The 144,179-nt window shown below is 42.6% G+C and overlaps 1 protein-coding gene across 6 annotated transcripts; it reads left to right on the forward strand.

Annotated features, from left to right (window-relative positions):
* Positions 1-13,231: 13,231 nt before the first annotated feature.
* LOC106987808 (chondroitin sulfate proteoglycan 4-like) lies at positions 13,232-87,729 on the forward strand. Of its 6 annotated transcripts, XR_008289353.1 has the most exons (13): positions 13,232-13,584; positions 31,985-32,148; positions 32,490-36,056; positions 37,495-37,965; positions 42,294-42,470; positions 50,315-50,513; positions 53,911-54,042; positions 56,421-56,495; positions 63,278-63,450; positions 77,373-77,556; positions 78,443-80,917; positions 84,610-84,647; positions 85,935-87,729. XR_008289353.1 is itself a non-coding variant. In XM_027076592.2 (11 exons), exons 1-11 carry the CDS (start codon positions 13,506-13,508, stop codon positions 80,488-80,490), a joined length of 7,269 nt encoding a protein of 2,422 aa, XP_026932393.2. In that variant the 5' UTR covers positions 13,232-13,505; the 3' UTR covers positions 80,491-83,858. The 6 variants fall into 6 exon arrangements, 3 of the variants coding, with proteins under 3 accessions (XP_026932393.2, XP_053056653.1, XP_053056649.1); XR_008289352.1 differs by having other exon boundaries at positions 84,610-87,729; XR_008289354.1 differs by lacking the exon at positions 84,610-84,647.
* The last annotated feature ends 56,450 nt before the right edge of the window (positions 87,730-144,179 follow it).

Raw genomic sequence — 144,179 nt, forward strand, 5'->3', positions numbered from 1 at the left:
GACTTTGGGTGCAATTTGTCCCTCTCATTGTCCTCCCACCTGGTAGTGGGCTGTGGAGGAGGCAATGTCTACCCACCCAGCCCCCCACTTAGAACAACCAAAAAGGATCAGTTTCTGATATTTACCAAGAAAGAACTGGACATTTGCTGAACGGTCAAATCAACTTAGACCAGTTTGCACCAGTGTAAGCAGCCCTTTGATGGCAGTTCTGGGGACGGGGACCTGCTCAAGACTTCTCGTTCAAGCCTCTTTTAGGAGAACAAACTTCATGAGGACGGGGGACACAGGGCTCCCCCACATTCTGCAAAGTGAGTCATGGAAAGAGTCACGAGCAGGGGGATCTCTCCAATCCTAAAAGCCTCAATGAAAAGGCACAGAGCAGCTGTCCCCCCGGACACACTCTGTGGGTAGGTCACAGCAGCTTTTTGGAAACTGTTTCATCAGGTGACATTTTCCAAGCATCTGCCGATGCCTGCAAATGCTCTAGCGAAGTGCCTGGCACTCTGCTGTGGCTATGGGAGGCAGTATGGCATAGCGCCTTAAGGGCCTTGGTTCTAGAGAGACTTGGCTTTTGGTCCCAACTCTCCTATTAGTAGATGAGGAAGAGAAACAGGGAGGAGATCCACCACTCATCCAAGAGGCTCCTGAGTCACATTTCCCTCTAGATGCCTGTCTTTCTCTCTCATGATGCAAAGACAGAAGCTGTCACCCGATTCCTGAATAGGCAGGAGAGACCGTGGGATTCCGGGTAGAGGGAATGCAAGGGTATATTGTGATGGTGTCGTGTGGAATGCCACCTCTCAGTTTCAGCAACTGTTCCTGCAACCGTGGGGTCTACGAAGGACTTCTGTGGGGCTTGCGCTGACGGACTCGCCGCAAATCTGAATGTGGCTAAAGGAAGTGCCTCACACTGCCCTGAGTCTCCAGAGCTGACTCTTGGAGGAAAGAGAAGAAAACCCTCCCGGCCTCTATCTGCTTTAACTTTCTTCCACCATTTCAGGGTCTTGCTCCCAAATGCTGTGGGAGAACCATCCTGGAAGCAGCCATCACTGATTTATATTTCCGTACAGGAACCCTCAGCTCCTATCTTCAGTGTAGGTTTTCATTATGACAAGTCACGAAGACAGCAGAAGAACGGAAAGGTCCCTTGGGAGCAAGGGCAGGGCTGGCGTTTTGGGGCAAAAGGAGGTACACTTCACTGATGTCTAAATTTTTCCTGGGGTCTCGGAGTTCTGCTGCAGAAGGAATTCTTGGCCCTCACGTATTCTCCCACGACATCAATAAACTGACAACTCCACGTTGAAAAAATCATTGCAACTCATTCCTTCATCAAATATTTGTTGCATACATGCTACATGCCAGCCACTGTTCCAGACCCTGGGATATCTCACAGAGATGACGGTGACTTGCGTTAGGGTAGCCGTCGAGATGGATCGAAGCAGGTTGAGGCGGGCCATGTAGAGCAGGAGAGATGCAGAACTTGGGATGTGAGGAAAAGAGACTGATAGAGGTTGATTCCTAAGAATGGACTTGAGCCACTGGATACATGTGGTTTCATTTACAGAGATGAGGGAGGACCAGGCTTGGGGGCAGCAATGAGGGGCTCTATTTTCATCACATTAACTTTGAGATGTCTATTTGACCTCTGAGAGAGGAGGCAAGTAAGCTTTCCTTATGCCGCCCAGGCTGCTCTCACAAGATACCATAGACTGGGCGGCTTCAATGATATGCATGTATTTTTCATGGTTCTGGAAGGTGGGAAGTCCAAGATCAAGGCACCAGCAGATCTGGAGCTCGCTTTCTGGTGTACAGACCGCCCTCTTCTCCGTCCTCGCATGGCAGAGAGCAGAGACGGAAGCAGGAGCGCTCATGTCTCTTTCATAAGGGCATGAATCCCACCAGGAGGACTCCACCCTCATGACCTGGTCACCTCCCAAAGGCCCCCCTCCTCATACCATCACACCGGGGAGTAGGATTTCGATACATAATTGCAGGGGAAGGGGCCACGAACATTCAGTCCATAACAAGGCTTTTGGCAACACAAGTAAGGCTGAAACCCAGGGGGGACGTCGGAACTAGAGATATGAATTTGGGAATCATTTCCATGTAATACTTAAAAGCAGGGAGTGGGAAAGAGTTTGCTGATGGGGAAGAAAAGAGGAGGCAGGGCTGAGCGCCGAGGCGTTGCATCAGGCAGAGATGCTTGGAGCTAAGCCAAGGAGGCCGTGCAGGTGCAGTCGTTGAAGCGGCAGCCCAACCAGGAGCCTGTGCTTTATGGAAGCCAAAACCGGTAAATGTTTCAAGGAGGGAATAATTAACTTGAATGCTAACCGAAGGTAGGATATTCTGAGAACAGAGACGCGCCATTGGATGTGGTGACTGGGGACCGTGATGCGGACAGATGCCGGAGAGCAGGGATGAGGAAGCCAAGTGAGAGCTGGCCAAGAAGAGTTTCTGGTGGAGGAAGGGAGAGGAAGGGAGGCGTGCTGTGCTACGGAAACAGCATGAAATATGGAGTCAGAAGACGAATCCTAGGATAAAGACCCATCCATCGGATGGTTTTGAGCAAACACTGTTCCACGTCTCCATGTCAATCCGCAACGTGGGTTTGACAATAATGCCTGCTCCCCGGGGCTTTTGTTTCTAGTTTTAAATATTAATAATGTTTTATACCCTTGATCTCGGAAACTGAGCATTGCTTTCCTGCCCAGGAGATTTTCCTGAGGGGGAAAGAAGCAACTGGCCTACTCACATTTTAAGAATCCAGACTTCGTTCCTGTCTTAGAATCTAGCTCCCCAATTTGATCATGACGACTTCTCAAAATTCCATGAAAACAGACACTGTGTTAATACGCTGAGTAGCCTACTTATTCATTTCTTTATTTATTCATTCATTCAACACGTACTAATTAAAAACCCATTATGGCCCAAGCATGGTTACAGACACTGGGGTTACTGCAATGATCAAACCAAACCCCTGCCCACATGGAGTTCACATTACAGCACGGGAAGGCAGACGATAAATAAGGACGTATATATTTACGCGATCATAAATGATATGGAGAAAAATAAAGCAGCTTAGGTGGGATGGAGGAGTTATTTTCCAAAGGTGACCAATGAAAGGACATTTCAGCAGAGACCTGTAGGCAGGGAGGGACGAGCCATGAGGATACAGGAGCGTTGCAGACAGAGGGAATCAGGTGTGTCAGGACCCTGAGGAGGGAATATACTTAGGGTGGCTGTCTACTGTGGGGTCGACTTTTCCCTGTCACTCCAGACATATCTGGCATCTTGTTGTTCCTCAGAGCTCCAGGTTTCACAAACTGCTACTCAGAGAAAGGAAATAAAGTTTAGTAAAATGATAGGTTGCTGCTGTTCGACTAGGAAGCGTTGTAATCTCTTTGAAAAGCATACAATTGCTACTCCTTCCATCTGGCCCTTTCATGTTTGCTGATTTAGGGGTACAGTATTTCCCATTTCCCAGCGATCCCTAGAGGTCCCCTCCCCTGCCTATCACAAGTTCCCTCCAACTTTGTGTTTCACAGACATCCCACACCCCTCCTTTTGCACAAAGACACTCCCAGGTGGTGGTGGTTGGGGTCTGTTTTAGGTTGTAAAACCAAGTGTATAACTTTGATGTATTAAGGATCTGGGCTGTGGTGTTTGCCGAACTTCTTGGCATTTCCTTTCCTCCTTCCCACCGTGCAGTCCTCATGTAAATTCTGAGGCCAGCTACTTTTCCACAGAGGAGTAAATAAAAGAAAGGTGGTGGGGGTTTGGAGGTGAGCACAGGTCATATGGGCCTTGTAGGCCTTTGTAAGGATGTTGGCTTTTTCCCTGAGAGATCCCTAAAATTGTGAGCTTTTCTTGTCTCCTTACCTCTAGGTCACAGAAGCAGCACTGATAGATGTCATTGTCCCCATGCTACCCAATCGTCAGAACTTTTAAATCTCATTAATATCTAGCCTTTTACTTCCCTTACCTAGGAAAATGCCGACACTGGGTCAATAGTATACTTGACCTCCTCTGTATCTGATGCAGAAGCTGGTACTACAGGAGAAAAGAACACAGTTGTGCAGGCTGATGAAAGACCAATCTCTCTCTCTCTCTAATATATAGTCACCATATAATTTATTGATCCAACTGGGACATGGTAGGGATTGAATGGTTACCATACGTAATTATACCGTAAAAATAGACATAAACCAGGACTGGCTTGGACACACCAGGAGTAATGTCAATGTCCATATAAACAAGTTTACGTAACTAAAGTGAGATAGGGAAGCTAACAGGATTTCATTTTAGAAAGGTTCCACTTCTTCTGTTTTCCTGCTAGGCCCTATTTACTCATGTTCTGTATCTTGCTTTGCATCTGGGTAAAAACCACTCTGTTCCCAGTCAAAGGATGAAGCAAGAAAGTTACTCATTCTCTTGGGTTTCTCCTGGGCCCCCAAACACCTGATACATCTAAGAAGAGCACGATCCCAAACATATTCCAGGGCATTAGCTTTAAACAAACCCTGGCTGGTACTGGCGTCAATGCCTCTACCTTCGATGATTTATAAAATAACACCTATTGTTCACCTGTCATTCACCTTTGATCACATCTCACCTTGGATTCCTGGAGAAACATGGACCCTGGATCCCTTTCCAGTACAAACCTCTAGCCCCAAGCCATGAAGAGACTCATTCCCCTTTCTTGAGTCTTCCAGACGCCCCATCTGTTATTCTCTGTCACTCAAGCCATTCAGTATACTCTGTTTTCACTTTTTCTGGCTCAAGTTTGATCTCTCTCCTCCACAAATCCAGGGAGCCCCTTGGCTAGTCCTGCTGGAGTCCCCTCTGGGTCCTCAGACCCTGCCTGCCTGCATCGAAAGGAAAGGGAAGAAGGATCATGCCAATAATGAGCCTTCCACGCACATATTGAACCCACCGATACTTCGCAGACACCTTTCATCCCATTTCATTGAGAAGAGTGAGGCTACCCAGCTCAATTCTCTGTACTCTGACCCATAAACTTGCCACATGCCTTAAGTTCATCCTCCCCTCCTCTTCTCTTGCTCAGGACTGATCTGCACTTGTGTCTGGACCCCATTTCCTTCTGCTTCTTCCAGGACCCACCTCTAGTATCCCTTCTCCTGAATATTCCAACTCTCCTTCTCTATTTTCACCCCCTAAAAGCCAGCTCTAATTCTAAAAATCCCTTTCCTGATATTGTGTTCCCCCTCATTCCTAGTTGAACTCCATTCCTACTCTCGCTCCATTCCTACTCTTCGACCCAAACACTTGAAGCAAGAGCCACACAGGATGCCTCTTTTCTGTGTCCCACCCACGCAGGGCAGTATCATTCCTATCTCCCGCTGAGTTATTACCGCTACACTCATCAAAATCAGCTTTCTCCAAGGGGCCCAAACCATTGGACAGTTTTCATCTTTATCTTCCTTGTCTTTTTTTAGGTTTTGATGCCTTTAGCACTGTTGAACATTTGTAATAAACATTCTCGACTTCCTCGACCCCCATGCAGCCGGAAACCCCTGGTCTCTTGGCACCTCTCTCAGGCTGCTCTCATGTCGTGTCCTCCAGAGTCATTGTCAACAGTACATTACGATGAACTAATACCAGAAGGTACGAAACACTTGGAAGTTGCAACTTCCTGCAGGTGGCACCAGAGACACAGGATCACCGGCAGGTAGGCTGAGCAGGGGCTGTGGAAAAGTTGGTGCTGCTCTTTATTTTTCATGAAAATACTCAGCGCTCTGGATCTGGGGGAGCCACGTGGCCCAGGGGTCTCCTCAGCGCATGTTAATCCTTCAAGGCTCACCCAGTCGTGGGTGGACGCAGGACTGAGTCACATGAATAACTTGCACGCGGCGGGGGGGGGGGGGGGGGGGGGAGGCCAAATAGTTCTTTGGAAAGCAGAGTTCAACAACTTAAAAATCAATTTTTTGTTCTAAGATAGCCAAAAATGGTTGCTCGTGGTTTCTTCTGTTTCTTTAACTAGGGTTACCAGAACACAGCTTTGTGTTAGAAATGCAAGGTCAGCAGTCTTGCCTAATGAGGTCTGGAGCCTGCTGGTATTGTGTCTGAGCCCCTGGGGCTGTTCAGTGGGGGGTGGTGGCACTTTCTGATTTTCCAGTCGCTGAGAAGTCCACAGGCCTCCTGTGGATATATTAAATGGCCACAAACTACCCTGGAGCTTTGGGCTTCCACATGGGGCCTGACTCCACACAAGCCTTGCGGTGGGCTTGTGGGGGGCACTTACCTCTTAGAGCTGGCCACGTAGACCCCTGTCACTCGGTGGGTGACTTTCCATCAAAGCCTGTGACCTGACAGAGCCTTGATTCCGAATGAAGCCAAGCAGGAAACGGTGTATTGGAAACAGTGGATCCGCCACTTGTGGGAAGGTTACAACGATTCCCACTGTGGCTACAGACAAGAGCCAGCTTTGTGTGTCCTGTGTTGCTGAAAGGTCCCCGTAAAAGTTCACTTGTTGAAGGCAACACGGAATGTCAGAGCTGACAGGGACCACAGAGACCAGCCAACCCAACCTTCTCGTTCTTTTTTATTATTTTTTAATTTTTTTAAATGTTTTTATTTGTTTTTGAAGGAAAGAGAGAGACAGAGCATGAGCGGGGGAGGAGCAGAGAGAGAGGGAGACACAGAATCCGAAGCAGGCTCCAGGCTCCGAGCTGTCAGCACAGAGCCCGATGCGGGTCTCGAATCCACAAATGGTGAGATCATGACCTGAGCCGAAGCCGGACGCTCAACCGACCGAGCCACCCAGGCGACCCATCCTTCGCGTCCTTCGTAACATAGATTTCAAAATGCGGATTGTGGTTTGAGCCTCATCGTTGCATCCGGCCACATGATTTCAAAATTTTTTACATCCCTTCAATGTTAAGCTGTTTGTTACTGACCGCAGTGCAAGAAATGACAGCCAGGTAAAACATGGAGATTTTTGAAGCTAAATCCTTCATACCAACTGCTTCCAGGACCTCCCTCATCTCTTTATTAACCCGTGGCCAACTGACTTCTGTTCTCACTCTGTACAGAAACAACTCTCAAGGCCTTTGTGTTCCCCATCCTCTTGTGTTCGTATGCTGTCTCCATAGACTCATTCTTCAAAGTGTGGTTCGAACACCGAAAAGGTCTCCCGTTCCGCTCACGTTCATCATCAATGGCCTTTTGTTCTAGTTAAAACCCCTTTCGTGGGGTTTTGTTCCTTGCAAGCAAACTAGTGTGGGGGAGTAATATTTTTTTAAATGAAACAAATCCCTGCATCCCTCCACACCCGTCGCTTCCTTTTTTCCCTTGGTCTTTGCATGCCTTTGAACAGAATCTTTCAAGGAAAGGATAACTTACTTTGCTTAAAGGCAACAGGAATAGTTAGCAGTCCAAGCTGCTGCCTCCCATCCTGTGCCAAGCACATCATGTAGATGATCTCATTTAACCTGGAAACATCCACATGGAGGTAGGTCCTACACCGTGTCCATTTTTCAGGTGATAAAATAGAAGTACAAGGTCAAATAACTTGCCTTACTGAGCAGTGGAGCTGGGATTTGAACCTCTCACCGTTTACCCAGTTAGAGATTATAGAGCCTCCATGAAAAGCCACCCCCACAAATGATGGCGCTGTTACCAAACTGCAGCTCAGTTGTGTTATTTCCCCCTCCCTTCCTTACAGTTACTGTTTAAACTTGGGCCTGGGGTTCTTTGACCTCCCGGGGAAAAAAGGAGCTGAACCTAGGTTCCTGCAGAGTCAGACTGACCCAATTCCAGTCTTCTGGTTTCCAAGCCGCCCCCTGCCAGCCACCAGCAAAGATGCCTCGGCCTCTACATTATTAGCTGTGGGTTCTCTTTTCACGTAGACTCTCCCATAAAGTGTTTATCTTCCTATATTCGAGGAAGGGCAAAAAAATATTTGCACTTTCCCACATGGAGGAATTTCCTCTTTTCTACTCAGAACAGCTATCTTGAAATAGCCCATGCCTTGGGCTAAGCACAACTCTCCTGTGGCCTGGGTAGAAGACTGTGTTGTGCTCCAGGCCACTGTGTTATATCAGTGTGGCACCAACTGTGTGGGTTTTGCAAGGTAAGAAGGGACCTCTTGTTTGCTCGAGGTAGTTGGTTTGGAATCACTCTGCTCCTTCCAGGCAGTGGTTCTGTTCTTGAGAAATTCAGAATCCTTGACAGAAGCCCTCGCTTTCCTCAGGCAGCTTTCTAGAACTCAGAGAAGTTAATCCTGCAGCAAACTCTGACAAAATCGCATTTGCCCTTTCTTTCTTCCTTCTGTTGACTTCCCAGGAGATTTAAAGCATCCTGAGATGTTCTTTTAAAGACTGGTGTTTCAGAGCACCTGGGTGGCTCAGTGAGTTGAGCGTTTGACTCTTGATTTTGGCTCGGGTCATGATCCTAGGGTCACGGGACTGAGCCCTGCATCTGGGCGCTGAGCGTGGAAGCTGCTTAGGATTCTCTCTCTTTTTCCCTCTGTCCCTCTCTCCCACTCTCTCTCTAAAATAAGAAAAATAAAAAACAAACAAAGACTGGTGTTTCTGAAGTTAGCAGTGACTTCTCAGAGTCTGCCTCATTTCAACCCCACTGAGGTCACAGCCATTGCCACAAAAAAATTGGCTCAATTGCCTTTAAACTAGACTGAGAGTAGGCTCTATGGGAGTTCTTAGTGCTCTTGGGTAGGCTCTTTAATATGGCAAATACAAATCCCAGTCTACATCTCAGATTTGCAAGAATGATGACTTTATTTTTTAATAGTCAAATTTCATGATTCCATATCCTTTTCTGCGGAGTGGCTAAACTCCATCTTGTTCTATGCAATGTTCCTTCTCAACACCCAGAAGGCTGAGAGGAATAAGATTTCCTGCTCTGGGATACAGGATAATCAGGGGGAAGCAGTCAGAATGGTGACATTGGCAGGGCCTAAAGAAAGGCAGGGCCCCATGGAAGCAGTATAATCCCTACATGTAGATTTATGGGCTTCAGGAAGACAGGAAGACACCAGGAGGGAAAAATGGCTGTGATGTGTCTTGGCAGCCAAGGCCTTATCCAGCCTCACAAAGAATATCTACACCAGGTTGGCTGAGAACGTTCAGAGTGGCTTGGGAGAAACAGACAAGTTTCTGACAGAGCCATTCATGTGGCAATGAGGTGTCTCTATGGAGCCTATATGGACTGATATCCAAAGACCCCAGGGGGTGAGGAGTGTCTCAGGAACCACCCCCACAAGGGCATTGAGGAGCAGATAACTGCCAGCCCTCTTCTCTCAGTCATCCCTGATGCCTTGGTGCTACATACATCTCATGGAACTTCAACTTGGGGGAAGTTCTCGCTTGGGGGAGCGAGATGCAGGAGTGAAAACTTCAAGGGACTGAGATACAATTTTGCATCCACGGCAAATTGGGAGGTCAAAACTGAAAGCAAGTGGAGTTTGGGAAAAATATAGAAAATTATCATTCATGCACACCTGAATCTGTGAAGCTAGACTTGTATACCAGTCCTAGTGAAGTATGGATTCATCAAAGGAACTCAGAAGAATCTTATGGAAACAAAATCCGGAGGTACACCTGAGCTTTGCGGGGATGAGAAAACCAGGAGCAGTTGCTGCCTGTGGCTTTGACTGTCCCTTCTAATCAGCTTTTTCTCTGGGCCATGGGGCCAATCTCCTGTCTGTAAAGACTGAGACAGAGGCACACGGCTTTCTCTTCTGACTCATAGTCCCTCTTCCTCCATAACTTCAGTGAACACGGGTCTTTGGTTGGTGCTCACTAAGGAGCCATGCCCTTGTGAACCACTGGCCCTGTGGCTGCCACAAAATCATTGCATTCATAGTGCCTCTTGGTTGAAACGTTCTCGTTTGCCAGGGTAATGCCCTTTTGATCAGGAACCCACCTGGTTCAATTCTGCAGGGTCAGAAGGTGAGGAGTCAGGTAAATCAGACATGACTGCTCAAAGCAGTCACATCGTCAAAGGTATATAGGTTGGAAAGTTTCAGAGAAGAGGGTCTTGGTCCCAGAGGCTTTGCCCAGTCTCGAACTCCCCCGTGTTAAAATTACTGCTGTACATGTCTTGTACACCTCTTTACCTTGTAACGTTCTTGAAAGTAGAAGCTCTAATTCATTCGTTTGCGCCATGATATCTTTGTGTGCCTTCTGCATCTGGGAGGGTTCAGCGAGCACCTGCTGAATGAGTGCACATCTCTCTAGTCTTACACCTTCGTGTCTCTGTATTCCTTTTCTGTTCTCTATACCTTTATTTCTAAGCGAACAGCATTCTGGTTAAAAACCAAATAGAATAATTCTGGTTGCTGAGATGTCACAGGTGAGGGCCAGCCAAAATAATTAGACTTGAGTATGACCCTGCTGCATGTGCATTTCCTGATGAGACACTCTTAGGAAACATCCTGAGAGTCACCATGGTTATAGTTGGGCTTTCCCTAACAACCGAGCATCTTAGTTCCTCATCATTTTAGAGCTGTCTTAACCGCTATGGAAATTAGCTAGAGACCACATTCAATCTTTGAAACATTTAAGTGATAGATTACAACTAATTTAAAGAAGAGGAGCGAGTGGCACTCTACAGGGAGATAATTCCTAGTCCCTTTTTGACACTTGGAACGATCTTTCTAAATTAAAAGCTTCAAGTTTATTAGTAATCATCCCCTCGGTTTGAGTCAAGAAATGAAACTATTTCAAGTTTCTCTGTGTGCTAATTAAAAGAGCTCTGTTTCAATGGCAGAGCTGTCCCGATGCCAATGATGATAAAAGAGAATCATAAAGTTTTGAGCCTAGAGGGAGTTTACAGATCATTTAATCCAATCCTTTCATTTTATAGGGGAGGAAACTGAAGCCGCTATAAGGTATGTGACTTGTCACACAGGTAGAGCCCAAGCTATAACTCCCAACCACCTGGTCCAGGGTTCTTCATCCTCAAGAAGATCAGAACTACTATGGGCAGTGGGGTGAAGCCAGAAATTACTATCATGGGGTGATTTGTGATTTATAATAAGAAATATATATTTTGTCTTAATTTTTTGTTTGTCTTAAAACCCTTGGAAGTTCCTAGGTGATGAGAAGGATAAAAAGTGTCTCTTTTGTTATGTTACTGAAGCTTCTTGGAAAGCCCCAGGTAACCTTAAAGATGGAGGCTCCTTGCCCAGGGAACCAATCCTGTGATTAGAAGGTAGGAACTTTCAGTCCCATTCCCAGACCCCCAAGGAGGGGAGAGGGGCTAGAGATTGAGCTCAATAACTAATGGCCAATGATTTAATCAGTCGTGCTTATGTAATGATGCCTCCATGGAAACCCAAAAGGAAGGGGTTTGGAGAGTTTCCAGGTTGGTGAACTGGAATGTTTCCATGTGCCACTGGGCCAGGCCCCAAACTGCATGAGAACAGAAGTTCCTTTGTTTTTGACCTTGCCCTATATATCTCTTCACCTGGCTGTTGGTTCCGATAACAAGTTTCAAGTTCAAGTTGACTCCTACAAGTTGATTCTTTCAAGTTTTTTCTGCGTAGCTGGGGTGCAGGGGCCCAAGAGCAGCTGGCTCCAGGGGTCCCAAACAGACGGGGTTCAACCACTCACCACTGATAAAATCCGAAGGCAGAGAGGCCAGTAGTGGTGAAACAAGAAAGGAATTTATTTCCGTCAGGCTAACACTGGGAAGGAGGACTAGAGACCCAAAGACTATCTCCAAAGTGCTGAAAAAACTTCCAGGTTTATGTAAGGAAAACGTGGGACAAAGGTCAGTGGGTCCGTGCAGGTGGGCTGTATGTCTCTCAGGGATGCTCAGAAACTGGCTAGAGAAATCCATGGGCCTGACTGAGCTCCCTGGTAAAATGAGAGTGCCCAGTGATTTCTTACCATGGACCAGTCACCGTGCTCAACAAGAAATCCTCATGAGCTAGCTAAACCACACAACCCACGATAGGATCAGCATTTTCTTCATTTTACAGACCAGGGGACCCAAGCTAAGACAAATGAAAGATTTGCCCAAGGTCACATACCAAAGTCACTAACTAGTACCCAAGCTGGCATTTGCACTCAGATCTCTTAAGGTACCCTACCTGTGTTCTTAACCAGAGGTGATATTTGAGTAGAGCCTTTTGGGGCACACCGATGAATAGTCTGGGGCCTCTCAGGGGAATTTTGTTCTGCACTGCCCATGTGTTAAACTTATGTGAGTACCTGAGGCTGTCAGGAGAAATTCTGCATGTCTATATCAGCCTGAGCTGAACCGGCCCTTCAGCCCTGGGCTGATTTATACGAGAAGCTGCCCCTCCAACTTGGGTAGAACGGATCCTGCCAGGGGTGGGGGCCAGGGAGAGGCAGGAAGTAGAGAGCAGTTCCCTTAGAGAAGTAGGGTGAGGCTGCCAGGAGAATGAAGGGCTGCTGAGCAGGAGAAACATGTCTGTTCAAGAGCAAAACAAATTACAGATTGTCTGCTGACGAAAAGGTCAAAATTGGATTCCACGCTGTAAAAAGGAAAAAAAAAAAACAACCCTTCATTACAGAACTAAAAAAGGAAAGGAAGGGGATATGAAGTCATCCTTGATTTGATTAGGAACAAAATATCACCAGTATCGATGGCCTCTGTGGCACATTCGTTAGCATTTTGTCAGACTTCTTAGTTGCAGAGAACACAGCCAGGGAAGCGCAGCACCCAGAGAAGTTGATCTAGAAGGCCCCTGCTTTTATTGGTCAAGCCCTGTTCTTGGCAGATTCTGCTCAAGTCCGTTTTACCAGAAACCTCACACCTGGGCGGAGGCTTTTCCTCTCTATGAGCATGTGCCCCAAATCAGAAGGGGAGAGTTTCTGCCCAGGACTCTTGGGCCTTGATTAATCCCTCTGATAGTGGCTCCAAAAATTTCAATGAAATAACTTGACGGGCCGTCCTTTAACATTCATACAAATGAGGCTCACATTTGATAAGCAATGGTTATGTCCTCTTATCGCCTCCCACTCTCAGTCGTTCGGCCCACACGTTTGCTTGAGCCAGCGCAGCAGGTACACATTGAAGACACAGCAGTAAGGGAACGCGCCCCCTGTCCTTCTGGAGCTCAGGCGGGTCAGGGGAACCGTCTGCCTCACGGCTGGTGTGACAGTCCCACCTCCTTAACTACCAATTCCCCTAGCCTCCCTTTGTCACCACCTCCTGCTTGCACATTTCACCCCGCCGTAGAGGTCGCCCGGCTGGGGGGTGGGGGTGAGCACGCGCCCTCTGCCCGCGACGACTGCATGGGCGCAGGGCCCCCGCACCAGCCCCGTTCGGTTTCGCCAGCGGCCTGGGAGAAGGTCGGGCCGGGCCTGTCGCTGATGGGGCGCAACAGCTGCAGGTCGCAAATGGCGCTCCCCGCCCCGGCCCAGCCCCCGCGCTGGCTGGGGGCGGCGCCCCCCGGCCGGGCTGCGGGCCCCGGCCGCGGGCGGAGAGGGGGCGGCGCAGGTAGCTGGGCGGCCGCCCCGGAGTAAGCGCGGGCGCGGGGCCGCCGCGGCGGGATGGGGCGGCTCGGGGCCCGCCGCCTCTTCCTGCTCGCCGCCTGCCTGGGGCTCTGCGGGGCGCGCGGGGCGCTCGGAGGTACGCGCCTAACTCCCCCTCCCGGTTCCTTCCCCGGCCGGCCGCGCCGAGCCCGTGAGCAGAGGGTGGGCGAGCAGAGGCCAGGGCGCGCGGGGGGCTCTCCCCGGACTCCGGGGGCCCCGGAAACCCCGCGGCGACCCTGACTCTGCCTCTCGGGTTGGGCTTTCCCGAGCCGGGCGGCGGGGAGGAGACGGCCCGGCCCTGCGCGGTGGTGGCCGCGCGGCCGCGCGAAACTTCCAGCTCCCGCCCCGCGCGGCCCGGCCCCGCTGGTTCCGGGGAGCCCCGGGGTGGGGGCTGTTCCCGAGGTCCGCGCGGCTCTCGCCGCCGCTGGGGGGTTTCAGAGTTGGACTCCTGGCGGCACTCGGACGAGCGGGACGAACGAATCCTGTCGTCCTCCCTTCTGCTCCTTTGCGGCTCTGCGCCTTCCCCAGGCCGGGTGAGGGGTCCTGGGCTGCACAGGACCGGCCCGGGTTTGGGGCCTTAAACTCGTGAAATTCTTTGGTCGCTGGCCTGGCCTGTTGTTCTGTAAGTCCCTCCACCAGTCCGCCTACATTTTCTGGACCTCATTCACTGGAAATGCTTTGCACTTCCATTGCGCATTCCAGAAGTCAAGGATTACTAATAAAAGCATGATTATTTAGACTTTTTACATAACCGAGCCCTGCACTTGGGCCTTCCCGCCCACCATGGCTCCCTGAAATTTAATTTAGTTCAATGAAAGACTTCCTTTGTGACTTTTTAAAGATAACACATTCTAAATCTACGGCCTTGGACCTCTTTGTAGGATTCGGATTAAATTCTGAACGCTTATTTACTGCACGTTAGGCATAGAATAGGCAAACAGTGCCATTGCCGCCTACACCGCCTGGTGATTTCACTGGGCGCTTCAGAGTAATGTTGCAGACTTAATGGCATCTGGAGTATGGACACTTCACTCTCCTCTTACCCTTTTTGCTCTGTTCCAAGCTCCTCCTCTCCACCCTCCTCCCTCCTTCTTGAATCCTGCCAGGACTGAAGGGTGGATTGGCCTGGGCTTGGAGGTCTAGGGCTGCGTAACTGAGGCTTTGATGTGGCTTTCAGAGGGACGGTTCCAGTTGTACAATGGGGAGATCTGGGAGGGCAGTGCATGGTTCTGATTCGGTGGTGATCAGGGATAAGCCAGTAATCCAGTGGTTGGGGTAAGGGGATGGTAAGTCCAAGCTTTGGAGTCAGATGGGCTTCAACTTGGGTGCTATCATATGTTCCCAGAATGTCTTTGCGAAAGTGGCTTTCCTTTCTCTAGGTCTTAATTTTGCATCTGTAGAATTGAAATAATCGCTTCTTCAGGGAGGCTTGAAGAAAATACTCTATAAGACTTATTCACAGCCGAAGAACTACTTAGTAATTCTCATTTCCCTCATTTTCTACGGATTAGCATCTTTCTTTGTCATCCATGCAATTATTTGGGAATGAGGCTAAGAACCTATGGATTAGATATCTATTTAGGGGTGCGGAATGTGGATAGGGAATGTTTCTTGAAGAATTCCATGGGGTGCCTGGGTAGCTCAGTCCATTGAGTATCTGACTCTTGATTTGGCTCAGGTCATGGTCTCACTGTTCTGTTCCTGGGATCAAGCCCCGCTTGGGGTGTGGTGCTGACAGCACAGGAGCCTGCTTGGGATGCTCTCCTCTCTCTGCCACTCCCCCACTCATGCACTCTTTCTCTCAAAATAAATAAACTTTATGTTTATTATTATTTCTTTTTAATTTAAATCCAAGTTAGTTAATATACAGTGTACTAATGATTTCATGAGTAAAACTTAGTGATTCCTCACTTACATATAACCCCCAGTGCTCATCCCAACAAGTGTCCTCCTTAATTCCCCTTCCCCACTTAGCCTTTCCCCCCACCCAACATCCCACCATCAACCCTCAGTTTGTTTTCTGTATTTAAGAGTCTCTTATGGTTTGTCTCCCTCCCTTCCCTTCCTTTATGTTCATCCGTTTGTATCTTAAATTACACATGTGAGTGAAATCATATGATGTTTGTCTTTCTCTGTGTGACTTATTTTGCTTAGCATAATACACTTTAGTTCCGTCCACGTTGGTGCAAATGGCGAAATTTCATTCTTTTTGATCGCTGAGTAATATTCCATTATATATATATAGACACATATGTCTCTCTCTCTCTCTCTCTCTCTCTCTATATATATATATATATATACACCACATCTTCTTTATCCATTTGTCAGTCGGTGAACATTTGGGCTCATTCCATACTTTGGCTATTGTCACTAGCACTGCTATAAACATTGGGGTGCATGTGTCCCTTCGAATCAGCACTCCTGTATCCTTTAGATATATACCTAGTAGTGCAAATGCTGGGTTGGAGGGTAGTTCCATTTTTAATTTTTTGAGGAACCTCCATCTGTTCTCCAAAGTGGCTGCACCACTTTGCATTCCCACCAGCAATGCAAAAGAGATCCCCTTTCTCCGCATCCTCACCAACATCTGTTGTTGCCTGAGTTGTTAATTTTAGCCATTCTGACAGGTGTGAGGTGGTATCTCATTGTGGTTTTGGTTTGTATTTCCCTGTATTTCCCTGATGATGAGTGATGTTGAGCATTTTTTCATGTGTCTGTTAGCCATCTGGATGTCTTCTTTGGAAAATTGTCTATTCATGTCTTTTGCCCATTTCTTCACTAGATTCTTTGTTTCCTGGGTGTTGAGTTTGATAAGCTCTTTACAGGGATACTAACCCTTTCTCTGATATGTCATTTGCAAACATCTTCTCCCATTCCATCAGTTGCATTTTAGTTTTCTGATTGTTTCCTTCCCCACGCAGAAGCTTTTTGTCTTGATGAGGTTCCAATAGCTCACTTTTGTTTTTGCTCCCCTTGCCTCCGGAGACATGTCGAGTAAGAAGTTGCTGTGGCTGAGGTCAAAGAGGTTGTTGCCTGTTTTCTCCTCTAGGATTTTGATGGCTCCCTGTCTTACATTTAGGTCTATCATCCATTTTGAGTTTATTTTTGTGTGTGGTGGAAGAAAGTGGCCCAGGTTCGTTCTGTGTGCCACTGTCCAGTTTTCCAACACCATTTGCTGAAGAGACTATTTTTCATTGGCTATTCCTTCCTGCTTTGGCAAAGATTAGTTGGCCATACGTTTGTGGGTCCATTTCTGGGTTCTCTATTCTGTTCCATTGATCTATGTGTCTGTTTTTGTGCCAGTACCATACTGTCTTGATGATTAAAGCTTTGTCACACAGCTTGAAGTCCAGAATTATGATGTCTCCAGCTTTGCTTTTCATTTTCAGGATTGCTTTGGCTATTCAGGGTCTTTTCTGGTTCCATACAAATTTAGGATTGTTTGTTCAAGCTCTGTGAAGAATGCTGGTGTTATTTTGATAGTGATTGCATTGAATATGTAGATTGCTTTGGGTAGTATCGACATTTTAACAATATTTGTTCTTCCAGTCTATGAGCATGAAATGTTTTTCCTGTGTGTGTGTGTGTGTGTGTGTGTGTGTGTGTGTCTTCTTCAATTTCTTTCATAAACTTTCTATAGTTTTCAGTGTATAGATTCACCTCTTTAGTTAGGTTTATTCCTAGGTATTTTATGGGTTTTGGTGCAATTGTAAATGGGATCAATTCCTTGATTTCTCTTTCTGATGCTTCATTATTGGTGTTTGGAAATACAACTGATTTTTGTACATTGATTTTATATTCTGTGACTTTGCTGAATTCATGTATCAGTTCTAGCATTTTTTTTTTTTTTTTGGTGTAATCCTTTGGGTTTCCACATAGAGTATCATGTCATCTGCATATGTGAAGAGTGAAAGTTTGACTTCCTCCTTGCTAATTTGGATGCATTTTATTTCTTTGTGTTGTCTAATTGCTGAGGCTAGGATTTGCAACACTATGTTGAATAACAGTGGTGAGAGTGGACATCCCTGTCATGTTCTTGAACTTAGGGGAAAGCTCTCAGTTCTTTCCCATTAAGGATAATATAAGTGGAGGGTCTTTTCTATATGGCCTTTGTGACTTTGAAGTATGATCCTTCTATCCCTACTTTCTTGGGGGTTTTTATCAAGAAAGGGTGCTGTATTTTGTCAAATGTTGTTTTTTTTTCTCCATCTATTGAGGGGATCATGTGGTTCTTATCCTTTCTTTTATTATTGTGATGTAGCACAGTGATTTGTGGATATTGAACCAGCCCTGAATCCCAGTAATAAATCCCACTTGACCGTGGTGAATAATTCTTATAATTATCTTTGGATTCGGTTGGCTAGTATCTTGTTGAGATGTTTGTTTGCATCCATGTTTCTCAGGGAAATTGGTCTGGAGTTCTCCTTTTTAGTGGGGTCTTTGTCTGGTTTTGGAATCAAGGTAATGCTGGCCTCATAAATGATTTTGGGAGTTTTCCTAACATTTCTATTTTTGGAAACAGTTCCAAAAGGATAGGTGTTAACTCTTCCTTAAATGTGTGGTAGAATTCCCCTGGAAAGCCATCCGGCCCTGGACTCCTGTTTGTTGGGAGATTTTCGATTACTGATTCAATTTCTTTACTGGTTATGGGTCTGTTCAAATTTTCTGTTTCTTCCTGTTTCACTTAAGGTAGTTTATATGTTTCTAGGAATCTGTCCATTTCTTCCAGATTGCCCAATTTGTTGGCATATAATTTCTCCTGATATTCTCTTAATATTGTTTGCATTTCAGGAGTATTGGTTGTGATCTCTCCTCTTTCATTCATGATTTTATTTATTTGGGTCCTTCCTTTTTTCTTTTTGATCAATCTGGCTAGAGGTTTATCAATTTTGTTAATTCTTTCGAAGAACCAGCTCCTGGTTTCATTGATGTGTTCTACTGTTTTTGTGATTTTGATATCATTGATTTCTGCTCTAATCTTTATTATTCCCCTTTTGCTGCTGGTTTTGGGCTTTATTTGCTGTTCTTTTTCCAGCTCTTTTATGTGTAAAGTTAGATTGTCTATTTGAGACCTTTCTTCCTTCTTTAGGAAGGTCTGGATTGCTATATACTTCCCTGTTATGAGCACCTTTGCTGTATCCCAGAGATTTGGGGCTGTCATGTTTTTATTTTCATTGGCTTCCATGTACTTTTTAAATTTCTCTTTAATTTCTTGGTTAACTCATTCATTCTTTAGTAGGATGTTCTTTAATCTCCAAGTATTCATGGTTGTACCATGGTTTTTCTTGTGGTTGATTTCTAGTTTCATAGCGTTGTGGTCTGAAAATTCACAAGGTATGATCTCCAACTTTTTGTACTTGTTGAGGGCTGATTTGTGACCCAGTATGTGGTCACTTCTGGAGAATGTCCCATATGCACTTGAGAAGAATGTGTATTCTGCTGCTTTAGGATGAAGTGTTCTGAATACATCTGTTAAGTCTCTGTGGTTCAGTGTGTCATTTGAAGCCATTGTTTCCTTGTTGATTTTCTGCTCAGATGATCTGTCTGTTGCTCTAAGTGGGGTGTTGAAGTCCCCTGCTATTATGGTATTATCATGAATGAATTTCATTGTTTCTGATTAATTGGTTTATGTATTTGGGTTCCTCCACATTGGGGGCATAAGTATTTATAATTTTTAGTTCTTTTTGGAGCATAGACCCTTTAATTACGATATAATGCCCTTCATCTCTTGTTACAGTCTTCATTTTAAAATCTAGTTTGTCTGATATAAGTATGTCCACCTGCCAAGTGGCACCTCCCTCCAGAATTTTATCTCAGATGGGGCTGTGTTTCAAAAACCCCACACTTCAGGGGCACCTGGGTGGCTCAGTCAGTTAAGCATCTGAATTTGGCTCAGGTCATGATCTCACAGTTCATGAGTTCAAGCCCCACGTTGGGCTCTGTGCTAACAGCTCGAAGCCTGGAGCCTGCTTCAGATTCTGTGTCTCCTTCTTTCTCTGCCCCTCCCCTGCTTGTGCTCTGTCTCTCTCTCTCTCTCTCTCAAAACTAAACATTAAAGAAAAAAAGTTTTAAAAAGAAAAAAAACACCCACACTTCAGAGACCCCCACTGCTTGGACCCTGGCTAACTCTCTGGAGAAGGTCTCACTGAGCAATGGCTGGGTGCCAGCTTGCCCCAGAAAATGTTCGTGCAATTGTGAAGTGGCAAAGATTCAGAGATTATGGCAAATCACAACACACAGCCATTGCCAGGTTTCACAGCACTCTGTCATCTTTGTCCCAATACCAGCAAACGTGGCTGCTCTCCGGGGTCCGCTCAGATCTTTGCCTGTGTGGAGGCCATATAGCCTCTACCAAATGCACTCCAATTGGGGGAACCACTTCTCCCCGGGTGGCACACGGACCCCTCAGACCCCACTGCGTGCACTGAGCTTCAGAACTTCAGACTCTGCACTCCACTGTTTATAGAATCCTGGCGGTATTGAAACCCTCTCCTTTCTTCCCGTCAGTGGATTGGGAGAACAGATTTCTTGTTCAGCCCCCTGTGAGTGTTTTCACTCTTTCTCTTTCTCTCCAGCTACTTTCTAAAGAGTGCTTCTCTTGCACAATCCCGATGCACCGCACTCTCCTTCCTTTCTCTTTGTCTCTGTCCCTTCTCCGCAAAAGCATCTGCTTACCATCCATGGCTTTTCTCTCCCTCGCTCCTGTTCACCTCTCCACACCTGTACCTGTGGAGTTCTGTGGCTCAAGTTACGCAAATTGTTGTGTTAATCCTCAGATCAATCTCCTAGGTGTTCAAAAATGGTTTGGTGCTGATCTAGCTGCATTTCAGGGACATGACAAGCTCAGGGTCTCCATGCCGCTCTGCATCTTAACTCCTCCTCCTCGTAAATACACTTTTAAAAAAAGAGAATTCCATAACGTAGACAGTAGCTCCCCCTTATTCGTGGGAGACACATTCTAAGACCCTCAGTGAATGCCTGAAATCACAGGTAGTACCAAACCCTATATGTACTATGTCTTTTCCTATAATACATACCTATGGTAAAGTCTAATTTATAAATTAGGCATAGTAGGAGATCACCAAAAACAAGAAAATAGAACAGTTGTGAAAATATACCATATTAAACGTTGTATGAATGTGATCTCACTCTCTTAAGATATCTTACTGTACTGCTCTCACCCTTGTTGTGACGCTGTGATATAATGAAATGCCTATGTGAGGAGATGAAGCCGGGTGAATGATGTCAGCCTTGTGACATAGCTTTAGGCTTCTATTGCTCTTCCAAGGATATGTCAGAAGGAGGATCGTCAGCTTCTGGACCATGGTTGACCACGGATAACTGAAATCGTAGACCGGGGGGGGGGGGGGTGGGGACAACTGTACTGTCAGCATATATACTGTTCTTCATCCATAGCTCTGATTGCAAGACAAATATTGGAGACTGGGGTCTCATCCAAAGCTACTTTGGGGCACTTGGAAGAATATTTTTTGAGTAGCTAGATATGTGATCTGATTTCAGGTTTCTTCCTTACCTCCTTGGATAAATCAGGCTGTTGCTTTGAAGACTCTCCCTGTCAAAGGCTTAGGTGAACTTTTCTCAGTCCCTGGGGGACACTGGGATATGTCCTCAGCTTGGAGAGTGTCCCCACCGCAGGGAGCCACTTTGTCTGATAAACATACTGTCGTGGTAAGGATATCTTTTAGCATACAGGATATCTCTATTTGCAAATCAAATATCAGCCCTACTGTCACCACCTACTTTCTCAAGGTACAATATACACTTAACACTAGACCCAAGTAGGAAATAGTTCAATAATTTCTAATTTTTTTTAATGTTTAGTTCATTTTTGGGAGAAAGAGAGAGACAGAATGTGAGTGGGGGAAGAGCAGAGAGAGAGGGAGACACAGGATCCAAAGCAGGCTCCATGCTGTCAGCACAGAGCCTGACACGGGGCTTGAACTCACAGACAGCGAGATCATGACCTGAGCCAAAATCGGCACTTCAACCGACTGAGCCACCCAGGTGCCCCAATAATTTCTCATTTTTGACTACCTTCTTATCAGATCTCGTTAGAATATTATTGCTTTGACCACATACCAGCGCTGATGAAGAGCTTGAACAGGAAGAGGAGAAAGCGCCAGCACTTCCGGTTCCTTTGCGTTACTGGCCCTTGCGTTATTTCCACATATTTTTCATCTATGGCTTATTTGCAGGAATTGTCAAAAGCGACTGATCCTTTTAGTGAGGGTTTGCAGATCTGCGTGTGGTGTGTCACTGAATGGGAAAGAGGATGAGGCCATTCGGTGTCAACGCATTGTAGGATTCCCGCTGCCCGCCCAGGGAGACTCGAGTACCCAGCAAGTGAGGCATGTGGCTGGTCTCACACAGATGACTGAGACAAGATGCCCATCAATCTGTAAACTAGACACGCATAAAGTCTCAATTCTTACTTTTATAGAACAAGACAACCTGAGAAGTCTTCTGGCTCCACAGTGGATATCTTGGCACCACGCTTTACCATTTCTTTTTTTCTTTCTTTCTCCATGTTGCCATTTCTACCTGAAGCTGGGGTGCCCAAACCCAAATGCTGCCCCCGGCCAGTGTGTCCTGGTGAGCCAAGCAACAGCTGGTGCGGCAGGAGGTGACCCGGAGAGGTGAACCGTGGGGCTAGAACACCCAACCGCGCTCATGGTTGCTGTGCTGAATAGGTCCCGGGGTTGCCCGAACAGCTGATTTGCAGGGAGACCAAAGAGTTCAGGTGTTTGATTACAGTCTCTTTCACTTAAAATATCTTAATTAATATTTAAAAAAATGGGTGCGCCTGGGTGGCTCAGTTGGTTAAGCGACTGACTTCAGCTCAGGTCATGATCTCACGGTTTGTGAATTGGAGCCCCACACTGGGCTCACTGCTGCCGTCACAGAGCCCACTTCCAATCCTCTGTCCCCCTCTTCCTCTCGCCCCTCCCCTGCTCGTGCTTTCTCTCTCAAAAATAAATAAACATTATATATGATATATATGATATACCATATCATATATGATATATATATGATATGATATATATGATATAGTATATCATATGATATAGTATATCATATATGATATATATGATATTCTATATAATATATGATATATATGATATACTATATAATATATGATATATGATATACTATATCATATATGATATATAAATTATATACTATATAATATATTATATTATAGTATATAATATATTATAGTATATAGTATAATACATTATAATATAGTATATTATATAGTATATTATATCAATTATATTATATTATATGTATTATATTATATTATATTATATTATATTATATTATATTGTATTATAATATATATGGGCGCCTGAGTGGCTCAGCTGGTTAAGCATCCAACTCTTGATTTCAGCTGAAGTCACGATCTCATGATTCATGAGTTTGAGCCCCGCATTGGGCTCTGAGCTGGCAGTGCAGAGCCTGCTTGGGATTCTCTCTTTCCCTCTCTCTCTCTGCGCCTCCTGCATGCACATGGTCTCTCTCTCTCAAAAATAAATAAACTTATATATATATATATGTATATGTATATAGTATACATATATAACTTTTATATATATATAGTATATACTATATACATATAACTTTTATGTATATATAGTATATATATAACTTATATATAGTATATATATATACAGCATATATATATGTATACATGTATGTATATATATACATGTATATATATGCATATATGTATGTATATATATACGTATATATATGCGTATGTATGTATATATATACGTATATATATGCGTATGTATGTATATATATACGTATATATGTATATATACGTATATATATGTATATATATGTATATACGTATATATATATAATATTTTAAAAATAGAGCTGCATAGGGCATACAAAGCACAAACGTCATAGCCTCTGCTTCTGGGGCCCTTCCCAATGCTACTGCTTTATTCACCTCTGCATTCCCAGCATTTAGTCTAGTACCTACAAATGACAGGTGCTCAATAAACACAAGCAACTGAATGACAGAATGTACCCAGGGACTGTGGAAGGCAGAATAATGGCTCTCCAAAGAAGTTCACATCTTAATTCCCAGAACGTAGAATATGTTGCTTTACATGGCAAAAGGGACTTTGCAGATGTGATCATATCATAAGAGGGAGAAGCTGATATGTTGGAAGCAGAGGTGATGGCCGGCTGGGGACATAAGCCAAGAAACGTGGCAGTCTCTGGAAGCTGCAAAAGGCAAGGAAACAGATTCTCTCCCGGAGCCTCCAGAAGAAATGCAGCCCTGCAGACACCTCGATTTTAGCTCAGTGAGACCTTTCTTGGACTACTAGCCTCCAGAATTGTCAGACAATAAATCTGTGTCATATTAAGCTACTACATTTGTGGTAGGTAGTCTGTTGCAGCAGCAATAGGAAATGGAGATGAAAGAGCAAACACAGACATGCATAAGGGCCACGTGTGGTGCATCCAGGATAGGACTTGGGAGCTATGTCACTAAGGAGGGGGTTGTCAGCTCAATCAGCGCCCAGCTAGGGACCGGGACTGCCTCACTTCCTCATTTCAGGGGTGCTGTGGAAGTGACGGAGTCTATAGGAATAGCTCCCCCTGGCGTCGTGCAGGACACAGTCTGCGCGACCCTACGCAGCAGGCGTGGAGAATGCCGCCCTGAGAGTAGCCGAGGGCAGGCTACGTGCTGGTTTTCTCTTTGCAACCTGAGCAGTTGGCATAGTGACTAATGTTTGGGGAATGAATGAAAAGTGAGAACCTGGTGGATCCTGTTCTACAACAGCAAGAATTCCACGACTGTGGATTGCTCTGACCCCACTGGAAACCCAAGATTGGCATCTACACAGTGGCCCTGGGCCTACTCTCCATTCTTTCCCCGCCCCTTACAATGCCAGCAACACATTTAGCATAGAGATGTGGTGCCAGGGGCCCCCTCTCACCCCCCAGCCCACTAAACAACCGCCCATCCTGCAGCCATGGAGAAAAGATCTCTTCCTGGTATACCTTGACTTCCTGTCCCAGCTTATGTGTTAGCGGACCTGAGCTTTGTGGAAGAGAGGTAGAACCCCCCCGCCCCTTGTTGGGGTTTGCATTCAATGAACAAAGGAGGTTGCGCCTCTCAGGCATGTTAGATGTTGGAGCTAAGTTATTTCATACTTGGAAGTTGTCTTCTTTCTTAGCATGCTCCGGATGGTTAGGACGGTTAGTTGTCTCTTGAGTAAGTATTCAACTTCCGTTTCATAAAGCATGCGACATCAATGCCACAGTAAGGCAGTGCAGAGATTCCCCAGAGCAGATCTGGGGGTTAAAGTGTGGCTTTCCTGTTCAAGTGCAGTGACCCCCTTCACAGGGTCGGTGTGAGGAAGAGCTGCTTTGTAATGTCAGCCTTCCTCCTACCACCTCATCTTAGGACTCTGTGTAACTCAAAGGCTCTAGCAGAGAAGTTTGTTTTTGTGGTTTTGTATTTTAATTTTTCAGACAAGCTTCTACACCTATTATCATCTATGGAATACATTTGGAAGAAAGGCAATGCATGAAAAGGTATAATATAAAATTGCCAACAATGTTATACTATGAAAAGGCAGCCCTAATTCCCAGCGAAAGGAAACAGTTCTGAAATCTCTCTCTCTCTCTCTCTCTCTCTCCCTTTTAAATACTTTTGTAATTAGTTTTTATCCCACTTTTGTTTTGCCCCCACAGTCACCAGGCCGATCTTTCTAAAATACGGAACTAATATGTCTCCTCCCAACCAAGAACCACGTCTTGGGGGCCTGGGTGGCTCAGTCGGTTAGGCATCCGACTTCAGCTCAGGTCATGATCTTGCGGTTGGTGGGTTCCAGCCCCGCGTCGGGCTCTGTGCTGACAGCTCAGAGCCTGGAGCCTGCTTTGGATTCTGTGTCTCCCTCTCTCTCTGCCCCTCCCCCGCTCATGCTCTGTCTCTCTCTCTTCCTCTCTCGAAAATAAACATTAAAAAAAAAATTAAAATAAATAAATAAATAAATAAATAAATACCACATCTTCCCCTGCAGTCTTCTTAATATGGTTTCTAAGGCTCCCCTCCCCCCATCAGTGGGTCCCTGCCCACGGGATCCAGTTAGTTGTTCAGTCAGCCATTTGCTCCCCAAATGTTCTGGAGAACTTCTTGTCACATACGTACCAACAAACGAAGCGAAATGAAACAGAAACTTCTCTCTCAGGGTCCCCCTCTCAGTAAGGGGATATCCAGGCAGAAATCTCAAAATTAATCTGGATTAACCCCCTGTCCTCTCCCTTTCCCTGGACAATCTAGCTTTTTAAATATTTCTTGAACCCACCCACTTCTCCCCTGTCTGCTCCCCACTATCCCTTTGAGCCCATTTTCTGTGCTTCAGCCAAAATCATCTAAATTGCAATCATTTCCCTGTTTGGTCCCTTTAGGGCTTTTTTTGGATAGAGTCTGAACTCTTGCCTTGGCTTACAAAGCCATCATTTATTGAGTGGTTACTATGTGCTGGGCACTCTTGTAGGTACAGAGGATTGAGCAGTGACCAAAACTAGCAAGGGTCCTGCCCTCAAAACTTCACATTCTGTTTGGGGTGGTGTGGTTGGAGCTGGATAATAACCCAGGAAACAAATAAAGAAGGTAACTAGACATGATGTAGGGGCCTCAGAAAGATTAGCCACTTTATTTTTGTTGTTGTCGTTAAGTTTATTTATTTATTTGAAGAGAGAGAGCATGAGCAGGGGAAGGGCAGAGACAGCGGATAAGAGAGAATCCCAAGAAGGGTCTGCTCAGCACAGAGCCCAAAGCAGGGCTCGATATCATGAACCATGAGATCATGACCTGAGCCTAAATCAAGAGTCTGACTTTTAACCAACTGAGCCAGTCAGGTGCCTCAAGGAGTAGCCATTTCAAATTGAAAGTTCAGGGATAGCCTTTCAGCTGGACACAGCAGCAGGTGCCCTCTGACCTTTACCCCCTCATATGTCTGTAGTTTTTGCCTGGCTGTTCCCCTCTCACTCTGTGCTCAGCCAGGTTGGACCTTTGGTTCCTTGCAGTCACTGGTCTCTTTGTCTCCTATTCCTCCCCCTTGTCTCTCTCCTCTTTCTCTCGCCTGTCCCTCATTAGGTCTTTCTGGAAGCCATCTTCCTGCCTGCTGGAAACACCTTTCGTCCGTCCATCCCCCTTGACTAGGCTGAGTGTCTCTGTTGCGGTCTACATTTCCCAAGTAATAATCAAGCCGATGTAACTGCTTGACTGGCAGTTACGTCATTCACCTTCAAACACCCAGGACCAATCGAGCATTTGGTATATTTGTGGGCAGCATAAGTTCATGCAGGGTGGGCACTTAAATCTGCCAGGGAGAGACACTTTATGGGAAGATTGCTCCTTTCTTCATAAAAACAAGTTGCTGATGTACCAACTTTCTACTCTCACCTGGGTTCGATATATTCTTCTTTTTGAGCAGCTTTCTCTTCTGATAGTCTGCAAGCCCTTTGGTCTTAGTAATTTCCTACCTCCGACTCCTGATAGTACTGGCACATAGGAGGTACCCAATAAATAATAAATCAGAAATCCCTAAACAACACCAAAGCCAAACAAGAAAAACAGAAAGCTATAGTTTGGAAAAAGAAATGGGAACCATTCCTCAGGTAGAGAAAAATGAATCAAATAATCATCTTCTTGGGAGAAGTTATAGAGAAATATCAATGTTTATTTTTCCTGAAAAGTCTTTTACCCACCTGATTGCCAATCTTTGGCTTCCATTCAACCATTTCACCTTTTATATAAGCACATAAAACCAGGAAGTTGCTCTGATTTTTGCTCACTTTGATTTGCTCTACACATGTAATGCTGAAGTCACACCTTTTCCTTTACTGCAGGTGGAGATCACCTTTCTCTTTCTAGAATTTCTTGTGCTTTGATTTGCTTTTTACTGTTATTTTGAGGCACTTACTAAGAGCCACAAAAGTGGGGGCCCATTTGGAGATATGTGAGGACACAACTGGTTCCAGGCTGTCAAACCAGAAGTCTTAAACCCGATTCCTCGTTTTTTCCCTTGAGGTCATGGAAATTTCTAGCCACCAGCTGAGCCTGGAATTGATTTAGTGCCAGGGAGGTGAGCCGTGGGAAAATAGAACATTACTTAGTCATTCTCAGCAGTAGATTTTATGATTTAGAAAACATTTCCTGGCTTTGAAAACTTAACAATACAGCCTCTAAGTCAGTCAAAAATCAGAGTAAGGGGATTCGTAATGAGAAATTCCAGGACTATACACACCAAGTGGGATAGCTAGTGGGTTTGTAATAAATCGTTTCGTCTCTACAAACTTATTGCTACAATCTGGTTTTACGGAATTATTATTTCATTATTAATGGCTGTTTTTAACTAGAGAGAAGAGTGCTTATACGTATCTGAAAAAGTGTGTAGAGATCAGATTCATCTCTGTAAGAGCTTTGCATCTTAGTGAAAACATTGGATTGGTGGTGGGGAATGCTTGGTTTTTGTCTTCGCTCTGTTTTGAAGTAACTGTTGACTACGTAAGTCCCTAAGCTTCTCTAGGCCTGAGTTTACTCAACTATAAAATGAGGGTCTCCTGGGTTAGTGTCTTTTGGTTCAATAAATTCTTGTTTGCTACTTACTTTAGATTGGGTTCCCTAAAAAGAGCAGCATGGGCAGAGATTCTTGTGCAAGTAAATTACTGAGTGAGGTGACCAGGAAAGAACTGTAAGAAAGGAGGGAAGCAGGATAGGGCAGGAGAAGAAGCTAAGCAAAGATCTGGTTTTAATTGATCTAATATCGGCCTGATCCCAGAGAGGGCTCTGGGATATGAATAGCAACTCAGAGCTCTACGTATTTGATACGTCTGTTTCAATCAGTCAACGACCATAGGTTGCCCTCTAGGGCAGGGGGTATAATTTCACTGAAACTCCAGTTAAGCAGCTGGAGGATGGGTATATGAACCTTTTAAAGGGGATCTCAATGAACTACCAACAAAACCTAAGACACCACCTGTGTGTCAGTCACCGTGTGAGATATTGGAGAGGGAGAGATAAAAAAGAGATGACTCCTGGTCATAGGAAACTCAGGGAATAGTTCAGGAGATAGATGAATAAACAAGTAATTTCAGTACAACATGGTGAATCCTAGAATAAGGGAATATACAGAGTGTTGTAGGAACAGAGAAGCAGACATTGCAGATCGTGTGCCTCGGGACGCAGAATCTAAGGTGGAGAGAAACAGGAGCCTTCCTTATTAAGGACTGTTCTTAAGATCAACATTTGAGGAATGGAAGGGAACTGGAACGGGAGGAGAGAAAATTCCACTTGCGATGCAGTGCCAATGGAACTGACCTTGAGGAGAGTTTTGAAGATGCTGGGGGCTCTCTACCAGCAAGGTTCATAGCAGCCAGGGTAGAAAGGCCTTTATGCCTGAAGGGTAGTGCATCACAGAATCCACCGCCATCCACACCTTGTATCACTTGGATCCACTTGTTTATGTAAATCCTGGGAATAGTGCCTGGGTGATAATCTTCATGTTCCTCCTTATTCACCGATTCCTGTACCCTCCACTGTTGTCTCTGCTATTCCCATTGGCTCTCTGATGGTGCGACTAAGGCCTTTACCCCTGAGGGGTCTGAGCTTTTGTCAACACACTCTTCTCAAGACAGGTAACTGCTTTATTATTTACTGCCAAAGAAGTTCCAAGATGCATCCAATAGAACCACATGGGCGCCCACGTATTCCTCTGTGAACGCCCTGTATAACAGTAGTTCTGCCTGCTTCTGATGACTGAGCGTCAATTACCCATCAGATTAGAGATGACTCTTCTTGCCTGCTAGCTCCTTGATATAATGAGACTGAAATGTCCAGGCAGCAGCTATAGCTTATTATACACAGAGAATCTTGCTGTGTTCCCTGGTGGAAACATTCACCTGTGGAAGCCAGGTGCTTTGAAACCATAGATTTCTGGCTTATGGGGATGGGAACACAAATCTCTCAAGTGGGACACTGAGAGTGATGGTGAACAAGGCCACTCCTATCTACTTCTTGTTCCCAGACCCATGCATTATACTTCCCGGAGACACAGCAGGAGGTGTTTAAAGAGCTTTAATGTAAAGAACAACATCAGGTTGTTCCTACACTGTCAAGCCCTCACTTTCAGCGACATAGTATATGATGTGCCAGTGGATCCTATTGGCTTATGCCCATTACCACACCTTCCTTGGAGTATAGGGCATGTCTTTGATTGATGTGATGTTATTTGGCATCCCTTATCCGTGGATTAAACACTCCATGATCTTTTCAGATGATAGCGCTATCTGAGTCAAGAAAGATAAATATATACCCAGATCATGTGTCTATTTTTGTGGAAATGAATCACTGACAATTCTAAAGAGAAAGGGTTTCACTGAAGTCGGCTCACCACCAAATGGACAGTTGGTCTCTCTTCAAGGGATAGTAACATATTAGGGATTGGTGTCGGACTCTGTTGGAGACATGTTGGGCATTCAGGAGTAGCAGTAACTAGGAAAGCCTTGGTAAGAGGGAACCCGGACTGTTGGGTGCATGCATAGACTCCACCCCGCCACCATGGCTACCTCATCATGAGCCTGTTGTGCCAACATCATGAGCCTGTTGTGGCAGATGACAGAAGCTGGCTAATGTCAACTGGCCAAGTCACAGTCTGTCTGGTTGTTTAATGCATAGTCTGTGGTGGATGTTTTTTTGGCGGACATTAACATGCAATATAAAGATTTTCCCGCTTCCTGCATCAATCCCAGACTTCCTCGTTCCTACTCTTTCAATCTTTCGCATTCTAGGCTCTTGACCATCTGGCCAGGCCATTTGCCACTCTTTATCGGTCTTTATTTATTTGACTCTCAGGCCACTTCTCTCTGTGTAAAGTAGATGACTAGGTGTTCCACCCAAAGTCCTATCCATTTGGAGGACTTGCCCTTGCTCGTGGTTTTCATGGCCACCACTAAGAGGAGCTATGGTGCGGTTGGAGTCTGTTTTCATCGCGCATCCGTAAGATGAGGCTGGCTCATCTGTGAACCACGCTCACGTGTTTTGTTCCTCCATCAGCTGGCAACACGGGATTGCCCCATGCAGCCATAGGTGTGAGCTGATGAAAGGTGCTGGCACAAGAATGGTGATGACTGGAGCTCTGGGCTGCCCTCTTGTGCACTTGCTTGTGCCTTCTTCTGGTCCTATTTATGCTCAATCCTGGATGTACCACTTCCATCTCTTTCATCCAGCTGTCACGGTCATTCTGTCACGTCTGTCCCACAGATAGTGGGTCGTTGCAATTTCTATGCATCTAGGAGCCACTTTAGCGGTGAGTTCGCACCAATTTCCAGTAGTCTTTTCCAAGGTATTATAGCCTATATCCCTGGAGAGTGCCCCAACTTTATGCTTTGTCCCCTTGTTCAGGTACCCTCCGTTGCATGTGTGTTCTTGCAGCTACAGGCAGTAGAATATACCTGGAGCGGTCCTACAACTACACTAGGATCTAGTCCTTTTCTACCGATATCAAGCCCAATAGGTCTCCACACAGGTTATGCTATGACTTAACCTTTGTTTTAGGCCTAGCGGCCAGGAAGAGAGATGGTTGTGTATCTTTAGCGGTCAGATGTTACTTGTGAGGAGAGGCCTCTGCATTCTCTTTAAGCAAGGCACGTGCCAGCCTTAATAGGGGAATAGGCCACTTCTGCAGGCTAAGAGGGTTCAGAGAGATCTGGGGACCCAAGGTATTTGAATGCATCAACCCAGATGCCCCCAAGTCCATATGTCGAGGTCCTATTTCTTTTCCAACCAGGGCCTTAGCTTTGTCAGAGCAAGCCTATCATAGAGGAGACTTTAACTCTATTTGCAGCTGACTACTCTGACGATTAATTCCTGAGTGGGAGTCTTACCTTCTACTGCTCTCCTGCTGTAGGAAAGGAGAAAGACTTTACATGCTGCCAGGGAAGCCCTCTAGCTTGTAATTGTCAACTAATCTCTCCTAGTTTTCCCTTATCTTTGTCCAAAGCTTCATTCAAACTTAGCAATAAACATCCAATTCATAGTCCTCCTAGCTATTACTTGCCCCATATTTTTCATAGCCTGATCGTTCATAGCTGGCTAAGGTGTTCCTTTCTGCTCTTACACCAGTTCACCACCAGTGGTTTGAGATTATCCCTGTGGGAGGGAAGGAAGAGGAATTGGGTACATGGAGAAATAGACTTGGATTCAGTTTCAACGGAAGCCTTGGCCACCCTTCTTGAGAGTTCTGAAGAGGGACTGACCCATCAGAGCTGTTTTGAGTTGGGGCAAGAAAATATTGAGCCTTTGTACCCCCACATCAGATCTGTGGGCTACCCCAGCTTTCTTCAGCAGGGTCAGTCCCTGAAGGGAGGTGACAATACAAAGTGGAATGGTCATTGTGTAATAAATTTACTAACTTATACTTCTCTTAAAAATGTTTCCCTAGCATCTTTTTATGGTGAAAGTTATGTGGAGCTCAACATCATAGAAGTTTCCTCTGAGTTATCTCTTCAATTAAAATTTCAAACCAGCAAACCATGGGGATTACTTTTTCTTGCAGCGGGGAAAAATGACTACTGTATTATAGAACTTCTATCAGGAAACTTACGGGTAAGATTTTCTTAAATCTTTAAACACATGTAAACATCCAATTACCGGAGGAAAAGCCATGAGAGAGAAAGAGAACAAAATAGCTGTCCATTTGATTACTATTACTAGAATAAAGTCATGTGCCATTTGAAAAGTTTGGATCTCCTCTGAGTTTACGAGCATGCCTGAAATATTCCAACTCTGACATTTTTTAACCTCACTGTATAGCCCATAAATGTGGAAAGCAGTTTCAAGTCCACGTTTCTCCCCCGCCCCCCACCTCCCCGCCTTATGAATGGCCCTGTTTTCTCAATAAAATACAATAAGATGAGATTGATTAATTATGATTCTTTCTGTTTCAGGTGAGGGTGAATTTGGGTGCAGGTAAACAAGTGCTCCTTTCTGAGGAAAGACTTCGTACAGATGACCTGGTTTGGCATTTAGTGGAACTGTACTATGTTAAAAACAATGTCTCTCTGGTTATTGACAAACATTATGAGACAACGGGCCATATCACCGGTGAGGTGCACAATTTGCACTTTCAACACGGAATCTACATAGCAGGCCACGGTGGACTTGATGTCCCTTACCTGAATGGAGAGCTCCCCAATTTCCGCGGATGTATGGAGGATGTGCTATTTAACCAGGAGGAGATCCTGGCATCCCTTAGATCTTACCCTGGCTTTAAGAAGGTTTATGAAGTGTCACTAGGATGCAGTGACGAATTTTTTGCAGGAGAGGATGAAGCCATCAATTTCTTCAGCTCCAGATCCTACGTCACCTTCCCAGAATGGAAGGTGCCAGGGGAAGGGCTATTGGAATTTGCTTTACAGACTGGAACTCAACAAGCCTTACTTTTATTTCAGTCAGGTAGAGAAGGAAATTTCGTTGCTTTGGAAATAGTTAACGGTCTATTGAGGGCTCATGTAGGATGGAGCAAAAGCAACACCCAGCTCTCTTCGTTTAGCTTAGTTAGTGACAACAAGTGGCACGTTATTCAACTGAAGTTCACTGGAAGTTATCTGGCCCTGATGGTGGATGAGCAAGGGGTAAGGACATTGCTGCCTTTGCAAAGCAAGCCATTTGTATCTGAAGGCCCACTCTTTGTGGGAGGTCTTAATGCCCGTAAGGGAGAAGAAGTTAAGAAGTTAGGATTTGCCTCTGTGCCTAAGAAATCTGCTCGAGGAGTTTCTTTCAAAGGATGCTTAAGAGGCTTGGAAGCCAACTCAGAAAAGAGAGCATTGAAGGATGCCCTTGTTTCCAAAGATATAGCTGCTGGGTGTAAAACGAGGAGTAGTGATAATGAAAATCCTTTCATAACGACAATGGAAAACCTGCTTCAGTCAGAAGTTCCCCTTTCCACCACCGTCGTTGAGGCAAGCAAGCCTTTTTTTCAAGATGCGAGTAGCTATTTCTTGAGTCTGAGTAACTTGGAGATCCAAGAAGGTGGGCGAGCCTTACTGGAACAAAGGCATATGAAAGTGGATGTGGAATCTGAAGATTTGGGTGTCCATCATTCTCAAATTCTATTTAAAATAGAGGAAATGCCCCTTCACGGGTTCCTTCAATTAGATGTTTCCCCTGTTCAGGAAATGGAGAAAGCTTTCACGATGTTAGATTTGAGGCAAGGGAAAGTTTGGTATATCCATGATGGTTCAGAAGAACCTAGGGATTTTTTCACATTTTCAGTCTCTTCCAACAGCAAGCAGAAAATTCCATTTTATCTGCAAGGCCATGTTCCATATGTGTTCAACATTACTGTCATTCCAGTAAATGACCCCCCACACCTTAAGCTCCCCGAAGGAAACTTGCTTCTCTTGTTTGAGCATTCTAAGAAACGACTGACTCCAAATATAATACACGTGTCAGACCCTGACACAGATTCCTTGAGTCTTAGTTTCTCCATTCTTGGCAACTTCAATTCAGATGCTGGGTTTGTAGAAAACACCAATGATCCTGGGAAAGCGATTAATGGTTTTACACACGGGGATTTAAGAGATGGCAACATTTTCTACGTGCACAGAGGTCCTCGGAACTCCCGGATCCTTCTGAGAGCAAGTGATGGAGAGCTGGTTAGCAATACAGTAGTGTTACGGGTCATGGCTGTTCCTTGGGGCTTTGAAGTGGCCATTAGAACTGGTGTCGTTGTCCAGCAGGGTGGCACAGTTCTGATTACACAGAGTAACTTGTCGGTGGAGGTTAATGGTGAACCCCACGAGATGGAGACCCGCTATGCTATCACTCAGCCACCCCAATTTGGCCAGATTCAGCGGCAGGGGTCAAGTGGCGAATGGAAACAAGTTAGTACCTTTTCTCAGCATTCCATTGATCGGGGTCAGGTCCGGTACCATAGTACATTTCGAGAATTACAGCTAGGAAATGTTACAGATCACTTTAAATTTAAAGTTAACATAGAAGGAAAAGTCAGTGAGGAGCTAATGTTTCCGATTACCGTACGGTGGCTAAAGTTTACACTTCTCAAAAATGTTCCTCTTAAGGTCAGTAAAATAAACAGACAAGTATTGAATTCTGATCATTTGCAGGCTGTGACAGAGGGTGTGGACGTAGCTCAGAAGGAACTGCATTTTAAGTTGCTGACCCCACCTAAGAAAGGAAAATTGCTGCTTGGCAATAAAGTGCTAAAAACAAACTCAGTCTTCAGCCAACAAAACATTACAGACTCTAAGATAAGTTACGAGCCACAGGAGAGGCCCAGGGAAGACACACAAGATACCTTTAGGTTCTTGATTGTTGCGAAGCACATAGCATCAAAAGATTATACTTTCAGAATAAACTTCGAAGCAGATAAGACACGCGTTACTGTGACTAACAGAAGATTATTTGTAAAAGAAGGAGAAGGGAAATTAATTACAAAATCAGAATTATTTGCTCAAACACTGGACAATCAGACCTTCCGATATAAAATCACCCAGAGTCCTCAACACGGGAAGCTGAAACTGATTAACTTGTCAAATCCTTTGAGAAGTCATGACAATATCACTGCATTCACTGATCAAGACCTAGTGGGCGAGCGACTGATGTATGTCCACGATGATTCTGAGACCCAGTGTGATGAATTCCTCCTTGTGGCCTCTGCCATAGCACCAGGCCAAGACGGAGTGGTCAGGGATCTTGACACAGAGCATTTATCTACAGAAATCAAAGTTACCATTTCTGTAGGGTTAAAGAATGATGAGAAGCCAGTGCGTGTGGTAGATAGGGTCTTTCACGTTGTGAGAAATGGCCAGCGCCTGCTGACCCTGGCAGATCTCTGTTACCATGACCCCGACTCAGATTTTGATGATGGGCAGTTGCTCTACACCCGGCGGGGCATCCCAAATGGGGACTTGGTGACAGCCAGTGACCTCTCTCAGAAACTATACCAGTTCAGGCAACGTGACCTTCAGGAAGGGAGAGTGCTCTTTAGGCATTGGGGTGCAGACTCTGCTCGCTTTGTGCTGTTCGTGACGGATGGTGTCCATTACACATCATTCCTTCTAGAAGTCAGTGCCTCAGACCCTTATGTCCAGATAGCCAACAACACGGGGTTGCTTGTACAGAGAGGAGAGGGCAGCAGCCTCACAGCAGCTAACCTCAGTGTCACCACGAACCAAGATATCAGAACGGACCACGAGATCGAATTCCACATGGTACAGTCCCCGAAGCATGGCCGAGTGCTGGTCAACCACTCAGTGTCCCGCTCATTTTCCCTGCATGATGTGAAACAAGGCCATGTGTTTTATAGGCATGACGGCAGAGGCAATTCTGATATGTTCAACCTGACAGTGAGAGTTAAAGAGGTGTATGTAGACGTAGGCATCTATGTGCGCGTGTACTCTGAAAGCCACCAACATGGCACCCAAATTCTGCTCCAGACCCTTGTTGTTGAAGAAGGAAAACCAGTAAAACTGAGTAGAGGAAGATTGCAGGTAGGTAGTCGCCCTGGTGAGCATTCTGTCTCTCCATGAGTAATCTGTTTGCTTCTAAGAGCTATTTTTGTGTTAATTTCCCTCCTGGTATTCAGAATGACTTTTTTTTTTTCTGAATGTAAATGCCATTAAAAATAAAGGCTGGAAGGTTTCAGGATTTTGACACTACTGAGCTTCCTATAGTTGGAAATGGAATATAAGGAATCCTAAGTCTTATGTTAAAGCTTAGTGCACACCAGCACACACACTATCTGTGTATGTTTAGTGTAGGATGCACTACACTAAATGAGGAGGTGATGTGTGTATTGGAGTAAATTAAGGAATGAGGAGGTGATGTGCGTACTGGAGTAAATTAAGAGATCTTTACGTTTTTCATTTCTTATAGAAACACTGCCAACATTTCATTTCATCTGAATTACATTCATAATGGGATGAAGCAGGGTATAAAAACTTAGGGCAACTTAAACGTAGAAAGGATTCCTTGAACAGCAGAGGATGCTATATTACACAGTTAATTTCCTTCATGTGGTCTCATTTGGTTTCCTGAAATTGATGGATAAAATTGGCCTAGACTTGTGGAATGTCTGGGGTGAGACCTCACACCAGAAGGTTTCCTGGGGCTCCTCCTTAGAAGCTTCCAGCAGGCAAAGCCCCACTGATCACACTTAGGAGATCGTGTTCTTTTTAGGGTAATCCTGTATAGGGTGTGTAAACTGTGATTTGTGACAACTGGCCACAAATACAGGCTATTCTGAATCTACCCTCAGGACTGCAAAGGAGTTTACTTGTTTGCGAAATGCAGCCAATAACATCAAGAAGAACACAAATCAGAAGCAATTTACTAAATGAGTTTGACTATCGGAATATGGGGGTCACCAGCTTTCCTCATTTCTTTTTTAGGCTCTTGGAGAGTATGTGTTTCACCACCAGGGGGCATGTGTAGTTTAGTGACTATAAATCAGTTACAATGACTGTTTGAGATGGATTTTGCTGAATCAATAAATTCAATATATATTGAAAACGCTGAGCCAGTTAAAGTGGGAAAGAAAAGTAAACTTTCCTCTAAAGTCTTGAAATTTTAGTGATTCAGCTTCTGCTTCTTCAACCATTTTTTTCCTTCTCCTTATACCATTTTATTTCTTTTTACCTCAACATTCTGAGTCCAGAGTATCTTCCTGCTGAGAATGATGCCTTGTTAATGCATTAGTAGCTTATCAAGTGTTGTTGACCATTACATTTCTTTGCAACCACGGCTAAATGCAAATATTGACATGGTCACCAGAACCAGACCCAGGCTTACACTGTGTATTAACCCTGATTGTAACTTAAGCCATTTGTAGACATTAATAGAAAACAATTTGGCTCATCAAAGGGTCTTGACTCTTATGAGTATTGTGTTTTTCTTTTTGTGTCTGTGTGTTATGTATAAAAACTCAAGGCTGTGCATGAAGATAATATTCCTGCAGAGGCAATGTTCATCGTCAGAATTCCGCCGATGCATGGATACCTCCGAAAATCTTTACCTGAAGAAGGCAGCTTGGGTGCAGATGAAAAGTCCCCTCTGATTTTTACACAACAGGATATTGATGATGGCAATATCCATTATGTACAGATAGCTCCTGAGCAACAACAGGACCATTTTTTACTGGATGTGGTGAGTGGTATCCAAGCTGTGAATGGAATTGAAATTTTGGTGGATATCGTCCCTAAGCGGATTCCTCTGGAGGTACAAAATTTCACAGTCCAGGAAGGTGGTTCCAAAGCACTTCTGGAAGACTATCTCAAAATTCCAAGCAAATATTTTGAGGGAGTTGACTGTGAATTTGTTCTGCTCAAACCACCACAACACGGTTATGTTGAAAATTCTAATTTTCCAAGAATAAAGCTAATGAAGTTTACCAGGAAACAGGTAATAAATCTCAGTTAATACATTTGGGTATATGGGATAAGAGGAAAAAATTGCTATTTGTTATTTAGATTAATGGACTCTCAGGAGTGATGAAACTTGAAAGAGGGTCCAGCTTAACCTCCTAACAGATGCTAGAAGCCTCTTCCATGGTAACCCTATAAAGAGGTCATCCAGCCATTATTTAAATATATTCAGCAATGGAGAACTCACTTCTTCTTGCAGTGGACACTTCCAGTTTAAAAACACGTCAAATGTTAGAAAGTTCTTTATGCTGATCTGAAGTCTGCCACTTAGACACTTCTCCAAGGTCCTGGTTCTGATAGCTCACAGAACAAATCAAGACCTCCTTTTGTAAAAGCTCTTTAAATATTTGAAAGGAAAAGTTATCAAGTTCCCTTGGGTTTTATCTTCTTTGGCTTAAACATCTCTAGGTTCTCCCACTTTGCTCCTGTGTCATGGGCTTCTAGCCCCTGCATCATCCTGGCTGCCTAACGCTAGAGGACCTCCACACTCACTGCCCCACTCAATGTGTCACCCTAGATATTTAACCTAGACATGCTTTAGTCCCTAGTGGATTTACTCCTTTATTCGTTCCATTATTCAATCAACAGATGCTGATAGAGTGCTTACTTGGTACCATGCCCTATGTTAGCATAGTGCTATCAATGGCTCCATGGTCCAGTCCCCGCAATACAATACAAGCTGGGTACAACTTCCAATCTAGTGTTCAGTGTAAAATAACTAATTAACTCTGGGCTGCTATCAGGTTTCTTTGCTCTGGGCTAGGTTGGTATTATTGTGAGACTTGGCTTTCTTATCATGAATTTAAAAGAATGATTTCCATTACTTTCTAAGTATTGAAAAGTATCTTACCACCATTTCCTGTATAAGATCCTAGGAATACGCACTCTTCAGGTTAGAGACCTTTAACAACCACCTGGCATCTCTGGGTATCTTTGTCTAGTTAGCTGTAAACCCATGTGGGCTGCTTTATTTTGCTTCTCAGGATTTCATCTTATCAACAGACTTGAATCGATTTATTAAACTCTTATTCTGTTTAAGTTGCTATGCAAGGTTGCCATGATAAGGAGCCATATTGCTTGCTCTCAGAAGATGCTGTGTGTGTGGGGGGGGGAGGGGATGAGGCATACAAGCTTTAATATGAGGTACCCCCTTTTGATGCCTCACAGAGCATTCTTCAGTGGTGCTAAGTTCAGAGTTGTTACATCTGACTCTAATTGAAGAGAATAGGGAAGACTTCACAGAGGGAATAACGTTTAAGCAAGACTTGAGGAAAGAGAGAAAGATCAGGGAGATAGCAGAGGAGAAAACATTTTTAAAAAGCAGCATGAACAAAGGCAACAGCCTAGCCAAGGACATGGAGGTATTAAAGTGAATTGGTTCTGGGAGCTGCGGAACACCCCGCAAGACTTGTGGATGGGCTTAGGAGCGGCAGAGAGAACTGGGGCCAGACTGGGGGAGAGTCTTGAATTACATGTTGAGAGGGTTAGACTGAACCAGGAGGCATTAGAGAGCCATGGGGAGAAACAGAGAATCCTGAGGACTGAAAACAACCTTGGAAATCAGTGCTTCTCTACTGGGGACCCAGGGAAACTGATCCTTTAATGCCTCCCTGCAGACGTCTCTTCCTCATGGCTTCCATCTCAATGGCTGAACAAACCCTCCAAGATGACCACTTGCTCTGGTGCAAGTTGAATCTACTGTTGTTCACCTTGTGTGCTCTAGGTGAGGGAGAGAGCACTGAATTGTGGTCCTGTCTTGGCCAATTCATTATTAATTACACTTTGTAAGAAGCGTGTCTTTAGAATGGTTGGTTGAAATCTGTAGGTCAAGTCTGTGTGTTCCCTGGAGTATCTATGTGATTGTGTAGCCTCGTTCACAGTCAAGGTCATGTTTGTCTGCTCTTCCAGATGACCCCTTCACACTTTCTCTTCCTATGTGACTCTAAGGTCTCCAGGTTTTGCGACATCACTGTTTTCACGTAAAGTGGCACTAATAATCCCTAACAACCAGTGGCTATAGTGTTAGTGGCTGGGAGAAGGAGCCCCTGGCCATGTTTGCCCTTCATTCATTCAGCAAATTGTTTTTGAATACCTATTATGTGTCAGGCATGCCAGTTGTAGGTCCTGGGGATACCATGGTGAACATATCCAGCAATAATCCATGCTTTAATAATCTTTTTCCTGGTGGAGGAAAGAAGGAGGCAGAGTGAGACAACAGACAAAACAAATAAGTGAAATAAATGGCATATTGAGTGAAGATTAGTGCTGTGGGGAAAAATAAACGAGAAAAGGGAGCTGGGAAATGCTGGAGCCTTCAGTGGTGTGTGTGTGTGTGTGTGTGTGTGTGTGTGTGTGTGTGTGTGTTCAGTGTCAAATCAAATGGTCGGGAGGCGCCATTGAGAAGGCAGCATCCAAGGAGACGCCTGGAGGAGGTGATGGATGGGTGAGTGGGTAGATATGGAAGAAGAGCATTCAGGCAGAGGGAAAGGCAAGTGAACAGCTGTGTGGAGAGCAGGAAAGGGACTCCATGCTGTGCCGGGAGAGCTGTAGATGAGGTTAAGGAGGTCCAGCACAGGAGGGCTTTCTACTTCTCCTTTAACATGAAGTGACATGGGGAGCAAGGAGGGAGGGAACAGACTGGTGACAGGAGACTGAATACTTTTCAACCTTTTAAGATTTTCTGTAAGTTTGTTATGTCTTTTAAGCTCAGGTGAGCTGATATTTTTCTAGTGTTAGAAGTCTAGAAATAGGCAAAATCCCCACCAAATCTTCTCTTTGCCTTTGGATTAATGCATATTAAATGGCATGTAATTTGGGGGAGTACCACTCCAGTGAAGAAGCGATGTATTTCTCCAGGAAAAATACTGAGGAGGCAACTTGTACTTAAATACTATGTTCCTAAAGCATTTTCGGTATAAATTCTCTCACATTCTGATCAATGCCATCTTCCATGTTTATTTTCAAATAGCTTAAACCAGCATCTTTCAGAACTTGTGCTCAGACCTATGTTCTGGAATTCTTCTGCCCACAGAACTCCAAAGAAATTCCCATAGCACCTTTGTACAGTGGCCAAAACTTTCCCTTGAGACTCTTCATGAACTTTTCAACTCATCAGAAACACCTCTAAGAGATCAAAAGTATTTGCTCAAAGGAAGTGCACCATAGGAACGGGCAAAGTTGAACAGTTGAATTCTTTGGCAGTATTTTATCAAAACAAACACAACCTCAGAGACTTTTTCAGAAGTTCAGCTACTCCTGTTGGGCTTTGGAAGTTGTCTGCCATTGTCTGTTTGGGTCACAGGCTCACTGAAGCTAAGTTCCCTTCCAGCTTTAAAACTCTCTTGGTCTCTAATTATGATCTTGTGCTCCTCAGTATTTTCCGTCAGAGCCTTAAAGACATGAAAGGCATTCTGATCAAATCTGTGGTTATTACAAATCCAAGAGGAATAATTAATTCACTTACTGACCGTTTCAGAATGAAAATAAGAAATATGAACCCTAACAGGGACCTGAGTAAAGGTTTTCATTTGTGTTATCAGGGTGAGGGAAGTCTGCCTTGATAGACAATTTGGTTTTGATGTATTTCATTATATTCTGTCCACAGGAGATGTGTGGTAGCTAGTTACGGGTAGTGTCTGTTAAGAGATGTATCAAAAAATGATTGTGTTCTGGAGGAGGAACAGGATTAGGAAGTAACATGTATAGTCTCTCATACAAAGAACAGTTAAAGAAATAATGCATGCTTAGTTCAGAAAAGAGAAGTTTGGGGAAACTTAATAGTTGCCCTGGTCCAGATGTCGCCAAACAACCGAAGTCCAACAAGTAAGTAGAAGCTTCAGAGCCTGAACCTAACATTCGGAATTGTCTAACAAAACATTCCACAACTTTAAACATTAGTCACTGTAAATAAGCAAGTAGAGTCTGAATTTTAGTGGGTGTCATTTTTAGTGGGTGTCATTCCACTGGAAGAGCAGCCAAATGATATCACTTACCTACAACACATTTTGTTTGGAGAAATAGCCTTTGAACTCAGGTTTCCTGATTACCAGTCTAGAGTTCTCTTTACTACCCCATGTTGCAGCATCATTCCATTCCTCCTCAAACTTATTTCCAGGATGTGGCATCGCTTCATAAAAACTATGCCATCCATCAAAATCTCCACTCTGATTGTTGGAATCCAACCTCATAGGATGAACACATGCTTCTGTGTTTCAGAGAGGCATAAAAATTAGGATGATAGCAATGTGTTCCTGTTTTTAAATCACATTTCAGTAAATTGGTGATTTTTGTTATTGGTGGTTATAGGTGGAAAATGAAGCGATTTACTATGTGCATGATGATAGTGAGGAGCTTCTTGACAATTTCACCATCTTTGCAAATAGCTCAGAGCTTGGAAAACAGAGTTTGCCCCAAACTCTTTTTGTAACTGTGGAATCAGTAAATGATGAGGCTCCAATAATAACAGCCAACAACATCCTTCAGGTAAGTGCTCCGTGCTTTTTATCATAGTAATCTCAACACTACCAATTTGATTTTCTTTTGTATTATTTCTAATGTTAAATAATAAGACATAGGACTATGTATGTATAATGAACATATTCCTACTGGTTTTAAATAAATGTTAGTTGTTACCAGGACATTCTGTTTGGTAACTGTTGGGAGATGATGAATTCCAATGAGTTACCGTCAGATTGTACTTCTTGAGTGGGTGTCATTCTCACTGTATTCCCCAAGGCATAGCCTCTTCTAGTTAGGGTGGGCAGGTGAGCATCAACTCCCTAGTGTGAAGTGTGTGACATTGGGCAAGTTATTTAGCCCTTCAGTTTGCTTTTATCGAGGTGGTGGGAAATGGAGGCAGACTTGTGGGGAGTAAGCGATAAAATGATGTAAAACTCTCCCACAGTGCCTGACACGTGGATGGGACCCAATAAATGGTAGCTATCATTACTGAAAAACCCCAAGGCTGTACCAGTATTAGAATTAAAACAAAACAAAACAAAACAAAACAAAACAAAACAAAACAAAACAAAACAAAAACACTATACAGTCATGTGACAGTCTTTTGCTGTTTCTGGGAGCTTCCATCACTCTTCACTCTTTCTGAGAATCCCCTGGGTGCTTCTTAGGCACTCACAGATAAACAAATGTGTTTTGGCTGTCGCATGGTGTCCACCACTTGGCTCCTCCCCTGATCTGAAGCCTGTTTATGCTCAAGTATCCCAAAGCTTTCATTCAGCAGATTTTCTTGGTCTTAAATCACTCGTTCTCACTGATCCTTCTTCTAAAGACTTGGGCGTGAATTTGCTGTTCTGGCTTGGAGAATAATTACAGCTATTGTAGTAGTAAGTGCTCAAAAAAGAATTGTTAGCTATTTACGGTATGTGCCAGGTAACACTCTTAAGAGCTTCTAGCTCACTGAGATGTGCTACCATTTCCCTCACTGGACCATTCCTCATTGGACAGACGAGGAAATCGCATGACAGCTGAATGACAGGCTGAGGACAGAGTGACAGCACGGGAGCCTGATGGCTTGTTCATGTCTTTTGTCATGCTCTCCAACAATGACTGACACCTAGTAAACAAAAAATATTTGGTGAAGGGAAGAGTAAATGAAAATATAAACTGTCAATTCCCCCAGCACTGGCCCACGTTTCAGAGACCGGGCTTTTGTCTCCACTCTTTCTTCCTTTAGTGTAGCTGTATTTCTGGAAGAATCCTTGGCCCTTCGCACATTAAAGCTCCTGGGGGACTCATTCTTCAGATATGCCCAGGTATGGGAATCTGAAGTATTCACTTTCAAATTTGGATGAGACAAATCTTCCAACATATGTATGTGTCAATTTCAGCCTTGTTTATACCTCTTGTGAGAGTAAATAGTTAATAATAGATACTTTAGGGGTGCCTGGGTGGCTCAGTCTGTTAAGCGTCTGACTTCGGCTCAGGTCATGATCTCACAGTTCATGGGTTCAAGCCCCGCATCAGGCTGTGTTGACAGCCTGGAGCCTGCTTCAGATTCTGTGTCTCCCACTCTCTCTCTGCCATCCCCCCCCACCTCAAAAATAAATAAATATTAAAAAATTTAAAAAAAATAGATACTTTAGAAGTCCAGAGGAAGCTGGATAGTCATAAGGGATGCAGGAGAGGTAGACATGAGTAGAGCTCACCAGGGGCTAATCTAATGAGAACATTTTATGTTGTTAAACATGTAAACATCCTGGGGTTTAAAAGTCTGTTTTTACTTGCTCGAAATAGTTGGATCTAGGAATAGACTTGTCAGTGCTCTTATTTTACAGCTTGGCTCATTATTCAGCCTCTACATTTTAAGTGAGAAACTAATGGTGTTTATGCCTTTGTAACTTGTCACTTAATTTTGAGTTTACTTCACGGTCATTGTCCCAACAGCCTGGGAATGGTTCTAGCTGGTCACATTGGTAGGCCTACCTCTGTTTTCACAGATTCTTGTTGTACTAGTATCTACTGAATTCATTCTCAGCAAAGCGATCTGAGAAGTAGGTTGTCGCCAGAGTGAGGGATTGTAGGTGTCAGTGATGATTAAGCACAGTTATAAAAGCTTACGTTTATTGTGTGCTTACAGAGTATAGTACTGGGCACCTTCCAGAAGTGGTATCATTTTCACAACCCTACAAAGCATCTTGTTATGAATGTCCTCATTATAATGGGCACCCTGAGACCCAGAGCGGCACCAAGGGAAGGTGTGGGAAGTCTGACTGTCTCACCATCATCCTCTGCCCCTTTGCCCGCCACCCATGACTGACTCAAGCTCTGCCAGTGCATCCATGTGATCAAGGGCTGTGTTTATTAGTAAGAAAAAAGCCCCAAAGCTGTTGTGCCTCTGGCTCCTACCAAAGTGGACTTTACGGAATAGGTCTGCGGCAGTTGGATTGACACACAAGCGTTTGCCCAGGAACCTCGGCAGAGGAGTTGGGCATTTTGCTGTGTGGTGCAAAACTGCAGGATGAGGAAGATCCAGGGGAGCGGCCTAAATCTAGACAGACATGGGGGAAGAGCTGGAGTGGGCTGAGGGACAGGAAGACCGAGGAATAAAGTAGTGAACTCTCAGTCTTCCTCGTGGAAAGGAACTGAAGCCCTCTCCTGGGTTTGGCTTGCAGCTTTGAGGTGCTGTCCGTTACAAGATGCACCATCAACTTAACGATACTTTATTGTACTGAAAGATTCCCGTCCATTTAAGGTGTTCAGAACATTAAAATGTGGGAGGAAAAATGTGTACATTAGACTGTGTACATTCTGTCTTCCCTTTAAATTAGCGAGATACAGTCTCTGCCATGAACCTTGAGCTTGCTCAGGCCGTTTGCCCAGACCCTTTCCCCGCCCCCCGTCCTCAATATCGGAGAGTTTCTCTCAAGAAAAAAGGAAGAGTAGCTGTGGGCAAGGGCCATTTCCTTTCTTCTTACCTTCTTCCCTGGATAGCCTGGATCCAGGCCAGGAAGGGGGCGACTTCCCAGTGTTAATGGATGTGGTCATTTGATACTGGCTCTTTCTGAATTTATTCAGTAAGAATCTCATTCCCTGCCTTGAACGTTCTGGATTAAAGTTAGAAAAACAAAGTTCAAGTGTTGTAACTTGCCCAGTTTAGGCAAAATTTCTCTGAGACTCCTCTTCCTTGACAGAAAAACCATGATTGAGTTGTGGGTTGGTATATGTGTATGTGTAAAGATACATAGATTACATATATGTATATTTATTATAAAGAATTATATATAGATATATAATAAATACATATATTATATATATGATAAGGAATTATATTATTACATATTTATTATAAGGAATTGGCTTATGTGATTATGGAGGTGGGCAAGTTCCAAGATCTGTAGGGTGAGTTGTCAAGCTGGAAACCCAGGAGAGCCAATGGTATAGTTCCCCTATGAAGGTCACAAGAAGACCTGATGTCCCAATTCAAAAGCAGTCAGACAGAAAAGAATTCTCTTTACTCCCAGGAGAATCAGACTTTTTATTCTCCTCGGGCCTTCAACTGATTGTATGAGACTTACCTATGTGTGGGAGACTTCTCTGCTTTATTCAGTCGATTGACTTCAATGTCAATCTCATCCAAAAACATTCTCATGGAAACACCCAGAATAATGTTTAACCAAATATCTGGGCACCCCATGGCCTAGTCAATTTGACACATAATATTAGCCATCATAGTCCCGAGATTCTATGCTGTCTTTGACTCTCTAAACAGAATCTTCTCAAGACCTTCAGCTTACCACATGACCACTTACTCTCCTTACTTGTCATCAGAGCTTGGAGAAGTGGCAAGAAGGGTTATCTGCAGTCTATTTGGGAGAAGGAGGTGGGGGCATAGATAGCATCACTGATAGCATCTCAGACTCTGGATAGGACTTCACAAGCAGAAATCTGAATGTTAACCATTCTGTCATAGCATTTCAAATACACCCCTTTCTCCTGAAGTATTTTAAACAGCATGCCATTAAACCATGGAACTTGTGACTGGTTGGACTCCAAAGTCATTCAGTGGTGCAGGAAATCATTTCCATTGTGACACCCTGGAGTTAGGACGTGGAGTTAGGCCAACTCAGGTGAATCCTTTGCATTTTATCATGAAATATATTCTCCTGAGTACTTTTGTATGCAAGTATGACCAGGAATTTTTGGGCATAGCTGACCAAACGTATCTGTGTCCACAAGGGGGCTTCATTTTCCTGTTTTTCAACTTTGGCTTTCAGTACTGTACATTTTGTTTTGTTGTTGTCTTTTATACCCAGAATAGAACCATTTGTTTGTTTCTGATAAGTACTTGTCATCACTAAAAAAAGCTTTGAGAGCTTGGGACAGTGGAAGAATTAGGGCAGCAAAGCCTGAGATTTTGTCTGAAGGCCTAGAAGGGTCGGATAGTGGGATGGTAACTTTAGAAACACTTCACATCCCTCACATGAAGCTCAAAACAGAGGTCTGGGCTTTTAAACATTAGGATCATAATTAGGATTATCCTGGATTGTAATTAGGTCTCTAAATTCCACTGGCCTTCTGTTTAATTTAAAGGTGAATTCAAAAAAATGTATTCCAATAAATGTGTTAAAATTTTTTTTAGATATGACTATTTTACCAATGACCGGGCACTAAATCGAGCCTCACCCAAAGCAGTGGGGCTGTGAACTGAACTAAATTTGGTTTGAGTGGAAATGAAGACCTGAAGTTACCAGGTCTTGTTTTGAGTGGCAGGTTTTCCACTTGTTTTGAAAGATGGTATATTACAGAGGCAAGAGGGGGCAAAAGGAGAGTAGCACGGGAGAGTAGCCACAGTGGAAAACATGCTTCATCCAGCTTCTGTATGCACAGTCCTGGAAAAAATGAGTATCTACGAGTCACAGGAAGAGAATGGCAGTGCATTTCCAAACCAGCTTATGTTCCTAAAGAAAGGAGAATAAGACACGTGGGTGGATTTTAAAGTGTAAAAAGTGAAAAAGTAGAATCAGCGGCCTTGGAATTTTGTTAAATAGTCCAATTGTATATTTTAGAGACACTGGCGGCTTTCCGTGATGAACTGAAGACCAAAGCCTTATCATTTGAACATTAGGCTGATCAGCAATCCTGGGAGCGATTAAAAAACTGATGTCCTTAGAGTTTAGGGCTGAAAAGTCCTCAGTGGGCATATTCCCAAAGCCAAGATGTAAGAGCATCCATTGACAGTACAATCATGAAACAGATGAACTATGCACCCCAAATTATGGAGAGATGCTGTGGAATTAAAGAAAAGCTGAAGTTCATGTTATAGAAGGGCTCCAGTAATGGTAATCATGACACTCCAAATGATTTTTAAGTAATGTTAAAAAAAAAACGTATTCTATCTTTAGAACCAACTCTGATGAAGGATATGGATAATGTAAAGCTAATATTTATTGAATTCTTGCTATGCGCCAGGTGAAGCTTATTGTAAGTACTTTATATAACTCAAATCACTCATTATCCGTAATAATTCTATCATTCCCAGCTTACTAATGAGGCAATTAAGGCACAGGGAAATTAAGAAACATGCCCAAGGTTACATAGCTGAAATGGTGTATCATGCCTCATATGAAAATGTAGGATCATGTATTTTCTGATATCCCTTTCTCAAATTCTATTTAAATAGTTATTAGATAATGAGTGGGAATGAATTAAGATATTTCATCAACTCCCTACATTACTAAGGAAAGCAGCCCCTTAGACCAGAGAGATATCTTTTAAATCACTTAGGATTGAATTTTTAAACAAGTTGGTAACAAGCATAGATGATAAGGCTCTAGAGAGGGAGCAAAGAATGACGTAAGCTTGAAAGTATGCATAGTGTTTCTATAGGGAAGACATTTATAAATACAGATAGAAATATGAAATTTTAGTTAGCGATAATGCCACCCATTTTTAGTGTTAGTGAAATACCATGTGACTGCGTGGTTATAGAAACTCAAGACAGCCTCGTTCCATCAAATGTGATTCAATGTCTAAATATATATTTTCAACTCAACATGTTCACGACTGAATTCCTGATCTTACTTCCCAAATCCACCCTATCTGCAGATCTCCTCATTTCAGTTGATGATCATTCTGTCCTTCTGGGTTTTGAGGCCCAAACCAGGGAGTCGTTCTTTCATTCTTCCACCTTTCCTTCTTCCACACCTCACTGCATCTGATTCATCGGAAACCCTGTTGGCTCCTTCTTCAACATGCACCTAGAATTTGACCACTTCTTACCACGTCAGCCACTTCTGGCCACTCTGTTCTCTCATCCCTCTCTGGGATTATTAGTCACCAGCTAAGTGGTCTCCCTGCTTCTACCCCTGCCTTCCCATGGTCTATTCTTGACACAGAAGCCCAGTTACTCCTCACCTAAAGCCCTACGATGATTCCCCATTGCACTCAAGTAAAAGCCAAAGTTCTTACAGTGGCCATCAAGACGCTGCAGGATTTGACCTTCCACTACGTTCTTGACTCCTCTTCTTGTCTTCTTCATCTCACTTGTTCTTCTCCTGCCATACTGACCTCCTTGCTGCTCCTCATACAGCTGAAGCTTGCTCCTACCTTTGGGCTGTTCCCTCTGCCTGGATGTTCTTTCCCCAGATATCCACATGGCTCCTCCTTCACTTCCTTCCAGTTTTCCTCAAATGAGCCTCCTATTTAACATTCTCCCACTTCTGAGCCCCTCATTTTGCTCTATTTCACTTTTTTTTTCCACAGTGCCAGGGAACTCCTAACAGTCCACGTTGCTCATTTCTTTATTATGCCTGTTGTTTCTTCCCTGTATCCCTTCATCCCCTCCTGCTGGAATGTAGGCTTCATGAGGATCGGACTCTGTTTCTTTTACTGATGAATTGTAAGCACCCAGAACATTGCCTGGAACATGGTAGATGCTCAATTAATGGTCAATTGTGGAACGAAGGTATTTAGGCAAGGTAAATATATCTTAAATGTAATTGGAAAATAGAGACTATTACTCAGAAATAATTGTAGATGAGCTACCCGCACAGCAAACATTGCAAGGCCATAGGCACCAGGTGTGTGTTTTCCTGCAAGACAGGTAAGATAAAGGAAAATGTTTTCAGTGTGCAATGTGTGTTTTCCCTCAAATATTTAAAATCTGGTGAAATCATTCGCCTCTTAAAATAATAAATAGAAATCCTTAAATCAACCTCATGAAGTAGGTTCTAGGATTTTCTAAAATTCCGCGTGGAATCTTTGCATATGCTTCCGTCCTTAGCATATGCCAAGCGTACAGAAGGAGCTTAGCAGCCATCAACTTTTATTGTTATTATACTTTATGTAAGTAAATGTGCACTTTAAACAATTAATTTTGAATAAATAATTACAAATGCTATCTTTTAATTGGGACTTCATAAACCTCATAAATTCAACAAACACTACAGCATGTCCTGTATTTCATCAGGTATTTAATTATATGTCTGTTTTGAATTTAGAATCCTCGTAGTTTAAAAGCTGTAGTGAATTGCTTTCATTTTTTTTTTTTTAATCGTTATTTATTTTTGAGAGAGACAGACCTTGAGTGGGGGAGGGTCAGAGAGAGAGGGAGACACAGAATCCAAAGCAGGCTCCAGGCTCCGAGCTGTCAGCACAGAGCCCGACACAGGGCTCGAACTCAGGAACGGCGAGATCATGACCTGAGCCGATATTGGACGCTTTAACTGACTGAGCCACCCAGGGGCCCCTGAATTGCTTTAGTTTTTCAATCTTTGTGCAAGAAGCCAGAGTAGCATAGCTATCTAGTTTACTTGTGGGACGTGACTGGAACTGGTCTTTGCAAGATCTGTGCTTCTCTTCTTTTTAAGGTATGGGCGAATTCTGTCACCGAGATTACCAGTGGGGACCTCTGTGTGGAAGATGAGGACTCCTCCCCACAGGACCTCATCTACTGGGTCAGTCCACCCAGCAACGGGCATTTGGCTCTCAAGTCCTTTCCTGGCCAAAGCATCCAGAACTTCACCCAGGCTCAAATCAACAAGGGCCTGCTAGTGTTTGTACACACTGGTATGTCATAGAAACGATGTGAAATTAAAATATGTTTCGATCAGAGGCTAACATGAGAGTCAAACCTAGCAGTTGCTGACTGAAAACCACAAGCCATCCCAAAACCCTCTGGGCCCTGTAATTTTTTTTTTTTAAGTGGCACATTTTTGTAAGGCTAATGATAGCAAACATCAGAGAGCACCTATAACTCACACATGGCTTACTCACATGGTCATGTAAGGTCGATGCTCAAATATAACGTTCTCAGAGAGCCTTTTCCTGACCGCCCATTAAAAGAGCATCTAGTCTTTGTCCCTCCCCCTCCCTTACTGACTTCCTGACATGGTAGTAGAGAGTGCTTTGTTTATTTGTTTGTTGTCTGTCTTCTGCACGAGAGTGCAAACATTTGTTGAAAGAATGAAATTATATTGAATACCTATTATGTGCCAAGTAATGGTCCTTATGTTAGAGATACATTAGTGAACAAAACAAACATTAAATAGGTGAACACGTAAATAAACTAATGGGTGACTATAACTGTAATTCTAAAAGACTCTGACATTAAAAGCCTTTTTTTTTTCCTTCCTTCTGTTAATCAATAAGCCAGACAGTCACTGTAAATCTGCAGGAGGGGTGATCCAGCCTGGCTTTGTTTCCAGGCTGCCCTTGTCACTGGACAGAGGGGGGAATGAGCCCATTCCCAGCCTGTAGGAATGAATGGGAAGGTGTATGAGCCAGGGGGCATGATGGGAAAGCTGGCAGTCATACCTGGTCAGCCATTTTTATTAACTTCTTTGAAAATATAGTAGAGAAAATAAAGTTAAAAAAAATCTTCTAAATTCAAATATAGTAATTTCCTAATCTTTGCAGTTAATGGAAAGAATCCCCAAATAATCTGAAAATAATTTATTATGTGAGCGCTCTCAACTAGCAGTTCCAAACCCGTAGCCTGAGGACCTCTAGGGTTAATTTTATTGCAACAAGATACTAAATCTACCGCATACGGACGAAAGCATTGTTCCTAGACTGGATGATCTTTTCCATGTATGCATGTTCTCATTTTTTAAATGTGTGCAGATGTGCTGATTAATAAGATACAATTCATTTAAATAGGCACTGAATTAATAGGAAGTTTCCGCCAACGAAGTGTGGTTTTGATTATTAGATACTGACAATCTGAGTATTATTAGACGAGGGCCTAGAAATGTTTTTATTTTTCGAAAAGATTATCGTATTTTCAAAATCCGGAGAACTGTTCTAGCGACTCCCCCAAGGGAAGTTTCCGATTCCTACAACTATGTAGTTTGCAATGAAAAGGAATCATTGACTCTCTGGCCCTTGCTGGCACCACAGGAAGTGTGGTCACATGACCCACTTCATTTACTCTGCAGAAGTTCTCTGAGCCATGCGAGGTAGTGACCCCATTTTAGAGATGAAGAAACTGAAGCTCAGAAAGATGTAAGTTGATCTGACCATAAAGCTGGGCTTTCTCCACTCTCTGCCACCCCACTGGAGGCCAGAGTCAGTTGAAGAACTACAGTGATTATTTGCAGTGAAGGACTAAAATGAAAATTAGCGCTCTGGACTCATTTAATTGTCAACTACCAGGACCGTGTTCGCTTTTGGCTGGTAAGGGAAATAATTTCTCCTAAAAAAGCAGGAAGGACAGTTAAGGCAAGCTCTTTGAAAGTCAATCCATTCCATCTTCTAAACGGCTGCAGAGGCAGTGATGACCCTCAAAGTGGCTGGAGCCCAGCTGCAGGGGGGGCTGTTGCTGAGACCAGCTGGTCCCCTCAGCTACATCTGTCCATCATCGACCCCACACACAGGCTTAGGTTTAATTAGTCCCTCTTAGCATTTATATTTGCAAAGTGCTCTGCCATTAACCTAATTCATTTTTCACATAACAACCTAAGTAGGTTGATAAAGGCATGACGTGGGAGGCTAAGTGATTTCAGGCTGCCCTTCGCAAAGTACTGTCAGAAAGATCTGAGGTTGTACAACAGAAAATCTATAGGTCACCCCTACGCTCACGTTTCTGTCCTTTCCTCTTTTTGGCCATAGTGTGATGGTTAGGGCATTCGCAATGTATCATTCTAGTATTCATTTTGATAGAATTCCTTTTGATTCCATTCCCACTTTGTTTCTGGATTCGTGAAATGTTGAAAGTGCCTAGTGGCAGAAAGCATTCTCTCCCTAATTTCATGTTCCATTAAATACAACTCTCAAAGTGCTATTTCTAGTGAAAACAAGCAAGCCACAAACAAACAAATAAAATTTGATTGTGGGTCCCTGTTTTAAATTAGGCAGACTCAGAATTTTCTCTCTCTCTCTCTTTTTTAAACTATGACTCTTGAGTGTATTGGGAACTTTTATAAAGTCTGTAACCTTTTTTTGTGAGGACTCAGAATTCTGGGTTTGCATAGATAACAGAAACTCAAGAGGCTGGCAGGCCATCGACCAGCTCTTTATTAAATTGTGTTATTAAGGGAGTACTTGTACGTAACTGCAGAGTCTGACCCTGCCTTCTTTGTTCCTTGCCACATGTCCCTGAGGACAACAAAGAGGACATTTCTACCCATTACATGATGCAAAGACCCGTGGGCCTCCAGATTTACTGCTGGCTGAACATTTTCAAAGGGTGATGGGAATGCGAACATCAGGCTGTCTACATTGTGAGCTTGCCTGGTGCTTTGTGAGTCAGACTGGTAAAGCGCTCCTGGGGATGGGATCGATAGGGGGCCTGTCTCAATTTCTGTAACACACACAAGTTAATTTATAACTTTATTGATAGCACTAATCCTTAGACAGAAGTGTGGGAGTACCTTTCTCCTCTTGGAGGAATATAACAAAAGCCGGGCCTGGATCACCTTCCCCACTCTTTGCCACCTTAGCAGAAAACAGCTAGTTTGAGTTCAGTGAATAATTAGAAATTATTTGGAGGGAGGGACTAAGTGTTATTTACTACCCCCTAGTTTTGACTTTAGTATTATTAAGTAAGCATTATCAATATTTCAGAAACTGCTTGTGTGTGTGTGTGTGTGTGTGTGTGTGTGTGTGCATGTACATGTGTGCAGCATGCAGACATTACTTTTGGTGGCGTAAACTGATTCCAAGATAATAAAATGCAGGTAATGAATATGTTTAAAAGATTTTTTTTTAATTTCTTGGAGGTAACATCTTTGCTTTCTCTTATTAGATCATGGCGGGGAGGAGAAATATGCATTTTAGACCTTTATTACTGTTCTTTTAACTTCACATTTTGGCAACATTTGGTTTGCTGAGCTCAGTGACTCTATGAACACATTCTTCCGTTGATAGGGGGTGCTTGGCAGCGGGATCAGGTGGGAGACAGGGTGAAAGGGGGTGGCTTTTGCAGAACAACCAAAATGACCAAGGCGTAATTCTTCTTTTGAAGGAGCCATGTCAGGAGGCTTTAACTTTCAGGTTACTGATGGTTTGAACTTTGCACCGCGACAAATATTTAGCATCACCGCTCGAGCCCTGACCATTAGCTTAGAAGTAAACCGAGGATTGAGCATCTTTCCAGGTAAGATTTTAACCTGAGTGCATTTGGGGTTAAGTGGTTTTCAATTTATTTAGAAAGTTCTACCTGCAAGGTAAGAAGTGCCATCATTTACCATCGAGTGATACCAACAACAGTTATAAAGTCATGGAAAGAATTCTGTCTTTGCAGGAACTCAGCAGAAACTAGGCTGGCTCTGTCCACCCCTTCTCTCTTTCCCTTCTCCTGCTCCTCAGAGAAGATGTGCCGGTGAAGGGCAGTGGGAGACCAGAGTCCCTGAAAGAGTCATGACGCACGTGCACTTTTTCCCTACTCCCTCCGTAGGGTCCTTGACAAAGCAAGGAGGGCCAGGCTCTGCAGTGACCGTCTGAATCTTGGATTTCCTTTTTCTAAATATAAAAACCCTGTGCATCAGAGGGCTGTGAGGGATTCCATTGAGTGCTGGCTTCAGGGCCCTGAAGCCTCTGGACTGCTATTTGCCAAGAATCTTGGCTTGGCGGAGATGGAAAAATCAAAGTGCACATCTCTGGCTCAATACCCTTATTGCGGGGATAGGGACAGATTTACCCAATGGCAGAGGTGATAAAAAAGAAGAACAAATATTTAAACTTGCTATTTAAAAAGAATGCACTGAGGGAGACCAAACAGAAAACAGTTAAATTTATATTACAGTTTAAAAAAACAAAACCAGAAACGTGCACAGTGACTTGCTTACTTGGTGTGTGTTACCAGTAAAACATAGATGGAGAAAGATATTAATCATTTCATTAATTATGATTATTCTATAGTCACTTTAGCCGGTTGTTCTCAACCAGGAAGCTTTTAAAAATAGCAGTGCCTCAGGGTGCCTGGGTGGCTCAGGCAGTTAAGCATCAGATTTCGGCTCAGGTCATGATGTCACAGCCGGTGAGTTCGAGCCCTGCGTCAGACTCTGTGTTGATGGCACAGAGCCTGGAGCTGCTATGGATTCTGTGTCTCCCTCTCTCTCTCTGCCCCTCCCTTGCTCGCACTCTGTCTCTTTCTCTGTCTCTCTCTCTCAAAAATAAATAATAAAACATTAAGAAAAAAATTTAAAAAACATAGCGGTGCCTGGGCCTTACTTTATACCCCTTATACTGGAGTGTCTGCTATAGGAACGGCCATCGTTATGTTTTCTAAGTTCCAGGTGGTTCTGAAGCACAGCCAGGATTGAGATCCGTGGGGCTAGGCACTGTTCTAATCTTTGAGTCCTTACATCCATGTGAGGTAGATGATATATTTACAGGGGACCTGGCAGGATTTGTGGCTTACAGAGACAATGTGATTTAGCTGTGCCACCAATAAATGATGGATAAAACTCGCATACTTCTAAGGGAAACCTAGGGAAAAGTCACAGTAACTTCAACAAAAACACAGTTTTTTAAGAGAAATATTGAAAGTTTTAGTCGCCTTAGCATTTGGGCTCCTGAAAAGAAACCTTATTAAAGTCCAGTTAAAGATACCTTGACCCAAATTCTTTTATTCCCCAAACGGTTTTCTGTCCCATAATTTTTCTCTGGGAATAACTGTGATGTTTTCATCGATTTTTTTCAAGGCAATTCGGGTGGCATTTAGTGTTTAAAAATAAGCAAACTAGGAATCTGAAAATGTAGTAATTTACCAAAAAAAAAAAAAAGTTCTGAAATCAGAGTAAATCTGGTTGCTGCCAAAGACTAAATACTCTTCATCTATTCTGGCTAAACTCTGGTTTAGTAATTGATGACAGTTGTGTTAGCCTACAGGGGAGTTAAAGCCACCACAGCTTAGAAAGTTTTGGGTTTCTGGCGCCTGTTTTACTGAATATTAGTTTAGCAAGAAAAATGCGTGAAAGTGGACCAAATTGTCACTTTTGTGGAATTATGCAAAACATGTAGTTTTCATAGCCCTCTGTTTAATATTTGGGCTCAGCCGGGAGTAACTGACTCTTTTCCCTTTCCAATGTGCCCTGCCCCCATCCTGACACGGCCTCCCTGTGTCTGAGAACTCCACACCGGACCTTGTGCATTCTTCCTACATCCCAACAGAAGCGGCTCCATTTTCCAAGCTTCCCCCTAGCTAGCACCCAAAGTCTGCTATTGGTTTCCGAGTCGCCCCCCATCCCCAGATTGTGACTTGTTTCCAACTCCAGCTCCTGGCCAGTAGGAAGGAAGTTGGAGTTTCATGTACATTTCCATTAGGTGGCTATGTCTGATAAAATCTCCACTTGGGTGGGTGTGGAAATGACAAGTGCAGAGTCCCAGATTTACGAGTTGGGATGGACCTGACGGCTCAATTGGTCCAGTTGTTCTTGGTGTTTTTCCTATCCTAACGTCCCAAGTGGTGCGGGCCCCTCTTGGATCTAGTGTGGGTGTGGTTCGGATGACCACACCTCCTCCTTTCTCTAGGGACGCAAGTGAGCCTTGCTCAGTTGGCTTCTCCACTAGCCACTGAAGGATGTTGGTCTCTGCTGCTGTGTGAAGGTATGGGGGAATGATGATAGATGCCCCACTCTTCCTCTTCCCTCAGGACACCCCTCATCATGATAGGTGCTGCTGAGAACAGGCTCTGAGTGACCTCTGCCTCCCTCATCTATTAGCCAGTACTTTGGCTGAAAGGGAAGGGAGGCACTCCATGCCCCCCTTCCAATGTGACTCCAGGTGTCAGCTGTCAGCTACTGCTGCTCTTGTCAGACTCCAGTTGACCTATAGGTTCTAAAATATCGGGGAAATTCTAATGCTTTTTATAGAACTATAGATTTTATAAAACCATAATAGCAGGAAATCTATTCTTGTTATAGAATGGACATTCAGATACTATCACTACCTGTGTTTTTACTGTGCTTTTCATCTTTATCTACTACAGTGGATTGTTTTAAGGATTTAAATGAAAGAATGTCTATAAAAGGAAGTTGCATCACCCCTATTTGGCATGATGCAATGTTGATAAAAAAAAAAATTGGTGCTCAGGCAGTTTCAGAGTCATAGAACTAATAGGAATCATAAGCCCAAGACCGAGTGCCAACTCTCAACCCCAAATCTTATGCTGGAATCATGGCAGCTTTTCTGCTTTCTGTGTGTGACTGTGTTCCAGGGCTGTGTCCATTTTCGAACAACAATTCTCCGAGAACGAGGTCATCATGGAGTCTCTTTATTTTGTCTCCGCGATATATCATTGGTGGATTGACATACACAACCAGGAGAATATGCACAGCGATTTAGTAACAGCGATGATGATGTAGAAATTTTGTGTGTTTTGCTCCCTTCAAGTACGGAAATATGGCAACCCAGCATCAGTTCGCTAGTGTTTTTTTTTTTTTTTTTTACTTACACTAGTCCCCATACCAGTTGGACTTTGACCACCAGCCTGACAGACTTTGGCCATGCTATTTTGCCTTCCTTGTGGACTCAGTCTTAAAAAGTGGCCCTGACTTGAGACCTGTAAGAATTTGTAGGATGAGCCAAAATACTTGTAGGAGGACTTAGGAGTACTTGTAGGAGTACTTGTAGGCGTACTGGGTGAATATTTTAAGGTTAACCATAGCTTCTGTGCCCTGCCTAGTTTGAAAGGCATTTTTTAACTCAGTTATTTTAAAGTAGGAAGGACTGCAGTTCTAAATGACCTCTTTTTGTGTATGAATGAAGAAAAAACATCTACTCAATGGATATTTTAATTTTGTTATTTTGTGTATGTATATGTATAAATACTCATACACACATACACACATGTTCTATTTCTTCCTGCAAAATTTATTCCCCAGAAAATTTTATAATTTTATAACCAGTTTCTCACCTTGAATGCTACTATCGAATGTGTTTGTTTTTCTTCAGTTGTGACATGTTAGAACATATTGTGACCTCAGGACCTAGTTTTTCTGCATATCCAAATGGTACTTGGCTCTTTTACAAAGAGTGTTGGGGAGGGGTTGACTTGGAGAGTTTTTTCAAACTAGTCTAGAATATAAGCTTACACAGTAGCTGATCAGTGAAGGGTATTCATAGCAGACTGTGTTACTTCAATCCCCTTGGGGTTCAGTCATGCTACAGAGGGAATCACATCTCACCAACGGGCCATCTGTCCTTTGAGGTGGGAATTGAGGGAGAGAAGAAAGCAGAAGGAAATCACACTGTGTTGCTAGAGTTTGGAGCAGAGATTCCTAAAAACCTTTTAGTCAGCTAGTCTTGCAACACTGATTTGAATATTGTAAGACTTAGTGGGAGATAATCCAGAAGTGTAAGAAGATTGTCAATTCTCAAGGAAAAAAATGAAAGGCTTGCTAATTGGTGAACTAAGAGACTTAGACTTAAGAGTACACTAACCATGCATAGCATATGCTAAGGGTCCAGTGAGTAAGCGACCACTGGGTAAGCGACATGAGTTCAGGGGAGGGAAATCTCCCACAGACTGCAATAGTCAGGGGGAGCTCTTTGACCAGACAGGTCCTGAGCTGTCCCTTCAGAATAAGTGCATTTCAGTGAATGGCAACAAAGAGGGGTGAGCATACCAGAGAGCCCAGCATGGCTGTGGAGGAGAAGACCAGGGAAGAGGTTTGGCACGATGTGTTTGGAAAGTGGAGAGGAGAATCTGTTGGATTTGTTGAGTGATTCGTCACATTTCCTGACTCAGTTATCAGTCCAGCGCTGAGCTTAAAGTAGTATGGTAGAGACAATATAGTGTCAATTTTAAAAATATTCATTTCGGAGTGAGACCTACATTTGGCTATTAGGCAGATTGCTTAACCTCTCTGACACTTTTTATCCCTTCTTAGTGAGGAAAAAGAATCTGTATTTCTTGGGATTGTCATGATATCCACAAGGAATGGCAGGACTGTGTCTGTGCTGTTTCCTAGTACATCTCTACCCCTTATGTAGAGGTTGTCATGTGCGAGGCACTTGCTAATGTCTGTTGAAGAAATGAGCAAGGCCTTCTAGCCTCATGACCAGGAAACTCTGGCTGTTATGGAGGTGGTTGTTTTTCGTGAAACAACCACAATAGGATATAAGTATGTTTGAGAAACGCTGTATTTAAGAGAAGGATAAAGTAGATTTCTTTACTGGGAGACTCAGAGTCTTTCACATGCAGATTTGCTTTTCAAATCTCTAAGAGGTGCATATGGAGTGAGGCCTAGCCAAACAGATATGGTCATGAGCCTTTTATTGCCACACTTCTTATAGGATGGTCACTCTATGGAATATACAGGTAGGTAGGACCTTAGAGAAATCCTTCCCAAATTAAGTGCCTGGAATTCACTGATGAAAATATCAGTGCTTGCAATAAAACGAGGTGGGGTGAGGGGAAAATGGTGTTTGGCTTTCTGTGAATTGGGCTGGATGAGAAAAGATGCTCATCAGTCAGTTACAACATGGAGCCAGCTAGTCTTGCTGACTGAGCATGCCCAGGATGGCTGCCGAATAGGAATTAAACCCTAGAAACCCTTCAGGGTTAGGCAGATGGACAAGGGAATGGGGACTGATGTACCGTGGCTGAGAGAAAAGCGCTCTCGGTCTGGAGCATCTCTGGTGGGTCTTCTCCCCAAAAAGGTTAAGACATAAGAGGTTATGATACTGTTTTAAAGAAAGAATCCCTCCTATCCACCACTACCTGCCAAAGGTAGCCCTGGAGGTGAAGGAATAAGTGAAAAGTTAGAGTCCTTTATAAGAAAGAGATAATTAAGAAGGCACAGTGGGATGGATGCCTGAGTGGCTCAGTTGGTTAAGTGTCCAACTCTTGATTTCGGCTCGGGTCATGATCTCACAATTTGTGAGGTTGAGCCCCGCGTAGGGCTCTGCGCTGACAGTGCAGAGCCTCCTGGGGGCTCTCTCTCTCTCCCTCTCTCCTATCTTGATCACATGCTCTCTCTCTTTCAAAATGAATAAATAAGCATTGGAAAAAAAAAAAGAAGGCTCAGTGGGGAAAAGGTCCAAAGAAAAGCTGAAGATAGAGAATTTTGGGTACCCAGAGACTGCACACATAAAAACACAATCCACCTGACAGAATGAGGGAACCCTATGTTGGCAGGTAACAAAGAACGGGCCATAGTTGACTTCATGTAACACTGACTATTGGCCTCGCCTGTCAACCTCAGATCCTGGGCCCCCAGCTCCAGAAGCTGGAAGAGGGCAGTGTCTGCAAAAATTTCAGCAGCAAAGAAGTAAGAGAAATGTGGGAGGCAGCTACAAGCATCACATGAGTATTTTGGGGTAACTGCCAAAATTGTGCCAAGGGAGTCCTGAACCCAGGCCTGAACTGTGTCCCTGAGGCTGACATTGGCAGACACTCCTGCCTCACCCCTAGAATCCCAGGACCTAGTACCCAGCCCAGGGGCTCAGATATTTTGTTTTGTTTTATTTTGTTCTGTTTTTCAGATCTACAGAGAGGTATACTTAACAAATTTTTAAGCTAGCCAAAGTATGCAAAATGATGATTTGATATACCTACACATTGTGAAAGGATTATTCCCCCCATCAAGTTAATTAACAAATCTATCACCTCATATATTTATCTTTCTTCTTCTTCTTCTTCTTCTTCTTCTTCTTCTTCTTCTTTTGGTGAGAACGTTTAAGTTCTACTGTCTTAGCAAGCTTCAATTATACAGTATATTGCTATCAACTGTAGTCACTGTGTCATACATTAGATCCTCAGACCCTATTCATTTCATAACTGAAAGTTTGTATTGATTACCAACCTCTTCTTATATTTTCCATCCCCTGGCAACCACATTTCCACTCTCTGTTTCAATAAGTTCAACTGGTTTTTTTTTCAATTTTTTTTTTTTTGTAGGTAAGTGATAACATATAGTATTTGTCTTTCTCTCTCTGGCTTATTTCCCTTAGCATAATGCTCTCAGCTACATCCATGTTGCTGCAAATGACAGAATTTCATTCTCTTTAATTTTTTTTAATGTTTATTTATTTTTGAGAGAGAGAGAGGGAGACAGAGAGACAGAGCATGAATGGGGGAGGGGCAGAGAGAGAGGGGGACACAGAATCTGAAGCAGGCTCCAGGCTCTGAGCTGTCAGCCCAGAGCCAGATGTGGGGCTTGAACTCAGCTGTGAGATCATGACCTGAGCTGAAGTCGGATGCTTAACCAACTGAGCCACCCAGGCACCCCCAGAATTTCATTGTATTTAAAGCCTGAATAATAATATATATTATATATATATATGCATATATATATATATAATATATATATTTGTGTATATGATTTGTTTCTTCAAGATTATGGTTTTGTTTCCTTTGGATATATACCAAGAAGTGGGATTGCTGGATCATATAGTATCACTATTTTTAATATTTTGAGGAACTTCCATACTGTTTTCCACAGTGGCTGCACCAATCTACATTCCCTCCAACAGTCCGTGAGGGTTTTCTCGTCTCCACATCCTCACCAGCATTTGTTATTTCTTGTCTTTTTGATAATGGACATCCTGACAGGGGTGAGGAGATATCTCATGCAGGTTTTGATTTGCATTTCCCTGATAATTAGTGACGTCGAGCACTTTTTCATGTACCTATGGGCCATTTGTATGTCTTCTTTAGAAAATATCTGTTCAGGTCCCTTGCTTATTTTTAAGTTGGGCTATTTGGCTTTCTTGCTATTGAGTTGTATGAGGTCCTTGTATATTTTGAATGTTAACCTCTTACCAGATACGTGGTTTCCAAATATTTTCTCCCATTCCATATGTTGCCTTTTCATTTTGCTGATGGTTTCCTTTGCTGACCACTTTTCAGCTTGATGTAGTTCCAACTTGTTTACTTTTGTTTTTGTTGCTAGGCATTTTTTAAAATGTTTATTTATTTTTGAGAGACAGAGAGAGAGAGAGAGAGAGAGAGAGAGAAAGCACAAGCAGGAGAGGACCAGGGAGAGAAGGGGACAGAGGATCCGAAGAGGGCTCTGTGATGACAGCAGAGAGCCCTGTCACAGGACTCGAACTCAAGACCCACAAGATCATGAAGTGAGCCGAAGTCGGATGCTCAACTGACTGAGCCACCGCAGGGCCTTTGTTGTTCAGCGTTTTAAAGGGAGCCTCCAAATCGAAGGCTCAGAACAAAGCTCACACGTCTAAAAATCTTACCCAAAGCCAGCTTCCCCCTTTGTTAGTTAGGTCCCACTTTTAAGAGCTTGATATGGTTTAAACACTGTAATTAGAGGCCCTTGCTTTCTAAGGCTACAATACTTGATAAGTAAAGCAAAACAGATGTCCTTCAGGAGGTTTAGTTCTTATTAGGTGGTTGACTGATGAACTTGTTTCATAAACAATTTATAAAGTGCCTACTTCAAGAGCTACCCTGCGCAAAGCATAATGCTAAGCCTTTAGCAGGGCTAAGACAGAATAGGTAAGTTGAGATTCTGGGCCAGGAGGACTATGAGACTCGCTTTCAGCCCTGCCACCCTGTAAGGCTGGGGACATCCCCTCCCAGTCAGTGTGAAGTAAAGGGGTATGTAGTCCGACTCTGTGCTCCCAAACTGTGGTCCACGCACCTTCTGGTCTGTGAACTGATAAGAAGAGAAAATATTTAGAATTTTGTATGCCACTCTGACCTTGCTGTGACATTTTATTGTATTTTATAAAACTATCAGTGAACAGAGGATTGGAGGAGGAGGGAAGCCCTGATCCTTCACCACAGACCATTTGAGAACCACTGCCCTACCCTGCATGTCCCAAGCCTCCCTGGGCTTTAGTTGCCACATGCGGTCACATTTGCACACAAACTCGTGTGTTCCTGGTTCTTCGTCCCTTGGCATTTGCAAAGGTCCCTCCCTCCCCACAACGTCCCTGAAGCCTGCAGGTCTGGGGTCCTCTGGAAGTGTTGCACGTTTGCTCAAGAACCCACTTCTTCCCCAGATGCCCACGGATGGACACTTCATTGAACACACACAGCCACAGGCAGGCCAGGGTGCGCCTGTCCCCCCCAGGGGAGGGTACTGTCTTTCGTTCTCTCGGCGCACATAGCCAGCTCCCCCGTCCTGCACTCCGAGCCACACACACTGCTATTGCCTTTTACCCGTGGGGATCAGTAAGCTGTGCAGGACCAGGCGGGGACTGGGGAGGTATGTTTCCCTCCTTCATCTCCAGCCCTAGTGGCCAATCACATCCTTAAATAGATGCCTTCAGGGTCATGAGCCCCTCACAGCACAATTTCCAGTTAGAGCTGGCCAGTCCCGTGTGTCTTCCAGAATTTTCAGGGCTCTTTAAGGATCATTTTGTTATCTGGCAGCCTTCATAGGCTTCATACTTAAATGCCTGCTTTCATCTTCACTTAGGTTCCACGAAACCCCTTTCATCCGGTGACCTGAGAGCTGTGACCAATGATGCGGACAGCACAGGAAACAGAACTGTAACTTTTACGGTTATAAGTTCCCCTAGACTTGGGAGGTTGGTGCGAGTAAATTCTGACAACAGCACAGAGGATGTTTCCGTGTTTACGCAGACTCTGGTGAGTCCTGACATCCATGCAGCTGGGCAGGCCTGGGTGGCTGTGCAGGGTAGCCCCTGGCTCACCTTCACCCTGTGAGGCCAAGCTCACGTGCCCCTTTGCCCAGGCAGTTACGCATTTCAGCCATGCTGGTTTTCGAAACCAGACATTTAGTAGTAGCACAGGATGACACAATTGTCCGAAAACGCTAAGCAGATTCAAACTCTGTGTCTAACACATATAAAGGAATCCTTTTATCACGAAGACAGATTTTAAAGGAAGCCCAAAGCAGAGGAGCAGGAATAAATCCTGCAGGACACTTCTGGGTAACATTTATATTTAATGCGTAAAATTATCAACATTATTTAGTATTGTATTGTTAGATGTGTATATATAAATCTGTATTTAATCTGTGGCCAGAACCATCTGTTTCAAACTTGACTAGCACTTTACCACCACCACCATCCACGTACCTTTTTATTTAAATGGATAAGCTTTCTTGAATATGATTCTTGCATGCTGTTCACCCTTCTTTTTCCATTCTTAAACAGTGGGTACACGGATTCGATAGCTGATTTGGCTGGGGCGTTACGTGACTAGGAAATTTTAAAAATCTGAAGTCATGTTTAGGAGAAATAGCAAGAGTGTCCACCTTTAACCTTAGAGCCATTTCTCTCCAATATGATATAGCCGAATTGAATCTGGCTTTTGCCTTGTAATTGCCTTTGTCCGGGATGCATGGAAGGGAGCAGATCATGAGGCAGTACAATCTCTGAATGTAGCCCTGAAAAGAGGAAGTATAAATTCTCTAGTTTACAAATGCGCTCTGGAGGAAGAAAAAAAGGGTTAAGATGAACACTGCAGTGTGTGGGGAGCTTAACGCATCAACACTTGCCCAGGGTCAGTTTGGATTTTAAATAATGACAAGAATGATATCAGTCCTATAAAGATGCCTTGGCTCTTGCCCTCGTTCTTTAAAAAACAAAACAAAACAAAATTAAAAAACCCTTTTTTACGGTGATCATGCCAAGCATTAACTTCCACTGGTTTTCACTGCAAATACACCATCTTTTAGCTAAATGTGGTCTAACTAGGCTTTCGTGAATATGTAGCCAGGATCCACTAGGTTATGCTACGGTAACAACTCTCAAATGTCATGACTGACAGTAACAAAAGTTGATTTCACGCTTATGCTGTATATGGGCTGCGAGGTGCCTACAGGTCTGCTGTGCACCTCTCCTTTATTCCAGGACCCAAGGGGAGGGGGCAGCCCCTCTCTTGGACACTGCTGTATTTGCGGCAGAGGAAAAAGAAGTGACGCTAGAAACACACAATGACTCTTAAAGTTTGTGCTCAGGTATGCCAGGTATCACTTCTGCTCACATCTCATTGACGAAAGAGTCACACGAACAAGCCTGATGTCCGTGGGACGGGGAAGGACAGTCCTCTCACAGAGAGCAGACCCTGGATAATTGGAAAACGACAGAACACTCTACCAGAGGGGGCTAGCCTGGTAATCTGAAAGCTGTTTATGATACATTTTCCTATGAAAACAAACCACTTTCATAATGCAACACCATTATAAACAGGAATTAAAACCCCAGCCTAGTTAAAAGGCTTGAGGGCAGGCAATAAAAGTCTTGATTGATTAAAATCCAATTATTATAAGGTTTTAGTTTTCCTCTCATTATTCCTTCCTCTTTAAGAACCAAGAGGCAAGTGTCAAAACATATTAGCAGTGGCAGGTGTTGGCTGGGGCAGGTGAGGTGTTAGATTGGGGCTCAGGGCTATAAGGGCCCTGCCAAGGGGTGTCCGGGACCAGAGACCTTGGGCCCAACTGTTGGTCTTTCCTGTGGACACAGGGCAGGCTCATCTGGAAGCAAAGCCTGGGCCGTGCCACAAGTCAGGCATGCTGAGAGAGGACTTTCATTGTTCTTGAATGGACCAGATGTGTGGCTCTTCTCAACATACAAGGCCTTTTCCTCTCCAAGCCAAGCACCCACCGTGCCAGCAGCCCGTCCTAGTGCTTTTGACTCAGAGGGCAAAGGCGAGCTCCCTTTATTGTATACAAGGCCCCAGATTGTGCATCAAGTCCTGATGCGAGTATATTCCTGGACACGACAATTCCTGGGTCCTTGAGCAGAGCATAGGCTCGAAGACAGTATGTGAGATATACTTAGAGATGTAGAAATTCAGCCCAGTGGCCCACACTCTGTGTCTGTGGTGTGTGAGTATGAAACAAACACCTCATTTATGAATCGGGCGCCCTGTGGCTGCCGCTTGATCTCCTGCTGACTGCTCATGGCTGACGACAAGTCTCTTGGCTTCTGAAATCAGACCTGGATTAGCTCTGTGAGTTAGGGCAAATTACGTGTCTTTTGAACCCCAGTTTCCTTATCGGTAAAATGAAGAAAACAGTAGTAATGATAATTGAAACCATTTTGAACATTCTTCATGTCCCAGGCGTCGTCCTAAGCTGTCTTCTCTACTACTGATGATCTCACTTTATAGGCTGGGATCCTAAAGCACAGGGAAGTTAAGCAACCTTCCCACAGTTACCCAACTCAGGGGCAGCCGAGCCTTAACTTGAACCCAGGACTTCTGACACTAAGTCATGCTCCTATCCACCAGGCTGTCCTTTCCTCTAGGAGCGTGTATGGATTAACACAGTTGACGGGTGCAAAATGTCTAGGACACCATTCCACACGCAGCAGACACGAACTAAATGCTAGCTAAGGCTGCTGTTACCCTTTTTGTTCTTGGAAATGTGTGAGGTTCCTTTCCTCTCCCAGTAGCTAAAAGACTGGTTTCACAAGAGGAGGCAATTTTCTGGGACGCCAGAATTGGCTGCCATGTTTATCCTAATGTGCTACTGTGATCTAATGAATGGAAATGAGGTCATTAGAAGAGGGTGACATTTGCCTGTCACCTGTGACCCAATGACTGTGTCCCTTTGGGGGAGAGCCCCTGGTGTTCTGGAACACATTTCCCTGATGAGAGCAAGGGGGCTGAGGCAATGTCGGGATGGATGGAGCTCTTCAATATTGAGCAGAACATTGGCTGGAAGGCAGAATGAGGCCAGGGCTGGGAGGCCTCCAAAGATCCCACCCCAGTGGATAGAGCAAGGAGGACCCAGGGGAAGGACTCCTCCCCAGAGCAGCTGCTGCAGAAAAGTCGAGGTGGTTTGCAGGATATGTTGGGCTAAATGCCTATGAATAAACATCATCGAAATACCCTGACTACTTTTTCACTACAGTAGTCATAAAAAAAAAAAAAAAATCAATAACGTGGGGAGAGGAGAGGGTATCCTGAGCAAACTGTAAGATAGACACCAAAGTGTGTCTCAGTGTGTGTCTGACTCAGTGTGTGTGTGTGTGTGTGCATGTGGTGTTTCTGAGTATGCAAATAACACATGCTTATTATAAAAATAAAATTAGAAAACATTAAAGTGGTACATCTGTATTGTAAAAAAAAAAAACAGGGCACCATCAATAAATTCAATACAACTGGCGTTAATCTGAAGACATTCAATTCTGTTTAGCTTGTGTGTTCAAAAATGTACAGCTTTATTTGTGACTTGGGAAGAGGAAGACACTTAGTATTTATCTTCCTAGCTTTCCCATTTCTAGATCCTCTCTCCTTTTTCACATGCAAATGGAATGTAAATCGTTTCCTAAAATCTGCAATTTTATGGCCTCTGTTGAATAGGATACTGCTGGAGACTCTGGGCCATTTTATCATGGCTCAGATTTAGTACCCAGCAGCTCCAGAACAATTTGAGACATAAAAGAAGGGGCAGAGGCAGGCTTTGGAGGTGATGCAGATAATCAAAACCTTTTCTCTGGAATTACTTAATGAAGACATTTATCAAGCACGTATTACGTGCTTTGATTAGCCCTCTTCAGTTTAGTTGGTGAAAAGAGACATGACTCAGGCAGGAATCAAGTTCAATTGTAAAGGGAGTTTGGAACTATGCAGCCATGTTCATGTAAGCAAATGGCTTTGATTGCTTTCTGGCATTCTGTACCAGTTTTTCTAACTTCAAATTTTCAAATTTCAGTTAGCCAATAACCTGCTAAGTGTCCAATTGGGAGAATGTTTTAGGCAGTTGATGTTTGAGTTCTCTTTCATACCTTTACCTTAAAGAACTAAATTGTTTCCAGCCCTCTACCACTCTCGGCTGGGGAGGCAAAGCCACCGTATCAGTGTGCACATAAAACCCACATCCTTTCTTGTTTTTTTGATGGATAAACAAAAATGACCATTTTAATCAGTGACTCTGGATGGCTTAGCTTGTGAAAGAAACCGAGACACTCCACGATGCTTAATATCATACTTGATCGAAATAATTGTAGGCATACATTTGTTATGTTATAGCTCAAAATATTTTCTTATCCCAGAATAAGCTCACCATTTTTTTCAAACCATACCACGTCAACCTACCAAGGTAATCAAGTAACACTCTTGTTTTTTGCGGTACTATCACATCTGCCTAAATGGGAAAAGCTAAATCACAGAACTTGTGCTGAAAATCTTATATCCTGAAGAATTAAACATACACCGAGAACGTGAATCGTCAAATTTTTGTGAAATGGAAACTTTTTACATTTGTAGACATTTAGTGTTCATTTCGAAGAATGTGTGAACAAAGTATGAATCGAATTCTTTAAAGCACTAGTCCTTTCCAAGGAGAGCACAGGGCTAATTGAGTGATTTTCATTCTGGTGCTTGCTTAGATAATTTGGAATCATTAAAAAGCAAAGTGTTCTGGTTTTGAGGTTTTTAATGTCTGGCCTTTTTTCTTCTCCATAAAGCCAGTAATTGCCTTTTAGCCATTGTGCTCTTGTGGCAGGATGGTCATCCATCTTTGTCTCTGCGGCGGCAACACAAACACAGCCTTCCAGGGCCACACTTAGCAAACAATGCAATGGATTCTGTGCTGTGAATTTTGTCCAATTACCTCTTCTTCCAGAGTCTCAGTCTGTTGCTCAAGATAACGCTCACATTTTAAGAAATTGCAAGCATATTTCCCGTGGGATAGAAATTAATTTATCACAACTTAATGGCGAACACAGTGGGATCACTGAACTTTGGCCCTGTAGTTTTCTGAGCAGAGAAGGATCAGTGTCTTTGTGTTAATGATCACTCTGGCCTCCCTGTCCCTACTTTCCTGAGGTCTCTTCAGTAGCAAGCTCCATGGTAACTAGACCCAGTAGTCATTTTGGGCACTTCCCACCAGTGTTTTGTTTTAGTAATTTGGATTTTGCCATTACAAGTCACTGGATTATGTGTCACCATATTTTCTACATGTAGAAATACTGCATTGTCACTTACCTACTCATTGTTCACACTGGACATTGGCTCGTGGGTCCTGGCCCAGTAGCTTTGAATAACCAAAAATGTTTCTTGTTCTTAGAACTGTTGGCTCTTTCTTTGAAAAAGCAGATAGAACTAATATCCATTTAAATGAGAGCAGTTTATCTTTTCTCCTTGTATTCATTTCCTACGGCTGCTATAATAAATTGCCGCAAACTTGGTGGCTTGAAATGGCAGAAATGTGTTATCTCATAGTTTTGGAGGCCAGAAGTCGGGACTCCATTTCACTGGGCTGAAGTCAAGGTGTCAGCATGTTGTTTCTCCCTCTGGAGGCTCTGAGGGGGAATTCCTTCCTTGCCTTTGAAAGCTTCCGGTAGCTGCCAGTATTTCTTGGTTTGTAGTTTCATCATTCCAGTCTCTGCTTCCACCGTAGCTTTCCTTTCCCCTCTTTTGTCTGTGGCAAATACCCCTCAGCCTCCCTCTTGTACAGATGTATGTGATTGCAGTTACCTGGACAGTCCAGGGTAATTTCCAATCTTGGGATCCTTAATGACATCTGCAAGGTGTTTGTCAAAGAAGGTAATAGTCACAAGTTCAAGGGATTTGGCTCTGATATTGGCCTACTACATTCTTTAGCGTACTACCTACACTTCTCTACAAAAAAGCAAGATGTCCCAAACTGCCTTCTATTTCTTCCGAATGAATTGATCACCTTTTCTACAATCTTGTTTGGTAGTTTAATTAAAGGTTTCCATGCTTTTAATGGCATAAAGCCCATGAAAGTCAATGTTTACTTCCATATAATGTGGATTTGGACCTTTCTGCCAGGGAGGGCTATAGATGGCTATATTGTTAGGCTCCTTGAAAACCTTGTTGATGTGGCATTTTTACGGAAATTGGCTCAGTCATGGAGGGGGCATGGATAATTATTTGGACTTGGTTTTCAGTTGCCCATTTCTAGCTGGAGAGTTCCAGATATCACCATTTAGGAACTTAGGTCTCCTAAAAATGCCTCTTCTATCCATTCTCTTTGAGGATAATCCCTTCTGGGACTTAACCCAGTTCTACTTTTTTTAGCATGATGCCTGGGGTGCACCCTCTAAGCTGTGACTCCCTGGGCTGCCCCAGACTTGTGACCTCTTCTGGGAACCTTGAGCCCTCCATACCCAGCTGGTCTCTACACACGTGATGGTGCCAGTCCTGGTAAAATTAATAAAGGGCACAGACAGAAGAGTCATTTATCTGAGCTCATCCTTCAGGAGCACAGGACCTTGTCCTGTCCTTGTCCAAACCTTAGCGTATAGGACTTTTTGGTTAGCCCAAATGAAATCTTAGAGGCTTTACCATACTGAATTGTTTGGCTTTCTACAGTCTCCTTTCTCCGTGAACATCTGCCCAAGATAGAGACTTTTTGGACACTTCTGTTTCCCTTGCTTCTTCTGGACAACAATTGTCCTATCTAGAGACTTGGACCTTTAACAAAGCCATCGTGTCGTGGAGAATCAAGTGAGTGGACTATATGTGACCCTTTCTCCCTCCCCCTTTTCCCAGCTGACTCTAAGACAGTATGGTTACTCTCTTCTCCAGTGGGAATTTCAAAGCTGTGATTGACTTTTAGGCCCCACTGTGGGAAAGATTAGTGTAAAAGGCTTATGCTGTGATTTTCTTATCAGGACCATAGGGAGCCACATTTACAAAGACCCTCGGAATGAAGAGATGCTCCAGAGTGCTCTAGCCTGCCTTTGGCTGAGTTTGACAGTGTTATTCTCTTAACATTCAGTCCTGTCCGCATGTACTTTTGTGGACCTACAGAATGTGCACACTATTTTAGGGGAAGAATGATCAGATTCTATATATCAGAGTGCTCCCACTTCACCCCTGGGTTCATCCAAGGCACTCTTAATGACCCTTAGCTCTCTGCCTTCAGGTTTCAAAAGCTTACCTTTAAGAAAATAGATGTCTGTCAGTCACGTTGGGGCCAGAAAGGGATTGCCTTCAACCTTGAACCAGGTGGAAACTCATTCCCACCTCCTTCCTTCTAAAGTCCTGTGAGAAAGTTTGTCCCTGATATACAATGGCAGTGGCATAAAAGAAGTCGAATACAGTTTTTCTTTAACTTGCCTTTTGTAATAAATACAGTATATAGAATGAGCTATTTGTTTGAATTCTTACAAGCTCTAGCCCATAGTGGTTTTCTTGTCTTACACATACCTACCAACTGACTTTTTACATTACTAAACTCCTTGAAGTTGGAGCGCACATGTTACGAATTTCATGGTTGCCTAGAATCTTCACTGAGCTTCCCATGGTGAAGGAGCAGGACAGTAGAAAAAGCATGAATTCCAGAGTCACGTGGGACTGGATTAAAAACTGGCCTCTCCCACTTATTGGCTATGGGTGAATTATTTAAATGTTCTGAACCTCGGGGTGTTTTAAAATCTGTCAAATGGGTATAATAAGGCCCCTAACACAAACTAAATAAAATGAGTTATACAATACACCTTGCAGAGTGCCTGGCACGTACATAGGGCTCAGTAAAAGTTAGGTACTCTTTGTGTTTTTGTTGAATAAATGGTTAAGAAATGTCTTGGATCGCCTTATTTCTACTGCTTCCTGATATAAACATATACTTTATAATTAAATTTTGTAAAGCACTTGTTAAGTAGCTTGTTCATTTAACAAATGTTTATTGAAATGTCAAGTATACGATGGTAAACTGATACTTATTTACAAAGCAACTGGAAGTAAACTTCTGGAGCCTGTGCCAAAATCCAGCCTAAAACTTTCTTTGTTTGATGAGAGAAAATTTATTTTATTAGGTATGTTTTAGAAATTTCTAATTATTGAATATTTTCATGCCATGATTCTTTTTAAAAAAATAAGTCTAATCTTTCATCTTAACCAGAATCCTCTGATGTCTTAGTGAGGAGGTGATTATTGAGGACTTAGATGCTTTATTGAAAGACCCAGAAATGCCCAGGGCATGTGGCAAAAGACTAATTAAGTTAAATGTATATTTACAAGTGAGATATTAGTCCGTATTTTAATGCAGCAATGGAGGCTCAGAGAGATTAAATGACCTACCAAAAGCCACAGAGCTGAAATTGGGTAGCATTTATATTGGAATGTAGGCCTGACCAACCCAGGGTTCAAATTCTATTACACTCCTCTGCTTCCATTTTTATATCAGTCCTTTTCCTCCTGGGAGGAAGAAGAGTCATAATTCAGGCAGTTGGAGCCAAAGAGGCCCCAGTAAAGTGATCTAGGAGAAAGGGCTCTTATCTGTAAACACGGAGATATGGCTTCTGGTCTCAGCTCTCTTCCCAGTTAGGCTGGTGATTACGGGGGCAGATGGAGAGAAGTTCCCTAAATTTCCAACCTCTCTGAGGTTCTCAGCAGCCTCTCAGCTGTAAAATTTAACCCATCATAGAAAAGTCCGGAGGGCCCCTGGCCAAATCTGTCTCTTTGGCCTCTGACAAATGTTTTTCTTTGTGGTTCTGTAGTCATCAAGGATATGAAATCCAGAAGGTTTAGATCTCGGAGATCCAATCGTTGCCATCACATTATCACTTCAAATAAAAGCACTACTCGGGTCTAGGATTTTGACCTATGTATTCACCCACTTACAGGTTAGGTAGGAGTACAGCCTTGTTAAAGTATTAGAGAAATGGACATAGTTGGAGGTGGGGGGTCGGTATATTGGGATAGGAAACCACCATTTCTTGATGTCAGAGTGCCCAAGGCATTTGAAGGTTGCCCTCACTCCCCCGTTCTGCATACACTTAGTCATCAGAGAACAGAAACTATTGGTCTCTAACTGAAGTTGATATAGTAGAATACTATGGGATTTACTTTTTTAGATTTTTTTCATTGTTATTTTGAAATAATTTCAAACTTACAGAACAATTGGAAAAAAGTACAAAAATTCCAGTATACTCTTCACTCATATTCCCTGAATGTTAACTTTTAACTGTCTGCTTTATCATTCCCTCTACACACACACACACACACATACACACACACTTCTGAAATTTTAAGAGCCAGTTGCAGACATGACATACATTTACCTCTTTTTTTAAGTTTATTTATTTATTTTTAGAGAGACAGAGAGAGGGAGCACATGTAGGAGAGGCCGAGAGAGAAGGAGAGAGAGAGAGAGAAAATCCCAAGAAGGTTCCACACTGCCAGTGCAGAGCCCCCATGCTGGGCTCGAACCCACGAACCATGAGATCATGACCTGAGCCCAAACCAAGAGTTGGTCCCTTCACTGACTGAGCCCCCCAGGTGCCCCTGAGGTACATTTACCTCAAAATACCTCAGTGTATATTTCCTAAAAACAAGGCCTCTCTCGTGTAACCACAGTATAATTTTCAAAATCATGAAATTATCATTGATACAGTATTAATACATAATCTATAGGCCTTATTCAAATTTCACAAGTTGTTTCGGTGAATATCCTCTAGAAAAAAGAGTATCATAGACTATCCTAGAAAAAAAATCCACAGCGTAAAACATAGCATTTAGTCGTCAGGTATCCTTGGTCTGCTTTACTCAGAGACCATTCTGCAGTCATGCTGACTTTTGTGACATTGCCAGTTTTTGAGGAAAACAGACCCGTTATTTGTAGAATGTTCCTTGGTTTGGTTTTATTGAATGTTTCCTCGCAGTCGGATTCAGGTTGTGTGCTTTGGTGGAAATTGGCACGAGAGATGCTGAGTTCTGTTCCTGCTTCAGGTCAGGAGACACTGATGCTCATTTGGTCCTGTCACGGATGGTCTTTTATCAGTCTTTTAACAGTTTTTCTGGTTTCTCCACTGAGAAGTTACTATTTTCATTTTTATAATTAAGTATCTCATGAGGGAATACTTTGGAACTGTTTAAATCCCCTGTTTCTCATCGCAACTTAGCTTACTAGTTTAAGCAACCATTTAGGATTCTTACCTGTGAAACATTTATTACTGTGGTGATTGCCAAATGGTGATTTTTCTCATTCTAATTTTCCTTCTGCATTTACTAGTTGGAATTCTATAAAATGGAATTTCTTTTTTAATGCTTATTGTTTTGAGAGAGAGAAGAGAGAGTGGGGCGGGGGCAGGGAGAGAATCACAAGCAGGCCCCTCACTGTCAGTGCAGAGCCCGACACAGGGCTCAATCTCACAAACCATGAGATCATGACCTGAGCTAAAAATCAAGAGTCAGACACTTAACCAACGGAGCCACTCAGGTGCCCCTACAAAATTGAATTTCTAATGGCATTCCAGAAGGACTCCACCTATAAAAGAGAAAGTATCTGGGCTAATCTAAATCCATGGGAAATGAAAACCTCCCTGCTCCTCTCTCCTTAATCTTAGAGCCCAGGTATTCAGCTAAGTGGCTTATCTCTCTATATTTAATACAGCAGAAATTTGCAGAGCTGTTGGAAGCTGTTCCTAAGGCCACTTTGGGGTAACAAAATTCCTAATCCTGTCTGAGATCCTTCTCTCCTCAAGTTTACCTTACACCTTTTTTCCCCATAAAGTCTTGTTCTTCTCCCTTTTCCAGCTCTCTCCCATCACACACACACACACACACACACACACACACACACACACTTTAGAATCTGATTCTTAAAGCTCACTGTCTTCTAAATATTAAAGATTCTACTCTAAGTTCCTTCAAGGCATGGCTGCCAAGTTGGCATTCCACACACACACTCACTCCCTTTTACTTCTAGCTCAGACTTTCAGTTATCTGCTGTCCTGTCTTGAAGTTCAGACACTCACTCAAGCTGATCTAATTTAATTCTCTCACTCTCCAGCATAGAATAAGTCAATAAGTTATTCACAATTTCTCACTTTTTGAATGACTTTTCAAAAACAGAACTACAGCCAACCTCTCCTCCAGTATACAGCCTCCTCTCCAATTACTTCCCTCAAATTTCTGAACTTCATCTCAACTGTTCCCATCTATAAGAACCATTCTTCCCCTGGGACAATCATTCCTCATCCTGTAGACATCGGAAGACCCTTAGATTATTCCAATAACTTATTATATATTTTTCAGAGAAGTTAACTTTTACTTAAACCAGAGAAGTGAAAGATAAGATCAACTAGCCTCCAAGAATTTTTTTCTTCCTGGTCAATAGACTGTGTTACTTTTAATATTAAGGAGCTACATGTATCTTGCCTTGTAATATTACACATCTCTCAAGCAGAATGGGAAACTTTAGGAACCATTCTCCAGTCCAAAATCCATGGCATGGTCACCTGTGAATGAATACATTTATGATGAATATTTTATTATAAATCTTAAGCTGATAATAGAAATAGTAGAACTGCTAAATAAAACTGACTTGTTTCCCAGAAACTTCTAAGGAAAAACTCCAATTTTTCATGAGTAACCTTGCTTCTTTATGAGAAACAATACTTTCTTCTCCTTGTTTAAAATCCCTAAATGACTGCACTTCCTTGTCTTATCCATGAATAGGAAAGGAATGAGAAACTCGCCAACAGGTTTTGGCCACTGTGGAAACAGGAAGCTTATATTCCATGGAAACTCATAGACCCAAAGCCTTTCTAGAACTCTGGTTCTAGGTACGTCCATTGTGTCAGCATTGAGCCACAGCAATACACAGCCAGACTCCTGTTAATTAATACAGTGTTTCCAAATACTGACTGATGAAATGCTCTGTAAATTATGGGATAATGTATACTAGTAACTGCTGACATGGACATAAATACCTTGGAAAAACCTACCTCTAAGTTCAGATATTATAGAAGGCAGGTCAGAAAAAAAAGATGTGACCTATCGGAATGAAAGGGTTAACCATTTTATCTCTAGTCTTCTTTTCTGTGATTAGAGTTTTAGAACTTTCAGTCACTGTTGTTGGAGGAAGGACTACCCACATGCTATCTGAACAACCAAACCCTGGGTGGAGCCTATCTCCATCAGCTGGGCCACAAAGGACATTGATAGGCAACAGGCATTAGAGACTTAGATGAAAATATTGAAAAATACCCTAAGAAAGGTGGGAAAATTTGAACATCAATAAGAATAACAGTTGCAATAGAATAAAATACATCATACATTAAAATTCATGAGTTTATAATGATCTCAAAACAAAACAAACGTTTATGTTTGGATATTGGAATCAGGGAGCTCATTTTCCTAAAAATCAGTATAAAGGGAAAGAATTAAGTATTTATCCTGTCTTTCCTACATATACTGCAGCATAGCATCAGTGTAGCCGAATAGCTGATGAGGGAAAATTCTTTTTAGAAGACTTTCAGGTAAGAATGAAGAAGGAATGTTTAAAATATCATTGCCTTGCCACTGCAAAAATCAGGTGTTCAAACAATCATATCACTGACTCTGTAAAATTATCACATGACCAGGTTGGTGGAGAACTTTAAAAGAGATGGATCAACCTGGAAGCATTTGAATTCACCGATTAATCTTAACATATCCAAAAGAGAAGCAACCCAAAATTATTTTGTCTTGCAATGAGATGCACAGAAAATATACAATACAACCTGTAAAACATTCCTAACAAAAACTTGAATCTGATTCTTATTACACTTCTAGATTTAATTACTAGTATATTGGAAATGTAGGGGACAGAGGAACATGTTAAACAACACCATTGGGATGCAAGCAACAAAATCCAGAATGTAGGAAACTCTATAAGACAGATGACCCAATTACTTTAACAAATAAATTACAAGCAAAAAAATTAGAGAAGTGGAACCTATAGACTAAGAGATGCCTCTGAGAAGCATCAAACAAATGTGATGTGTGGACTTCTAAGGATCCTGACTCAAAGCAACTATGTAAAAAAAAAAGTCATGTAGTAGATCATCAGAGATATTTGAACACTAATTGGATAGTTGATGATATTAAGTAATTATTGATAATATTTAGATGTGATATGGGGCACCTGGGTGGCTCAGTCGGTTGAGCATCCAACTTCGGCTCAGGTCACGATCTCACAGTTTGTGGGTTTGAGCCCTGCATCAGGCTCTGTACTGACAGCTTGCTCAGAGCCTGCAGGTTGCTTCAGATTCTGTGTCTTCTTCTCTCTCTCTCTCTCTGCCCCTCCCCTGCTCATGCTCTGTCTCTCTCTGTCTCTCAAAAATAAATAAATGTTCAAAAAAATTTTTTAAAAAGATGTGATAATGGTATTGTGATTATGTTTTTTAAAAGAGTCATTTTGTCAATATTTACTACAACATTTACAGATAAAATGGTGTTTGAGATTGGCTTCAAAATAAGCTATTGGGCAGAATATGAGTAATATTATATACAACAAGATTGGTTATGAGTTGATAGTTTTTTAAACTATCATACAGGCAAGTGAAGGTTTATTATATACTTTCTGTAATATAAATACCATAGCCTAAGTCATCTCGAAATCAACGTGCTTTTTTTCCTTTGATAAATAAACTATTTTTGTAATAGAAGAGCTATGTTTGACAAATAGGTTACCATATTGTTAAGTGCAAACACATATGTTTGCAGATATGTGCCGTAATTTAAGCATGAGAATGAACCCTGAAAAGACATGTATGTATCTCCTTCAGTTAGGATACATGTTAGTCCTTGTATTATCCCTGAAGCCAGGGGCTGATTTTTTCTTCCTGTCTTGACAGGTCAGTGAACGACTGATATTATATCAGCATGTGGACCGTGAGAACACTGGCTGGACTGCAGAAGACTCTTTCACATTCACGACATCCTCCCCACCAGCAGCTCTAGGCCCTGAGGAGTTTCGTATTACTATATCATATGAAATTACTGAACCTGGTCGGCATAGTCGTCTGCTTGCAAATACAGGTAAAGGCACCAAAAGATATGGTCAGTGTCTTATTTGTAATTATTAAAGTTGGGACAATTTGGAAATAAATAATTCTCTTGTTAATTAGAAATGCCATGATATCATAGCAATGCCATGACATCAACCTTTGAAAGAAAACATATATAGTTATAAAAAATTATTTCTTTATGCGTGCTCTTTCTCTGGTCCTCTTCTCTTTCCTCTCATAAGCTTTAATAGTTGTAGTTGGGGGGAAGATTGAAAATTAGTTCTAAAGAATTTTATTTGTACCTGCAAATGGGGACTTTACCATGCCTATGACTAAAAACTGTCCATAGAAAATGAAAATAACAAATAGGGCAAGTTCCTGAAAGAAAAGGGGTATTGAAAGCTGCACCTGTTTCCATGGCAAGAGAAAGTCCAGTAGTAGGTAAGTGAGGAAATTAACATTATATAAGTGAATCTCAAGATTTCAGAACTCTCTTGCTTGTAATGTTGACTTAATAGTTTGGGTGTGTGTACTTAAAATTTAATTTATATGCCTTGGGTAACAAGGTCCCTGTGCAACCAAGGCATTTTGAATAATCCACTGGAATAAGGAAATCTGAGAGTGAAAGTGCTTTGCAGCTGTCATCTTAAAGTTCTATACTATTTTTTTAAGTTTTAGTTATTTATTAGAGAGAGACAGAGTGAGCAGGGAAGGGGAAGACAGAGAGGGAGAGAGAATCCCAAGCTGGCTCTGTGCTGCCAGCACAGAGCCCAGTGTGGAGCTCGAACCCACAAAACCATGAGATCATGACCTGAGCTGAAACCAAGAGTCCGATGCTTAACCGATTGAACCATCCAGGTGCCCCTGTCATCTGAAAGTTCTAATGAAATGCCACTTTGTTCTTTATATTTTCACAGGAGCTGCCGTCAAGGAGGGAGACAAAGTTCTCATTGGCCAATCTAATTTAGATGCTTCCAACCTCTTACTGAAATTACCCAAATCACAGCGATCTTCCTATGAGATCTGGTTCCAGGTTATATCTCTTCCTCACCATGGAACCCTTATGGTTGGAGAGAGGAATATTACCAAAGGAAAACCCAATTTCTCCCAGTATATAGTTAATAAATTTGGAATCATATACCTTCACGATGACTCTGAATCACTGGCTGATAATTTTACCTTTGCCGTTTGGCCAAATCAAAAGAGCAAGTCTGCCACCAAGCCAAAGGCTGACTTCCTTGAAGAGATGTTTAACATCACCATCTCTCCTGTTAATGACCAGGCACCAGCATTAAAGACAAAGGGGCTTCGGTTGAAAGTTCTACAGGGCAACAGGTTAGTTGTGGGACCTGAAAATCTGAGAGTGGAAGATCTAGACAGTCCTCCAGAGGAGATCAGATATATGATCATCCGTAATCCTAATAATGGATTTTTGGCACTGGCTCACCATCCAGACATACCTGTTCACCATTTCACACAGGCCGACATTGACAACTCTAGGGTTTTATTCATTCAAGATGGAAGCCCATCCTCAGGCGTGTTTTACTTTAGTGTGACCGATGGTCAACACCGCCCACTCTATAAGCTCTTCCACCTGGATGTCATCCCCATCTCCATCACCCTTGTGAACCTCACTGACCTACTTCTCCCACAAGGCCAGACAATAGTTCCTATCACCAATACTCATCTGTCAGCAATGACCAATGGGAGAAGCCCCCAAATCACTTACAAGATGACATGGCCGCTCCAACATGGGCATCTGCTCATTGAAAACCAGGTGGTCATCAGCTTTGGGCAGGAGGATCTACATTCAGGAAGACTCTCTTACCATATGACAAATCTCACTGCCTCTGGGGACCAGCTACATTTCTCACTGTTTACACCAGAAAGCAACCTTACAGGACAAACACTGAGCATCAGAGTGCAGCCTCTACTATGGGTTATGTCAAACTTGACCATTGCCAACAGAGTGGTTTATCAGCTGAGAAGAAAGGACCTTGATGCTACTGAGCTTGCTAATAAGACTAAGAGTGATCCCCAATTTGAAGTGACAGAACCCCCTGTCCATGGAAGACTTGTACGAAGAGTGGGCCGAGGTGCTGAAATGGAAAACGCTACTGTATTCACTCAGAGGGACATTGACCAAGGATTGTTAATGCTGAATCCACATGCCAACTTAACAGGCATCAATATGGTGAATGACTCCTTCACTTTCCTGCTCAGGGCAGACCGTGTACAGCCAGCAATAGGTTATCTCCCCTTCACCATAGTGCCACCTGACCCCTTACTCTTGCAAACATTTATCCCTGATGTTTCTTTACTAGTCACTTCCAATAACCCTGTGACTTCAGATTTCTCTCAGGAAAAGCTTGTGGTTTCCTCAGGACCCACAGTACAGGCAGAAACTTTAGGGAAGCTGACTCAGGCCAGGCAGCAGCAAGCAGATCCCTGGGGACGACACCATGGTCAAGAGCCTACAATGGACAGCAGAGCCTCTCTAACTAGGATCATTTGGCCACCAAACACCACCGACGCCAGTCCTCAGGCACCCACCCAACCCAGGGAGAGCAATTATCCTGTGATAGTCATTGTACCCTCGGCTGTGGTGGTCTTCCTGCTGATAGTAACTGCTGTGACCTTGTGTATCCGGATGCTGGGCCGGAGGGCAGAAAAGGCAAAACCTCTCATCAAGCCCCTGACCAATCTGGAAACTACAACCCCAAGTCCTAGGCCAGAAAGGAGCATAGCTGTTCCCACTGTCACAGTGACACCCCTTCTAAAAAGCTCCAGCAGTCCTCCAGTCAGTCTTTGCAGGGACCCACTAAGTGGGCAAATGGCTTCTCCAGATACTGAGCCAGTGGAGAAATGTGCTCCTTGGGAGACATGGATGAATCTGGATCCTGACATGGTCAAGCTCTGCCGACAAACCAACCCAACACTGAAGCACAACCAGTATTGGGTGTAGACTGAGGGCTCTTGTTCCTGAGTGACCGCCTGCTGTACTGGGATAGGTACTGGGATCCAAAGGCAAAGGAATGCTGGGTGAATCAACTGAGAAAAGCTTGGCCGTGACAGTCACTCAGTGCTCAGTTATCGTCCCGTGGTTAGATGTTGGCAAGTGTTTATTGTAATGCGTACAACACTCTTCTGATGGGCTCTCCACAATGAGCTTTGTATGCTGTCTTCTGGACCTGACTCTGAGTATAAGGTTGTGTCAGTATTTAAGCCCTTTACCAAAGTGCTACCAAACATGCTGGCCTAACTGGGAACAGCAGTATTAACTTGGGTGCTAGAGTTAATGGAGGAAGCCTTTGCATATTTTTCACTAAGGATTCACTCTCTCTGAGTGAGTCAGCAAGGAAATGCAGGAACTGTTTCAGCAAGTAGAAAAGGTAATTTAGCAAATCAGCAAGTTTGTTTCTAGTGTATTTCTATAATGTATTTTCCTCCTTGGAGCCTGTAGGTTTGACTTCTTGTGCAGGAAATCCCTTGGTGCTCTGGATAGTAGGACAGCTTGACTCCCTTTGAAGTATTCACTGAGCATATTGTGTTTCATCAAGAAGATTTATCTATTCTGACTTGTAAAACCAAGTCTGTAGTACAAATGTGATTTGAAGCCCTAAAGAATAGAAAAGGCTGTTAAACGCATTTGTGATGACTTGATTTGGCTTAACATCATGATGAATTGAAATAATGGCAAATTTGTACCTGACTTGTCTGGTTGAGCCTACCATTGGCTCAACTGATTCAAACCTGTTTCGATAACTATAAAATGAAGATATCAGTACTTGTATTAGTTACGAATGCTTTAGGTTGCAAATCACAGGACATTAGCTATGAGTCATTTAGATTGGAGATTGGCAAACTTTATTCGTGCAGTACCACATGGTAAAGAGCTTAGACTTTGTGGGCCATGTATGGCTGTTTATTTTTAACAACCTTCATTTTCTTAACAAAGTTTTAAAAAGGTAGAAACAATTCTTAGTTCTTGCCTTTGACCCACAAATCAGTTTGCCAACTATTGATTTGGCTAAGCAATAAAAGTCTTGCAACTACCAAGTAGCCTGAGGTGGACATTCCGAGGCCGGTTCAACAGTCCAAAGATGTCATCAAGTACTGAAACTCTTTTGTTCTTTCTTCTCTACCTTCCTCAAGCTGTTGGAATTCTGTTTTTCATTTTTGTTTTTGTTTTTTGGCTTAGTTCCTTGTGATTGTGAGGTACCTGCTAATGCTCTAAGCAGTACAGTCACATTCAAAGGCAGACATTCTAGTGGGAAAAAAACAGATATGGCAAAAAGACTTTTTCTTAGGATCTTATTTATTATTATTATTATTATTATTATTATTATTTTAATCCTGTAAGGGTAGGCCTTCCCAAACATCTTCCCCCTTTTATGTCTCAGTCTAGAACTGAGCAATGGGATTCCCATCTCTGGAACAACCATTTGGCCAAGAAATGGAATTCTTCTGACTGACGATCTTTCCTGGGGCTGGGAGAGGATTCTGCCATGTCAGAGATCAGTGGATGACCCCACCCTGTAATTAGGGGAGGCTGGAGGATGGCAATTAGTTAAACAGTGAATAAGATCTATTAAAGTACTCTTCAAATATGAAATACTTGGGAAATAAGCATTTTGATCTTTCAAATGGATATCTACTTTAGTATCTCCTTTTCATATTTTAATGATTTTCTTAAAGCCAGCAACTAGTGAGTCTAGAGTGGAAGGAACAACTTCTTCTGGCAGGGGCATTTGGCAGTGTCTGGAGACATTTTTGGTTTTCACAACAGGTGCTGTTGGCATCCATTGAGTGCAAACCAAAGATGCTGCCAGATATCCAACACCGCATAGGACAGCCCCCCAAAAGAATTACCTGATCCAAAATTTCAACAATGCCAACGTTGAGAAACCCTAGTTAAAACCACAATGAAGAGTTTTCTTGTCTACCCAATGAAGGATTAATAAACCCATTACCAAATGTAAGCAGCAACTATATTCTAAAAACAGAACAAAAGGGTGAAAATTCTATTGTACAGTTGAAACTCTGCTTGGCAAATTTTTTTTAAAGAAGATGTATTTAAAAACAAAGCTTGAGGGCAGATTCATTCCTTCATATTCCTTGATAAAAGAAAAAGATTTTACCTTGTGTTAACAGGTGGAACACATCGGGAGGGAAAAAAAAATCGATATTTACAAAGGTAAAGATGAGGTCAAAGTGTTCCCCAAAGTCTAATGGCCTCAGATGTGTTCCATGTGGACAAGAATTTTTTCTCATCCTTTCCCTTTTCTGCTTCTCTGGGTTGCTTTTCTGTCCCAACCCAATTTTAACGGCTCTCTGTGGAAACAGACTTCATAATCTACAGACCAAATGGAAGGACAGCATATTTGGACTTAGAGATAACTAATCATGTCTTAGATCTCTGGTTCCAACGCTGGTGCTAAAGAAATCTTACCTACTCTTCTTCCTAAAGTGATTCCCTCCTGTCTTTCTGTATTATTGAATTATATGTAGCCCCTTTCAAGTGTTTTTGGACTTGATCCCCTTAGAAAGGAGGACTGAGAGTCTTAACCCAAGGTTGGTTTGATCACTATGCAACTCAGAATTATTCTTTTTTTTTCTTTTTCCTTTTTTTCAATTTAAATCCAAGTTAGCTAACATATAATATAATAATTTTTTCAGTAATAGAATTTAGTGACTCATCACTTACATATAACACCCAGTGCTCATCCCAACAAGTGTCCTCCTTAATGTCCCTTGCCCATTTAGCTTGTTCTAAGGAGCCAGGTGCTCAGAAGGAACAGAATGGCAGTATGTGCTTGAGCTTGTACACAGAAAGGGAAGGCTGAGGAACATCTTTGCATCCAGTTAAGTGGGTTTTCTTTTCTCTTCGCTGGGCAAGGAGACTGCCCGTTCTTTGTGGAAAAGCCAGATGTAGTTGGCTCCATGACCATGTTGGCCTCTTCCTTGCTTCAGCCATGAGATCTGTGAAGCTTATCAGCCTGACCAAACAAAAAAGTATGATTTCCCCTCCCCTTTCCTGTTAACTCTGTAACTTCATAAAAATAAAATTAGTGTCCGTATTGGAATTAAATAGACACAGATGCTTTGAAATGAGAATTCACAGTGTCTGTGAGTGTGCCTGCCAAAGCAAGACCATCAGTGTGAGGTACAGATGTCAAGACTCAGTAATTAATAGAGTAATTAATATAGAGCTTGGAAAGTTTTCCAGAGCATCTAGAATAGTCTTCTGATTTGCAGATGGATTCAATTTTTAAAAATGCCTACCATTTGGTGCTGGCTCAAATAAAAAATGAAATAAAAAGTTTTGGCAAATTCTTGTTTAGTGTTGAAAATTAGTTTTGGAAATTGAAAATCAGTTTGAAATGGTTTCTCCCATACAAAGAGCTACAACTGCACATCATAATGAATTCGCCACCTCTTAACAAATGACTGGGGAATGAATAAGGGGACACCAAAAGTTAATGTCAGAAGAATTGCTGATTCTTGCTTAACAGGAGGTATTTTTTTGGGTGGGCTGGGAGTGGAGGGTCTAACATTGTTCCATATCTGGAGGCTTTGGCAAATTCTAATCTTTCAGGGATCCTGCTCAAACACCTGGGTGCACTTCCTTAGAGTCCTGCATTAGGTAGATTGAGACAGGTGCTGTTCTTACCGTCTGGTTTTTCGGATTTCTGGGGCTGTTAGACACGGAGGGTGAATAATAGGTATGTATCAGATGACACTCCCTGAAATTGACAATGGGACTGTACTACACACCTACATCTTTCAGAAGCATTGTAATTAATGAGTTTGAGGTTGGCCATGTGTAGGGAGACATATACAGTTGAAAGTGGGCATGGAACCCACTGTTGGGCATGCCCAGTGATGGAGCCCTTGGCTAAGGTGCTCAAGAACACCACTGTCTGTTTGGCAAACACTTAGAAAGGGCTGCCTTTTCATAATGATTGGCAAACATTTATAAGGCACCTACTGTCTGTGAGACACCAAATACTAGACACTTCCCCTAGATGCAGATGCGAGATGTTGTCCTGAAAGGATCTTTCTGGTTTGTTTCCTCTGATAGGTTCTTCCAGAATCACACAAGGAGTGACAGGAGAGAAGGTATGGAAAAAAGGACAAAGAGAAATAGAGGTTCAGAAAGGGCTTCGTCTTTTCACTTGAAAACTCAGTGGTGTGGTGAGAATGAGGGACCTCACTGGCCCACCCACCTCCACTTCCGCCCACCTGTCCCTCAAGGTGCCCCTCATGTTCCCATCGAGGCCTACAGAGTGAGACACTACAGAGTGGTTAGATCTAGACTCTGCCTCTGTTTTGGATCCTGGCTCTCTGCTTCCAAGCAGTGTGGCTTTGAGTAATGTATTCAATCTCATTGAATTTTGATTTTTTAGACAACAATTTCTTCCTCCAAACCTACCTCTTTGGGTTTTGTTAAGATTTAGTGATGTTAATATCATTATCATCATCATCATCATCATCACCACCTCCATACAGAATTTTCAGTGCATCAGGCACTATACTAACTGCTACAAAAACTTTTTCTTACCTGCACTTTTAATGCATTTTAAAAGAACTAATACATTAGGCCACTTCAGTAAACGAGAGGCTCATATTCTACCCAAAGCAGTACATGGAATTGAAGCAGTATGTGGTAATGGAATTTCAGGTGGGCGGTTTAAGGATAGGTGATGTGTTTTTCAGAAGGGGAGCTTCCCACATGCTCATGCCCCACTGGGCAGGCACTGCTTTCCCCTTTGTCCTTGGATGGAGCCTTGGCAAGAAAATGGATGAAAGAAAGAACACATCAGGAACATTTGTAAAATCAGGGATTTTAATGGTTCTCTATCTTGTAGGGGCTGCTGAACTGTTGATGAAATATTCTGCTTTGTTCCCTTCCTTTCCAAACTGGATCAAATCCCTACATCGGCCAGGGCTTTGATTTGAAACCTTTACCCCTTCTCCCACTTCCCATCCCATTATTCCCAAGCATTCACAGGCTACTACTTTTCTTTTCTCTTTTCAAAGCTTAATTATGTATTTTGAGGGGGAAGGCAGAGAGAGAGGGAGAGGGAGAAGCCCAAACAGCCTCTGCACTGCCAGCACAGAGCCCAACATGGGGCTTGATCTCACGCACTGTGAGATCATGAGCTAAGCCAAAATCAAGATTCCCACACTCAACCGACTGAGCCAATGAAGCACCCTAGTAATTTTCTTTTTAAGTCTAGGATTAGCAAAGGACTGCCACTTAAAAAAAATTAATACCATAACTTTACCAAAATAAAAAGTGCTGTTTACCATCACCATAATTTCCTTTCTTAAGGACAAACTTACAATAAAGAACTTTGGGGGGAAAAATAAGCAACTTTATGCAAAATTCTCTCCTTTGTCCAGATCTGACCACGGCCTGGAAAAACCTCAGCACACGCCAGCAGGGCCAAGAACTGTATGGAGGCCATGCTTATGGCTGCATGGCCAGACCTCAGGGAGAAGCAGGGAAGAGAAAAGTCAGCTCCTCAATGACGGTGTTCCTTAGGAAAATGTGGTCAGTCATCCTGTGTGTGTGTGTGTGTGTGTGTGTGTGTGTGTGTGTGCATTAGCAAGGTTTGGGGATGAGGACTAACTCGCTATTTAAGAGTCCAGACAAGACCAGCTCCACAGGCATATGCAACCAGTGCAGCCACACAGGCCTCAGAAGGACCTGGGCTAGGATTAATGCTCTGTGTAACCATCTTGAAATTCCAATAATTTTTGAACATAGCTCCCACATTTTCATGCTTCACTACGCCCTGCTAATTGTATAGCTGATTCTGAGACTGCATAGAATTTAGTTGATGACTGTTGCATCAGACACCTCTTAAGCATTGTTTAAAATTCTCTCAGCTTGGCTTTTTCCTCCAACTATGGCTCTGGCTACCAGTTCCAGGCATATTTATAGCCATAAATGAGGGTGTAGTGTGCCCTGGGTCCCGGTATCTCTGCAGCATGCCTGTGTGAACCTGTACTTGCACAACCCAGAAGTGAGAGAGTTAACTCCCCACAGAACAACCCTCACCCAGCAGCAAAGAGGAGCTAAGGAATAAATACCTGTTTATACTGGGTATGAACAGTTCTAAGATGCATTCTGTGAGGCTTCTCAGACTGTCATGAAGATTGAAGACATATATGGGTGTGTGGAACCTCTTCCTGCCCTGCTTGTTATCCCTGTCCCTCACTCCTGCTCCCACTCACAGATGAGCCTTTGCTGTTAAGGGAGCCCAGGCAAAGACAGTGGTCCCTATTTTCCTTGTATCATCAGCTGGGAGTATGAACCCTATGCCTAGGCATCCATTGCCTTATGGTTTTCATGGGACCCTTAGGAACAGTTACTCTGGGTTACTTGCCTTGAGGGCCTGTGCCCTGCCGGACCCCTTATCACATGTAGCCCAGGTCTGCTGGGACACTGCTGTCTGCCCACAGCTGGGAGCCAGGAGGCCTTGAACTAGCGGCAGACCCTAAGCCAAGGCTCTGTCTTGGAATCAGCCAAGAAGTCACGGCTTTACCAAATCACCATCTAGTTAAAAATCTCACTCTTCATTGCAGTTTCTCCACTGGTTGTGTTGGGTTTAATAAACAGTAGCTCATTAACCACAACTTTTAGCAAGACCAAGATTTACTGTATTTTGTAATAGTTTAGAAACGCTCTTCTGCATTTCATTTCAGCACCGCTCATGGTTTCTCAAAGTAAAGATTACCTCGCACTTGTTTTTAATAACAGCTTTATTTATTTATTTTTTTGAGAGACAGAGAGAGGGAGGGCACAGGTGAGTGAGGAGCAGAAAGAGTGAGGGAGAGAAAGAGAGAATCCCACAAGGGGAAGAGGGAGAGAGAGAGAGAGAGAGAGAGAGAGAGAGAGAGAGAAGTGGAGCTCAACCGAAGCAGGGCTTGTGTTCAACCAATGAGGAACTGGAACTCATGAACCGTGAGATCATGACCTGAGCTGAAGTTAGATGCTTAACTGACTCAACCACCCAGACACCCAATAACAGCTTTATTGAGATGTTATTTACACACCAAACAATCCACTCAAGGTATACAATTCCATAGTTTTTAGTGTTTTCACAAAGGTATGCAATCATGTACTTGGCCATTTGCATATCTTCGTTAGAGAAAGTTCTCTTTAGATCTTTTGTCCATTTTAAAAATTGGGTTATTTGTTTTTATTCTTCCACTGTGTTATTTACATATCATGGATAATAATCCTTATCAGATATGTGATACTCAAAAAGTGTCTCTCATTTTGTAGGTTGTCGTTTCAGTTTTTGGATGACGTGCTAGAAAATATAGGAGGTTTTATTTTTTTATTTTTTATTTTTTTTAATGTATGAAATTTATTGTCAAACTGGTTTCCATACAACATCCAGTGCTCATCCCAAAAGATGCCCTCTTCAATACCCGTCACCTACCCTTCCCTCCCTCAAGGAGGTTTTAATTGTGATGTCTAATTTATCTATTTTTTCCTCTTGTTGTTTGTATTTTTGGTCTTGTATCTAAGAAACCATCTCCTAATTTGAAGTCATAAAGATGGAGGCCTTTGCTTTCTTTTAAGACTTTTATAGTTTTAGGTCTCAAAATTATATCTTTGACTCATTTTGAGTTAATTTTAAGATACAGTGTCTATGGTATAAAGTAGGGGTCCAACTTCATCCTATTGCATGTGATAACGAGTTGTCCCAACACTGTTGAAAGGGCAGTTCTTTCCCCCATTTAATTGTCTTAACTCCCATGTCAAAAATGAGTTGACCATGAATGTGAGAGATTTCTGTATTCTCAATTCTATTCCATTGAATATATATATAAATATATATACACCTATATTCGTGCCACTTTGTTTTGATTACAGTAGCTTTGCAGTAAGTTTTGAAACTGGGAAGTGAGTTCTCCAACTTTGTCCTTCTTTTTCAAGATAGTTTTAGCTGTTTTGGGCTCCTTTAATTTCCATATGAACTATAGAATCAGCTTGTCAATTTCTGCACAGAAGGCAGTGAAGACTTTGATAGAAATTGCATTGAATCCATAAATTTGGAGACTACTGTATCTTTTTTATTATTTATTTATTTTAATTCCAGCATAGTTAACATAGAGTTTTTTATTTGTTTCATGTGTACGATATAATGATTCAACAATTCTATATTACCCATGGCTCATCATAAGTGGGCTCTTAATGCCCTTCACCTATTTGACCTATCCCCTCACCCACCTCCCCTCTGGCAGCCACCAATTTGTTCTCTGTATTTAAGAATCTATTTTTTGTTTCTCTCTCTCTCTCTCTTTCTCTCTCTTTTGTTCATTTTTTTCATTTCCTAAATTCCAAGATGACTGAAATCATTATAGTATTTGTCTCTGACTGACTTATTTCACTTAGCATTATACCCTCTAGATCCGTCCATATTGTTGCAAATAGCGAGATTTCATTCTTTTTTATGGCTGAGTAATAGTGAGTTCTTCTGGTCCATGAATATGGAATGTCTTTCCATTTATTTAGGTCTTTCTAGATTTCTTTTTCCCTAACAGTGTCTTGTTGTTTTCAATGTACAAGTCTTGCACTTTTTCCATTAAATTTATTTCTAAATGTTTTATTTTTTGTGGTGCTACTGTAAATTGAATTCTTTTCTTAATTTAATTTTGTTTTTGTCATTGTTCGGGTACAGAAATACAACTGATCTTTGTTATTGATTTTGTAATCTACAAGTTTGTTAAAGTATTTTTATTTTAATTGTTCCTTAGTGGGTTCCTTAGGATTTTCTATATGCAAGATTATTTCACTTGCAAATACAAATAGTTTTAGTTCCTCTTTTCAAAATTAGGTGCTTTTTATTTAATTTTCTTTCCTAACTACCGTTGCTAGAATCTCCAGTAAAATGTTGAATAGGAGTGGTGAGAGTGGACCTCCTTGTTTTGTTGTTGATCTTAGGGAGAAAGTTTCAGTCTCTTCTCATTAGGTATATTGCTAATTGTAGATTCTTTTTGTAGATGCCTTGTATCAGGTTGAGGAAGTGCCCTTCCATTCTTAGTGTGTTGAGTATTTTTATCAGGAAGGGATGTTGAGTTTTGTCACACTTTTTCCCTGAACTATGGAGATGATCATGTGGTTTTTGTTCTTTATTCTATTGGCATGATATATTCCATTAATTGATTTTTAAGATATTTAACCAATCAATCCCACTTGATCATGGTGTATAATCTTTTATATATATTGCTGGATTTGGTTTGCTAGTGTTTTTTGAAGATATTTGCATTCTGTTAGCACTCTTGCTATAAGCTTCTCATTTCAGGAGCATGAGCTCCAACAGAAGAATGTATTTTGAATGGAAATCAAACAAGTTTTATCTGGGAAAGTTGGTTTTATTGTGGAATAGAAATAGAATGAATGTGGTCACTTGGAATGTTTGAATCTGTGAGGAAGAAGGAGAAATATTTCATCTTGGTTTAGTGTACAGATCACATTTGGAAAGGTAACTGGCATTTTAGTAGGCCTCTGGGACAGGAGAATCCACCAGAACTATACTGTTGAAGTTGACCATATATTGTTCCATGTTGGGTGGCTGTATCTGCGGCTGTCTCTATCCCAGTTCATCCCACCAGAGGTGCCCATGATAGGAGGTCAGCCCTTCCAGAGTCTGTCAGGTCAATGGGTGACTACATGAGTGTTTCTTGCAGGCCAGATGTGCATCCAGAGAACAAGCTGGCATGGGGTCATTTCAGGTCATATCCAGGAGGGTGATCTAGAGACCTAAGACTTAAATGGGGAGAAGATGGGGAACTCCTGGATTTCCAGGGAATGAGAAGGAAAGGAAGTTCCAGCCAGAGAATATTGGCATTTGCCTTGCCAAGGAATTACAGATAAGAGATCTCCAAAAATTTCTGAAGAACCATGTTAAATCTCATAAGAAAAGTCCTTTAAACTTGTACAAAAATAGAGATTACAAATTCTAACTATATAGCAGTACCAGGTAAGTAGAAACTTTTCTGTTCCCTTGACCTAGTACCCTTACTGTGCTTCAACCCTGGAGAAGTTGAAACATGACTAGTTAGAGGAAGAACAGATGTGAGGGAAGGGTGGCCTTTTCCTTCCCTGACTTCAGGCTCAAACCATAGAAGGGGAAGAAGGCTCGACTGAGAAGCAAATTTGAAATTTTGACCATTACATAAGGCTGATATTTTAATGCTAATCTGAAGTCATAATGTGTAACTTGAAGCTACTCTAGAAGTGTGTGTATTATTCAAGAAGGACCAGAAAATTCTTGAGAACCTCCCCTACCCCCGCCTGAAAACTTAGCAGATATGATCTCACAGAGGTGATTGAAAGGGCCAGTGGAAGACAAAAATAACGTTTTCTCATTACGCTTTACCTACTGCTTGTTCAACATAACTTTTGTGTGAGAACGGTGCATTTCTACTTATCAGAATCTCACCTCCACTACAGGGCTAAGTGCTGAATGCTGTCCGGTTTTATTCCAAATCGGGTTTCACTACAACACTGGCCTATCTACATTCTACTTCCTCCGGGGGTCCTTGTGTGACCACCCCAGTTAGACAATCTCAATCACCATGATGGGCATTTAGCCTTCTTTCTGGCTACTGAGCATACTTATGTTGGGAAATCTCCTATTTTATGAAGGAGAGCTCCTTTCCCAGAAATAGAAGCTGAAATGTCAGATACTCAAGTCCCAACTTCCCCGCAGCCATTGTGCAAACATAGCCCAGCAATGGGAGGAAGCAGGGGCTGTCCCAACTCCATTCTGGTGACAGATGGTGGTAGCAGAAGTGACATCCAATTTCTAGAAGCAGAAATGACAGATGAGGGCCTGGCTTCATGGTGCTGATGGTGAGGCCTATAGCGTCTGTGCCTAGCATGGGCTGTGTAGTCTTTCTTGGCCCAGTTCCTTGGGCCAAACACTGGGTTTGGCAACAGTTTCTGGCTCTGTAGCCACCACAATTGGTCCTCTGGTGCTCCTGGAGACTCCGTGAACTTCTCTGTAGTCTGGTTTTTTTCTCTGAAATAATTTTAGATTTACAAAAAAGTTACAGGGATAATGCATAGAGTCCTCACATACCCTCATCCAGCTTCTCCTAATGTTAACATCTTATCAAAACTGGGAAACTACCATTGGTATGACACCGTTGTCTAAGCTATACACTTTATTTGGATTTCACCAGCTTTTCCATTAATGTCTCTTTTCTTTTCCAGAATTCAAATCAGGATACCACTTGCCCTTTGGCTGTCACGTCTCTTGTCTCCTCTCATCTGCGATAGTGTCTTGATAGTCTTTCCTTGCTTTCTAAGAGTACCAGCCAGCTATTTTGTAGAATGTCTCTCAGGTTGGACTTATCTGATTTTTTTTTCATTTTTCTATAAGAGTTATGAATTTGAGGGGTGAGGAATACCACAGAAGTGAAGTGACTTTTCTCTTCAAGGGGTAAATATCAGGGAGTACATGACACCTACATGACAAATAACTGGTGATCAATGGTTAAACTTGATCAATGGTTATAGTGGCATCTGTCAGGTTTCTCCACTATGAAGTCACTATTTTCTCCCTTTTTGTCCTCTATTGGTTATAAGGGAGTCACCAAGTCCAAATCACACTTAAAAGGAGGGGAGTTAACTTCCATTCACTAAAGGAGAAATATCTTCACATGTTACTTGAAATTCTTCTGTAAGGAAGATTTGTCCTTTCTCTTACGTCTATTTTTTCATTTCTCAAGCAAAAGAATAGGGTGTTTGTTAGTAAATTTCAGGGCAATGTCTTAAGAGTCCAATGGCAGGAAAAAGAGACAGCATGATAGGGTTTGCAGAGATCTTAGAAGCCAAGACAAGAGACCATATGGAGAAAACAAGAAAGATGCTCTCTGTGGCCTGCTCTGTTCCATTGGCCGTGAACTGGCTTCTGCCACAAGTGCTTAGTTTCACTTTCCTCGTGGCTTCAACTAGCCAAAGCCTCTAGATGGTCTAAACCTCTGTCTTGTGCCCGTGCCACATGACTTTTGCTCAAGGGCATAAGGTCATTTCACTACAAAGGGGGTCGCCTGGCTCAAATTCTCAAGAGAAAGAAGCTTGTCTTTCTCAGCCTAGCCTATGGATGTATTCTTCCTGGGCCAGGTGTCCACTTGAATGACATCAGCTGTGGCCAGCGGTGCAATCATTGTGCCCCTCCTGCAGAGGCGCCCTAAGAACGAGTCAGTTCTAAAAGGAAGGAATGTGGTAGGCAGGCACTGCGACATGCTCCCACGGCACCTTCCTTCAGTTCTTCCTGGAATAAGCATTCTTCTACTAAAATAACACCAGAGGTCGCATTCATTTCCAGTGTACATAGTGGCTTTTCTCCGTAACACACAGTGCTCTCCAACGATCATCTCCATTCTCTAATATTTTGGAATTTCTGCTGAAAATTTTGTTCAGCAGATAAAATAGAGCTACTGTAATTGAAGCATGGGTGGGGGCTTATCGCATCACACTCCACCCTCCTCAGCCTCCCTTCAGTGGCTGTCAGAATACGGGTTAAGGGAGGTAGACCAGATACATGATTTACTTCCTTGGACCTCAGTTTTCAAGTTGGAGAAAGAAAAGTCACTGATTTCATGTAACATTATTCTCCAGGGTTCTATAATGAGGGGTCCTGGGAGATGTAGAGTCCCTACTCCCCAAAACATCATAAAGATGGCTTGGGTACTATATCCTTCAGGGTCCCAGGAGGCACACCCAAACTGCATCACTGAGAAACATCTCGTAATGGACTCTACAGAGATATGGGCAGGGTTCAGGAAAAATAACAAGTATGGCTCAGTACCCCTCAGGGATTGCAGTTGTGGAACCATCACCACCCCTCAGGCAGAAAGGACAGAAGAAAAGAGTAGTTCTAGGAGGTGGAACACGTGGCTGTCTGGCTGCGGCCTTCAGTGGATAGAAGCAGCCAACCTTAAAGTGTAGAGAGAGAAAGCTGGGGAACAAATGCCCCACCCACCTCCTCCCTCTGATCTCCTGCCAGGCACTGCCATCCACTGACCCCAACCAGAAGCCAGAGACCACGTTGCTCTTGATTCAGTCCTTGGGAAGCAGCCTCTCAAGACAGACAGCAGGGTGGAGAGGGTGGAAAATGGATCTAAAGAAACAAAAGGAAGGTCTCCAGCACAAGACAGACAGATGGTTTGTGGCTGAGCCCGGCCTCGACCCCCTTTCCTGACTTATTCTCTTATTATTCTCCTTCTGCCTTCTTCTCGTTGTCTCCTATCAATCAGTACTCTAGCCAGGCAGTTCCAAGCTTCTTTCCTTGCTGCAGATGGAGAAGCTTAGTTTTGCAGACTGTGAGGCCTCATTTTGGCCTGCATTTCACACACTCTCCAGCAGTGGAAGACCTGGGCCTTCACTCTTGCTTTTCTTGGGTCTCCGCCCAGCCCTGGAGGCTGTAAGTCTCTGTGATGGCCCCTTCATCCTGACCTCTGAGGGACTTACTTCTAGATAGAGTGCTTTGCTGAGCAACCTCTCCTTTTGAACACAGGAAAAGCCCCCAGTGATTTTTGTTGTTGCTGTACAATGGAAAAAAGAAGCCTCAGATTGCTTTCTGAGTAAGTGAGGATTGCTTTCTTCCTGGAAAGAGTTTTCTTCTCTGAGGCTGCTATTGCCACGGTCAATTGAAAACTGGGAAGCTGCTTTCAGAAATGCTCGCCCATGCTTTGGAATGTAATTGAAAACAACTGTCCTACTGAAACATGTAAGGAGCTGGAACCATCCCTAGCGGCTAGTCGAGGAGGGGGTGGGGACAGAATGGTTCAGAGGAGGGGAGGGGAAGAGAGTGGTTGGGTCAGGGCAGAGAGAGAAAAAGTGCTTATTGGTCAGAGGAAAGGAAAATAATTAGAGGTTTCCATGTAGAATAAATTTCCATCGGACCTGCCCTGATGACAAAACAGGTTGTGGATGAGAAACGCTGGGTGGCTTTTTAGAGTGACATAGTCTCAGATCCAGGCAGTCAGAAGAAGGCTAGTCCAGAGCAAGACTGTAACCCTAGTCTCTTTAGAGTAAGTCAACTAGAGACACCTTCAAGAAGAGACAGGGAAACTAGTTCACAAAGCTACAGGGGATAGTTCACAGAAGACAGAGATACCTCCCCTTCACTTTTTAGTTATTGTCTCATTTGGACAAAGATGACTAGAATACTCACCCCAACATATCCTCTGCCTTTTGTTTCCTGCAGGCTCCACATTCTCTAGCCTTAGGCTTTCTGCGTGAATCATAATTTTATTCCTAAGCAAATGGCCCATACCAAATGCAGATGCTGGCTGAGTCTCTGCCAGCTAGGTCCACACATGGAATAAATCCTTCCCTGAGCAATGTATCTTCCAGCCCTGCAGAAATAGGGACTGGGGCTTTCTCCAGGAGGTCTGACATACATTCTTCCAGTGCCTTGAATGTATTTGGGGGCTAAGTTCAGAAGACAGGGCTCTTACATGTCTTGCCTTCTAAAGACAGCACATTTTCCCCATTATATTGGAGAGAGATCAGAACTGATCACATTCAGAAGCATTGAAAAAGACATTTTAAGGTAATATTACAATCGTTTCTTCCTAGAGCTTTTTATGATTGTAACATTAGGAATGAATGTGAAGTGATTTGAAGTGCTTCATGCTAGGCATTTTGGCTGGGAATCTGGGCCTCTGAGGAATCAACAATAGTCTAGTCCATAGATAGGTTTCTGAGGGAGCATCTCTCCCTTTTCTGGACTCCCATAAGACTTCCATTAATGTGTTCAAGGTGAGGAATCTTTGGCGAAATGTTGAAAGATCATCTATATACTTCCCACAGAATTATATCTTTTTGACCTAGAAAGAACATTGGTCATGCAACCCTTATCTTCTACAGATGAGGACACTGAAGTATGGAGGATCAGAGGGTTAACTAGTGGCAGAAATAGCTCTGGAACCTTGCACCTGGACTGGCATTCAAGAGCTCTTACTATTGTTTTGCTCTTCCATTTTGAAAATCCATGAAACATCCCCAATATTATGAGTGTGTCACAGATGATTGGTGCAGTGATTATTACATGCGTTTCTCTAACAATTCCCAGCCTCCTTTGCATTTAGGTTGGAATCACATGACCATCTAGCATTGGATTATGAATAAAAGTGGAGTATGTGCCTGTTCTTGGCTGGTAGTGAGTTCAGATCAATATTCCTTCTCCACTCTTCACATGCTCTGCAGAGGAGAACTTAGAGATCAGATGAAGCATATGGCAAAGCTACAAGATGCAGGAAGGCTTCCCAACTCATATGTGATGTTACACAAGCAGGAAATATGCCCTTGCTCTCAGAAGAAACTAGGATTTCAGGAATTTGACCTTTGAGGCAGCTAGCATCTACTACCCCAAGTCAATGGGATTCTGTTTCAGCCATCTTGCCTGAAAAGGACATAATGAACAAGGTTCGACAACGGCAGCCCACCATTTGCAAAAAGTCAACAGGAATGTAGCACTCATCACTTGGACACTCATTGCTCAAATCAGAGGTGTAAGGTCTGGGAGAAGGCAGGAGTTCCAAGGCTGAGAAAAGAAAGTTAGTTGCTAGTTAGTCCCACTCTTCAGGAAATCAGGTTTCCACAAATGTAGAGAAGACTGTGTTAGACAGCTCTGGTGTGTTCTATCTCAGTTCTCTCTCTCTGCATCCAAGGATGGACTGTGACCACATTGCCTTTTCAGTCTGAGCTCAGCTGCATCCTCTCTCACAAGTGCCCCAGAAACTTAGGGGAGGAAGTGAGTCAATGTGACTTCTCTGTGAAACCTCTGCTGCAGACCCCACTTCATGTCCCCAGCTGCCAGTGCACCTCTTAGGATGTGGCTCTGGACTGGGAGCTTGTACAGCTTCCCCTGGGAAGCTCGTACAATTTTCCCCACAGTGTGACTTGCAACAAAACCCTTAAATAAGACAGAGGAAAGCAAGTCATTGTCTCTGCTGAGTTGTTGGCATTGCGGCTATCATTGGGTGACTTTTGGCTCTGGAACCTCAAGTTAAAAGGTGGATTGCTGGCTCATGTTGAATTCTGGTCAACTGGCCGTGTTGTCTTTGCATTTCCCGCCTCTGAGCCTGGCAGGCCCACAGTGGTGCGGTCCGTTGATGGAGGGCTGGGTTGCCTGTGTCATTCTCCCTCCACAGATAGAATCTTATTTCGGAGTGACTCCTCATGGGAGGATCAGGAACACACATCCTGGTGCCAGCAGGTCCAAGGCCGGGCTTTCATACTCTCACATCATGTAGCTTCAGATCAGGCAGTCATTGATCTGCTTCACTGATCTCTCTTTTTTTAGGCACCATTCAAATCCAGAGTATTTTAATTACTGTGGCTTTAAAGTATGTTTTCATATCCGAGAGGGCAGATCTCCATTCATTAATCTTCTCATACATTTATTCTTCCAAATGAAAGTTAGAATCAATGTAGTTGCCCTATACCAAAAAAAAAAAAAAATGCTATGAAGAATTTATTAGAATTGTGTTAAACGTATAGATTAACTTGGAAAGAATTGAAATTTATATGAGATTGAATCTTCCTAGGCAGAAATGCAATATAAAAAGTCATTTATTTCAGTCCTTTATGTTTTTCATGGAATTCTTAGAAAAATATAATTCTAAAAAGACCCCATTTATAATTGCATAAGGCTATTTATTGTTGGAACTCTGTAAAATATTTAGGAATATCAACTATTTGTTATAAGCATAATTGTTTGATATTTAAATATTTACCTTTTACCTGAACATCTTAAACTCTCTTAGTTCTGTTTTTGAGGTATAATCATATTGCAAATAACGATCACCTGTCTCTTCCTTTCTATTTCAGCCTGTCTTATTGAATTGGTTAGGACCTTCACAAAAATGTTAGACAATAGTATAAAATTGGTCATATTTATATTACTTCTGATAGAATTTACCACCCTGCAAGTAACTCCATTAAGTGAATGTGTTGTCTGTTAGACAAAATCTCCTTGTCAAGCAAAGGAAATGCCCTTCCTTATTGGTTTTATAAATTGATTTGTGTGCATGTGTGTGGGAGAGGACAGAATTTTAGGGTAAGGAGGAAGTGTCATGTTATTTTACTTGAACTTGGCATTTAGTCCCATCTCCTGTCCTCTCTTCACTAAGAATATCACAGTATTTAAAAAAAAAAAACTGAAATGAGACAGTAAAAGTCAAGATAGTCCCTCTCCTTCACATTTTTCACCTTATATCTATCTTTTCTACATGCAAACCACCTCTGTAAGTCTGTGTCTCTATAAGTTCCTGCATTAGCTTATTTGCCTCAAGTGACTTAAACAATATTTTTTAAAACTAGGTCAACCGGTTTTTATTTATTAATTTTTAACGGTGCACGGAAAGTTTACCTTTCTCTTCAAATTCTTTGATCGGTTACATTTATGATTTCTCCATCCTATCCAATTATTATTCTAATAATCCAGACCTTTCCCCTTTTTGTCTACATTCTAAAAAAAACAAAACAAAACAAAACTTCTCTGGATTATTTTTCCTATTGTGAAAAGTGCTGTATTTTATCTTCTTTTAAAATATTATCTGGCAGCTTCTTTGTCTTTCTTGTCTTTGTTCCCTACCTTCACAACATTGTTTCCACAACCAACTTTTTAACCTTTTGAACACTGTATTTGGACATGAATTAGGCATGGAAGGAAAGAAATTTTCCTTCCAGAGTCCAGATGCTCACATCCTGGGACTCTTCTTACTCCAAGCCCCGACTCTCTTACACTGTGACCTCTGGGTTTCAGAGGCAGTGTTCCCTACAACTCCCAGAAGTCTGCAGAATATAGTTAAGAAGCCATTGGACTGGAGAGGCTCTGAGCGCCCTCCGTGCTCTGAAATCCTGTGCACCTGCCCTTACTTGTCCTCCCCACCTCCTCAAACCATCCCCATCTTTGAAGCCCGCCTTCTCCAACCCACACACCTGACCTCGCATGGACATTTGTACCTTCCTCCTCTGTGCTCTTGCCATGCTGTTCCTTCCACTCCAACTTCCTTCCCTTCCCACCTTTCTTGGTCCCGAAAAAGTGTAGAATTTTCAAGTAATAGATTGTATTCCATTTGACTTGGGCACGGGACTTCTGAAGGAAAATAATAAGAAAATTGTGTCCAGATCATAGAATGTAATACTTGTCTGTGGTAGCCACTTAGGTTTGGAGTGAGAGAATTAGCAACATACACAAGTATCAACCAGAGTGTGTATAAAGTGATTCCCCAGTTCCTTCCCAGTCTAGCAGCCCTGACTAATGATCAGAGAAGTCAGTAGGTCTGGCGGCAGGGGATGGAATGAACTAGATCTGGCAGGACTGGGGCCAGGGCCAGGGTGTTCTGTTCCTTGGCTTGTGAGCCGCATAGAGTGGAAGTCATAAAAAGTCTCTTTGTGATGTGTCTAAGGGGTATTCTATCTCTCCACAAGACTGGGGAATCTGAAATCACCTCAGGTAAGCACTTAGGTGGTAGATGGTGTTTTGGGACTCTTGGCCTCTCTTGGAATTGTCTTCATGCTCTCCATTTCTCTCTGTGTGCATATGTTTAGATGTTCACCTAGCGTTTGCGACTTTTTGAAGGTACTTCCATATCCACAATGGTATTTTGTATGTATAGCACGTTAATAATGGGAGAAATTATCTTCGTTTTATAAACGAGGAAATTGTTTGCCTAGCAGGTGAAACGACTTGCTAAGATCAGATACCATAATGAACATTCGTGGTACAACTGCAACAGAAAAGCAATGAGCTGGGAGCCAAGGGACCAGGGAGGCATGTGCCTGCTCATATTACTAAGAGAATTCTGTGGAAATGGCCCCCACCCGGCCACGGTGCCCCCCACCGCGTTGGAGCTACATTATCCCCATGAAGTCATAGTCTACTCCATGTGAAGAAAATAATTTTGCTTTTCAAGATGTGGAGTTGGGGCGGGGGGGGGGGGGGACCTGGACATTCTGGATGGCTCGGGAGCTGGCACAATCAGGATAAAGGAGGCTTTCAGAATTGGTTTGAGGCAAATGGGCCAAGAGAATATGGTAACCAGATTTTGCGCATCTAAAATACATTCCTATTTAAGAAAGAGAGACTTTCTAAATTGGCTCAAAGCAGTACAAGATGGAAATAAAGGTCTTATGCCAAAACTCCAGGCACCACACAGCCCGTTTGGTCCCCTCCAAGTTGGCTGAGCCACGTGACAGGGTTTCTCTCATCCCTGCCCAAATGCTGCGCCCCACCCTCCCTACGAGCAATTTCTCTTTCACAGGAGGAGCTCTGGCACCTTTCAGAAGCTCCACGTTCAGAAGGGAGAAGCCAGGGTGTGGTGGGGGGGCTCCGTGAGTACTGGGGAAGGGTGTGGTACCCAGTCTGTGCGCTGAGAGGCCCCACTGACGTCACCCCCTCACCTCCTTCCCATTCACACTGGAGCAAGCACACAGAAAACTCCCTTTTGCAGCTGTGAAAACCGTTCTTGCTGATCTACATCATGCCCACGGCTCCCTACAGCTATTCCAAATCCCCAGTTTCATTGGCCATATTCAGAGGGAAATAAAAACACCTATTTCCCAGTTGGCCCTTTTTCAGTCAGACAAAATTAAAATAAAGCTTGAAGTTTAAATGAAATGCCCTTCCAGTTTATGCTCTGGAGTTTCCATGCTCCCTCCACCTCAGCCTGTTAGGGCCGAGCCGGCCGGCTGAGGGCTTTTCTTCCAGTGTTTGCTAAGGAACATCCTGGAAAGTTGGCCGTAAGTCTGCATTTCTGTCTAATATGCATCTGCTTCGGCCTTTAGAAGGGCCTCCTTCCCTCCTAGTGGGATGTGGAACAGCAGGAATCTATTCTAAGGGCTGGCCCTGTAGAGGGAAGGGGAGGGGAGAGAGTTCATCAGATCTTCCCTAGGTGTCACCAGACCTCATTGCCCGCAGTAGTCAGATACTACACAGACTGCCCGGGGCTCCATCCTCTTCCCTGGAGGACAGAGGAAGGAAAGAGGCCATTTTCCATGCTGGTAATGGGGGTTGGAAAGTACCTTTCATTGGAAGCTCAGGTGAGAAGGGACGAAACACCTCTTCCAAGTCCCTCTAAACTGGGCTTCTAGAGTTTAACATCAACAGTGGTGTTAGAGGTTTGGAACCAGGGGAAATGTGGTGCCCCTGGGGTCCTTCTGATCTCAAGTACCCTGTAAACCCCAGTGGTTTGGAGGTGTGTATTGGAGGTATCTATGGAGCTTTCTAGAAATAGAATTGCCATGCCTCAAGCCCAGATGTTTTCACTCAGTAGGAAGGAGCCCTGCAGGGCCCTGGCGTTTTTGTAGCTTGAAAAGGTCTGCAGTGATTCTCCTGCAGGTGGTTTCATATGTTTGCCAGTTTCCTCAGCTGGGATGTGTACCAAAACATTTTAGAATTCTAAATTAGATTTAGACACAGGTAAAGGATAGCCAGTTTTAAAAGACTGGTGGGTAGAGGCACCTGGGTGGCGCAGTCAGTTAAGCGTTCAACTCTTGATTTCAGCTCAGGTCAGCATCTCCCAGTCGTGAGATTAAGCCCCATGCTGGGCTCCATGCTGACAGTGTGGAGCCAGCCTGAGAGCCTCTCTGTTCCTCTTTCTCTGCCTCTGCCCTGCTTTGCTCTCTCTGTCTCTCTCAAAATAAATTTCAAAAAGTAAAATGAAACAAATTAAAAACTAAAAGACTGGAGGTTATAAAATCAGGAAGAGTTATAGTATATAGGTATAAATGTCTCATTTGTAGACAAATGGAATAAGGCTGTCTGCCCACAGCAATATTCAATGGATAAAATTAATTGTACTCTAGCTGCAGAGATAGAACTCAGTGGCGGGATGGGGCAAACAAGAAATCTCATCTCTGGAGGTCGGGTAGACAGGTAATATTAGACCCACCCCCACTGAGGAGGGCACTTGTTGGGATGAGCACTGGGTGTTGTATGGAAACCAATTTGACAATAAATTACATTAAAAAAATATTAGGCCCATCCCTGTACTCAAGGAGAAGGGATATATGTGGGCAAACACAACATGGCTCAGGTAAGGAACATGGATACATAAACACCAATATTTTGGGCTCTCACTTTTATTGATATCAGACACCTTGGATATGTTCCAGCTGCTAAGATTTTCATTTATTCCTTCCTTAAATATTATTGCCCACCTGCTACTTTCCAGTCATAGGTGCTAGATTCTGGAGGGACAGCGATAATGCCACTAGAACTCTTTTTCTGATCGATTCTCTTCTTGCCTTATTTTTTACTTGGCCTTAGCTTTTCATTTAGAAAAAAAATTCCACATGGTAGAGAACTTGCTCTCTGCAGCCACTGGTTTACACCCTTCAGCTTGGAGAAACTCCAAGAAAAAAAAAGTAGCTTCTTTTTCTCAGCAGCTATGGTAGGGGCGAAGGGCAGACTGCCCCAGGATAGGCCACTCTGGCCTGAACGTTATTTTGAGTTAAAAGTAATCAACACCCAGCAGATGCAGAAAAAGCTCTCTTCTTGGTCCACAGCTGCCTAAATTTACATTGGAAAGGAGAGCCTGTACCAAGAAGAGTGCTATTAACAGAGACTCCCCTTTACTTAAGAGACTTATCTGAATAATAGGGCAAACTTTAATTTGCAAAACATCTCCTTTCACCTTCCTGCTAATGGCCTTCCTTGACCCACTCCTCTCCTTAGCTCAAACAAGCTTCCTGTTGCCTCATGGTCTTTGGAACTCCATGTCTTCATGGATTGCCCAAGAGCCTGCTATTAAATTTGATCTACTCCTGTTGATCTGTCTCATGTTAATTTGATTCAAAGTCCAGCTAGACGGAACTTGAAGAGCAGAGGAAGGTCCTCTACCTGACACCAGCAATCACTCTAATGAAGTATTCAGATAAGCTCTGCTTAGATCACTCCAACCATCCGCCCAACCATGACAGATGATAATTCCCATGCATGAGACTTTCTCAAAGACCCCACCACACACCCTCCTTCTTAAATCGGCTTTCAAGCTCAGCCTCCTGAGTTACATAGCCGAAATTCAACTTGCGCTCAAACGTGCCTCATATAACACTTCTAAAATTCCGTTTCTTAGACCTTGCCGAATTGAAGATGGTTGTCTAAGCAGCAGTAAATCTGAGAAACTAGGCATATATTACCTACATCATACTAGACTGCTCGTGATGTGGCAAATGGAATGAGAGAGGAAAATCAGGGTCTTTTTTTCATTTACTGTTGGTAATAATGACCCTGGCCTCAACTGTTCACTTACATATTCAGATATACAATAGAAAATAAAATATATATTCTGAATATTGCAATATTTTAGGTTGTAAATATAAAACGTCACATCTTCCCTTGGCGGCAGTCATGGGAAATCATCCTGGGATGATCGCTGTGGGTTGTGAGATCTCTCCGTCCTGTCTGCCAGCAGTCTTTCACATCTCTCTTCTTCTCCCCTGCTCACAATGTCCCATCTGCCAGGCAGCATCGGCTGGCCCAATGGACAACTATTTATCGGCTGTAGATCAAGGTGAATTTGCATAACTGCAGGTTGTACCTTAATTCCTCATTAGCAAGACAAAATATGCTCTCTGGATGTTTCTAACATGTTTTTTTTTTAAGTTTTGCTTTTTTTTTTTTTAAAGAGAGTCAACAAAAGATATTCTCAAAATTTATTGTGTATAATTATTCTCATGGACTTCTGATAAAAATTCCCATATACAGACCCATTTTGAAAGCTCAAAACACAGGAGGAGGAAACTATAAATTAAGTGTCCAAAATACGCTCTTTCTCACAGAAAAAAAAAATAAGTTTACTCTGCAGTCAATTTAAATGACAGCCACCAGAGAGGCTAGAAGCTGGGCTTCTGGATTAGGGGCTGAGATATGAAATGACAACACCTGCATCAAGGCTCATCTATAAAGAACAAACAAACAAACAAACAAACAAAATACAGACATTCAAGTGTTGTGTCTCTGAGAAAGGCAAGCTTTGGGAAAGAAGGAAAAGGTGAAGTTCGCTGACCCCAGCTCTCTGGTGGGATGGTGGTCAGAGAATTGAATATATCCTCTGCTCATGTTCCTTTCAAATGCAGAGATTGCCAGGAAATGCAGGAGAATCCTTTTCGCCTCTCTCCCTCTTATGTTAAATTTCTCATCTAAATCCACATGGAAACAGAAAAGGTGCAGCCCATTTCAGAATTGAGCAGGATTGGATCCTGCTTTCTGAATTTGGAGTGAAAGGGCTCAATTATGTGAATCTTGGTCAGTTTTTTAAGTACTAGATTTTTTTTTTTTACAGTTGTAACATTTACATTGCAAAATAGGTACCCTTTTAACCATTTTTAGGTGTGCATTTCAGTAGCTTAACACTGAACACTCAACTGTTGTATAACCATCACCATCATCCATCTCTAGAAATTTTTCATCTTCCCAAACGGAAGCTACACTCAGTATACAATTGCCCAAGTTCTGTTCCCAGCCCCTGGCAATGACCATTTTACTTTCTGCCTCTATGAAGTTGCCTATTCTAAGTACCTCATGTAAGTAGAATCACACATATTTGTCATTTTGTGACTCGCTTATTTCACTTAGCATTTCCACGTTAAAGCGTAGGTCAGAATTTCTTCTTCTTGAAGGCTGAATAATATTCCATGGCATGTAGGTTCCACATTTAGTGAGCTTTAGGGTGGATTATCTTCTCCAGTGATAATCCTCAGGACAACCTTAGTGGTTTCTATCATCTTCTCAATGTTAAACATTTGTTTATTTATTTACTTTCTTTTTTTAAATTTATTCTTAAGTTAACTAATAATACAGTGTAGTCTTGGCTTCAGGAGCAAATCCCCATGATTCATCACTTACATTCAACACCCAGTGCTCATCCCAACAAGTGCCCTCCTCAATGCCCATCACCCATTTTCCCCACCCTCCTAACCCCTCCATCCCCCTCAACCCCCAGTTTATTCTCTGCATTTGAGAGTCTCTTACAGGTTGCCTCCCTCTCTGTTTTTATCTTATTTTTCCTTCCCTTCCCCTGTGGTCATCTGTTAAGTTTCTCAAATTCCACACATGGGTGAAATCATATGATATCTGTCTCCCTCTGGCTGACTTATTTTGCTTAGCATAATACCCTCCAGTTCCATCCACGTTGTTTCAAATGGCAAGATTTCATTTGTTTTCATTGTTGCATAGTATTCCATTGTATATATATACCACATCTTCCTTATCCATTCATCAGTTCATGGACATTTGGGCTCTTTCCATACTTTGGCTATTGTTGATAGCACTGCTGTAAACACTGGGGTGCATGTGCTCCTTCAAATCAGCCCTACTGTATCCTTTGGATAAATTCCTAGTACTGCAATTGGTGGGTCATAGGGTAATTCTATCTTTAATTTTGGGGGAACCTCTAGAGTGACTGCATCAGTTTGCATTCCCACCAACACTGCAAGAAGGTTCCCCTTTCTCCATATCCTCACCAACATCTATTTTTTTTCCTGAGTTGTTCATTTTACCCACTGTAGCCATTTTATTTTATTTTTATTTATTTTTTGTTAATAACCTGTTTATAGTTTTTTTAAATATGAAATTTATTGTCAAATTGGTTTCCTTACAACACCCAGTGCTCATCCCAACAGGTGCCCTCCTCAATGCCCATCACCCACTTTCCCCTCCCTCCCACCCCCCATCAACCCTCAGTTTATTCTCAGTTTTTAAAACCATAAACATTTGTTTAAAGATAACTTGTTTCTTCTGTGTTTTATCATTATACCTGCTTTCTTCTTCCTTCCTATCTCCCTTCTTTCCTTCATCCCTTTCTGTGTCTCTCTCTTCCTTCCGCCTCTCTCTCCTTCCTTTGTAATAGCAGGTGATAAGTACTGCTTGTATCATAACTATATAAATATTCATCTCTTCTACCAAATAGTTTCTTGAGAGTGGGGACCAATTCTTACCTCATCGGAGACCCTGAGCAAAGCTAAGTAAATGCTCAGTAGACAAAAGTTGAGTTTAACTTCACAAAAGTTGAGTGGAATGATACTCAAAGTAGGCAGCTAATTAATGATACCATCCACAGATTTCTTGAAGTCAGCTAAGCAAAACACAGATCCATTTGTCTATCCATGTATTCATTTTCTATGGCCGCTATAACAAAATTCCACTAACCCAGTGGCTGAAAACAACGCAGATGTATCATTTTATGCAGTTCTGTAGGTCAGAGGTTCAGTACGGGTCTCACTGGATTAAAATCAAGGTGTCAGTAGGCTACATTCCTTTCTGAAGGCTGTAGGGAACTGTGTTTCCTTGTTCATTCAGCTTTTAGGAGAATTCAGTTCCATGTGGCTATAGGATGGAAGGGTTTATGTCTTCACTGGCTGTCAGCAAGGGCTGACCTCAGTTCCAAAAAAGGCTTTCCTCCACTCTTTGCACATTGCGCACTATATCTAAGAACCAGCAGCAGGACATCAAATCCTTTTCAGGATGCCATCTCTCCAATGCTTCCTGTATTGTGTGTGGCTCTCTGCAGCCTGGAAAGATCCTGTACTTGTAAGGACTCATGTGATTAGATTGGACCCACCTAAAAAATCAGTCTCAAGGACCATAACCTTAATCACATCTGCAAAGTCCCTTTGGCCATGTGAGAGAACATATCCACAGATTTGGAGGCTTGGGGCCTGGAGATCTTTGGGGGCTATTATTCTGTTTACCACAAACTATAAGCATCTACTCCAGACCCCCTTGTTCCTGATGTCCTAATCTTTCTTTTTTTAGGGCCCTGCCTAGTTGGCCAAGTAATTCACCACTCTCCATGGGTCCATGGATATTCCAACCTCAGATTACTTCTTCAGTACAAAATGGATGAGTTGCACTGTCCAAAGCACTGCCCATTGGGATGCTTTTCCTTCCCCACTGCCTTTCAAAGCTGCCCTGAGTGGGGCTGTAGTGCATCCACAATTCATTTCCAGGGCGTACACACATACTGACCTGACCCATTGCAAACCAAGCTCGGGCCTTTTCTTCTTCCATTAGCTGTCTTAAAGGGTCCTATATATGGCCACAGGTGTGAGCTGAAGGACAGGTACGAGAGTAAGAGTAATGGATGACATGGTGATCTGGGCTACCTACCCATATATCTGGCTTATTTTCTACAATGCTATCTGAGGTCTGTCCTACAGGTAGTACTTCCATTGTGTAATGGATTGCCAGTGCCCCTGCCTGACTTTATGACTTGGTAGGCTAAATTATGTGGTCCAAGCACTGTAGCCTGGACGGAGCACAAAACCCTTTCCTTCCGGTCCCAACTTGGAACTGGCAGCCTTTCGTGTCACCCGTTCTACCAGTTAGAGCAATATTCTCATGTGGGGGCACTTCTCCCTCCAAAATCTGAGGTGTCCTATCAGTTGTTGTACTTACTTTTTAATGGTGGGAGGTACAGGAAGTATTTATTAATTTATTAATTGTTTGTTTGTTTGTTTGTTTTGCTTTGGAGAGTATGTCCCAGCTTGCCTCAGGCTATTGGGCACCTAAAAATTTTACTGATATAGTAGTACACCCTAGAATCTTCAAAGAATTTATCTTACATTCTCTAGTGTGCATGAGTCTCACCAGGGCCTCCAGTGAACTGAGCACTTCCTGCTCATCTGCTCTGATTAATATGAGGCCATCAATAGACTAAACCAATGTGAGGTTCCATGGGGTGTCCGAATCTTTTCAGACTATAGTTGAAGAGAGAATGGGAGAGTCGACACAGAACTGGAGCAAGATAGTGAACACATACCATTGTACATTCCAAATCAAAATGAAACATCAAATTCTCTTTTCTGATATTATTGTAAAAGAATACATGACCCATACCATCCATGAACATAAGACAGTGTTGATCTGCTCTAGCTGTCATAGCAGCTGTGATTGGGGCTACTCCTCCGTTGAGTTTGTGCCCATCCACTGTCATCCTTCAGGATCTGTCTGGTTCCTGCAGGAGGCAGACTGGTGAATTAAATGGAGATAAGATGACTGGAGATAAGATCTCTAAGGGGTGAAATAGAAAGGCGGGTGAGGGAGGGCTGATTGATTTGGGAGCTCTTTCCCAGAATATAGGACTAAATAACCTGGAGAAGACCCCAGGAGATGTTTTGAGCATAATACTAGGAAGGCTCAACCAAATGAGGTAAAAATGCCAGATATTGCCAAGGCATACTGTAGAAAGGTATTTAAAAGGCTCAGAGAAGAGGTCATGCTAGAGTCAACATACTATATAAAGCTGGAAAGCCCGATCATGTTATGATTTAACCCTATTTATTGAGTGGCCAAGAGGGGTGTAAGGGCAGATTCTGGAGTGAGTGAGTTGCATGTTGCCTTATGGGAGAAAGACCTCTGCATCTTCATTAAGTAAGGCAGCCATATTATCCCTTAGCAGAGAGCAATGGCACAACTTTTGCAGGTTTAGAAGGTTAAGAGAAATCGGGGGAATCCATACTGGGTTGGGGAGAGAGGGTATCAACCTAGATGTTCCTATGCCATGTGTCCAAGTCCCATTCTTTTGCAGCCAGTGCCCTGATCTTGGCACAATACACTGTCTTCGCTGGGAGTTTAACCTTCCACCTTCCTTGTAGCTCAACTACTATGTCAAATGCTGGGCTGTTTCTCAGCTTTCTCAGCCCTCCCACGGTAGGAGACAATACCTCTTTATATGCTACCAGGAAGGTCTCTCCAGCATTCACTGTTAGCTTATAATTGTCAGTTAGCCACACTTAGCTTTTCATTATCTTTTTCCATATCACCAAGTTTACCAACAGCCATTCAGTGCCATTGTCCTTAAAATTATTATTTCCCTCATATTTCTCAAATGTCTGATAGATAGCACCACCTGATGAATTCCTTTCCACCAGTAAATCGTTCCAGTTCATTGTTGGTCGGAAGTCTTAAAAAATGCATTGTTACCTAGTACTAGGGTACTGGGGATCACCTACCACCAGCAGTGGGATCCCCTTTTCCAGGTGGGTGTTGGATAACTCACCTCAGTGCTTGACACTGAGGGCTTCTGACTACAGTACTTTTGGTGGCTGTGGAAGAAAAGTACTTCGTTCCTATAGATGGCTGGTGTATCAGTTTCTATCAAGTAATCTTCAACCTTTCTTACAAACTGAAGCACTTTGATCCAACTTCAGAAGAGCCTGTTTCAGGTAAAATTCTTCCCCTGGAAGGCTCTTGAGTAATAAGAGAATAAGAAGGCTCTCGTGAAATAATAAAATAATCTTGTGGCTCCTTGACCTTCATTTCGTTGGAAAAGCAGAACCCTTTGGAAGATTGTAGCTCACAGGCAAGTAATCAGTTAATGGTGCTCGTTAGTTGGCTACTATGTTCTCAGTCCCTCTACTCACCACAAAAGAGAAAAAGGAAAAATTCTACAAGTTTCTAAGTGCATCTTCAAAGAAACAATGTGATTTTTCATCACTGTTGCCAATATTAAGTTGAATTTTGAAGTAGTAATCCCACTGCTATTAAATGTTAAAGTTTTTTTGTTTTTTTTGGTTTTGTTTTGTTTTTTCTTTTGTTTGTTTGTTTGTTTTTGGTTCATAAAGGATGTTGTTTAACTTTGGCAAAATTTCCAAATGGTCTAGGGCTCATGTTGGTGGATACTCTTGGGCGGGCCAAAGTGTGGGTCAAATGTACACTAGCCAGCAGTGGGTTCTGGAGAACATCTGGGACACCATCAGCCTCAATTCTTCCATCTTCTCAGAAAAGTAAGGAGTGTATGTGTGACAGAAATGCTTCCTAGGGACTTTTGAGGAGTCAGATGTCAGGCCTAGCGACGCCCTCCTCCCTTGCCACTTGTTCTATTGTTCTCTGATGCATCATATTGCCACACTACACTGCATCCTAAGACACAGTGGCCTGCCTGATGACCCAAGACAGGAAAGTAGTTAATGTCCTCCAGGGGTGACTACAGATACCACAGGTACTCCAGTAGACAAGTACCACCCAGGCAAGGCTTGGGAGCTCCTCTCTTCTAAGGATGTTATGGTTTTCCACCAGGTAGATTTGCTACGAGGAAGGAGTTCTGGAGTCAGGACTATTCATTCTCTATCAAAATGCCATTTGACCATATGTTAAGTTAACCTGTCTGCTTTTGACCCAATTATTTTTGACCCATTGTTTTCTCTGGATAAGCTTATCCAAAATAACTTGGACTCATTTCTCCTTGGCTTCCCCACTGCTTAACTATATAAAAACATAGAAAAAATAATAATTGTCAAGTCATCAATAAAAATACTGAATAAGACAAAGATCTCTCTATCCCAAATCCCACCCTTACTGGTTTCCCATCCTGTGATGTTATTCAGAATATTCTTGCTAAGAAACAAAGTACTTTCTGGAAATATTCAAATTCTTTCACAGATTTAAAAATTCCCAAGGGATGGGTATTGTGGCTAGGCATTCAAATACTTTCTAAGTACATGTGGCTCATCAGCAGTTTTCTAGATTTTTAAAATACAATATAGTGTCATTTTATTCAGGCAGCAACAAGTTGAAGCATCAAATCGGCATCCAAGTAAATAAAATCACTTATGTCATAATTAACTGAATTTTAAACAACCTGTTACTTGGTACATTTTAATAAACTTAGAGTGGAAATGATAATATACCAGTAGCCATAGTTTCAATATGTAAAATAATAATAAGAACAGTTTTTAGTACATAAGAAGCGTTCAGTAAATGCCATTTAAGTGTGTTTGCATTATTAACTCATTTTAGGCAGGGGCTATCCCAAATAAAAAGAAGATATGGTCATCTTTTTTTCATTCTCTTTTTAAGCTCCGCCACTCTTCCTCAACCAATGCAACTCCGTGTTTGCATATTATATTACATTATATTATATTATATTATATTAAACTTCTTTATATATAGAATATATATTATATTATATTATATTAAACTTCTTTATATATAGAATATATATTATATTATATTATATATAGAACTTCTAAGAAGAGTTTTTGTTTTGTTTTTTTTCTAGTAAAGATTTGTAATGAAAAAGAAGTTTGGAAACTAGTGCTCTAATGTAACAGAATTTGTCAATACTCCACCTCACCCCACCCCACCCCCCTTCACTGTTATCCTCTCCAGGGCTTCCTGGATGCTTTGAATCCCAGCAACCCACATCTGAGTCTTTGGCTGAAGGCACTCTCAAGCTGGAGCCAAAGCTCACTTTGCCCGTACACAGAATTGTGGATCAGAGGCCGTCCATAATTTGCGACTGATCTATAGGAGTATAAACATTCCAGCTCCCTCACCTCAGACCAGGAAGGCTCTGAGGTGGGAACTACACTGTTATCCAGAGCTTCCCCACGAGCCATGGCCTGGCGCCTCACCCTTGTCTGTCCTTCAACCCCACTCTCTCCTCCTTTTCCTTCTGCTGTACGGATTTTCCCTGGGAACACTTCCTCATAAGTACTTAAATGTAGACTTTCGCAACCAAGGCACTCACTACTGACATCTTGAACTGGACAATTCTTTGGTGTGGGGGCTGCTTTGTGCATTGTGGGATGTTTAGTAGCACCCCTGGGCTGCCAACAACACATCTTCTATCCTCTCTTCCTCTGTCCACAGTCATAACTATAAAAAATGTATCCAGACAATGCCAGATCTCTCCTGGGAGGCAAAATTGTCCCACTGTCTTTGAACAGTGGTTCAAAGACCACTGTTTGAATATTACCATTGTGGATCCTGAAGTTCTGAGTTGGCTAAAGTAGGAAAAGAAAGGATTAAAAGCTAAACTTCCTGATTCCCAGGCCACTGGTTATTTCTTTCCACTACACTTGTGCTTCTAAACTTGTCTGACTATAAGAATCACTGGTGTATATGTTGGCGATGGGGGGAGGGCAATTGGTTTTAAATGCAGATTCCCAGGTCCCTTCCCTGAAGAATCTGACTCAGGAGACCTGAAGGGGGACGGTGGAACTCAGTGATTCTTTTGATCAAGCCCAGTTTGGAAACCAAAATGCTGCTTCTCAGATTGTCATGTAGGGAGAAATCACCGTGTGCATGGGGGGGGGGGGGCACTATGTATAAAATATAAATATATACACAAAATATAAATTCCTGGGCCCTGTACTCTGCGAGTTTGCAGTTTTAATAAGTTTTCCATATTTTTCTGATATAGGTGACCTGAAGCACTTTCCATTCAATCATCTGTTAATACACACACAGAATAGTGTCTTTATACATACATTGAATGAACTCTTCCCTCAGTTGACATCAGGATTCCCAGAAAATGCACTCATAATATACTTTAACTCTTTAGTATTTATTCATAATTTGTGTAATTATCTTCTTATTTGTGTAATTTGTGTAATTGTCTTATTCTCTAAAGCACAGTCTCCATGAACTCAGGACCTACCTGCCTTCTATCTGATTGTAATCCTCAGGTCAGCACTCTGCCTCGTCCAGAGTGAGCGCTCAGTAAATGTCTGTTGAATGAATGACATTAGATGCTAGGGTATGCAGAAAATGTCCCCCCAAAGATGTTGCCATTCTAATCCCCAGGAATTTGTATATGCCAAGATGAATATGAATATGGATATTACCTGGCAAAGGAGAATTAAAGCTGCAGATAAAGTTTAGTTTACTAATCAGCTGACCTTAACATAAAGGGATTATCCTGGATTATCCTAGTGCCCTACTGTAATCACATAGGTCCTTTAAAGTGGAAGAGGAAGACTGCAGAGGTCAGGGTCAGAGAGAGATCTGAAATGCCACACTGCTGGCTTTGAAGATGGAGGAAAGGGCCATGAACCAAAGAATGCAGGCAGCCCCCAGAAGGTAGAAAAAACAAAAAAATGGATTCTCCCTTAGAGCCTCCAGGATGAACAGAGCCCTACAGACACCTTGAGTTTAGCCCAGTGAAACTCATTTCAGACTTCTTACCTCTAGAACTGTAAGAGAATATATCTGTGTTAAGCCACGACATTCATGGTAATTTATTACAGCAACCGTAGGAAACTAACACAGATGATAATGGTAGTTTAGGTCTTGGTCGCGTTTATTGAACGCCAAACTTCCAGGCACTTTACCTCTGTCCTTCCTTGTCCTTATAAGAAGGTCTTATCCCACTTTGCAGATGAGATATCAGAGGCTCAGAATGGTTATTAATGCCCAAGGGTACACCTTTAGCACATGGTGGCGTTGGGCTGGGCTGCAAACCTCTCATCTCCACGCTCTTTGATGTTCCAGTGCTGTTCCAAGTGTGGCACTCAGTTGTTAGTGCTGCATATTAAATAAGTTACAGACATTGTGATGTGTGTTCAGACTTTCTACACTAATTCTTTCCTTTTTAAAAATGATCTTGAGGGGCGCCTGGGTGGCTCAGTCAGTTGAGCGTCCGACTTCGGCTCAGGTCATGATCTCACGGTCCGTGAGTTCGAGCCCCGCGTCAGGCTCTGTGCTGACAGCTCAGAGCCTGGAGCCCGTTTCAGATTCTGTGTCTCCCTCTCTCTCTGCCCCCTCCCCTGCTCGTGCTCTGTCTCTGTCTCAAAAATAAATAAACATTAAAAAAAATTTTTTTTTAAATGATCTTGAAGTGTAATTTTATGTCTGTTGAATCTCGTAATACAACAATGGGGGCTCATATTATATGTCTTTTTCATTTCATCTTTTAATCAAATCATTCTTATTGTAACCTGTAAAAATACCAATTCACCGTGGATTAGAGGGGAAAAACTGGTTCCAAATCGTAGGCACTTTGAGAAGCAGTGCACAGATCATGATGCTGAGATTTGGGGTTGTGAATGGTTCTTGCCTCTGGCCTTCCTAGGCCCCCCAAAGCAAAGCAGTGAGAGTGGAGAACCTGGCCCAGAGCGCAGGGCCTTCCCAGGAGGGGGGTGGAGGGCAGAGGCAACCTGGACCTCAGAAGTGCGCTTTTTCCCCTGGTCACAAAGCTTTCCCAGTTCTGCTTCCCAGTCTCACCCCAAACCTTATCATTTCTACCTTCTTTTTCTTTCAATAAAGGCTTTTCAAAGTTTAACTTTTTCTTCTCTTTCTTTGGTCAATTTTTTTTTACAAGAGTGCATGCTCCCCACATATTTCACATGGCCTGCATTTTTATGAATCCAAGAATAAATGCATTTTTTGGCTAACAACTAGGAAGTATTTTTAGACTGATAGGGCTGTATTTTTGTCTTTTGCAGAGCATAACGTAATGCAAAGCAGATGCGGTTGCATGCAGGACCCTTCATTCAGCACCCGGTTTCAGATGTGCTGCCGGCACACTGCGTCCCTTGAGAAATACATTAACACTTTCATAAAAAACTCATCTGACCCAAAGAAGCTCAACCTAGGGGGATGAGCCAGCCAAAGAATGAGGAGCTCAGATCTTGCCTCTTTCTTCGAACTTCTTTGGGTCAGCTGCATTTTAAGCTTGGCTTTGCAGGGGAGGGGGTTTTTGCAGTGGAGATGTTCAGCTAGCAAGTCAAGGAGAGCACAGAGGATAGTGGGAGTAGGGGTGAGGTTCAAAGCCAGAAGAGATTACAGAGGGCAGATGAGAACCCTCCAGACTCATCACTGTTGTTTTCCTCTACGATTCTCAGTTCCCTGACAGAGCAAGACCACACCCCAGAGGAGCCTACGTGACAAAGAGAAAGAACTCTGCCAACCTATCCCACTCACAGAATCCTTCACTTGTCAACAGATCTGGAAGCAACTTCTGTCATCGCCTACTTCAACATCCTTGTACAGCTACACTCAGGCCAACACTCGGGTCTACCTTTGCTTAGTACCATTATCACCTGAGTAGGTATCATGAATGAAATCGAGACCCAGAGAAGGTAAATCTCTCATCCAAGGCAACAGGGGTTGGAGTATAGCATACTCATTTCCACACAGTCCAGCAGGCTTGTTGTCAGGACCGATACAAAACTCCTAGAATATTCCTGGTGTGACTGAGGACTGGTTTTCTCCCTGCCAGCTGAGGGTTAAACCTGAAAATATGCCAGCAGGGTTTCACTTGCTCTGCATACAGGAATTCTATGCGTTTTAAATCAAGAGATCCTGGATCCCAGTAGATGAAAAGGGTCCACAGGGCCGGAAGGGCCAAGCCCGTATGAGCATTGTGCATTATCTTATTTCACTCTAGAGAATTAAAGCGAGGCGGTGGAGGGTTGGTCGTGCTTAAAATCCTTCAAGGCAGAGGGTTATTTCAACTCTGCTATGATTGGAGCTAGGCGGGCATATTTATTCTATCCCAATAAAATAAACAGTAAAAGCGAAGACCAACAAGAAAAACAATTCTTGCAAATATCGCAGATTTAAGCCCCTGTGAGAATCAAAATTAAGGAAATATCTACAGCCTTCTGGGGCTATACGCCCAAGTCTTCTTTTCTCTGAAAAATCTTTTGAGGTTTGAGAATAGCTCCAGGGAGAATAAATGGAAAGTAATTGGGATGTCGGCCTGTCAGTAGCTGACTGGGAAAATGACCAGCCTGAAAGAGTGGCCATGAGGTTTGCCTTGCAGATGGGCAGCATGAACAATGAATGAAAGCTGTGACGTAGCTCGAAGAGCTGGCCGCTACAGGAAGATCTGATGGGGCAGGTGATAAGCCTTCTCAGAGCTTTGTTCTCTTCACTTGGAAGTAATGGTGATAATACTTCCCTCATACAATTGTTTTTACTAGGTTGATTGATGGCATAGGTGAATATTTAATAATAATTGTTAACATTTTTCTAACCCTTACTACGTGCTAACGCCCTGTCCTGGATTTGTTTGTTGGTGTTTTAAGTCTTACTTGTGTCAGAAGAAACTTCAGGCAAATGATTTACTCTTTATCCCTTTAGCCTTTCTTTATTCTCTGTGGAGAACAAAGCTCCGGAAATTAATCATTTTGCCTACCTCATAGAGTTGCGAAAATTCCAGAAGTTAGTCTGTGAACATGATCATCCGAGTGTATGACCTGGTAAGTCCTTAATGAATATCAGCCATTAAGATCCATTATTTTACACTGCCTGAGCCAAACCACATGGAAAGTCCTTGTGTGGATGCTCTGCCCTTTTATTAAACTAGGTGGATATGTCTCTCTTTTATTAAACTAGGTGGATATGTCTGTAATCTCCACCTAAGGGCTCATGCAAGATTCAAAGAGTAGATGACTTACACTGATCCGTCTTAGCATTGACCAGAGCCAGCTCAGATCTTGAAAGCCGTTTGTCTCCACAAGGCAGCCCTAGCCTGGGAGCCCGCACACCAAGCCCTAGCCCGGTGGCCCACAAAATGCTCTATGGGGGTGGCACAGACCCACTGCTTGCCTTTCCCTGCTGATCTACTGCAGATGGTCACTGGGGGACCTGGGTCTGGGTCTCTGAGGCTGCCAGGGATCATCAGCCAAAGGAGGTTTATTTAAGGCAGCCTGGGGCCATTGCAGCACCCAGGTTCACTTGGGGTGGTCAGAAGGAAGGGAACTGAAGAGAGCCAATAATTTTGTGAGGAAGGAAGTAAAGCGTCTATTAAAAAAACATTCCTTAGTCATTCTTTTTAGTTCCTTAGCAGTTTATTTATTTAGTTTTTTCATTCCTTGCCAGTTTAAGGAAACGTGTGTGTGTAGATGTGTGTGCAGTGTGGAGCGTGTGTGTATGGATGTGCATGAATATGAGTACACGTGCATGCATACAGCCCGTGTATTCTACCCCCAGGGGAAGTGAACTGACAACTTCCAGCAAACTAACATTTGCAGGGACCTTTTACCATGGATTCCCTGTAAGGATCTGTATTTTAAATATTTGGGGTCAAAACATATTTTCTGAACTGGTCAACAGGATATGCGGTCTCAGTGTTTCATGTCATGGGTTATTAAGATGTTTCATCCTTTACCCAGTTTTCCCTAAAATACTCAAAGTCCCCACACCCATCCTCCATAATCACTCATTTAAAGTTTATCAAAAAACTATATTTTTCCCTTCCCCAAAACATATTTCTTAAGGTCTTTTTATGCATTCAGCTTTGGTTCTGGAAGCATTGTCATTTTTTTTTTATTTTTGCCAGAGATTTACTCAATGATAAGGAAGCAAAGATGGCAGGATTGGGGTGGGGAGGGTGGGAGGCCAAGGAGGAGGGGAGAGGTGGATTAATCTTCAAAAATAAGACATCTCTCCTTCAAAATAACACATCTCTTCGATGTGAAGCTTAACTAGAAAGCTATCTCTGGTTTTTCAAGGCTGGTCCTCAGTGATTATTCTCCCTGGATAATTTATAACCATAAAATAACAGGCCTTAGAATTGTCTCCATTCCTTTGCTACTCAAAGTGTAGTCAGAGGGCCAGCAGCCTTAGCAACAACTGGGAGCTCCTTAGAAATGCAGAATCTCAGACTCTGACTCATCCCCACTGAAAAGAATCTACATTTCAACAGGATTCCCAGGTGACCACACACAGAACATCGGAGAAGCACTGGTCTAGAGAACACCCCACTTCACAGATGTGGAAACTAAGGCCCAGAATAGATGATGACCATGACCTAGACATCTTCCTTTGTGGTAGGTGTACAAAAATGACTTGATTTCCCTGTAATTGAACCTGGCTTTTGTGCCCAGACTTCTCTCTGTAGAAGAAATCTTATTCTTGCCCAGTCAGGGTAACGTGACAGTCGTGGATTTTCTCAGTCTTATTTGAGTAAACGATTAACTCAATATTGTCCCTCACTGTTTTCTCCTGTCCTTCTAGGCAGGGGTGGCCGAGCACCCAGGGGTCTCATTTTCAGTTTGGGAATCAGAGAGGCAAAGCAGGATTGCAATGGATAATTATTCCACCTGCCCATCATAAGGTGCCTGGATCCAGAGGCAAGTAAGGCTAACATTCTTCACCTCTCCAGGGTAGAGCCCAATAGTCATGGAGCTTCTACTATTAGACTGATATTACCAAGTGGTCAACAAAATAGAAGAGGTCCCTGCTCCAGGAAGCTTACTTTCCAGTGGGAAAGATAAATATTAATTAATTATTAAATGACTATAAAAGTACTGAGGAGTGATACTTGGTGTTATGGGAGCATGTAATAGGGATTTGACCTTGTCCAGTGGTTAGGGAAAACAGACACTATGTTGGAAAGGAAAATGGCCCAAATGCAGGATGGAAATAAGGCCCTTGTGGCTAGAGCTCAGAAAGAACACTTCAGGAAAGGTTGGCAAGACTCAGACCATTGCAGGAACTTGCAGGCCATCCAAAGCAGCAGAGTAGGAAAGAGAGGTGGCAGTAATGTGATCAAGATACACTACATACATTTGGAGTCACTTCTGTAGGATATGGTGAATGGATCGAAGAAAGGGAAATGGGATGGTCAAATCAGTTAAGAGGCTTTACTCAAGATAAGGGATGAGGGGTGCCTGCGTGGTTCAGTTGTTAAGCATCTGACTTTGGCTCAGGTCATGATCTCTTGGTTTGTGGGTTGGATCCCCGCATGAGGCTATGCACTGACGGAGAGCCTGCTTCGGATCCTCTGTCACCCTCTCTCTCTGTGAGCACTCCCTCTCTCTTTCTCTCCCTCAAAAATAAATTTAAAAAAAACATTAAAAAATAGTAAAGTGGTTCTCATCCCCCTTGTCCTTCACATCACTAACCACCATCTGTTAAAAAAAAAAAAGAGAGATGAAATAGTCACAATAAGAGATTGTATATCTTCCTCTGGGGTAGCAGTAGAGATGGAAAAAATGGACAGGTTAAAAAAATAGAAATCTAGGAAGCAAAATAAATAGGACTTGGTGAAGGATTGGCTCTGGTTGGTATAGGAAACGGAGCTGGTCAGGAATGACTTTTGCTTTTCTGCGTTCTTATCCGGGTGGATGGTGGTGCTATTTGATAAGATAGAAGCCTGTGGACCAGGTTTTGGGAGAAAGATCATCAGCTCAGTCTAGAACTACACTGCCTCACATGGTAGCTCCTAGGCTACATGTGGCTATTTAAATTAAATTAAGTTTAATTTAAAGAAACTTAAAATTTCAACTCCTCCATTGCAATTGCCACATCTCCAGTGTTGGATAGTCACGTGTGGCTGGTGACTACCATAGTGGACCATGCAGAGATAGAATATTTCCATCATCATAGAAAGTTCTAGTGTTCTAGTGTTCTAGCATTGGTGTAGAGAGATTGAGTTTGAGATGCCTTTGGGACACCCAGAAGCGTTGTCAAGGCAACAGTTGATTATATATTGCTCTGGAGCCGGAGGAGAATTGTAGCTGGAAACCTAAATTCCATTCACACGTTTTATCAAATATTCACTGAGACCTTAGTACGTTTTATTCACTGCTGTCTCTAGTGCCTAGAGTAATATCTACCACAAAGTCTCACAGAGCTTACTCACTAGTAGGGGTGAATAGATAATAAACAAATACAGAATATCTTGGGTGGTCATAAGTGCTGAGAAGAAAATTAAAGCAGGACAAGTGGGCTAGGGGATGGGAAGGGGTATGGGGCTCTTTTAGTTCTGGGGGTCAGGGGAGTCTTCTCTGATAAGATCACATTTAAAAAGAGTGAGATACATTCAAGGCATAAAGGGGCAGGATGGTGTTTGTGGTTCATCTGCCTGTAGGTGGTATTTGAAGCCTTGGGCATGAGCAAGACTTCCTTGGAGAGAACACAGAGGAAGAGAAGGAAAGAGCCCAAGCTCCTACTGGTTGGGTCAGAAAGGCCAAATCTGCAGAGGAGACACAGAAGAGGCAGGGAGGAAACAGGAGAAACTTGGGTCATAGAAGCCAAAGAAGTAGAATATTCTGAGAGGGAAGGTCTGGCCAATACCACTGATGGTCTGCTGTAGACTAAGAAGGTCCTGGGTCTGCCTGCTTGACGCAGAGCCATTGGTGCTCTTGGCTACTGTTGCTTCATTGAAGAGTGTGAGTGTGTGTGTGTGTGTGTGTGTGTGTGTGTGTGTGTGAGTGGCTCCAGATTGGGATGGATTGAGGAGTGTGTGGTAGGTGAGGAAAGCAAGACCTGAGTCCAGACAATTTGGGAAGAATCAGAGACATAAACATAGAGAAGGGAGTTTCTGGGGCTCAAGGCACAGTCCCAACCAGATACCAGCTCTGCCCTTCACCTTCCATCACCACCCAGCATCTGTTTCAAGTCAGAACACTAGTCAGTAGGGCCAAGGCGGGGGGTGGTAATGGAGGGGTGCTGTGTGCTGCTAAGTTAGAAAACAACAGCAGTAAAGGTAAATGTTGACATGTTGCCCAGAGGGCAGAGGAAGCAAGGACTAGGGGTCAGCTGAGATGCTGGACATTTATTGATTCATTCAGTCATTCATGCAACAAATCACTGGCAGAGAGTATCTAACTGCATCTTAGAACACGCAATAGTAATAGCACTTTCAGAGTGTTACTATGTGCTGGGCTCTGTTCTCAGCCGTGTGAGGGGAATATCATCCTTCATCCATGTTACAGACAAGAAGACTTAGGTGCGAAGAGGTTAAGCAACTCGCCCAAGGTCCCACACCACAGAATTTGTTACGCTGGGATTCAAACCCCATTAAGAACAGGGTGCTACGGGGATACATCGAGGGACAGCTACCATCCGTGCAGCTGCTCAGCAAGCACTTATTAAGCACCTACTGTGGTTAGGTGCTGGGAGGACAAGGATCAATTGAACACGGTCCCTGCCCTCCTATGGCTTATAGTTTGGTGGAGGAAAAGGACCTCAAGCAGGTGCCACACTACAGGGTGATAAACGCTATGGAGGGAAAGCATGTGTCACAGGAGCACCACACCCAGCTCTCAGAGATCAGGGGAAGGCTTTTCCAGGGAAGAGATGGGGATAAACTGAATTGAGAAGGCCGCCACAGTTGGCTTATATGGGGGGCTGTGTAAAGGGAGAGTATTAAGAGCCACATCCAGGCCAACAGACCCGTGAGAGCTAGGGGTGGAGAGGAAGTAGTGAGGAAAAAGTGCAGAACCCACATGCCCTTTAAGGAGATTAGGCATTTGCAGTCCCAGCCCAGCTAGTGGCTGTCCGGCACTGAGGATGACAGGAGGTCCGATCACTAGGTGGGGAAGTAGCCGTGCCAGGGGAAGTGAATGAGACTGTAGCTGAAGATGGACATTGGCCCGCTTCGCAGAGACAAAGATTCCCTCCTTGGCCAAACTCTAGCCAGGCTTCTTAGAGCCTTCTTCTCACACAGGCCTCAGTCTTGGCCTCTGAAGACTCGAACAGAAACTCACACGGTTTCTAACAGCTCAAGGCCACATCCCTAGGATGACCTTGATCCCCTTGAAGTGCCTGCCTGAGAAAACTCAAGGCTGCCGAAAGAACTGACCATTTGTTCCAGCTGAAACCTGACCACCCTTTCTCAGGGCATTTACTAAAAAGGGCTTGCTGTTGGAAATCCTTCCACTGTCCCTTTGAGGTTGATGTGTACCTCCTGCAACTTAGGAGTGTCTGCTCAAGGACCTAAAAGGCACTCTTTGAAGTGTGAGATCATCAGGACGGATACGGCCTCTGCCTCCCAGTCTCTGTGGGAGGACAGACTCCCAACCTTGATCACCGCCAGCTGACAGACCAGCTGACCTAGCCCTATTTACACTGACCAATCCTTTGAAAGCTTTCAGGTCCCTGATTCCACTGAGCCCGGCTCACCCTTCCCTAGCCCCCGTTCTCTCGTTAAAACGCCCAGACACCTCTGCATAAATCTAGTCAAGCTTAGTTCACACTAGGCTCTCTTCCCTACTGCAACAGTTAGTCCTGGTTAAAATGTGTCCTTATCACTTTAACTAGTGTCTGATTTTGTTTATCTTTGACAACAGTTCAGCTCGGAGTCAGATAAGAACCCACCAAACTTACTGAGCAGAATAATTTTAACTTGCGTATAGCTACGAGCACACAAACCCTGACGTCTGATGCCCAGAGGCCCATGCATACTGGGCCATTCACAAAGCTCTTTCGACCTCCTTGGCCTGACACGGCCAGCTATACCTCTATACAGAACAAGAAACCGCTGACTCACTGAAAACAGAGCGCGTTTATAAACAGGAAGCTGAGTGTGTGACCACAGACATTCAGCATCTGATAGCAATTGCTGAACGTGGCAAAAAAAAAAAAAAAAAAAAGTTCAAATTTAAAAAAAAAGAATTCTGTGCCACCATATTAGAACTCTCTAGCTCGTGGAAAGACAATCCTACTATTGATCATTTATTAAATACTTAAATAAGGGTAGAAGGGTAGTTCTTATTTGGTCAGACCACGTTGGTGAGTCAGGCAGACTGCAAATATTGATTGAATCCCTTGGAGCGTGTGGTTTCTCCTTTTCCTTTCTCCTCCCTCCCCAAGCAGAGCAAAAAGTCTCCTTGGTGAGTTTCGTGGCCATACAGAAGGGATTTGTTTTCCCTCTGCGTTCCCGCAGTCCGCCTTCTCCACACAGCGGCTCTGTGCTGTGGCAAACACAGTCTCCACCGGGAGAGATGCACCAACACTGGCAGCTTAAAAGCCGCTACGCAGTGAAGCCTGCAGCACACTGCGTGGCTGGTGCTGGTTACAATGCAGAATTGCTGGGATCGAGCCTAGCAAAGGGTGTCAGGACCTGCACTTCCCCTGTTCTCAGCAGAAAGGGAGCCATTCATTTTCCTCGTGTTCCCCTGTGGCGGGTGGGGGTGGGGGGGGGCTCAAACATATTAACCCAAGAAGGTAGACTTCTACAGCCAAGGAAAGAGCCAGGTGGTTATCCCTAAGAGGTCTTCTGGGATCCGGCCCCACTGCCACATATGTCATCAGGACAAAGGTGTCTGAGCAATGTTTGGAATCTCCCTGCTTTTCGTCCGTGAAGTCAGGTCATGGATAATAATAGCACGGTGTCTGGTACATAATAAAGCTCTTAATAGCGAGTAGCTAAGGGCTTTATTTGCACAGTTTTGTTTCATGTGCGCAATAACCTCAGGAGACAAGCACTGGCAACCCCACTGGGTAAGTTAATAACATCCCTAGTGAATCAGTGAGTGGCCAGTTCAGGATCATGGCCCCGGTGTGCCTGGTTCCAGAACACAGCCATTTGCCTTACTTATTGCTAAAGTTTTAGAGCAGGATGTGTCACTTCCTTTATATCGGTACTGTACTTAGAGGTTCTGATCTGCAAATATCACCTACAAAGAACCCCCATTTGGTAGTTCTTCTGTGTTCCGTAGAGCACTTGCCACTTGCTCTTCCATCATTTAGAAAGAAGATGCCATGTTGCAATTCACAAGTAGCAGTGGTTGTGTCTCAGTGCCTTGGACAACACGTTAGTATTGACATTAATAATAACTAACTTTATAGACTATTTGTTGTGTGCTGAAGAGTATGGGTCATTGGCTCCACTCTACAGATAAGGAATCCTGCCTGATGCTCAGAAAAGCTAAATTGGATTTCAGTGCAAGTAGGGAGACTCCAGAGCCCCTGCTCTCAACCATTATGCTGCACTGGGAAAGAGTCGTGCCTAGAACACCAGGGTATAATTTATATAAGGAGTAGCCCGCTGCTTCTGCTGTTGTATTAAAATCTGAAGAAAAAGGTCTTTGAGTCACGACAGTTACCACTGCAAAGTTTGGAGCTATCGGAAGCAGACCCCGACAAAGGTCCCTGTACAAGTGAGTATAAAGGAAGTGCTCCGATGGAAAGGCCAGTGAAATGTAGGGGAAATGGGACAGGAAGCAAAGGTGCGGGTCAGTGAGAGTCCTGAGGACAAGGGGTACAGGACAGCTCGGGGGCATGTGAGGGTCGCGTACCTTAGGGGCTGTGGCATCTACGTGTTACCGGGATTTAGCTCTGCTGAGTCACAGCAAACCCCATCTCCCAGAAACAACATAAAAGTGCCCGTCTCCCGTAAACAAAGACCAAAGATAAGAAATCTGAGACCTCATGGTGCCAGAGTAGAGGTTGGCAAACCACGCCCTGCACCCAAACTGACCTGCTCCTGTTTTGTAAGCCTGTGAGCTAAGAATTGCTTTTATAGTTTTTCATGATTGAAAATAAATCGAAAGTATATGATTTGATGACATATGAAAATGATAAGAGATTCCGTTTCACTGTAAATAAAGTTTTATTAGAATACACGTTGGAACATATTGGAACTCATTTATGGCATATTCTTTATGGCTCTTTTCCCTGTAACATGGCATTGTTGACAAGTTGTGAAAGAGACCATATGGCCTGCAAAGCTGGGGATATTTATCATCTGCTCCTTTACAGAAACATTTTGCTGATCCCTTTTCTACAGTATCAGGGAGGGAACCAGAATTCTTCTAATTTGTTGCTCTGCCGTCCTCAACATTTGCTACTGCCTCGTGTTCTGAGATGGTTACTTAAACTCCAGCCACTGTGTCTGCATTCCAGTCAGCGTAAAAGAGAACAAAGAGTTCACTTCCTCACTTAAAGAAAACTTCTGGTACAGTTTGTCTTCTACGTTAGTAGAAATTTGTCTCCTCACCATGCTTAGCTCTACAACCTTAGTTCAAGAGGCTATGAGCTTGGCAAAAAAAAAAAAAATGGGATTCCTGATGCAGGAAAAAAGAAAATGTATGTCAAGGACAATCAACAGTTCTGTCTCACCTTGAGAGAGTTTTAAAACAAGGAAATTTGAAAGAATGGTATATAATTCTACAAGGCACAGGGGAAACTGAATTGCTCTAACTCTTTACATTTAATTAATATTTCTTCTCTCCATTCCAAATTTCACCTATCTTAGTCCTTAATTAGCACAGCAAATTAGTTACGTACCCGATTTTCTTTTTTTCTTGCCGGCTCTTTATGCCCAACAAAAAGAATGTGTCCTTCTCAGAAATGCTCTCTTATTTATTCTAAAAATAATATATTCTCAGGAAAGAAAATATGAGGGCTCTTTGGAGAAGTAACTGAATCCAAATCCATGACAGAAAATCCACAAGAAGAGCCTGTAACATCTTTTTATACCAGGAAGCAAGGAAGTTAATCACACACCTCTGGGGCCATGACAACAGGATCTGAGAACCACCTTGAAGTGATCTTCCTACTGTAGGAGAAGAATCATTTGAATTCAATAAGAATATCTGAAATTGATTGAAACACCTCAGATATATTTAAATTTATAAGTTTATAATTAAAAAAAACCCACATTTGTCATCTTTACAGGTACTAGGTACAGAACTCATTGTTCTGAAAACTGTAAATAAAAGAATCAAGAATTTAACTTGCCTTTCCTAAATTGTTCCTCAGGGTAACTAAATAGTTGAAAAAGGAAAGCTTCTCTTTAGAGAACTAATAAATAAAGAGTGATAGAAAATCACCATTTTGCAAACCTGTAAATGATGACTTTAAGTAGGGCTCCTCAATAGCCACTAACACCATAAACTAACACTAACACCATTCCACTCTTGTGGAATCCAAGAGAAGATACGGTTTTAGGAAGAAGGAAGAGATAGACCATGTAAAATGTTACAGGGGGAGACAAGGGCTGAAGAAATGTCCACTGGGGGTCAGTGACAAGGAAGGCTACTGGTGACTTTGATGAGAAGACTTGATAGAAGCCCGTTACCGGGGAGCTGATAACTGAGAAGAAGTTGAGGTGGTTAGAGAAAAGGTGGAGGACTTCATCAAAGTTGAGTCATGAGGATACAGAAACTGCATTAGTGTCTCAGGACTGCCAGAGGAAAAATTCGCAAGCTGAGTGGCTCAAACAACAGAAACTTTTTGTCCCATAGCACTGGAGGCTGGAAATCTGAGAGCAAGGTGTTGGCAGAGTTGGTTCCTTCTGAGGGCTGTGAGGGAGAGATCTGTTCCATGCTTCCCCCTCTAGCTTGTAGAGGCTTGTTGTCATTCTTTGGCGTTGTTTGGCTTCCACTGTATCTTGTTAATCTCCACTTTCATGTTCACATGGCATTCTCCCTGTGTATGTATCTGTGTCCAAGTGTCCCCTCTTCACAAAGGCAACAGTCATATTGGACTGGGGGTCACCCTAATGACTTCATTTTAACGTGATTACCCTGTAAAGACCTTATTTCCAAATGAGGTCACATTCTGAGGTACGAGGGCTGAGGACTCAAACATATCTTTTTAGGGGGGAACAATTCAACCTATAACAGAGACCATACTTTCTTTAGTTATAAATGTAATGTATGTTCACCAAAAAAATGAACAAAAATAAAATTTAAATCATACTGGTATGTCTAGAGATTTCAATACTGGGTTAAAAGAAGGAACGAGAAGAGAAGATGGGACAGTAGCTGGAAGGGGGCAGGTGTGTTGAAAGTCTTTGCTTAGTGCAGGGTGGAAAAGACTTGAACATGGGGCATACAATGGGAAGGAGCCATAGGTAGGGAGAACTTGAAGACCAACGACACAAGGTGTGGTGTCGTGTGGTGTGGTATGTTGTGGGGTAAATATTATATCAGTGGGTGGGAATCTTGGCTGAACCGAAAGAGAAATCTAGACCTGTTTCTTGGCACTGGCTGCCCCAGAAGGATAATTACATGAACGTATTTGTGTGGAGAATGCAGTTGCCAGGAGGAGTTGCAGGCAGGGATGCCCAGAGAGTGTGGAGAAGAGTAGGAGAGTAGGAGAGAGCAAACAGCAAAGAGCAGAGTGCAGGAGCCGCTGGCTCCTCCTCAGCCTGACCCCGTGGAGAGAGGTGCTAGAACGATACACCATACAGGCTGGCGTTGAAAGACTCTGTCATACTTTGTAAATTGCAGGCGTCACCAATGCAACACCCAGGTGTAGGCGAAGAGGAGAATGCCCCCCATTTCTCTGTGGAAACCAACACAGCTTGGTCACTGTGAGGACTGAGAGATCAGCCCCTCTCCAGCGTTGCAAATTAGAGACATGTGGATCCAAGATACCCCGTGACTCCAGAAACCTGACTGCTCCTGAGCCAGGGTCCTCTGAGACAGGATGAGATTAATAGCTCACAGGCTTTGAGGGAAGCAGGCTTAAGGATGAGCCACTGCAGACACCCAGAACTTGTGACCCATCCTGGGAACTCATGGCAATAACTATACAAGACCCAGTGTGGGGGGGAATGGAGACATCCCCCCGACACACACACCCACTTCAGTCGCCAGTCATATGTCCAGATTGTTACCTGTGCTTCTGACCAATTGGCTATAGATCAGAGATTCCCATTGACCCCCCACCTCCTTGGGCTGGATTAATTTGCTAGAGTGGCTCACAGAACTCAGGGAAACATTTTACTTTCTAGGTCACCAGTTTATTATAAAAGGATATAACTCAGGAAGAGCTAGATGGAAGAGAGGCATAGAGCAAGGTATGGGGAAGGGGGAAGGGGTGTGAAGTTTCCATGTCCTCACCAGGCACCACTTTCTCCACACCTACTTATGTTCACCAACCTGGAAACTCTCTGAACCCATCCTTTTGGGGTTTTATGGAGGCTTTGTTACATAGACATGGTTGATTAAATCTTTGCTCTTTGGGGAAGTTGATTCAACCTCTATCTCCTCTCTCCTCCCCAGAGGTCTAGGGGATGGGACTGTAAGTTCCAGCATCTAATCATGTGGTTAGCTCTCCTGACAACCAGCCCCCATCCTTAGGAGTAGGTTCATTAACATAACAAAAGACAACTTTGAACTCTCAATACTTAGGAAACTCCCAAGTATTTGAGGAGTTCTGTGCCAGAAATAGGGACAAAGACCATATATATATAAACATATATATATATATTTATATATATATCTTATTATATAAGACCAAATATATATATATATGTATCTTATTATAATAAGATATTAAGATATAATGAAAATAAGATATTATAAATCACAATGTTATTATAAGCCAATGAATAAATAAACTGATTCATTCATATAATGAAATACTATAGGTTAAAATGAACAAACCAGATCTACATATATCAACACGAAAAAATGTCAAAGCCTGTTGATAAGAGCAGAAAGTTACAAAAAGAAATGTACCATATGGTTTTTAATGTTTATATAAATAGTTAATGCATACAAAATAATGGTACATATCATTCATGGATATATCTCTATAATAAAAGTTTAAACGTGTACATGGGAAGAAACATCCTAACTTCAGAGTCATGGTTACCTCCAGGGAGAAAGGTAAGGATGGGATAAGGGTGCTCTATCTGTACTTAGTGTTTTCCTTCTTAAAAAGAGAAAATTGATTCTGAAGCAAATAAAGCAAAATATTCACATCTGTTAATATGGGGTTGGTACATGAGTATCTGTTAATGTTTTCTGCGTTAGGCTGTATATTCGAAATGTCATCATTTAACATTTAAAATGAAAACAAAAAGAAGGCAATATCACTGTTCTTGAGCACAGGAAAAGATTTTCATTTAATAACATTGGTTTAAGTTTATTCTAACTTAATTTTATTAATTTTACATTACTGATTTTATGGTAACAGAGTATATCGTGTATCTCCTTTCATGTGTATCTCTGATTAAAACTCTTCTCAACACATTCCGCTAAAATTCTTTTTCATAAACCTTCTTTAACTAAAAACTTTGTATTCTTATTAAGTGTGCTCACTGGGCTTCTACTTTTCTAAATTACAGCTTACCGTGGCTGACAAAGACAGCTGACCCTGTTTCCTTGTTCCGGTAACTGCAGCCAGGCCAGCCCACGGTGAGCCCCCTAGGGAATCAGTCAAATGTCTGAGCTGTTGCAGGAAGCTTGCCTGCAGACAGCGCACAGGCCACAGGCCATCAAGCAGGGCCCTGGTCTTTCTGTCTTTTCTGAAGAAGGAAGTGAGGCTGGGAACAGCCCCAACAATGCTTCCAGCATTCCTGATTCTATCTCCAGTTTTGAAAGGACTTCTTGTTTGACTTAAAAGTGGAGGTAAAAGGTGATGGTTTATAGGAATGGTCTGCAGTTGACAGGTGATGAGCTCCCTTGTCCACTTGGCTAAGTCTGTTTCTAGCATCTCTATAGTAGTGTCAGGCTTAAAATTAATATTATGTGCTACCTTGCCATCGAAAGCTGGGAGGGCCTCAAATGGCCTAACTGCATCTTCCTACCCACTCTGCTCGCTCGGATAAGGTCCCCTAGCCAAACAACCCTCATTATCAGGGGGACGAGGCCCAGTGCCTACTTATCCCTACCAGGCTCCAGTTCTCTGCCAGCTACAAAATTAGGCAAACAAAACAAGCACATCCACCTGTAGAAACGAGGAATCCTTCCCACCTCTTGTTACCATAAAGCCTAACCCCGTAGCCCCTGATTGGTCACTCTGTGCCCAAGTAAACTCCTGCCCAGCTGTGGTTGCACAGCATCTTCTTTCCCTAGACAATAGGCTGCCATCAGTCTCTTCTGTCCAGCGGTGAGTGTCATGTTTGGCCATCCCCATAACCCTAGACTAGAATCTCTCCCTCACTAACAAGCTGAAAAGGAAGCAATCAAAATACTACAATTTTCCATTTTTTTCTTCTTTAGAACAATCATTACACAACTGCATCAGATAACTCTCATGTCTTTTATTTCCAGCTAGTTTTTCTGGTCAGGAGGTTGGAAGTGGAAAGAAAATGCGTACAAAATGTGTTTCATGATCTCTTTCTAGTTGAAAGTTGAGAGATTTCTGCTCTGATGGGAAAGGGAGGTGAGAGGGTGGCTTCACGAAAGATTGAAAACCTCTGCCCAAAGGGTGTCTGAAGATCATTCACCTAGAAAGTTCACAAACTGAATAATGATCACCAAAAAAAGTTTTATCTCATGATAAAGAATTACACTGCAGCAACCAATCCTTCTAACCAGCCTAATACAGAAATGATGAAGAATTGCCTCATCATGAACATTATCATGTCGTGACATCACAGCCATGATGCCAATGTGATTTTTCTGATTTTTTGGGACATATTTGGCCACAATGACCTCACTGAACATCCTACCAAGGCCAAACAGTATAGCAAATCATCCTTTAGCTATTACCTTTATGTGCTCTTGTTGTTGCTGTTGTTGTTGTTGTTTTTATATGGGCAATCAATTAGGTTGGAATGTTTATGTTGTTTGGATGTTTCTGGTGTCAATAATCCTTGATACATATTTCTTTTGAGTTCTTTTAGAAATTTATTTTGTGGCCTTGGGATATTGCAGTCTATGCTTCCAAAGTGCATTCATATTTATTTAATTTACTCTTACATCATAGTTGAGTCTGGACTGATCATTTATTCATCCCAAATGAATGAAGTGATGAAACCTAGAGAAGTCAAGTCCCAAGGTTCCCTCATCAGATATATAGATTTTTTACTCAAAAAGGCTTTCTGAGTCTTAAATACAATGTTCTTTCTACTACTCAGATTCTTTTAAAGTTTACTTCTTTATATTTCAGTTCCTCATAAGTTAATTAAACTAGCAAATATCTGAGAAAAATGGAATGTCGGTGCTTAAAGTAACTTTAGAGATTATCTCAAGTGTCAACACATCCAAACTAAGGAAGACATCAGGTTCTTGGGATAGTGACTGTGATTGAAGAATACTCATAAAAATACATTTGTTGATTTCAAATGTGCTACCTGGTTCACTCATATATGATTAATAATATTCTGAAACTATACTTGTATAAGTGTACGAAGTATAAGTACTTTGGTATAAGTTGTACCAAATATGCTTAAAATACTTCCCAAACTGGAACTCTAATTTACAAGGTATTAATTAAACCGAAAAGCCATCATGGTTAAGAAAGTTAGTAGACTCTGCATTAAAGATAGAAAACTTAAAATATAGTGCAGTTTTAGAAGCTTCTTAGTCTAATCCAGCTTCATCCCTGTCCATGTAATGCTGGAGACAATATCTCCAGAACATTTTCCTATCTGGGACTCTTTCCCACACATCCTTCTTGGGGTACAAAGAGACACCAGCTGTCCGTAGGTATCCTCCCAAGACTCGAATGATGATACTTAACAACGCTGCAGAGCACTTCCATTCACTTAGAAAGTTTTAATACCGGGTGCTCATTTAGACTTGTTGATGGCCCTCAGCTCCTCATTAGGACAGGCCTAGAGGATGAGAAAGAAGGCTAACTTTTTTTTTTCTTTTGGTGTTTTACATTCTCTGGTCAGTATACTAAAGTTGAGTGTTCTGCTTTGCAATTCCATACTAACGCTTGGCACCATGAGTTTTGTATTGAAGTGATTACAACGTATTCTACAAGGACCTGTATTGCTGATTAATACACAGTAACAGCAACTAGATTTATCCTCCTACCAGAAACAACTGAAAAAATCTGAACAAATGTGTGAACTAATAATGCTCAAGACATTGGTTGTCAGGCCATGAAGGATCACTGAGAGATGGGAAACAAATGAGATGAACTTGATGACTGCCCAGAAATTATTCTACCACGTGAGGAAACTGTCCATTAGCACAGGGATAAAGAACCCAGGTAGAGTCCATCTGTTTGGCCAGGTTGATGAGATAGAGCTCAGAATCCAGGGAAACAGAAATGGCTAGAATTTACAAGGCAGAGTACCCACAAAAAGAGAGCTGTACAAAGTCATAATTCTAGAGAGCCGAAGAGGGTCCCCCTTGAGTATTCGGCTGAGTATCAACCAGTGTGTGCATGTGAGGAAACTACCCAACACCAGGGAAAGAGAGGGAATAGTCTTCAGACTTCACACAGGCCTGAGAAAAGTGCCTGTTCCCTAAAGCCCTAGTGGAAAAACTCATAATTCAGGTAGAATTAGAGAACCCTGACAAACATTCCTCAGTAGTGCGGAAAAATTGACTTCAGGCTAATGGCAGCTTCAGTCCAGCCCAATACAACCTAAAAGCAGTACCTGAGGGATCAAATTGTTTCCAAGTAATTTAACTGCATCTAGAATAAAGCTCAATAATATTTACAGGAATCAAAAATATCCATCGGCCAATGTGGTAAAATTCACAACATCTGACACTCATCAGAAGTTATCAGATATACAAAGGAACAGTAAAATATGACCCATAATGAGAAGAACAATCAATCAACCAAAATGCTCAGAAATGACACAGGTGATAGGGTTAATCGGCAAGGACAGTCAGTTATTATGATGGTATTCCATATGTTTAAGAAACTGGAAGAAAGAGTAAACGTGTTGAGTAGAGTCACAGAAGATATAAAAAGAAAACCCAAATTGAAATTCTACAGATGAAAATCACCATGGCCTAGACAACAAGTCCACTGAATGGGGTTACTAGCAGAATTAACATTGCAGAACACATTGAGGTAGATTAATGGACTTGAAGATACAGGAGAGGGAGAGAGAGAGAGAAGAGAGGAAAGATGACTGAACAAAATAAACAGAATTATTGAACTGTGGGACAAAGTCAAACAACTAAATACATGGGTAAATACCTCAAATGAGTGGTGGTGAGGCTAAAAACGATTTGAAGAAATAATAGTCAATAATTTTCCATATTTGATAAAAACTATAAACACATATATCCAGACCTCTCAACAGACCTCAAACAGCAGCAATCTATACCTAGGCACAACATAATCAAAGCACTTAATTCCACTAACAGAGAGAAAATCATAAAAGCAGCCTGAGAAAAAGAGGAACAAAGATAGGGTTACTATCAGATTTCTCTGTGGAAACATTGTAAGCTAGAAGATAGTGGGGCAACATCTTTAGAGTACTGGAGAAAAAAAATACTATCAACCTACAATTTTTTTTCATCTTGTGAAAATATCTTTTTTTTAAAGACAGAGAAAGAGAGAGAGCATGAGAGTGGGGAAGGGGCAAAGGGAGAGGGAGAGAGAGAATCTTAAGCAGGATCTACACCCAGCTAAGAGCCCATCTCAGGGTTCATCTTGGGGTTCGATCTCATGACCATGAGATCATGACCTGTGCCAATATCAAAAGTCAGATGCTTAACTGACTGAGCCACCCAGATGGCTCCAGTGAAAATATTTTTCAAAAATTAAGGCAAAATTGGGGCTCCTGGGTGGCTCAGTCAGTTAAGCATCTGACTCTTGATTTTGGCGCAGGTCATGATCTCATGGTCGTGAGATCAAGCCCCATATTGGGCTCCGCAGTGGCATGGAGCCTGCTTGAGATTCTCTCTCTCTCCATTTCCCTCTGCCTTTTCCCCACTCTCTCTCCCTTTCTCTAAAAAAATTAAATTTAAAATTGAAGGCAAAATAAAGACTTTTAGAAACATAAAGGCTGGGAGAATTTATCACCAGCAGATCTATAAGAAATTTGAAATGAAGTCCTTATGACACCAGATAAAAGAATAGATCTACATAAAGGAATAAAGAGCACCAGGAATTATCACATAGGTAAATATAAAATTTTTTTTCTTATTATTTACATTTCTTTAAAGGATAATCCACTTTTTAAAGCAAAAATAAATACAATACATTGTTAACAATACATTGTTATTTTTGCTTTAAATAATAATGATGCATTGTGGGGTTATTAATATATATAGAAATGAAATACATGGCAATCATAGCACAAAGTCCAAGAGAGGAGAAATAGAAGTATAATTTTGTTGTGTTGTTATTATAGTGAATTGAGTATATTTTCTCCTGAAGGGAGACTGTATAATAAAAGCTCCAAAGTGACCATAGCAGAGAATTATACCTAATAAGCCAACAAATAAGATAAAGTTAAATTGTTAAAAGTCTTCAGTCCAAAATAGGTATAAAAGAAGAAAAAGTGAACAAAGAATAGATGAGGCAAAAAGAAAACAAATAACATGATGGTAGATTTTAACTCAACCATATCAGTAGTTACATTAATTATAAATGATCTGAACACTTCACTTAAAAGACAGAGATTGCCACATTGAATTATAAAGCAAGATCCAACTACATGCTGCCCACAAAAACCCACTTTTAATATAAAAATATAAATTGGTTAAAAGTGAAAGGATTAAAAAATGTATACCAAGCTAACACAAGTCCATAGAAAGCCATAAAGAGTGACTATATCAAAGTAGCAAAGAACGTTGCAAGGGATAAAGAGGGCTGATGATAAAGGAGTCGATTTACCAAGATGATGTAACTATCCTAAATATTCATTGTGTCATATAGTATAGCTTCAAAATTCATGTAGCTAATCTAGGCTACACAGGAAGAATCTTGGCAAGATATTTAGGAGACAAGTGAAAGTTCTAAGCAAATGATTGGTCAGATTTTCATGCCAAATGACTAGTCTCTGAGCCCCATATTAAACTCTTAGTGTATGGTTATTCCGTAGTATCCTGTACACAGCTTTCTCGTCTTATTTTTTACATTGTACCCCAATTAATTGTTTAGAGCAATTCATGGATTTGTTTCTGCCACCAGGTGGTGATCTCTTTAAGGTAGAGACTCATGTCTTACTTAATTTTTTATTTCTTGAATATGGCAGAGTGTCAGACACCTACAGCTAAATAAATACTTGCAATGTCAGACCATAATAACATCCACTTATTCAGGTAAGTCTTTGCAACTATAACAATTTGCTTAAGACTCAAAGCAATTCCCCACCATAGATAGGGTATATATTCTCATATTTCAGATGAGGATGATGAGCTAGAATCAGTAATTGTCCAAATTTTATTTAAATATTGAGCTGTTAAGTTAGTCATTCCGTTTTCTGCAATGAATTTTAATCATAATTGGGAGATGATTCAGTTTCAAAATATTAAGTTACCTGATGAAGCAGATGGTGCTTCTTATATATAAAACTCTGTTCTTCCATTTTTAAGTGTGTGAAGTCTGAATATGTCTCTAGGCACATTTCTGGAAGTGTAGATTTTAGAGTCACAAATAGGGAGGCACGCATGGTATAAATTTTGGGTTCCGATGCTTATAGGTATTTTAAATTTTTTCTCACTATTCCACGTGACCATGTTTTTGAGTTTCATGTTGCTCTATGATAGGAACTGAATGTTTGTGTCCCCCTAAAATTCATACGTTGACGTGCTAGCTCTGATGTGATGGTATTCAGAGATAGCAGCACCTTTAGGATGTAATCAGTGTCAGAGGTCACGAAGGCAGTCTCTGGTCTGATGGAATCAGTGCCCTTAAAAGAGGATACACCAAAGAACTCGCTCTCTCCCTCTTCACTATGCAAGGACACAGTGAGAAGGTGATTGTGTGCAAGACAGGAAGGGAGTTCTTGCCAGAACAGACCATGCTGCTCTCTTGATAGCAGAATCTTAGCCTCTTTCACTGTGAGAAAATAAATTTCTATTGTTTAAGCACCCAATTTATGCTATTTCGTTATAGCAGCCCAAGCTAACCAATATGGTATAAATAACAGATGTGTAAGACCTATGAATTATGAATGATTATACACCTTTACTCCAGAATATAATGATTAGAGTCGTGTAATAGCATCTAAAAAGTGTAATCCACCATATTGGGCTTCAGCACTATAAACAACATATAAATTCTTTCCTCCCAAATGGCCACGTATATTGTTCTCAAAGATTCCGTCCTAACAAATAATAGCTTATTTCTCTGCACCTGCTTACTAAAACGGGGCTTAATCATTGAGGTTCTCTTATGGCCAAGCACTAGGTAAACTATGTCCTTAATCTTTGATCCTATATTCTACATTAAAGCAGGAATAATACCAATGGGCCTTGTAAATTCCAACTTGTGACTACAAGTTCTCTAGGTTTACTTAGATTCTCAACTTGCTGTCGCTTGCCAGTCCCCACTGGAATTTGTGATGGTGATGAAAAAGACATGCCCTGGGAAGGCCGCTCTGGCCAAAAAGTCCTGGCACTGGTGACAGTGGGCAGTATCTGTTGTGCTCATCTGAACTGTCATTCCTGAAGCCTCTTCAAGTAAAAGAGTGTTAAGTTGCTGGAGAAGAATGTCTCTTCATCGTCTTCACTCAGTAAGAGTCCTGGGCTTTTTTTGGGAAGCACTTTCCAGAAGAAAAGCAGAGAATTTTTTTGTCAGTATGATAATAGTCTCATGTCAGGTATATATGTCAAGCACAGGGGTTGTGAATATTTTTTATTTTGGTTCTGAACAGAGAAAACTAGTAATGGGAACACAGACTGGAGACAGGAAATAGGCTGACCCTAGAAACAGCTCTCCTCTTCTGCCGTACCCCTCGCTTCTCCCCAGGAAACCCCCCTGCTCACTTCCAGGACCCCCAGACCCATATGGTGACTGATCACCAATGACCCATAGTTCTTACCACCTTCCCTCTTCAAAACCAGTTAGTTTTGGGTCCCATCCCTTTAGAAAGTTGCTCTCTGTCTTCATGAGTACCCAACTGTCCTCAGAGTAAACACAGAAACCAGTGATTACGGAATGGAAGTCAGAGAGATATCTGAGACCACTGACATGTTTCGTTTCACACTTGTATTGTGACCAACCCTATTTATGCTTTTAAAATACCCTTCCATTTAATATCCTCTTCTCAGCCTGCTCTGGGCATCCACTGCAGGCTTCTATAACAAATGGGAATTGTAATTGCTGAAGCTAATCTCTGCTAATAGGTAAAATAATAAATAAGCCTCACTGAAATGTTTAAACTCTTGCTAAAGGTTCCTAAGAAGCAATGCTAATTGGGAAGTGCCCATGGAGTAATGCTAAGAAATTTCGGTGAGAGGGAGACTCTCAGACCTGACGCAGGCGCATGGAAGAAATGGCTCTGGTCTGATAATGTTCCAGTTTATGCTCTTTCACAGACGGCCGGTTGAATATAGGTGGCTTTATTTGATCAGTTCTAGAATTCAATTAAGTGTCACAGAATTATGATATAAGCTAGTAGCTGTGTTTTAAACTAATAAAGCCGTGAATTACTGCTTTGATTACACATACCAGGAGGAACTAACGGATGTTTTGTCTGGGTAAAGCAGTATAAGAGGAAAAGTGAAAAGGTGGGGGTAGAATGAGGTCTGTCGTGGCTCAGTGCATAGTCTTTCATTCTACAAAAGGTTTTCAGAGTGTTTATTTTTATTTTTTTTATTTTTATGTTTTATTTTTCCTTCCTCTTTCTCCTCCTCTTCTTCTTTTTAAAATTTGTCTGTGGTTTTGGACAACTTACATGCGTGAGAACTGTTACAAACTGTTACGTAGAAAAAGAAACCAAACCCAGACAGATTGGCTGATGCATAAATGAGTTTTCTGCTATATTTGCCTGCTCCCAGGTTGTTCCTGGCTGGGCAGACCTATGGAACTCAGTGGGAAGAAAATCTCTTCACGTTCGTATTCCCATGTTCTCTTACAGAGAAAGATCTTGGAAAGACAAGCCTTGGCAGGTGTCTGCTCCGCACATAAATGAGGCAGGTGACCCAGTTTGAAGTTTGCAGCAAATGCCTCCTAGCAATGCCCCCAGTATTGAGCTATCATCCAAAACAAAACAGACAAAACAAAAACACCTCTAACTCAGTATTTTTTTAATTAGGTTGATACTCTGATCATCCCAAAGCAGATGGCTTAAAGCAATAGGGAAGGAGTGGGATTATTTTATAGCATGATTTAAATGACTAATAAGCCAAGTCCTACATCATGGAAGTCTGCAGGGCATCACCATCCACTTGTTTGGGCTCTGATCAATTAACATGCCACGATGGTCTTAAAAAGAAAAAAATCAAACCACAGCAGATGTTGGAAATCAAAAGAAACAACATTTAGACATGAGGACTGACAGTGTGTATATGAAATGAAAATAGGTCCAAGAGGCTTTAGCTCAACTCTTGACTCCGTTTATGGATTGTTTCCTCCCTGTGGACCTTGACTAAGCCACTTAACTTCTCCAAGTGTCTGTTTCTTCATGTATGAAAGGAAGATAATATTGTGACCACATCACTGGTCATTGTGAAGATTTCACAACATTATATACTTTGATTTTTAAGAAATCACACCTCCTTTGTTGTCATAATGTCAGAATGAATAATAGATACTAATATCTTGTAAGGCTTTCGTCTCCCTGTCTTTCTTTAAAGATGTCTGCTTTAGATCTGACCTGAAAAACCATGTTTAAATTAATATTTCTGAAAGGAGAAGAGGTAAACAAGTCACATGGTTATCCATGTTGTCTTTAGTTTAATGAGCTCCTAGATGATTGGGGGCATGACTAGAACTAACTAGCTGCTTCTTGTCTGTCTGTGTTCTGCATTCATCTCCAGAGAATCCACTGTCCAAACTTGGGAAGCAGTCAGAGGCAATGGAATTTCTTTGTAAAGAGAATTGCACCCCTGATACTTTAAGTTAAGCAACAGACACCTATGCCAACGTCACAGCTGATAAAGACCTTGGGGGTAGATGAGATCATGGCCCTCTCACCGTCTGCATATTTGGTTTTATAAGACAACATCTCAGGATGTCCTAAGCCCCAAACAGACTCAGAATAAAATATAATTTTAATAGAAGTTTCCTTTTTTCATTTCCTAGTGTGTGACTTTCTGGTCAGACCAAGTTACCTGGGACCCAGAGATCCATTTAATTATTGTGGAACATCTGTTCTGAAAGAAATGGAGGAACAGGAACAAGATTTGCAATCATCTTTTGCAAGACTTACTTCTTTGAGTTTCATCAACATTTTTGGATTTGTTAGCATCTGACATTAAAAGTAAGAGTTTCTTAAAACTTGAGAGTCAGATACATGTGACAGAGAAAGGCTTTCCCAAGTCCTTTATCTCCCATTTAAGGTAGCAAGAACCACACCTACAGCACAGTTAGGGGTCAGACAACTCCCAGCCCATGGGGCTTATTTGCTGGGTAGAAGGAGGATCTGTGGGAAGGAGGAAAATTTATCCCTTTTGGCTCCAGGTGAATGTAGGAAGAAGGAAAAGAAAGTTAAGAGAGAAAATCTGTCAGGCATATGGATCCTGAATTTCCTTCACTGGGCTTTTATTTTACTTCCTGTTATGAATCTGTAAGACATGTCTGTGCAGTAGACCCCATACCAACAAGGGACAGTGCAGCTGAGTTAAGAGAACAGCATTCAGATAAGGATCTAGACTGTACTTTTCTTCTCTCTTGACCCCTCTATGGCATGAACCCCAAAGACGGAGCCAGGGAGTGATCCTTGGGACCACCACAGTCAAAGTAAGGAAATATCATGGTAAAGGCTGGGGGAAATCTGAGTGAGGGCCCCAGAATGGCATGACAGAAATCAAGAGAAGGTCACCCTGCAAAAAAAACTGAGGAGATTTGAATAAACAAAAAGCGGCCACAGGACCCAAACTAAGCTGAGAAAGAATTCGGCAGCACCCCTCAGGTTTTCCACAGCCAAGGCCACCTAGGAGGTGGGAGAATATCAGGTAGCTCTGAGAACATTTTACTCAAGTGTTTTTCCTAGACACCGTTTTGGAGAAAGTCAAGTGAGTACAAACATGAGCAGGTATCCCCAAAGACTAAACATTACCCAATGAGGCCATTTAAACATGGCAGTAGATAAAGGTTTAACTTGGACATTTGGTTATCCCTTCCACCTACCCTAACCACCAAGCTAAGAACACATCATGAGAAAGACCAGGTTCAGAAGTATATCTCTCTGCATATCTGAGTTGTTGCATGAGCAAATTTGCAAGCCCATCACATAATGTTTCCTAAGCAATACTACTCGTTGAACTATATCTACTGAAAGATTCCTATATGCCAAGCACTATGATAGGGACTGTAGGCCCGAGGAAAAATCAGTGGTAGTGTAGTCCTTGTCTTTAGAAAGCCCATAGTTTAGGGGCTCTGGGTGGCTCAATCGGTTAAGCATCCAACTCTTAATTTCCACTCAGGTCGTGATCTCACAGTTCCTTGGATGAAGCCCCACATTGGGTTCCACACTGACAGCATTGATTCTCTCTCTCCTTCCCTCTTTGACCCTCCCCTATTCACATTCTCATGCTCTCTCTCTTTCCTCTCTCTTAAAATAATTAAGTGAACATTAAAAAAAAAGAAGCCTTTAGTTTGTAGGATGAGCCTCCTCACGTTATCAAAAAGGTCTGTTACTTGTTACATTTCAGAAGTTTACTAACTTAATGAAAAGATACTTGTTTCTTTCTCATGTAATAGTCATGGCAGGTGCTCTGGTAGGCAGAGCCATTATCCTCTATAATCATTCAGGAACTCAGGCTAATAGCTGTGCTGCCATCTTCTACATGTGGATTCCAAAGTCACCTTGAACATCAATTGCCCCAGCAGCCAACAGTGGGAGGCTTTTATGGACCCGACCTGGAAATGGAACAAATCACTGTGACTCACATTCATTGGACAGAACTCAGTCCTTGGGCCTCCTAGGGACTCACGTAACTACAAGGGAGGCTGGGAATTTAGTCTGGTCATCTGTCCAAGTAGAGGGGAAGACTGGATTTTGGAGGACGCCTGGAGGCCTTCTCCACAGGTGTAAGCTTCTTTGACAATGTAGCAGGTATAACAGAATGGCTTGGTAAACATTAAACTTCTGATCTGTTCTGAACTGTAAAAAGTGAGGCTCAGAGGATCTTTGGCAGCATTTAGGGGTGACCCAATGTATTATTTTCTTCCATTTTTAACCATAAAGACTGGGTTCTAAATAGACTTGTTGGCAAGAACCTCACTGAAGGTAATCACATCTTACTGTACAAGAAGAATGCAAGAATAACCTTCTAGAGTTTAGGAATCCAAAAACAGAAGCTTTCAGGTTTGTATTGGGACCCATTATTCACCCAGCAACAGCCTATAGACAGGTATTTTTGTATTTTGCCCCAGCAGAGAGGCAATCAAGATCCCTTGTCCTAGAAAGCATTTAGGATTAGACCTGCATGAGTTCCTTGTATCCAGACAGTGAGGTTTCAGAATGAAACTCTTTTCTGTTTAAATGCTTTGCTGTCTTTCTGTGCCCTCTGAAATAAACTAAAAGCCCTTAGTGTACCTCCTGAAACTTGGCCTCTTATGGTCTGGCCCAACCATTTCTCTCCAGCCTCATCACAGACCACATCCCTCCTTGATCTCAGCCTCCCTGCTCTCCCACGTACTTACACTGACCTTCTTGCAAGTCCCGAAACCACTAACCCTGTGGCTTCCCACCTTGAGGTACATTGTGCTTGGGATGCTACTCTAACCATCCTCCCTGGCATCTGTGCTGGCATAGTCAGCTCCCACTAACACTCCAGCTCTCACATATAGCAGGGTGGCTGACCCCTCCCAAGGCTAGATTAGGTGCCTACCCCCTACTATATGGTATGAGAAACTTTTCCTTCATTGCATTGAGCCCAGTGGTAATTTTATACCCAGTCATGAAACTATTTGATTGACACCCTTACTCTGGTCTAGACCGTAAGATGTGTGAATCATGAAGCTGTGTCGTTTTCTTTCTTTTGTTTTTTGTTGTGGTTGTCATTGTTCTCACCATTTGCATCCTGGACCATGCTATCTTGTTCACATTTTATCTCTACTAACACATAGTAGGTGCTCAATAAGTGCTTGTTTAATGAAGGCATGAGCAAATAAACAGTAACAACAATGACAAATACCACAGCTTTCAATGTCTTTCACACAGCTTACCTCACTTGACAAGCAAGCAGAAAGGGGAAAGAGGGTGTTAGGTTACATTCTCAGGACTCTGCTCCAAAGGCCCCAAACAGAATCTGCTATCAGAAGGGCAGTACTTAAACAAGCTTTTGGGGCCTGGTTACAGTGCGGGATTTGATGAATGGAGCCTGTGAGCTGCTTCCTGGAAGCATACCCTTGGGAATAGGTTTTATATATATATATATATATATAATCACATACATTTTTATGAACTCTGCACAAAATAGGAGTTAAGAAGGAAAATGGCTGGAAACGTGCCAAAGAGGACATATGTGGGAAGTTTGTAAGAAAGCAATAGTCGGGAAAGAATAAGTAGCTAAAATAAGCTAATGAGTGGATAGGGAGGAAATCATATTCAGCAGGGAAATAGATAACATAATGGTTCGAAGGAAAACAGGAAGGATAATATTGAAGAAAAGCTGCCAAGAAAAAGTGCTAACTGCAGGTCAGAGAGTCATTTTAAAGACAGGTTAAAAGATCAAGGACAATGACGATACCTTCCACATCACCATTCTTCTGAGTAGAGTTTGATTTGTGGGTGTACTTAGGTGCCCGGTTGAAAGACAAAAGACAGTACTCAGATACATTCTCTTGCCTTATTTCATCTTGACATCTATTATTATCATTAAGGAGGCCCGAACATGGAAAACCACTTAGGCAAAGTAAAGATAGAGATTCTTGAGTAGAAAGGAATTAGGTCATAGGACCCTTCAACCTTCCTTTCTCAGGCAGGTCTGGGAGTAAAGCTGGTCTTTGGCAAGGTTAACCCTCTCCTCGCTTCCTACTCTGTGCACCTGATCCAACAACTTCCTGTGTCTCTGGAGTCCATTGAGAGAAAGAGAGAAAAAGATCGAATGTCTGAAGGGTAGATTTGGCCTCCATACTCCCCACTTGGAGACAAGGAATTCTTTCCTGGCCCCTGCCTTTCCTCTCATTCCTCCCTTCACCTTAGCCCTACATCCCTACATTCACTATCTCCTCATTTAACTTCTTATTCACTTCTTCCACCAAAACTGACTATATTTTGTCATTCCAAAATATTTTGCTTGCAGTCTTTTATTGCATCTTGTACTTTCTGCATACATATGCATGTACATATACATATACATATACATATACACTTCAGTCTATTGTGTATATAATAGATTTAGGGTGTCCCAAGGCACAGATTGTTATCTCTGGGGATTTCTCACTCTCCAAGGCACTGCTCCCTGCCTTGCATAGAGTAGGGTATCAATAAACATTTACCAATCTGAATTGCTAAACCACATTACCTTTAACTATTTAGGGGAATATGCCTCCTTTACTCCTTCCCTCTCAAATATGTCACAGAAGGGGAAAAAATCCTTTATTTGGTATACTTTTCTAAGGATTTTATAAAAATGCAAAACACATACAGTATCCATTTCATGAACTCATCAAGTAAGCACGCATCGAAGTATTTGGAGAAGATTAAAGAAGCAAGCTGAAATAGAATATACATTTTTTTTCTATTTGACTTTTTAAATTTGATCTCTATGGGAATACTTCTAGATAAAAAGGGTATACCATATGTACATACACACATGTTGTATATACATTATATATAAATATATGTTATATATATAAATATATGTTATATAATATATAACACACATATGTGTGTGTGTGTATGTTACATAATACATATATAAAACCTTATGATAGGGACAGTGTTTGAAAGTCACAGTGTGACTCTTTAAGACCTAGTGCCTGCTGTCTATAATGGAAATGGGGAAGATAAGTTCTTTCAGCTTTGGAATCATGATGTCACAACTTTGGGTCTGGCTGTCTGCCCTTGATAGATGTTCACCGGCTCCTGTGAGCTGCGTAGAGAGTTGGCAAAATACATACATGCACATATGTGCAATACAGAACTTCACCTGAACTCTTCATATCCTCATTACCGAAGCCCAGAAAGGCACGTTTGAGATCTGGCTCTGGCTTGCATCCATTAGGTGGGATCTGAGTTCTTGGCAACACATCTCGTTTGCAACTACATAGAGAAGGTTGTGGAAGCCACCAGGGGTCAACTTCTAGGGTGCTTTCACTCATCTGTCAGCCAATCAGCAAACCAACAAGTCTCTACTGAGCACCTGCTGTATGTTCTGTATATATGGTTCTGTTGTAGGCAGTGGAGATACACGGCGCTAAGGTCCACCCTGGCCTCTGGGCAGGGGTGTCCCTGTCTCCCAACCCTTCCCAGGTCACGGAGAGTTCCTAGCACTTTCATTTCCTCTTCCCTCCTGCTCACCCCCACCACGTGGTGTCGGATCAGCCTGGAGTACAGATTCATTTTAAAGCTAAAGTAATAACGACCCTAGGATTATCAAATTCACAACAAAACGCACTCTTGTGACCTAGGAACTTGACAAAATGTGGGTATATTTTAGACGTTGGAGTGAACAAAGGAGGACGAAGAGGCAGGGAAACAATTTATCATCTGTTGTGACAAAGAAAATTGGGCTGTACTCATTCATTCCTTCAACACATTTTTATGTGTCTGTCCCCCTGCCAGGCCTTAGAAATGCAAGAGTCGACAAGACAGTCTATTAGGGCACTGAAACCTTGAACTGCCCCTTGGCAAATGAGTCTCTCGTGGTCCTGGAAAGACATTTCACCTCTCCATGTCTCATCTCTAAAATGCAACTGACACCAGAGGGTGATAGGCATTTTCCAGCTTTCTTCTCGCTTTACCACCTCGGACGTCTAACAAGGGCAAACTCTCTTCAGGGAAAAGGAGTTCCTGATGATCCCTACCCCTCCATGAAGGGCCAGGAAGCTGCCCCCTGGAGGCCAGTGTCCTCCTGAGCATCAAGGGGAGAGACAATGGTCTTCCAACAGGAGTCCCCTGTCGGCTCACTCCCTCTGGGCTGTCTCCAGCCACGAGCTGGCCTCCTGCCTCTCAACGCATGGGTGCTTTGTGCTGACTTTCACAGGGTTGTCAGCACAGTGGCTGCATTCCGCTGTGCTCTGCATGCCTCAGGGTTGGCAGCCAATGAAAAGAGCAGTTCTGAGACTGGATGGAAAGGAAGGGCAGTGTTTGATGCAAATCGTGGGCAGGAGGCACTCCCAGTGCCGGAGGAGTCCAGGCTTGCTCCAAAAGCTGCTCCAGCCTCCTTCCTACTAAGGGTCCCACAGGCTAGCCTGGCCAGTCATGCTCATCTCCTGTCCTCACGCAGACAGTTGGCCCAGAACCTGGAAG

This window comes from Acinonyx jubatus, chromosome A1, assembly GCF_027475565.1.
Source record: "Acinonyx jubatus isolate Ajub_Pintada_27869175 chromosome A1, VMU_Ajub_asm_v1.0, whole genome shotgun sequence".
Classification (NCBI taxonomy): Eukaryota; Metazoa; Chordata; class Mammalia; order Carnivora; family Felidae; genus Acinonyx; species Acinonyx jubatus.

Coding starts and splice junctions, on each gene's coding strand:
- LOC106987808 (XM_027076592.2), top strand. CDS start 13,506: ATGGGGCGGCTCGGGGCCCGCCGCCTCTTCCTGCTCGCCGCCTGCCTG. Junction 50,514..53,910: donor GCTAGTGTTTGTACACACTG/GTATGTCATAGA, acceptor CTTCTTTTGAAG/GAGCCATGTCAGGAGGCTTT. Junction 56,496..63,277: donor GTCTCTGCTGCTGTGTGAAG/GTATGGGGGAAT, acceptor ATCTTCACTTAG/GTTCCACGAAACCCCTTTCA.